At 39.2% G+C, this 144,179-nt stretch overlaps 2 protein-coding genes across 4 annotated transcripts; one reads left to right on the top strand and one right to left on the bottom strand.

The window, feature by feature from the left end:
- Positions 1-19,894: 19,894 nt before the first annotated feature.
- On the bottom strand, positions 19,895-34,863 carry rnpc3 (RNA-binding region (RNP1, RRM) containing 3). 3 transcript variants are annotated; one of them, XM_062441517.1, is made up of 16 exons: positions 34,380-34,569; positions 33,886-34,042; positions 33,760-33,807; positions 33,548-33,657; positions 33,279-33,368; positions 30,985-31,096; positions 30,310-30,378; positions 29,019-29,161; positions 28,662-28,787; positions 28,111-28,250; positions 25,447-25,647; positions 24,286-24,380; positions 23,997-24,055; positions 22,591-22,723; positions 20,367-20,444; positions 19,895-19,919 (listed from the first exon to the last, which is right to left on the bottom strand). In XM_062441517.1, exons 2-15 carry the CDS (start codon positions 34,036-34,038, stop codon positions 20,376-20,378), a joined length of 1,548 nt encoding a protein of 515 aa, XP_062297501.1. In that variant the 5' UTR covers positions 34,039-34,042; positions 34,380-34,569; the 3' UTR covers positions 19,895-19,919; positions 20,367-20,375. The 3 variants fall into 3 exon arrangements, with proteins under 3 accessions (XP_062297501.1, XP_062297500.1, XP_062297499.1); XM_062441516.1 differs by lacking the exons at positions 19,895-19,919; positions 34,380-34,569 and adding exons at positions 19,926-20,199; positions 34,835-34,863; XM_062441515.1 differs by lacking the exon at positions 19,895-19,919 and adding an exon at positions 19,926-20,199.
- Positions 34,864-60,248: 25,385 nt separating this feature from the next.
- On the top strand, positions 60,249-143,748 carry col11a1a (collagen, type XI, alpha 1a). Its single transcript, XM_062441706.1, has 67 exons — positions 60,249-60,363; positions 65,711-65,875; positions 66,270-66,483; positions 69,361-69,523; positions 77,221-77,346; positions 79,703-79,792; positions 81,147-81,245; positions 83,758-84,039; positions 84,830-84,895; positions 85,220-85,261; positions 85,384-85,446; positions 87,026-87,100; positions 87,221-87,304; positions 88,196-88,252; positions 89,581-89,634; positions 89,757-89,810; positions 90,875-90,928; positions 91,097-91,150; positions 92,061-92,114; positions 93,486-93,530; positions 93,769-93,822; positions 93,917-93,961; positions 95,121-95,174; positions 96,098-96,142; positions 96,526-96,579; positions 97,702-97,746; positions 97,989-98,042; positions 98,212-98,256; positions 99,893-99,946; positions 100,077-100,184; positions 100,337-100,390; positions 102,595-102,648; positions 103,758-103,802; positions 103,999-104,052; positions 104,374-104,418; positions 106,567-106,620; positions 107,214-107,267; positions 111,928-111,981; positions 112,393-112,500; positions 115,115-115,204; positions 116,082-116,135; positions 119,380-119,487; positions 119,636-119,743; positions 120,274-120,327; positions 120,603-120,656; positions 120,876-120,983; positions 124,575-124,628; positions 124,709-124,762; positions 124,992-125,045; positions 126,623-126,676; positions 128,860-128,967; positions 129,374-129,427; positions 129,578-129,631; positions 130,706-130,759; positions 133,429-133,482; positions 135,099-135,206; positions 135,521-135,574; positions 136,088-136,141; positions 136,984-137,091; positions 138,289-138,342; positions 138,439-138,474; positions 138,585-138,638; positions 138,781-139,027; positions 140,147-140,259; positions 140,684-140,752; positions 142,716-142,949; positions 143,602-143,748. The coding sequence occupies exons 1-67, from the start codon at positions 60,249-60,251 to the stop codon at positions 143,746-143,748; spliced, it is 5,430 nt and encodes a 1,809-aa protein (XP_062297690.1).
- The last annotated feature ends 431 nt before the right edge of the window (positions 143,749-144,179 follow it).

Below are 144,179 nucleotides of genomic sequence, written 5' to 3'. Positions count from 1 at the left end.
CGGCTCCTGTTATTTTAAGGGGTCATGTACATTTATCCAAGCAATGAATAAAGAAGCACCCAGAGGCTGGAATAAGAGGCCTGATCAGAGCCATGAAAGGAAACAACATTTACTTTTGAGAAGTGGGCTTCAACAAGGAGCCCTTCTAAAGGTCAACAGTCAAAGATGGTCACCACGTGTCATTAGCTGACTTTTGGCCTCACCTCGCTCAAGAGACCTTACACTCTTGGCCATCCGCCCAGGAGACCATAACTGGTGACTTGGAGATATTCTCCAATGATAGGGAAATCTGTTGATGTGCTTTCAATAATAGCAAGTATATTATAAAAATCCAGCTTTTAAATACAGTATGTGAGCAGAAATGTTTCCCTTCACACTCAAAGCATTATAATTCCACTGAAATTTACACTAATGAAATTCTTTTATGGTCAACAGCTGCTTAAGGTGCTGTGACACCTATTCAATTGCAAGGGTAACTCTGCAGGGATGGATTGAAAACAGTCAGTAATGTATATGCCCTGTTAGAGTGCTTATTTATATCAGACGTAAAAACCACATCAGATCTACAGAGTGCAAATATTTTAATTAACTCGGATGCACACTTGGAAAAAAAGCAAGTGAAATAAAGTGTTGCTTTTTTGACCATTAGCTGCTGGCTGGAATGCTTGCAGTGGGTGTTGTGCTCATTAAGCAGTGATATAAAGCGCAATCTCATAATGACTAAAGATCTGTTGTCTGGTAAGCACTAACAAAACGATTGATTCGTAAGCAGAAGAAGGGAGGGGGCCAAGAGGAAAGGGAGAAAATTATAATGAGAGTGTGAGAGAGGGAGGGAGGAATGGGGAGGCATTTAGTTGGCAGTCAGTTTCCTGATTCAGCCAGGCTGGAGAGCAGGGGTAGCTGTCTTCTTCCATGTACCTCATCTATCACTGCCTATTTCTAGGAGACTCACCCATTTCCCCCACCGCACACACAGATGGAGGAGAGTGAGAATTCAATCTTTACTTGCCTCACAGTCATCTGCAGAAACGCATTTGTTCACCCCAAAAACCTGCCAATAATCATCCACCAGGGCGGGAAAGAATCACTGCAGGTAACCAAGCTTTCCTCATGTGATCTCTTTCCAATCTGTAAAGTCCCACAGGTAGATTAGGGACAAGTGGAAACAGGCTTTAAGAAACAGTGGTGGTCTTCAACAGCAGGGATCCTGTGGCACTTTGTGGAAAACACACATACAGTATAGCACTCTTGAGATCAGAGTCATATTCACCATAGGGGGACTCTTGGGTAAAATAGTGAATAGCAGTTTCCCAGTTTACCTTTATGGTAACATATTTTTTAACATAGTTTAAAGTGCCCTCTGGTCCAGAACATTAAAATCTTTTCTTATATCTAAACCTGCAATAATAGATTTTTTTACCCACATGGGGTCAGCAAAAACAATCTGTAAGCACAACACTGATATTATTATTATCACCTTTTACGTTGGTATGGTGAATATGTTAGCAAACAGTTGCCTATTAACACATCCAGCAGGCGCAAAGCAATATCGGCATTCATTTGCAGTAGCATTTCTCACCATCTGATGAATGTAAGTCAAGTATTCTCTCTCTTTTTTTTCTCTGTTTGTGGTCTCCACCAACTCCTGGGGAAAACATATGGCTCTTTAGCTTGTTTAGCATGTTTCGCTATGTTCATCAGCTATTTGCTAAATTTGTCTACAGTTCGGTGCTACACGTGCTTCTTCAGCTGAAAACAATGTTATGACAATGGCAATAAAGTGGCTGGAAAAGTCTGTGGAGAACAAGCCTTTTTGCAAACAAGCAGTCATCTGATTAATGCAGCGTTAATGTAATACAGGAAGACATTACATGCATTACAAACAAATATCCATTAATTAATGGACTGGTATTCGGTGCATTAATAAATGGATTGCATTCCAGCAAACATGTTGGCGTTTGAGTTGCAAACCTGTGAAAGCTTAGTGCCTTAGGACTTACTATCTTAGTGATACTTAATTCAAAAGCTTCCAAAGCTGTTAAATAATACTTTCCATCATGCCACAATGTCATACTGTGAAAAGTTTGCGTTTGGCTTGATTTCTTGTTGCTTGTCAACTAGGGTTGTCAACTGCCAAGAATATTTTTGAACGGTTACACATGTTAGTCTATAGGTTAATTTGCATACTAGGGTTGGGTACTGCACTGACAGGAGCACCAACCCACAGATACAAAGAGATGTGATGGATCTATCTGTAATAACAATGTCGGTGTTACTTTGTTTTAAGGCCATCACCCAGTTGATGTACTGAGACCAATATACTGCCAATCAGTGTGGTAGAGGGTGAGGGATTGAAATAGCTTGTTCGGCACCTCAAGTCTGGGTACATTATGCCATCAAGAGCTACTGTGACTAAATGTATTGAAAACACTTAAAATTAACGCTAACCAGGGCAAACAAGCTAGCTCTGACCACCAACTGCTGAACAGCTCTCACAACAGAAAGCTACATCAACTTCTCTTAAGAATTGACCAATTAGTTTCTGAGGTGTCTGTCTATGAAAAGCAAAATTAACAGAAACTGACATCCCTAATATCAACAGTTCATTCACTTGTTGCTGGGAAACTGCATGACAGTCTATGAGAATTTGATCTGCGATCAAGATGAACTTTGTAAAATGTAAGGCCCTAAAACAAATTGTAACACATATGAGATGAACAGACTAAATACCAATGGAGATAATGATATAGCATTGCAAAAAATTCATACTAAAAAAACTTTTTTAATGTTTTTTTTGTATTTCTTCTCCATTTTGGAATTCTATGTTTACACAGGTTTCTAATGTTGGTACAAGCCGTCATATTGACATCTGATGCAGGTTAAACTGTTGTCTGAGTTGTCTGGCTTTCCACTGTTAAACAACAGGCTCATTGCTACTCTGACAGTCCTAAACTCCTTCCGGGCTGACCATCTCCTGACATAAAAACAACCTTTTTACCAGGACTGTCTCCGTGAGGTCAGAACAAGGGGATGATGATCACAGCCGCGATGCAACCGTTTCAAACAAAACTATCTCCCCGTGCTGAATGCCAATACAAGTTTGCTGACGTCCAGACTCTTCTCTTTCCTCTCAGTCTCTTGCCGCTCTTTCTTATTCATTTGCATAATCCCTGTGACACTCCGATTAATAACTCCAGTGTGATTTGCATATCTATGCCTGAAATTGAGGACAGACATTCACACAGTAAATACGGTCCAGCAAGAAACAAATTGTGTTTCTGGTGGGACATGGAATCTCCAGGGAAAAGGAGGAACGGGTAATATTCTTAGGTTGACATCACACACAAACTGCCATGCACACACATAGACAACGCTTACAGGGTACTTTATAACTCTCTAACTCCAATCCTTTTCTTAAGCCCTTGGCCCCAGCCAAACACAGAAAGGCTGGGAAAATGGAGACCTTACTACTCCAGCAGTTCCTGGTACAAACAGTAGTTTAAGAATAGACCCCTTCCCCCCTCTAACCCCCCCCCAAAAAAAAGCTAAGGCAGAGCTGTGGTTAAACCGCTCTTTGGACAATGAAGGCAGATTAGGTGTTAAAGGCTTGTATTTGCTTCAACAGTGCCCCCAAGTGGGAGCAAAGATGGTCTCTTCATGATTTCACCATCAGATCATTACACTTTGCAGATAATATCAACAAGTTAGATGTCCATTAAGAACTTATTTATTGGACCACAATAGCAAACAGCTATGGAAATTAAATATTTATGAAACTGCTACTGGTGCAAGCAAGGACAATTGTGTTTTCAACCCTGATCCTGACCTTCTTTATTTTATTTTTACTAGGAAAGTCTATCCTCATATTCTCCTATAAGAGAAATAAAATATTTTATTGTGACTTGATGAATATACTGCAGTTTGATAACATATTTCCTGCAGAACTGATCAATACTTCACTGGCTATCAAAAAGAAGCACCAATTATTTTGCAAATTTTAATATAACACAGAATTCCATGCAAGTACATATATGATAATAATGATTTGGGTTTTTTAAGTCTAAACATTTCATTTACCACCTCAACAAGAACTCAGTTGTTGGACTAGGATTTTTTTTTTTAAATGCTTTTGAGGTTAAAAAGTATTTGTTTCACTGTCATAAACCCCAAAAATGAATCTCCCATGATTATGTGGGCCTTGTGCATTTGTGTTGGGTGACTGACTTGCGCACACACCTTCACACGCATACGAATCATTGCTGCCCCTAGGAGACCAAAGGCTGGAAATGACAAGCCTGCAATGAGGTAATGACATTTCCTTCCGCATAATGTGGCCAAAGGCATCTTCCTCTCTCTCACACAACGACAAGACGGAGATATCTGGCCAGCTCCGGTGACGAGCCTCGTTCTAATCGGCAGGTACAGCTTTCACTGCAGCTCAGGACCGAACCACACAGTAGCAGCTAAATAATTGAACAGGTGCAATATGTTGAGGCAGGGTGGGGGTGGTTCGGAAGGTGTGAAAGGTGGGGGGGGGGGGAGACGGACTCTCCCAAAATGTCTGCAGTGTCCTCTGCTTGGGGTAAAAGTCATCAAATGTTCGGGAAAATGTCAAAGTACTTTCCTCACATTTTGTGGTCCAGAAACATGTTCCCTTCCACCTGATTCCCCCAAAGGCACCAGCTGTCAGCAGCTGGTATGTTTTTGTTTTTCCATTTCTCAGATTCTCCACCACACGGTCCCTTCATGCCACATTTTGGATAAACACATGATTTATTATAATATTTTTTGTTGCTTTTGTTTTCATATTTTTGCTTTCAGGTTTTTTTCATCAAGTCTCCAGGTTGCCATGACAACAAATTGGGATGTCATGCCGGCATTTCACGCTTGTCTTACCTCATGTGAACGACGATTTCACAGCCATACCGATTCCGGATTTCACGGAAAAGGTTTTCAGTGCGAGGAAGTGAGGGAGAATAGGTATGCGTGTGTGGCAGGGGAGGAAGTAGAGGGCATTGTCTGACCTTGGAACACTGTCCCTGTGCAGGGTTTAGGGAGAGGGAGGGATAAATTCAGTGAGAGAGATGCTGTGAAGCAGGTATCCACTCTTCCAGCCACACATGGCGAGTGCCACAGCTGCAGTCAGCTGAAACCGACGTGGTCTCTTTGTGAAGGCAAGGCGCTGCCCTTTGACACAAACAACAACACTCCAGTGTACAGCTACAGGTATCTCTGTGGACAGGACATCAGTTAAAAGGCTCAAAGATGAAGAGCCCAGGAAACTTAAACAAGAATCAAAAAATAATAAACTTTTCAATGAAAAAGCAGCTTGACTGAGCATGATAAAAATAAAATTAAAAAAACAAACAAACAGAGAAAATGCATTCACCACGAATCTCATGGATGGAATCTCTACTCTTGAGTATAAAGCTACCTGGTTAGCGTAGCTTAGCTTAGCATAAAGACCAGAGAAAGGGGAAAATAGTTCATCTGGCTCTGTCCAAATCTTATACAATCAAAATCTGCCTACCAGCATTTCTAAAACTCTGTAATTAACATATTTTATCTTGTTTGATTAACACGTAAAAAACCTAAAGCACTAAAATGACACATTTTGGACTATTTCTCAGCTGAGCGTAATTGTTTTGCGGTGTTTCTCAACAACCCCTCAGAGACAAAAACACTCTTTTAATTAATGAGCTTTAGCAGCACTGTTGGATTTTTACATCTGGACAGACCCAGGCAAACTGTTTCCCTCTGTTTCAAGCTTTTATGCTAAGCTAAGCTAACCAGCTGCTGGCTGTAGATTCATATTTAGCTACAGACATGAAAGCGGTATTGGTCTTCTCATCTAACTCTCAGTATTGAAGCAAAAAGGCATATTTCCCAAAATGTCTATCTTTAACTTTGAATATAATAATATAATACACCTTGAAAAGTCAGAATTTGTTAAAAAGGAAAAGTTTAACTGTGCCAATCAATCAATTTGGGCATTATGGCAGAATAATGTGTGTTTTCCCTCAAGAATGTCCATCAAAGGAGGTATTGTAGTTGGAAACCTCCTCTGGACTCACAAAGGTGTCACAGTCAGCAGGCGTTGTCAGAGGCTTGTCACTGCTGGGTGGTTTGAAAGCATGAAAAATACCCTCTCTGGGGATGGAAGGAGTGTGTGTCAGTGTATGTGTGTGTATGAAAAGCCTTAACTCACTTTAGCCTGTTGCATCAACCCATGTCAATCCTCCAGACAATAGGTCTCCATCCACACAGTGGACGTTTTTCACCTTCAGGGGTGACGGCTATATTATTCAGCTTGACAGGCTGTGCCAGTGGGAGATCAAAATCTTTGCCTAATTGAATGCTGACAGTTTAGGTTCACTCACACTCTAAGCTATATGGAGGCTGATTATTTGAGGGAATAGGATTATTATGGGCTGAAGATTCCATCAAAAAGTAATTTTGGCAGACTGTGGGTTCAGATTCAATGTCACTTATGACTGACAGGAAAGTACCTTTGACACATATGATAGCTTTGTCTTAAGGGCAATATCTGGCTCACAGGAGATCTAGCATGGCCTCCATTTTTCAAAGGACTTTTCAAAGCTGCATTCACCAAGCTTCACATTTGGGCAAGCGCAAGTGGCAGTAAAGGAATACTTAAAAAACGTATAGATAGATATTTTCAGCCAAATTTTTGTCTTAATTACATACATACTGATCATCAGTATTGCTGCTATCACCAAAAGAACAAAAGCAAACTACACAAGTAGAAAGGGTGCTAGATCAATCACTCCCAAAATCAATATATTTTGATGATATCTTTTTATTGGTATTAGAAGTTAAGATTGTGTGGCTATAATTGATCATTCTCACTTTAATACCTTTGTTTGCTAATGTCGTTGGATGTGCCGCTATATGTACTGCTTGAGTTTGTACACTTAATGCACCACAATATCTCCCACCAGCAAAATCCCATATCCTTCTTGTAATTACTACTAGAAGTCTACAGTGAGCAGGTTTTCCCTTTAGTAGTTTTATGTTTACAGTACCCAGGCAGTCTAGCTAATACAACAACATATAATATCGCAACATATGGATTTTTCAGCCAGCACATAGCCTGAATTTGACTGCAGGCAGGTTGTATTACAGTTTTGTAGTGATTTTAATCAGTTTTGGGTGCAACTATTAGTTTCTGGAAGTTAAGGGTGTAATACAGAAGTTTTGAAAACAAGTCGCCATAGTAATGGAAAGTTTTCAAAAGGAAGGTTGGACCTGGCTCAGGATAATAACCCATTATTCATAAGTTAAATGTAAATTGGCGAATTTGGCAGCATCTAACTGATTTTTCTGAGTAGGTAGATTGTGAGTTTTGGGCAGATTGTTATGTCGGTCAGAGCACCCTGGAACTGCCTTAGAGGACCTCACCAAAACTTGAAATTCGTCAGGGTTAAGTAAGCATCATCTGTGTCTCAGTTAGTCTGAATGTGATGCTCTAACCTGTTCCCACTTTGTAATTTAAGATGATGTGTTTTGACTCTCAAATTTTGCCTTTTGCAGCTTTAATTCTAATCAATTATTTGTTATCACAAACAGCCTCTCTAAAACTGCTCCCCTGACAGCAAGTAGAGCACTGGCTTTTTGGGTCCATATAAAATGCTCAAACCTACTCTCAAACAAGTTTCATACCACAGATACACTACCAGTTTTGAACTACGAAACTGGCCTGTCACAGTATCCTTGAATTCTATTCACCAATTGACTAACTAGTGCATGCTATTAGCACAGTGACGTAAATCCTTAAATATCATCTTAATGTACATGAGTGTATAATGCAAATGTAAGTTCTGTTGAAAGGTTAATTCCAAGAGAACATTAATTATTTCAAAAAAAGCTCATTTCAAAATGTAGCTGATTGAAGGGATGACATAATCATCAAAGCATAACAAATAAACAAGGCATATTTGGAAAATATAAAAGGAATAATTATATTGTATCAAGCACCAGTACAATCTACAATAGACATCATCTTCCTCATGCCAAGCATGTGCTATTCCGGTGATCTTTTTTTCTTGTCGGTTTTGATAAGAGACCAGTGGAATAGATTATTCTTTTCAAGGGTCTCAGGGGGTTGGCTTGGCTCCTGTTAGAATTCATTTAGTCAGATAGCCTCTGTGGATTATCCCTGTTTTCAGAGGCCTGCATTTCTGACAGGTCATTACTGTACATCACACTGGGACCTACTGCAGAGAGCACCACATAGTGAGCCCCGCCATGCATCCACAGTGCCACACAGCACACACACACACACTATCAAACATGCAAAACAGGGGGTAAGAAATGTCTGTTCCTCTGATGTGCTGGTAGTTCTACTGGTGGACCTGATATATCTTCTGCCCCAGCTCTCCATGATCATTACTGCTGCTTTACAGACCCAGAGTCAAGGAGAGGACTCACACTCACATGTACAAGCTGCGAGCAATGAGCAGAATGTTTGATAGGTGGACTCAAAACCTGCGTTTAACTAATAAAACCCTGTGTCAATATCAAAGGAGGAAGGAGGTGAGGGCTGAGGATGACATCGCTCTCTTTTATGCATATGCTTACATGTACATGTGCACACATATCCTCACACAACATGAGCTTAAGCTTTTCATGAAAAGATGCCACTTATAAATAGTCCAAATGGGTATGTGTTTAGTTTCAAGCATTGCTAAAAAATAAATTAAGCTTAAAGAAGCTTAAAGGAAGAAGAAGAGGGGCTCACAATTCAGTCAAACCTGACTCTAGTTGACCTCTCATAAACTCACATGATTGAGGCTTAGACAAAGACCTGACCTCTCTGTCTGACAGTTGACAGACAGGCAGACTTTGCTGGAGAGTACGCCTTATCTTCCCAAACTGAGAAAACAGCAGACGGCTCATTGCATCCCTGAAGTCATGTGCAACTGGTCCTCCCCACAGAGTGTCTTGCTTTGCTGGCTATAGTCCCCAAATAATATATCAGCAAAGAACCAGGATTTATGTGAAAGCTCAGTGTGAGTGAGTGCACGTAAGTCCTTTCAATCTGCCGCATTAGTATTAACAAATGACCTGATTCCCATTAAGGAGCATTTCCAGAGCTGAACACAGCTAATATTCACAGCTAATTAGTGAGTGTTGGCCAACTGCCTATCAAAACCATGACAATAGTGTAGAATTACAAAGAGCTGCCATGTGCCATGGGAATGGGTGGATATCTAGATGGGATTAATGTAAACAAGTGAGAAATTGTTGATGATGAGGTTCCTGGCTGCTGGAGGACCATTCTCCTGACAGTGCAGTGCAAAGAATTAAGCATTGAGAAACTACATTGTCCCATTGCAAATTGTGTCACTGAGTACACATCCAGGAACTGAGACGCCTGTTGAATGTTGAAACGAGCCCAGACGGACAACCAATAGAGGCTCACTCCGCAAGGTCACTGTTTCTGAACCTTACTGGTAATTATTCTTGATACAAGGATTAATATCAAATTCAAGGCATAGGCCTGGATGACTCTTTTGTTATTAACTTTGCTACAGTGGGGAAACCTTTCAGGATTATTTCAATTCCATGATTACTTTTGGCCTAGCAGGTGATTGCAAATTGCGCTGGTAAGTTTACTCACCACATTGATTTCCTTGCCAATATTGAGAGTAGAGCTCCCAAGACGTATCGTCCTGCTCTCTCTGCTATACTCTCTGTAAATCTTATTAGAGACGGAGGCTCCTTCCCAGCACGATACTGAGAAGAGCACAAGGTTAAAAGAAGAGACGAGTTCGACTGAGGTTGAAAAGATGCAGTCTTCAGCTTAATTGTACCATAAGAGGGAATGAATTAGTGATTAAACAGAGAAGTTTAGCTATTTCTGTAGCTCCAGTGATCAAATCTGTTTCCTTTGAAATAAAGCTTTGGTTGATGGAACCTACAATTAAATAGGAGACCAAGTAATAGTCTATACTGTGTTGATTATTAACAGCTGCCTAAAGACACAAAACCACTTACATGTTTCTTATGACAACACTGGTTACATAACTGCATCTGCAGGTTTTAGTGGTATGTATTCCTCAGACAGGGCATTGGCTATTACTTTGAGCAGTTCAATGTTCTTGCACTTAATATCCATAGTTCCACCTGTAATACCTGCATATTGGTGCTCTGGGTCACAAGGGCACATAAGCCTATCAGAATGCAATTGGTGGAAGCCAGGAAAACAACCAAGGGCATCTATTGAGGGCTCATACAAAGACATTGACATTCAAACCTATAGATAATTTAGCAGCTACCATGTTTGTCTATGTTTGCCATTTAGCTAAGGTTATTCAAGAAAATCATGCACAAATGTTCCATGTTAGATCCACTGATATGATACCTACGTTTGGCATTTTGCTGGTTGGAGCAAGACTGTTTTATGCATTTTGTGCTACAGACGGGAAATTTAGCTGAGTGAACATACAAAAAGTTATGATCCAACTCCACAACTCTACAGGGATTTTTAGCCATTGTAGTCCATTGTAATAGTTGGAGGTCCACATTAAATATAACATAACTCCTAAAACCACTGTATCCACCTAATAAACCTATTGTATGCTACTTGCACCATAACAAACGAAAAAAAACACATTAAGACTACATGATGAACACAGGGAGCACTTATCAGTTAATGACAAATATCTTTCTAACAGGGGACACAGCACCCATCAACTGCTTTTCAAAAGCAGACATGTTGCTGTCATGTGTCTTCTTCTGGGCTCTGGGCCTCTCTTTGGGGGTAGACAGTGTGGATATTGGGGTAATGGGGCATGGGGGAACACCTCTAGGAGGAGAGTGATCATCTCCTCACTGTCTACCTCACTGCAGGGGGTTGGGAAAACTCATGATTTGGTTGTGCCATGGCCAGTCTACACAGGCCTCTGCACCACTCCTACTCCTCTCTTCTTTCTTTAATCTTCTTCCGCTATGTGTCCCTCAAGCTCTTCCATCTCTTCCTACAATCTTCAACTAATGCACAAGAGAAAGAAAAATCACCTCTCTCTCTTCCTTTGTAGGGAATTAATATACAACAGTATAAAGAAATATATTTTACAGGACAAATACCCTAAACAAACAGTATAAGTACTATAAATAAACTATATTCCAAATAGTTTAATATATTTTAAGATTAACAAATTAATACACAATCAGTTACCCAATAAAGGAAATACCTCAAACAAAGCCAATGGGGGAAAGCTACAGTATGTGGAAAGCAACTAAGTCACCAAACTATTTTGAAACTACATCTTGAAAGAAATAGCAAAAAACATGTTAAAACTGTAGGTAATGGAGAAAATTATGATTAGAAGTTGATAATTGGATTCGTCATTTATTTCAACTACTATATTCATTCTAAAAGCAATATTATACATATTGCTTTTAGAATGAACATAGTAATATATATAAATGATTCACCTAGCTTCACTGGTGCACAGTTGGCATGTATATTTAACTACTCTGCATAGCAGGCCTCATCACTTACCAGACATATTCTCTGACACTTGTTTTCCATATGTATGTTTTGGTTTTTCTCTTTTGTTTATATCACGGCAAACAAACAGTAACGATTTGTACAGCTCTGGGAAACTGGAGAACTCGATGATCAATTTCTCTTCCATTGTTGATATGGAATGGAACAAATGTTAGCTAGGAACTATAATACGGCAGTTGCTGTGGGGGGAAAAAACCTAATCCTGAACCTGCATTTGATTGAAAATGAATGGGTGCTGGCTGCTTTGGTCATTTATGCCTCTTTGGGTGTGAGTACACAGTTAGGAGTTGAAAACGGAGCTTAAAAGAAGAGTGAAAACTGGACTTGAACTAAAAAAAATCATTCTACTCTCAGTCCTTTCTCTTAATTCTTTATATTTAAAAAAAACTTAACATTTGTTCAGTGCCAAGAAGCAAAACTCCAAATGAATGCTAATTTTATTCTGTTTTTGTTCAATGTGTAAGTTCGCATTAGCTATAAAAAACTTTACAAACTGCTGATATGTAATGGTTGTATATGTAAGCTTGTTTGGATGTTTTTCTGCCCCCTAGTGTCCAAAATTGATGAGTGCGACTGTAATAGTCCCAGTTCCTGCAGCATATGTCATAACACTATTTTACACATTCTTTCATAATTATAAGCCCTACCTTGTAACTACAATCCTCAAAACAAGCCAAGGGCAGAGAGCAATATGTGATACAAACACAAATACACAACATGCTCACACACCAATTGCTGAGTCAGGTCCCGGTTGGGTGTTAGCTAATGATACCAGCTCATGGTAGATGGATAGCCATGCGGCGTCTCACTTCAGAGGCGAAGGCCAGCTTGGCCATATTAAAAGCACAACAGTGTCGCCATAGCACTGTTTGGCATGCTGCTCGGTCTCTGTGCGTTAGTCACATAGAGTCACCCGGGGAATACTTTCTACCTCTACTGATCACCGGCCTGCACCTCCTGGCCCTGAGAAATCAACAGCCAGGATTTATAGATTTACCTTAGATTGGCTGTCCCGCATTTGTACCCCCATAAATACTTTTACAGCTTTGCTAATGCCACTGTTGGGAATAAACAAGGTTACGGCAGACAAGATGAGGCTGAGATTTAGTTGGCAACTCGGACAGCACAGGGCAAGGCAATGAGAAAGGAGGTATAATGTGAGGGGGGAAGCAACTCGCATTGGGGATGAACACTTTATAGCAATGCAAGGTGCACTTTTACATACCGATACAGACTTTACAGGGCGATGCAATAACTGACAAAGATCTTGTACTCTCACCGTATCTACTGCATAACTTGTGAAGAGAGTTGTCCCCTCCTCTTAAAAAGCTGAACCAATAATAGCTCAAGTAGGATACCTAGATTGTTTTTCTGTGTCACTTTGTATGTACAGAATAAATCCAATTCATATGGCTCATAGCATAAACAAGATAAATATGTAATTAAGATTAATAAATAAAAACTCCTTGCTTAAATAAAAACTAATGACCTTGGTCGTAATTCTTATCAAAGACGTTATAGATTAATTATTCAAGCACATTACTTCACTTCAGCTTTAAATGCTACTCATTCGGACAACTTCATGAAACTTGCAAGGTTTAAAAGCATGAAATATGCATGGTCAAGCCATCACTCTCTTCATAATGAATAAGCATACCTTAGAATTGACACATTTGCTCCTCGGAAAGACTTGTAAGACTGACGACCATACATACACTCCACTCTGGAGTTGACTAAGCACTGTGTGTCTTCCTGCCGTAGCCTGAATTAAGTGCCACACAGGACACAATTACTTCAGGTGTTCTTGTAGCTTCAATTTTATTGTTGACCATGTTTGCAACAGGTCATTTAAACAGTGCGTAAGCTACTGAGTCCTTTTAGAGAGAGGATCATGTGCTTTTGCAGTTTTTTTTTACACAAAAATTATTTAAAAGAAGAAGAATGAAAACAAAATAGGCAGTGAGCTATGACGATCAGCAGAAAACAATATATAAAACCCAAATAGACACATATTTAACAATGATAAGCCTATAAAAAAATAACCTGTGAACGTACAATATTTTACAAGATATGTGTGTATTTACCTACTACTTTAAACAATGGGTCACAGCACCAGTCAAATGTCCCGGTTTTTCACACGTAAACAGGAAGAAAGACCAAGATGTACCTGGCGGATTACTCCATGCAGCCACCTTGTGAACAAAATCAGCAATAGCAAAAAAGACTGTGAAAGCACACTTACAATCTGCTTTACATTTTACTTAAACAAGAAAACAACAAAGAACACATGCATTAGCCTTTAAATCATTCTGAGAGCTATACTAAACCTAAGAGGGAAATGACATCTGAATATACTTATCACCCAGCTACACTACTATTTGCTCCTTTATAGTCAGCAAAAGCTCATTGTTGAGTTGATGCAGGTAGGAAGAAAATTCAATTTTGGGACATCAATTGTTCATACTAGTTTCAGTTCAAACAGAGGTCAACTAGAGGTACAAAGGGATTGTTTAAGAAAGAGCTCATGCATATGCCATTTTCTAATTTGTTTTGACAGACTGCTTGTTCTGTCTCTTGAGAGACATAAACTTAATAAACTGCATAAATAATCACAACTAAAAAACACACAAATAAGTTTCTCTGCAGGCCACCAAAGCAGCTGCAAACACCATGACACATTTATATTCCAAAATCACAATTAAGGAACTCACTTACATTGCTTGCAATATATTCATATTTAGATTTACCTTTGATTTTATGCCAATCACCTTAAATGAAATGTATCTGAGTCTCTGCTCAGTCTTGAATGTGCCTTTTGGTCAAACTCTGATAAGTGGAGACTGACACACTGATGATACACAGTGAATACAATCATACCTCTCAGTCACCTTTGTGTCTGTGGCCATTATCAATCTGTAGGTAACGACCGGCTGCAGGGTAAGTGTTTATCATTTAAAGGTGAACATTTACAAAGGCTTGCTATTTATTGATGTCTGCATGTGGATGGAAGGCCCACAGGGTCAAGGGGGATTTAAAGCATTTCAAGAAAATGTACTGTGATTACCTCTAATCTTACAATACACGGAATGTGACATAAGCTATTGACCCAGGGCTGCGTTTTACTTATATGTCATCGGCCTGTGCTGAATGTAGACATCAAGTTGGATTCCATGTAACAAGGTGAGGTAAAAAAAAAACATCCACACCATAGCAAATACTAAGAGTTAGATCATGATTATACTGGCTTATTGTAAGTAAGGGTTTCATCTTGCTATTACCTTAGATAATCTGCAGATAAGAATGCATATGGTGTCCAAACACACAACATCAGAGGTGAAATGGGTAAATGACCAAAAGAAGCAATACACTTCAAAGTCAGAATTAATGGAAATACTTAAAAACATAAGCTGCTTCCAAATTTTGCAGATCTTCACTTGCAAATCTGTAGTGTTCATTTATTTACTGTGCACACAATCAGGGGTATATGAGGAGAGCAGCAATGGCTGTGGGGAAGCAGCAGGTGGCAAATTTCAGGATTATTACATCCTGTACAGAGAAAAGAAAAAAAATGAAGATGCAAAGAAGAAATGACACATGCACCGTTAAACAAGGCGATGAGATGGATAGCTACGAGCTATATAGAAAAACCTGAAATGTTGAATTTGTAACTACACGCTGTAGGTTCTGAATCTGTGCCTTGCCAACACTTCCAAGAAATGTCTTCAGCAACTCCTCGGTGCTTCCCTGCTGTTCTCTCGCCTCATGTTTTTTCAGCTTTGTAGTTTAAAACAAGTAGCACGGGAGATGTAAGCAAAAGGCATAGAAATAGAAGAGAAAAGTAACATCTGAGATATTTTAACCCTTGGTCACAAAAAGGGCTCGGGCAATAGAAGGATTTCATAATTATTACGGGCAATCCTGTTCACTGTGGGACTTAAGTTTCCCCTGTATATATATTTCGGTCCATAATAACTTAAGATGAAATGTGTCAAGTGAGGACAGATATACTACATCTCCATTGGACTGCAGTGCAAATCCTTGCAAAACCAAGTGTTTGCTATAAAACAAAACTGAACAGAGCCTCAGATCACCCCCTTGTTTACTTGGATATCTATGCAAATCAAGCTGTAGAGGCGAGTGCACCCCAACAGCTCTGGTCTATCACTTGCTGCAGGTGAACGCAACACACTGCATTAATTCACAAACATGAATTCACTCAGGGCAGGCAACCCCTGCTAGCGAAGGTTCAGTGTCGGTTTTCAAGTCAGCCAACACATAGGTATCCACTACCTTTGACTGCAACGACATGCTGTGAAAGGTACAATACACTCAGAAAGACTGTGTGTATTGTTTTTCTATCAAAGGCTTTCAAATATGTCTATTATTTTAAGCCTCAGGACAGGTGTGCTTCTTTTAAATACAAATACTTCTATATATATTGTGATTGAGTTAACAGTGCACCTTTATGAGAAATAATCATCTATCCTATGTAATAGATCCTAGGGTGCTTGATATTCTTTTGAAGCTGCATGCTCAAATAAGGAATTTAAAAAATCACATCATTAGTTGTTTGTATATGTTGTTGGCACAAACTTTAAGTAACAGAAATCACTTTGCTGTTTAAAATCTTCAAACTACTAGCACATTTGTACATAGAGCATGATTGATAAGCATAAATATTTCTGTGGCAAATTACACATCATTAAGTCTTTCAAAAATGCTGCTTCACATCTGATCTGATGAAAAACGAACACAAGCAGAAATAATCATAATAAAAAAGAGGAAGTCGTCAGAGGTACAAATCTGAGCGGTAACAAATTCCAAGAGTGTTGTTGTTACAGTTGAGAGCAATCACTCCGCCATAGTTGCCAAATGAATCCAAAATGAACCTAGAATCCAAATGTAAATTGGTTTAAACTGCAGATTGGTTTCTCAACACTGTAATCTTCATCCGCCACACACCATTAGCAGTGCATGTTACTTTATTTTTTAACATGGTGATTAGATGTTGCTGAACTGCACACGGAGAAAGGCTGTTTGCTCCTACCCGAAAGTATTTATGTACACTACACAGGCTTGACTTTTATCAAAGAGCCAGATATATCCTCATTCAGTTGTTCATCTTTTGTACTGATGATATAATCAAGCCAGTTTTATGTCAATCCAAGCTATAGAAGTGCTCCAAATGTGAGTCACATAACATTATCTATGGGAAAAATGAATGGGACTTTTACTTATGAAACCAGGAGTTTTTAGCTTTTAGGGGGTTAGCTTTTGTGGCTCCAAATGCTATTTAAACAAAAATAGTTGTAAAATTTCATTTTTTCCCCTCATTTTTGCCTCAAAATGGCAACAAGAATCAAATCCGGAATATAAGAATGGATAACTTAAACAACCTCAGCAACAAAGATGACAGAAAAAAAGTCATTCTCATTGGAAGTTTAAAAAAAACAAAAAATACATACAAAGTATTCAGGGCTTAAACCTCAGCTTAAAGGAGTCATTTTTATATATGGTATGCTCACCCCAAATGTTGCTACCTTGACCATGTTTAACATAGGAATCTAACACTATAACAGTAACCTATGTAAATCACAAAAAAAACATAAGCACCTTAAAGGGGCGGGGGTTAGTTTCTCACTGCTGAATCCTTGTTGCTGCTCAGGTTCTTCAAGATCTCCCCCAAAGAGCAGAACCTTTTCCCACAAAACCCAAATGTACAAAACATTTCTATAAATGATTCAAGTGTCTTTGAACCTTGGTTCCTGTAACAGTCTGCAGTGGCAAGGTGACTGTCTCTCTGTCTGTATGACTGACTGAGAGAAATGTATACTAGCTTGTGGTGGCTTTAAAATTCAGTGTCAGTAAACACAGGAGCTCACATTGCACCAGGCTAAACAAAACCTTGACAACACCGCACAGACAGCCACAGGCCATTCAGACATAGGTGTCACCATTAGAGGTGTCTGGAGGATACTTTATAGCCGGGGGCTACCTTGACTGCTATTTTTAAACTTTAACAGTCTACACAGGACTACAGGGTAAACATTACATTCAATTTGTACTAGTAATATGTAGTGTGAAGGCAGAAATTTAGGTTGATTCATACAGAGTGGCCAAAGCTTTTTAGTGCAATCCAATAAAACTGTCCCACAGTGAATTTATAATATTGTTGCATTATATTGTACAATGTTTCTAATATTTGTCACAGGTCCATACACGTGGTTTTAGTTTAATGTTATTTTCACTAAACATGATGAGAATTTCCTGCTTTATTACCATCAAACTTGATCTGTTGTTAAATAAAAAGCCTGGTCTAATGGCCATACATATGTGCTTACAAGCATCAAACCTACAGCCTGCAACAAGTGATGTCCAACTCTGTGTACATGTAACCGGCAATCCACGGGCTTCGATCCAGCAGATCAGACTGCACACCTGGTTGAACCCAAAATAAGAAACATATTATCATAATATGACTCCTGGGTATAGCTGCAGTATTAAACAGAGAGACGGAGCCTGTGCGGAGGAAAAGGCAGAACATACATCTTTATCTGCGTCCACTTACAAAAGGTTATCTTTCATATTGCTCAAATGTTACCTGATAAATGTCCTGGTAACTCTCAATATTTCCACTGCGGGTGGCACATTTGTCATCGTTGAGGTGGCGGGCAGAGTGGGGCACAGATGGGAACTCCTCCCTCACACTGGCGTTGACGTATGAGCTGCAGGTCGAACCAGACGAGCACATGTGATTGATAACCCTGTGTGCTGGATCTTAACTGAGGGGACGCTGAACACATGAGCAAGGGTGGGATTTAATGAACTACAACAGATTTTACAGAAATGTCTCAGAAGTGGATTTAACATTTGAGATTAACCAATTTAAATCCAACTGACTGTTTCTATAAACCATTACCGTAAATAAATAGCATAAAGTTGCATTTTAACAGCTTTTAAAAGAGGTTTATACTATAACAAAACACCCAGTGTGACACGTTTGGCTCCTATATCACAATTAGACGGTTTCATTGTGGTGATTTTCCTCTCTGGAGGATTTCAAAGTCAATTACATCCCATTGTTGCATCTGAAGATTACACCCCCTTTACATCATCCACACCATCACTTCACTCAGGCGGAGTGTTAATTTGATTAAACTGGACTTTGTTATGCAAATTGTTGTTTCTGTGTCGATGAACACCACAGATTTTTATCTTCACACGTTACATTCTTGGTTCATGATTAGAAGGTGTTGGGTAGTGTGTGGAAATGTGCTGTGCATCCAACTATCAGCATCGTGATGGCATTTTTAAATAAGTAAATGGATGGCTAAACTGAATCAATTGCACGCAGGTTTTACAGTTCAACATCAAAATGCAAGCAGCTTTCTTCTCAAGATTCTTCTGATTTGAAGATGATGATGCATTGTACGGACAAATCTGAACAGATAGACAATCTAGGATGCATGACAAGAGCCGTGACAGTATTCCTGGTGAGCTACAGAGTGTTATGAGACTTCTGGCTTATGTTGAGCCTTTAAACACAGTTTTTTTTTTTTTTTGGAGCAGTACAGAAGTAACAAAAACTTCTGTACAGAGAGATTTAAGACAGTTCGATGCATGAGATGATTAAAAGGGATAAAATATATCATTAGACTTCTTTGGAGTCAGTAAATGTCTGAAATCTTCACCTTAAATTGCCTCAAAGCGAAAAGCAGCAGAGTAGCTTTTATCACCGAACGAGCAGAAGTGGTGTCAAACTGAATCAATACAAACTACATTTGGACCAGCACTCACCACAGTAATTTAATGTTTTTCTCCCTCTTTTGATATCTAGAAGATCACAAACTTTAAGTCAGCTTTGATTGACATGCACCAAGTACACTTCCAGTATTGCTTAAACCTAAAGAGGCCAAAAAAAAATTTGATTTCCAAATCTTCATATGATGGCTGTCGAGGGGGGGGGGGGGGGGGGGGGGGGGGGTTCACTCTCCAAGGTTTACTCTGTGTAATCACACAGATGGGGCCAGCTAGGGACTGTAAAGGTAATATAGCCCACTCCCAGCAATTTCTCACAGACTGAACTCTGTTTGGTTTGTTTGCTGTCTCTTCAGGACTCTGCTTTTCCCACTGTGTTTACAGCCATCTGCCGCACAGTTAATCTAGATCTCGTACACCTTCCCCAGTCTGTATTTATTCTGCTGTAAGGACTTTAAGTTTGGGACTAAAGATAATCAGTTATGATAGTTTGACTCAAGTGTACACACAAATGGTGGCATATGTTTGAAGATGTGAGAGGAAGAAACAGGACAGAAGTTATTTTAATAAAATATTTTTTATTTAATAATAAAAGACGATGATGACATCTGACGACCGTCACCTGAAATTCAGTCAAACAAGGTAGAAAACATTGTAAAGAGACGTGCAGGAGACTTTTGTATAGAGGGCTAAACTAAATATTTCAGAGAACATAAGATACAAAAAATGCTACTCTGTCCTTTTAAATTTAGACTACAATACAGGTCAGTTCATTTTAAGTTCCAATTTTGCCATAACAGCTACAAATAAACTGCCCTCATTTTCTTGTTATTTTCCAAAAAGGATATGCCAAAATAAGGATACAAATGGTTCTGCTGGGCCACAATATGAAGCCTTGGCATCTTGAATAAATAAAGTGTAAACACAATTGTAAAAAAAGGAAACACCATTGCAATGATAATGAAGTTTGTTTTAAACAGGAAACACCACCAGACAGTGAGTAATCACATCAGCAGTCCTGCTATTAATATTGTTTTTTTGGCAGGTCACCAAATGCTGTATGACTCACCTGCTGAGTTCATCGTTGTCTTGGTCCTCTCTTTGTGTCTGTGTTATCTGGTTTTGGTCTGGCAGATCTGGCGAATTGCTGTGAATTTATCGTTAAGGTCTGGAGACGGCAAACATAGTCATTAAGCAGATCAGAGTTCACTCTCGCTTAATAAAGTTTTTTTATTTTCAGGCAAGGACTTTTTAGCATTACTTCACTCTTAATACTATATTTGTACTTTAAAACATCAACAAATGCCTACCTTTCTTTCTACAATATCACTAATGTGGAATCACAGGCTGTGGCTCAGGAGGCAGAGCTGGTCGTACTCTAAATTGGAAGATCGGTGGTTCGATCACAGGCTCCTCCAGTCTGCATGTCGAAGAATCTTTGGGCAAGATACTGAACCCCTAATTGCTCCTGATGGCTGTGCCAGCGGTGTGTGTGCGTGTGTGTGTGCGTGTGTGTGTGTGTGTGTGAGCATTAGATTAGATGAGCAGGTTGGCATGTTGAATGGCAGCCTCAGCCATCAGTGTACGAGACTACGAGAGTGTGTGTGTGTGTGAATGTTGACATTTATTCTAAAGCATTTTGAGTGGTTGGTAGACTAGAAAAGGCTGCTATACAAATGCAGTCCATTTACAAAACTCATATATTGTCATTTCGCTCCCAAAATTGCATGCAGCAGCTTTAAGCCACAGGGGCCCTTCTTCCTTGAGACACTCGCTGCCTCATTTTAATTTAATTTGAGAAAAGGTCGCAGCTGTTTGCTCATAAATGCCGCAGGATGAGTGGCCAAAGATGGACCCGGGGTTTCGTGTTATACTGAGTTTGGCTCGCTTACTCCCTGACAGCTAATGTCATTCACACTGATTGATAAATTGTTAGTTGGTGTGACAGGTCAAACAATGAGGGAGGAGCCAGATGTAAGGGAGCTCTGTCACTGAAGTGCTGCCTGTTAATAAACCTCACTTTATACTGTGAGTGTTTCCTGCTGATTTTTCTTCCACACCGCTCATTTTTTGTAGCAGGCTGTTTGAGGATTTCCTGGCAATAAGTACACTGCAGTCTCAGGCTAGCACTAAAAAAATCATCATGGTAGAGAATGTAAACTGGGACTGGCTGTCCCCTGCTTAAAGGACATCTGTACCAGAATGAACCATACTCCTAAAAACAATAAAACAGACAACTTAACATTTTCGTATTAGAAAACTAAGCCAGGTGAACATATTTCAGAAAAAAAGCAATATATGATAATTAACATGAACATTTATCCTTTAAATTAAAGAAAATTTAGACAGCTGCTGAAGTTGTTCTGATAAATGAATGTTCATGATTATGTTTATGATGCCACATAGGCAAAGAGAAGAAAAAAGTAAACCAATGCTGCACTGAGGTATTTATATACAAGTCTGTTTCATCCAAAGTAAAGATGAGATGAGAAAGCAACTTCACCATCTTAGAGCCAGTATATCAAGTCAGTATCTTTGCAAGACTCAAACCTCAAACCATCATACTCCAGTTAGCAAAACAGTCACATTTTCAGCTTCTAAACCACCTCTAATGGCTGAATAAGAACAACTCTATGTCGGTTTTTGAAGTTGTTGGTGCATGAGCTTCAGTCTAACCTCCTGCACCGCCGCTGTCTCACCTAGAATACAGAGGACCACATCTCCAAGTAAATTACAACACAGACTTCTCTGTTCCTTCTTTGAACTCAAAGACTAATAGGCTGTCGCCAAGCTAATTGGTTATGGGATGTGCATTAATGCACATTAAAAGACCTCCGAAATCAATAACCTTGTTCCATTAGACAAGTTCCAACGTTGACGTGCAATTATCAGTGCAGGTGGTTATTCAGGGCTGCCAGAAATTAGCCTTCACCCTGCTGAAGGCACCGAGCGCTAACGCCAACTAAACATCTGTGATGGGAGGTGATAAACCCGATCACACACACCAACAAACCAACAAGCTCCTTTTTCAATGAAATGTGCCTCAGGTTAAGGGTTCAGTATCAGTTTAAGTTTGCAAATGAACATACATCCCTATTAAGATTAATCTCTTTGAAGTAACTGAATCGTGTGCTGGTAAACAGAACTGATATTTATGTAGATCTATGCACCCAACTTTACACACTAAATAACTAAACCCAATCAAATTAAGCCACAGCCTGGATTTCCACCATTCCACCAAAAAAAATCTTTGTCCTTGTCTCGTCTCATGAACAGGAGGATAAAAAGGATACGACGACGAGGGGTTTGTCATAGAGAACGTAGCCGTTGGTTTCCCGCAGGGCTTTCTCTGCACTCTGCTCGCTGGGGAGTCCTACGAAGGCCTGCCCTTTCATCCGCCCCTCCTTCATTAACACAATGTCAAACCTGAGGGAGAAAAAAAAAAGCAAAGAGGAGATACATCATTATCACTCAAGGCTTGTGGCCTGGCCGAGTACTCGTTCTGTGGCTAGTCACGGTTATCTGCTTCTGTTACCACACAAAACAACAGTTGTCTATCCAGTGTTTTTATTACAAGTAATTGATTTTACTAAGAAGTCAAATAGAAGCAAGTAGAGGGGTAGTAGTACATATATTGTTCAGTATAGAGTAAGTTAATTAATGAAGCAAGTAACTGCAATGTCAGTTAGCTGTCATTAATGAATATAAATAACAAGGCACAGCTTGACTCTAAATTATATTACAGGTTTTTGGATAGTTTTTGAGTACATTATAGATACACTGGATAAAAATTGTGCCATTACAGTTAAACACAAGTCAGGTAACACTGAGGGGCTATGAAGGATTTGCAGCCTTTTTAGACACTTACAGTTAAATTGTGTTTGTTTACCGAGCCGAGATTTTGTGCTTCTCATGAAAAATGGATTTTAATGCATTCCCGTTCAGAGGCACAAAATGTGGAAGGAGATTGGAAGTGTGTTTTTTTTCTTCTTCTACTTTTTTTGCTGAATTCAACTTGCTGCTGTGGCCAGAAAGGACGCTGATAAGAGCAGAGAGAGCGAACCCAAACAATTAGCTGAGAGATTTCATAAAGCTGTGTAAAGCAGTGACCCTTTTCACATTACATACAGTCATTTGATGCATGGTTATTATAGAATTATGGATTATAGCCACTTTAAGTTTGTTTTGTGAGGGACTGATCAGAGCATATTCATTCTTTTCCATTTCATAAACCTGCAAACAGCAAGTAAAAATCTATTAACAAGACACAGGTTATTAAAAAGGACACAGAAGTGGTGTCTGTTCATGCTCACAGTCCAGCTTTCTACTCAACATAAGCTCGGCTTGATGACTCAGGTGGAATATTCATTTGAAGTACTGCTGATGCACAGACATAAAATGTCCCTCATGATCTCGGCGTCTGGTTATATACTTATAACACACAGTCAGCATGAATTACTAAAAACTCTCAGGAGAAAGTGACAAATTGCCGGAGTCAAAAATAGCTCGCGAAGAAACGACGGGGCGAAGTGACACGCAAACCAAGTCAATAAGCCTCAGAGGGAGAAAGACAAAGTCAGGATCATCTGGGTTGCAGCTAAAAACTGCAGTTGCTTGGTTTAATCTTTTCTTACTGCCTGAAAGATGACTTTTATTCTACTAGTGAGTAAACTGCTACAATAACAAAAAGATAACATACATGTTTCTCTCGCCTTCTGATAAAGGATTGATGTATCTTCCATAGATGTACTTCAGGTCCTGGAAGATAAATCATGTATGTCAGGATAGGGGGGAAAATCATTAAATGAATATTAATATACAACTGATTAAATTATGTATACACAATGCAGCAGTAACAAATTTGAGATTTAGAGATTTACATCAAATTGTAAAATTGGACGTTGACGTATAATAACAGACGTAAGCATCACACATGCAGGAAGCCAAACAAACACACATGTAAGTGGGTCAAGCACAGATGCACCTACTTTCTCTTCCACCTGCTTAGCAATATTCTTCACGTACAGTCTGCAGGTCGGCTCGCCCGGTTCATAATTTTTAAACACGGACATCCTTTTTATCTCTGTTTTAAAAGAGAGAAGGAGAGAGAGAGAGAGAGAGAGAGAGAGAGAGAGAGAGAGAGAGAGAGAGAGAGAGAGAGAGAGAGAGAGAGAGAGAGAGAGAGAGAGAGACAGAGAGAGAGAGAGAGAGAGAGAGAGAGAGAGGGTGGGAAAAAAACGTGATGCAAGGTGCATTTTTAACACAGGTACAAAGGATCAGAGAGCAGCCTATACCTACCTGAAAGATAAACCACCTGATCAATATGTTTTATTTAAGAGTGAATGGACTGAGAGGTGTGTGCTTACATTAAAGCAGTGATAACACAATTGATCTCAACACCTGCCAATCACTTAGTTTTAGATCAGATTTGGACATATATCTCTATCTTAACTCTGCATTTCCCCAGTTTATGTAGTTTATTAAATATCCACTCTAGAAACAAGTTAGAAAAACAACTATTCTCAAATGTGGATTATGTTACTTTCACTTTGTCTGAATATATCTTGAAGTAATAATCCACAGTTGTTTTGGGTTTGGTGGTCATGGCTTTCCTAATTGAACCCTCACCATCAGCCCATGGCCTCACATAATATAGATGCTCAAGAATGTGCAGCAGCTACTTAACAGCAGACTTTCCCATTCTCATAGAAAAACAGCTACTCTGCATCTATCCTCACTGCTCATCATCTTGGTATGAAGCTAATGCTGATGTTTAACATTTTAGCACCATGTACTCCTCTGCTAAGGGAAATATCTCTTTTCTTCCTCTTCCCCCTCCTCATACTGTACTGTATGAATTTCAAACACAACCCTGTTACTACATCACTTCTTTACAGATCCGGATTTGTTCACAGCAGGGGAGAATTTCTCACAGTGGTTGTTAAAAAGTGCATTACATATAAAGCACCAATAGAAAATATCTGCTTTGAATGGAAAAAAAACATTTGAACTTTCCTGCTTTTAACTTCTATTGCCTGTTATTTTTAATTTCCCCGCCTTTAATTGGTAATAAAATGACCAGTTCTATTAGATGATGCTACCTCTTTCTTTCCTGAAACATAAAAATCATGACTTTAGCAGAATACTACCATCTCTCGACAGCCGCCCTTTCTCCAGCTCCTTCCTGGAGATGACGTCTGAGGGGAGGTCGTCTTCTTCGTCGCTGTGCTCCTCTTGCAGTTGGGATGTTTGAGCGCTGGGGTAGAGCTTCCCGAAACCGTCACCTTCCGCCTCCTCCTCCTCCTTCTCCTCCTTATCGCTGCTGACGACGTCCTCCCTCTCATCCACTTCTGATGGGGAAACAATGTTCAAAAATTGATTCGTCAAATTGTCTCGACGTTCGCTCTGCAGTTCGTTTTAAGTGCTTTGGGGGTTTGATTTGATGGGATCGTTTTCTGCACTGCTTCACGTTACAAAACACTCTTCCTCCAGCACAAATACAAATGGAAGTATTCAAAATGTCTACAAATAGCAGATGCTGGAATAATCACATCCGCTATGTTTTATCCTCTTCAATAAACTAAACAAGCTCAGGATGGGAGCTGGGAGGCAAATCCTCTTTGTCACAATTAGTTTAACATATTGATCGCGAGTTGGAAATCATGATTTTCTTTGTCAGGGTTCAATAATTCAATACATTTTGTCCTTCTGGTAGAAATAATGTTTTAAATAAAAGGTTTTACTGATGATTGAAAGGAGACAGCTTTAAGAGAGAATTGTAATCAAATCAAAATCCATTCCTGTATCTGCACAACATGAGTTTGAAAGGCTGCAGGAGGGATAACTGCGGCACACTTTTTTCCAGGAGCGCATGCATGTGCACACGCTCGCTGTAGATGGAATTACTAAGAGCAGTGAGCCTGTACAAATCCAGAGAAGAGGAAAGAAAGAAAAAAAAGAAAGCTTGTCATCGACATAAGGTGTGTGTGTATGTTTGTCAGTGTGTGTGTGTGTGTGTGTGTGTGTGTGTGTGTGTGTGAGATGGAGCAAGAAGTGTTGGGGAGGCTTTTCTGATACACTCCCGGCAGAGAACCAGATCACTGCTTTTAAAATTATCCGCCTCCTTATCTGTCCCCAGCCCCCCCCCCCTTTTTTCATTTAAATAGATTGTTTATCGGATCCCGCGCCCACCCACACACACACCCCCCCTCCTCCCCAAAACAAGACTAATCCAAAAAGCCACCCGTCAGAGTTTATCTTCCCCCTGCCTTTAGAAAATCTTTTGTGTTTGACTTTGAGATCTATTTTACTTCTCCTTGCCAGGGAGTGAAGTTGTAGCTAGAGAGAAAGAGAGATAAGGCCCCAAAAAAAAAAAAAAAAGGGGGGGGGGGGGGGGGGCACACTGCTCAGTTGACAAGTAACACAGCCTCTAACCCCCCTCCCCCCCAATGACATTTCCCCATACAGATAATGATAAAACCTTTTTTTTGGTGCGACACAAGTTTCTTCTGTGATGCTGCTGTGTAACACACTGTTGTGACTTTACTCACAGTAAGGGCTTTAACTTATGTCAACAGGACTATCAAACCACCTCCTGTTTAACTGTGATAATAAACATGATGCATAGTAATAATCAAAGCCTTACATATGCCTCTTTTGCTCAAGGGTTAACTGGAAAAGTGGCATTTTTCTTATTTGCGTTACTTAAAACAAGCTTGTTCCAAAAAGGTGAATATCATGAATGACTTATCTGTGAAATAGATTTAGACACGATTAGTGGATGATTACTCAATTGACAGAAAATCAAGTCAAAGTGCCAAAGAGTTCCTGATTCCAGTCACTAAAATGTGCTGATTTGTTGCTTCTCTGTGATTCATATTATCATAAATTAAATATCTGCAGGTAATATAGAGTTAGTTGGTGTTTTTTAAGAAGGAGACTGCAATGAACATTTTTCACTATTTACTGACATTTAATAGACTAAACAATTAAGTGGCTGATTGAGAAAATGATTACCAGATTAATCAACAATGAAAAGGACGGACTTGTCTTGACCTAACCTCTGCTTTTCTTCCATCTAAATTAATACTGCAATGATTAGTTGATTAATTGATTAGTTGTCAGCTATTAAATTAATCGGCAACGATTTTCATTGTTTGATGTCATTTTTTTAGGGGAAAAAAAGGTCAGATTCTCTGATTACAGCTTCACAGATGTGAATATTTTATGTCTGTCTTTTATGAAAATAAACTGAATATGTTTGGGACGTAGACTGCTCGGGGACATTAAAGGACATCATCTTGGAGTTTGAAGTAAGTAGGAAATAGTGATTGATATTTTTCTCCATACACAAACATTTTATAGACCAAACAACTAATCAGCAGGTTAATAAATAATGAAAATAATTGATTGTGTAAATGGCATCGTACAACCCAGAGGAAAACTTAACTTTACTACTTGAATGATTAGTGCTGAAATCATCAAATAATTAGTGAATCAGCAGAAAAATCCAACAGTTTTGATAACCGACTGAACTTCTTATTTCAAGCCCAAATTCACACAATTCACTGATTTAGAGTTCTCAAATGTTTAGTTGCTTTTCTCTGATGTATATGATAGTACATTAAATATTTTTGGGTTCTGAACTGCTGGTAAGACAAAGTTTAAAGACTTGGACTTTTGGAAATTGTGATGGGCCTTTTTCACTTTCATGAAATGACTTACCGATTAATCACAAAAATTCATCAACAGACTACTTAGAAATAAACATAATCACACATCAGAAGAAGTGGACATCTAATCAGAACCATTACCTCTGACTTCCTCACGCTGTGCCCCTTCACCTGGCCCACTTCCTTCCGTCGCTTCTGGAACCGAAATGTGGAATTCGATTTTCCTCGGCCCGGCAGGGTTGGGCTGCTCGAACACATCGGAGGGCTGCATCACCGGAACGCTGAAGACAACGGAGACAATCAGCACACATTCAACTGCAGCGTCTAAAAAAAGTACCCACAATAAACCCTCCTGCTCCTGGGCGACTTTAGGGTTGGGTTATTTTGTTCTGGTCAACAGGAGATATTTCCCAGTCCACACACATGCAAGTACTGTAGGTGTGTATGTGTGTGAGTGTGTGTATTTATAGTTTTGAAACACAATTTGTGGTCCGTCATTAAGGGAGTGTGTGCTTATGTGGCGCTGAAACAATAGTCTCCAAGTCACACAAGGCTGTCTTTATGAGGAAGACATATTGTCTGGAGGTTTTAGGCTTTTTTTTCCTTTTTTTTTTTTTTTTTTTTAAACCAACCTATGAATACTGTCTCAAGATGCGTGAGGACTGTGACATGCATGAGTGCCTTTGGTGTACCTCTGAGAGTCTGGTTTGGGAGCATAGAGTAGATCCTTGATCTTGGGCTTCTTTCTCTTTGAAGCTGTTTTTGGTCTCAGGGGTCTCTTGCATGCTTGGTTGACCAGGCCCATCAGACGAACAATCCTGAAATAAAGCAAGCATAGGGAATAAGGGAGAAAATGACTACCTTGGACCAGAAAAAAACCCCACCCATTGGAATTTAAAGACATTTACCTTAAAGCCACAAGTCTTTGTAGAAAGATACAATAACACACAAGCTCTACTGGTAGTTGTTGTTTGGTGCTAAACAATATGAGTCGATTCATTTGCCTCAAAAATTGTCCTTTCTAAAGTGTGAGCTTATCCCGTCCTGACCTCTCCTTGTCTTCATCGTCTCCGCTCTCGTATTCCGATTCTTGCTCGCTGGACAGCTCCATCTCCTCCTCGGGTAAAGGGGGGTAGTTGGGAGGTAATGGGGGAGGCATCGGGATGGGTGGCGCAAGATGCAGGAGCTCAAACTGCAGGAAACAATTCAACATGGCTGAGCCTACAAATGCCTCTGGGTCCAACTTTGCTAAAGGTAGGTCAAATCTGAGGTTCACTGGTTAGTAGACTGTGGAGACAATGAGTCATTTTAGCAGTCTATATCATCCGTTTATCTATGACTTTCAGCCACCTATCTGCACCACTTATCTTTTACTTTCAGCAACCTATTTCAACCACTTATCTTTTATTTTTAGCAAACGATTGGGAAATATCTCCCATTGTAACCACTTATTATTTTAAGCTTACTAGTTCAACCTTTTCTCCATCACTTTTAACTTAATCACCACTTATTCATTAATTTAAGCTGTATTATTCCAACCTTCCATCCATTTCATTTACCTTACTATTTAAACTGTTCGTTTGCTAGTTTGCTATGTATTTTAACCAATTTTTACACTATTTATCCAATACATCTCTCTAATTATTTAAACTGTTTTTTATTCACTACTTTTAGATGTTTTTTTCAACCATTTATTAATTTATAACTGTTAAGGTTTCTCTGCTCGCTTACTAACTTGTTTTCATGTCAGTGTAACAGCTAACTCAATATGTGGTTATATATTTGTTTTTAAATCCAGATAGTGGATGTACTCCACACTCTTTCTACTTACCGCCACTGGCAACTGCTGAGGTACTCCTCAGGTAAAAGTACCTCCTGTTGTGAATCACTGACCTAAACCATACAAGTACTAGTAGTACTAGCAAGATTAGTAATATGTAGATAATAGATTGATCTTTTTTCTTGAACAGGCATTTTTATCCTGCATTTGTTTCAGGTAAGGAAAATTGTATTTATGGTTTGTTTAGTGGCACAGAAGCAGGCTTGAGGTAAAAACCTGTTACCAGTGTCACCAAAAAAAAACAGACTTTTTAGGCACTCAATACATCGCTTGCGGATGAGGGTCCTCTAAAACTGGGAACTGGTTTAACTAAAAGCCAAGTTCTTGCCTTGTAAACAAATTACCTTAGCGATGTTTCTTCCTTATAATCCAACTGAATTTATTGTTTAACAAATCATTTCTATCCAAACCATCAAAGCCATTTAGATAATGTGACTGCTCTTCTTCATCTAACATTCATGTATGATATTCTACCACTCACCCTGACACAACAAGCTTACCATCGGTGGTCTGGTAGTGACCGGACCAAACGGACACGGTATATTCATCTTGTTCATCAGATGCAGAACCTGCATAATTGGAGATATAAATATTAGAATAGTGATAGTTTGTATCTGTAGATTCACACCAAGAGCTGGACAGGGGGAAGGGGTTATGTAAACACACTGCTGCCTGTAACTTGGGCTGCATATGTAAAACAGATTGCGAGGCTTCTGCATTTTCATTTAAAATACATGGATCAAGGTAAGATTGAGGCTGAAGTGAGATACGGCTGGTGACGCTGGGCATTGAGGCAGCATCTCTGCGACACACTAGCACCACCAAGACGCAGACGCTGGAAGTAGCAGCAGTGAGACTCTGGGCAGCGCGGCTCCCAGGGAAATGTTAAACCCATAACTCATGCCTCCCACTTATGGTTTATCGTTAATACTGGCTCCCCAAATTGAAATTTAAAAAAAGCAAATGTTTGTTGTTTGATCTTTAAGAGGTTGGATGCAGTTCAAAAACCTCTGGGACACTTATTCCACAATCTTTTTTTTTTCTTCCCATTTTAAAATATGAATCTGAGGGCTAGAAATATTGTCACGTATGCCCACTTTACACATGGTTTAAAATAATACAATTACATACACACAGATGAGGTGTTGGCTGAATAATAATGAATATTTACTCACTTGAACATAAAACTTTGGCACACTAATGAGGGCATGTGTTATATTTGTCAGGATGCCACTGGTAGGTGGTGGGTATAAATACTTCAAAGTGGGATTTGGTTGAAATTTCAACCTGTAAGAGAGAGAAGAAGACAAAAAAAGGCTTTAAAGTAAACTCTGCAGTTGCCCTTAAATACAATAATCCCATTCACTTAAAAACTCGTAAAACGTCAGAATAATGGAGACATGTTATTATGCGGCACAGCCAGCCGAGTTTTCGCGAGGTAGCTTATTCTTTAGATGACAAGCACTCAGCCAAATAAATGTAAAACCCAGCCATTAAGGGACACTGGGAGCAGCATGCCAGGTCAGCAGCAGGGCTTGTACTTGTGTAATAAACCAAGACTCTGTGTGAGAGAGCAGATCTAAATCTACTAAAGCCTAATAAGCAAAGACTGAGGGTGGAGGTACAGTAATTAAACCTGACACTTGGCTATTTGAGGTAGAGACCAGACTGAGAATAAAAGTCAAAATTGTGATGAATTTAAAGCAGGAAGGCTGTAAATGTTTGGCTTAATAGCTTTTTAATCACTTAGTAATATTTCATAGTTTGATTCTTGCTTTTTGGGTTTCATTTTATAAACCTGGGTTTGATTTGTTGAATATTAGTCTAAATCAGGGACTGGAGCATGTGCCACTTATTATAATACCCATGGATAAATGGTTTTGTGCAATGCTGGAGTGACTGAATGTGCCCATACATACATCTAAACATAATGTCATTACCATGACGACGGGGGTGACGTCATAAGACAATGATGTCCACACATTATTGCTAATTGAGGAATGGACAAAGAAATGTGTACTCAAACTGCACGTGTCAGGTTCAAACACTGGTTAATGGTTTCATTAAGTCATAATAATATTAATAATTCAAAAGATGCATTACAGCAAAAAAAGAGCGAAAAACACAAATAAAAAGTTTGAGAAATTTTCTCAATGTCTCCAGTCTCCAAATGTAGTTAACACTATACAATATGTTTGTTAACTTGTGTTGGTAAATTTGTGATGACATAATTTGAGAAAGTTATAATACTTCTTAGCTAAATTATATAATAAACAATAATGCATTGGAGAATATACATTTGAAAAGGTAAGTTAAAAAGTCAAATCTCTATCTTTATCCTTATTATTGTGATATACAGTCATTATACAAATACCTAGAATTGTATCTTTTGTACTTAATCTAATAAGGCTCATAAGCTTGAGACATTTTCATTTACTTTAGCTTTTAATTACTTGTGTGTGTGTGTATGTGTCTGTGTGTAAGGGTGTCTATCTTTACGACTGCTTTTCAAGTGTTCCATTACTCTGTAAATCCCTCTGGATTGCTTTTGATGGTGATTATATTTTGCTGCACAAATAAACATAATTTTATCTACAATGATAAAGATTTAATATGCACATGACTGCTACCTAATGATTATGTTCATCATCATTTTGTCTATAAAACGTCAGAAATGAATGAAAAATACCAACTACTATTTTCTCCAAAAGTTCAAAGCACAATGATATTTAATTAACAGTCATATAAAACAGATAAAGCATCATATTTTGCTTCACAAATGGCTTCAACATTGAAGGTTCCATGAAATTGGCTCTTGAACTTTTTTGAAGCAGTGCCTCCTCAGTGGTGACTTCATACTATATATAAATACATTTTGGATATATCACTCAAAATTCTACCTTTAGACAAAACTCAATACATTGGTGCAACTCTAACCAACCAATACATCTCCTCACTAAAACTCTGGACTGTTATTTGAATGATGCTCTTCAGTATGAGGAGAGGGAGACTGGATTTCTGCAGCTGCAGCAGGACAGACTGTCAGTATTGGAGTGAGAGGTATCAAAGACCACCTGGTCCCACCAACTGGCAGGACAGACGGTCTGTCAGGCACTCAGTGGCAGCGTTGCCATCTAATTGGACACAAGGCCACTGACAGCTCCTGACTACAGCTCTCAGATTTCCATCCAGGTTTAGTCTGTCAACTAGCTTCTAGGCTGCCAATGCACACCTAAACTGACAGCCCTTTGACCAGGTGTGGAGAGCATGTGTCACACATTCATTTTTTAATTGTATCATTTCATCATCAGATGATCAGTGTAGTTGGGTGAGCAATGAAATATGAAGAAATCCCCCCCCCCCCCATGCAGCAATTCAAAAATCAACAAAAGGTTGCAAATATATTGCAATACTTTCTCATATCACACCAACACTTTGAAAAGCTGCAGTGCAAACACTCAAAACTTACCCCAGACTGGGTGCAATGCCGGTGTCTATGAGGGGAATATTTGGGTGTTTAGTCTCCTGTTTCTTCTGCTCTTCCTTTACTTGTCTACCACTGTTGGGAGAAATAAAAGAGAACTGATTCTGCTTTGTTGTACTGAATCTTGAGAGTGCAACATAGGCAAATGTCAGGCTTTGTCTCACAGAGAGGTTAACAGCTCATAATTCAGAATGCAAGACGAAATAATCTAAAAGTTGCAGTGATTCTTATTCAATGTGCTACAAGCAACGTACCTGGCTGACACAGGTGGGTCCTTTAATACAGTGACATCATCTTGACGTCTTGCAAACTCTGCAACTAGTGTACGATCGAGAACCTCTAACTGATGGAGCCTGCTAAGAGCCTTAAAGAGACAAGAGGGGAATGAGTAAGACGATACAAGACAGACTTAGATTAAAGCTTGTAGCTTATCTCTAGAAATCTAGAAGAAGAAAAAAACACTCACCTTAACTGCTGACTTCTCACTTCTGAAGGTTGCAAAGGCTGCATGTTTTCTGTGGAGACGGACAATCTGTTTAGAGTGTGAAACTTAAACAAAAGGTTCACACGGTAATAGCGAGGTTCAACCTACCAGACGACCAGTTTTTGAGAAGACCCTGACAGACTCGGCTCCAAAATACTTAAGCAGATCCTCCTTCTCATCCTGGCTGAGCTCAGCGGGAAAGTGGCGGATAAGCAGAGTCTTACTGCCGTTTGTCTGGACCGGCTCCTCCTCCTTGTCCATTTTACTGAAGGACGGCAAGCAGAGAGAGAGAAACAGTTACAGAATCAGACAGCCTGTCACCACTGCTGCCTATTATTAGTCATTTAAAAACATTTTAGCAATGGTTTCAAAAGTGACACCACGAGCCCCTGTATGCAATTATTTGCTGAAATGCTGCAGAGGGCATTTACCTCTCTTTTCAAACTTCAATACAGCTTTAATTTAAGAACACATAGAAGCTGAGGGACAACAAATGTAACTTGATAGACTTGTGGATGCATAAAGGGATATCAAGCATGTAAAAGCACGACTGCTGCTACAATATCTGATAAACAAAAAAAATAACAATTGAGAAATGTTACCTTAACTGTCGTTGATACTGTTAGAGACGTGGTAATTGAACTCATGGGCATTTTTAACTATACTGAATTGCACGACACTAAGGGTTTTTAACGTGTCCTCTTAACTTTCATTTATCATATTGTACTTTTAAGCTAGCGTTGCCGAATAGTAAAACCAATACTGATATTTAATTAAATATCAGATGTGTGCATTTTTTGACCAGCAAGAAGAAGTTACAGTTCAATTTCTTTAAATGAGCAACAGCACTATACTACACTGGGTTAGCTCCCACTTTAGCTCATTGTGGCACGAAAGCAAGCAAATTCACGACTTATCCTGACTTTTTCACTGCCAAATCTTTGTTCTCTTCTGACTCCGAAGATAACACATGATATGCAGTCAGCATTATAAACCAAATACCTGTGTAAAGAAAAGTATTCAAGGATAAGTAGATGTTGTTGATAGGTTAGCATACCTGTCTGCAGAAGCATACACAAACGCCGCTTCTTCTTCTTCTTCGTTATGGGGATTTCTAGTGGGATACAAAGCAGAGCGCCCCCTTCTCCACAGGAGGGAAACTGCACATGCTCTACAGTGGCCGACGGCTATTTTCCAGTTCACCTTCCGTCTAAATTGAATGAGGATAAAACATTTCAGTCGTGCGGCTCTTAAGGGTTTTCCAAATGTTTGCGGATCGAATGGATCAAATTGTGATAGTGAAACGTGTCATTTCGCTGAGGTTGTGACGCTCAAACAATTTCATTGACCCTTTTAAAGCCGCTCCTTATTCCATTAATGTTTGCACGGAAAATGCATTTTGAGAGCCTGTCGGACCCGAAAGTTGTAGTTACACGATTTGACCACTGTGTCGAATTGGCTTCAAAGCCCAGGGCGCTGTTCCTGCGGTTTCTGGCGGGAGATAAGACAGAGCGCCCCCTCCTACACAGGAGGGGGACTAAACTGACTTACTCCATTAAAAGCCTCTACACAAACTGCTAAGAACTGCTTCTAAGCCTTTGACAGGCAAGTAAGTATTACCACACTGTTGTTTCTCACTTGATGTCTGGGGAATATGCAGCTGTAGTACTGTTACCACCATGGATGTACTATAAGATCTTATTATACATATCCATGGTTGCTTCTACAGGCAAGGACACTCATGATTAAACAATTTTGAGTTAATAGGTTAAAGTAACTGCAATACAACATTAAAACATTTTTACTTGGTGCTAATAATCCCTAATAATGCCATGGATGTATGCAGACATAACAGCATAGTCACACTTCCCATAGTACAATACAATGTCCAATATGTTATCCCCACTGAACAATGTGCTGGAATAGTAATAATACCTAGATGGGGGTGATTTAACATCATGAATCATGGTTGAATCACTGTTGAATTTTGTGTTGACTTTGAAAGGTGAATCAATGTTTAAACTGCAACTTTCCTTTTCAGTCTACACGCTTGTGCATTCAATCTAACCTAGTTTGCAGTTGGATCAGCATGTGACAATACTGACTGAATCGCTGATTTACATATTCCACGTTTTCAGCGCATTGTTCAAGTTTAGATATTTATGCAACTTACCGTGCATAACTTGCAGTACTGTCTCTTTACACAAAAATAAACTCAGTAGTGAAGCTTGAATATGATCAAATGAAACTCAAAAAAGAGATTAGGGCACCTTCCTGAATAAATATGAGGGAGAGCAGCTGTTACAATTTTATCTTTCACAGATGGAAAGACGTTCTTTCACACAGAGTCAGACTTTCAAGCTGTTCTTTCTGTCGTGCAGGAGTGGGATGTTCCACATTGTATGGGAGGGGGGGGGGAAAGATGCCAGAGTGGAAAAAATGAAAACAAACCACTTTTTCTAGATTCTTATTTTTTACTCAGGGAGGGAAGTAGCATGAAGATTTAAATGTACTTTTATCAGAACATGGCAAATTATACTTGACATCACTTTCAAGTCACAACACACTCAAACAGTAGTTTTTCTCTGTCTCTTATCACCCAACATGAATTCTGTCATGTGCACTAACATTGTGTTTTTTGTTTGGTTTTTTTGCAGAAATCCATGTTGAATACAGACAAACACACACACACACATCTGATGTAGAAGTGGCTTTGCCTGAGACTCCTCATACATTATTTTAACAATGTATAGTGCAGTGAATATAAAAGGTCAGTGTTTGAGAACTGCCTCCATGTAACTTTAAGATGCATGAGCACTGCAGGCCCTTTGGTCAGCATGCTGACGCTGAGCGAGCGCTGTTAGGAGGAAACACATCCGAGCTAGAGTGATGGACTCTACTGTAGTGTGTGTGTGTGTGTGTGTGTGTGTGTGTGTGTGTGTGTGTGTGTGTGTGTGTGTGTGTGTGTATGTGTGTATGTGTGTGTATGTGTGTGTATACATTCAGTGTTTATGGTGAGCTATTGTGAAACACCTTACAACAGTATATTTGAGCATAGCTAATAGTTGCTTTGTAAACTGACATATTTTCACAAAAAGCAGTGTGGGGAATCATGTTGGGATTTGCAATATAAGGATTCGGATTTTCTTTTAACTATGACAGTTCACAACCTTTAATTTGATGAGTACAATGTTATTAGTTCAAATAGAAATGAAAGCCCAAATTCCCCCAAGTTGTTATAAACCCTAACTTCACTTTAAATCCAACTAGTCTACACTTTTCTATGTTTGTCAGCTGCAGAGCTGCAGGAGGGTGGAACTCCTCAGGCATCAACAGTAACTTTGTTTGTGGTGCCACCGATCTCTGTCACTTGTCACAAAAGTGATGTCAGACTGCCCACTCAGTGTGAGTCTACAGAAACACAAACTTCAGCTGCCACACAGAGGTGAACAAAGCATGATGTTGACAAGAAAATAAACACTAACATTAAAAAGACTGAGAACCAAGAAGAAATAGCAGAAAAAAGCGTAACAGAAACACTCCCTTTATGCTATACGAAGCTCTGACGTCGAATGTTGGTGACAATGTACCATCATTGACCAAACAACTGAAAACAGCATTGTCCCTGAAATATTGAAAACAAAACCCCTAAAGGAGGCCAAGATAGAGAACTCTGTCACTGTTGATGAGTACCGCCTGAGAAATAGATCCACTGTTGAGAGACTGACCTTCATACCCCTGACACATCCATCATTGAGTCCAGCCAGTCTCTGTAAATGTATGTCCAAGGCTGCTCCAGATTCAGACAATAAGGCGGTGATGGCCATCTATGTAATCACTGTGGGTGACCGTCAGAGAGACAAGGAAGAGGAAGATCTAGGGATCAACACCAAAATCATCCCTCTCCTGTGAAAACGGTCCCTGGCTCAAAATGGAGAGACAGTCTGTCACTCATATGCTCTGCCATGTAGTAGGCCTTGGGGGCTCACTGCAAGATTTTCATCCCAAAAACTAAAGAAGATGGAGAGGGTGTTGTTGGTGTGCTAGACATTTAAAGCAAGTAGGAGACCCCCTACGTGACATGGGTCTTTAAAGGAGAGAAGAGTCTTTATTTCTTACAGCTACATCCTCTCCGGTGCATTTTTCAGGTATTTCTCTATCAATTTTTTGTGTGTTGTTTTGTATGTGCTAAAAACAAACCACAGGTTGGGTCATCGTCAAAACTGTTGCCAACCATTTTCCATAAGCTGTACCAATAGCTCTTTTTAAGTAGGATCACATTTAGATCACACTTTCCATGTTAACAAACGCCAAGTGTATAAACTCTCTTGAATTATGAAGCCAGAAAACTACTTTGTTGTTGCTAGGTAACCACACTCCCACTCATGTCACTTGGCTAGCATCTTCATAAGCATTTTTAAAAAAACTTTCATTTATTATTGGCCCAAAGCTTAGATGGACAAAGGACACTTTTTCTCTCTTGGATAGTATGTGACAAGTTTGAAAGTAATGATAGACTGTCAACCAGCTGATATAGAGTGCTTTTTCCATACTCCATACTAGGACCATATTCTACTCACTGCAGTGCACACCTAAAAAGACAGGGTGGCCAACCAAGAAACATGTCTAACCCTTTCTGACTGCATTTATTAATGATAGAATTAGATTTTCATGAACATGTTTAGTTTTAATATATTTCAATTTGGTCTGCTAGAAGTAAAAGGCCCAAAATGAATTAAAAGACATTGATTTAGTTTTCTTGAAGTTACATCACTGATGGGAAATAACAATTTTGGACTACTTGGGGAAATTTTATGTCATTTAGATAAGCGCAGCCTGAATTATCACAAAAAAAATATTTCAAACAAATTAATCTCACACTAGATGTCCTTGTAAGTTATTCTGCTCCTTTTTTCAATTAACCGTTTTTAACCTTCCACAGATGATCTGAATGCAAGTAGCCAAAGTGAGGAATGCACCTTTTGTGTGTGGTGCTTGAGGAAATGTCATTGGTCATCAAAATTGGGAGGATCATACTCAGGATAGATTTAGAGACATATTGCCTCAGAATAAAGTGTGAAGTGCAGCAGCCGTCAAACTGCTCCACAAGATGCCACTGAATTATACACACTACTCCTTTGAATTAGGACTGGGAAAAATATCAAATTTGTATCAATATTGTGACCAAGTATAAGCAAACATTACTCAACGAGGGTCCTACACTTTTTTCCTTATTATGAGTCAGTAAAATTAAGAGCGACTACTCACTTTCCTCTGACGGAGGAAAGTTTGATGCCTTCAGTTGAGAGGTTGAGGTCGGTTGGCACACTTCAGAGTGAGCAGGCTGTTTCCCTGGCCTCATTGTGTTGGTATTGCACACACCGTCTTTGTCCCTCGCTTGACAGTTCTGTGCTCAAGGTTCTTACTCTTTTCTTGTTGGACTTCAGTGGTGGGTGACTAATCAGATGCTGCCTCCGGCTTATTTCTAAACTCTTTGTACTCTGGCCATCACTGATGGGGAGGGAAACATCAATATACCAACAAATGAAAGTAGACTCTTGTTAAATCAGTTAATTGAATTAATGACTTAGCATGGGCTATTCACAGCTTTATAGTCAGACACCATCTTACAAAGTTGCCAACAAATCTATACTAAGATGTATCTGTGGTATGTGCTATGGATCCATACTTAAAAGTTCAGGTAGGTTTTTGTCATATGTCAACATATTTTTGTAGTGACAGGCTCACCTCCCCCTTTCTGTATTCATCACTGGAGGCCATTTTTAAGGGTCTGCTTATGCTGTATGACTGGGAATGTGAGGTACCCCACTGTCTACCTGACAAGGAACCACTTCTCTGGCTATGTGAGAGGGACTTTGTTTGTGTTGTGAACATATCTTTAAAATTCCACACTAAAGACCACAATACCGATATTGAGCCCCACATAATTCCTGTGCTTCTACTTGGGGAGGACTTCCTTAGAGTGTTCTTGCATTTTTAGGCAGGTCCATGTTTTCTCAACACAGAAAGGAGCTCGCTAACAGATGTGCATTTTGCTTTATTCTGAACAGCCTATTTAGCCAAACACCATGAGTTTTCTGTAGCTGTCATACTGCTGGTCGTGCTGGTCACACGCAATATTGTCATTCTCAATCTTTGTAATACCCCCTGCATCATCCCGGTCTTCTCATGGGAAACTGTTGCTGGTTGTGCTCAGGCAAGTCTTAGCAGTAAAAGAAGGCTGATTGGATAATAATACATTTTCACTGTCATAACTAGGGCCCCCTCTGCTTAGAAGGGAAGGATGTCAAGACAAGGATTCTTTTCAGCCTGGTTAATCTTCCCTGCAGGCAGATCAGAGATTGTGAGGTGGGGTATCTGTACTGGCCAGGAAAGCATCCCAGTAAACCTTCTTCTTTATGTCACAGTCACCTCCCTCCATGCTGCCTTCACAGGCCACAAAACAAGCCAGCAGACTGGCTGATGGTTGATGTTCGGGGAGCCAAGCTTCAGCATGCAATCAACAGTGTTGCCATGTTAGATTTGCACAATCCTGGTCAAAACCCGCTCAGTTGATGAAAAAAAGTCACACATCAATACCTTTTTCTGAAACACGCATGAAACACATTGCAACATGCTGCTCTGGCATAGTAACGCAAATAATGCCATTACATATGAGCCACAATAAAACACCAAAATCTCATCTAAGCACATTAACATTTAAAGCAACTACAAGGAACTTTCATTGTGTGTTGATTTTGGCAGCCCCTGTAGACAAAAGCAGTAGTGTTTCCCGGAATGAAGACTACACTTCCCATAAGAACCACCACCTACTGTCAGAAAGATCTTGATCTGGCTAACAAACATTAACTGAGATACAGCACAGTTATTCACTTTACATGGAGCTAGAATTAAAACCAATTAATGTTAAATGTTTGCCGAATGAGTTAGTGTTATAAGAAATGATCTTTTAGAAGGTTCTATTAAATGTAACAATATGTTAACAGAGGTTTGCTATAGATTACTGTTACAGACTGCAAATAATTCTTCAGGGGAAACTAATAAGATATTCATATTTGTTATTAATACTGATATTCTTTAGGGGTATCTTAGTATCTGTATTAATAATGTGCACTTTATTATCCAGCAATCTAAACCCCTGCACCATGTAATGCATTCCAATTACCAGCCAAACACACTGTACGTTTAGTTGTTGTTTTTCACCAGCAGGTGTCAACCTCACCACATGAAATAACACTTGCTGCAGCTGTAATGGCTCTGACATTTCCAACTACTGTATGCAGGTGAAAAAAATACCTTCAGTTTACCTCTTCAACCTTACTATAATATTAATCAGACAGTGATAAGTTAACCAGAACTTTTATTTATATGTTTTGAGGCTAATTTAAAATGCCTTCTTTCACAGACTTTGTTAGATTGTTCTTTATTTATTCATTTATTAAGAGGTTTTTAAAAACTACCTCTTGCCATGAGGTGATTTCTTGATAGTTTAATGCTAATCTATTAGTCTTAAAGGGATTAAGTACCTGTTAGGGAAGGCCCATCCCTCTCCTGTCCACCCTTATGAAGGCCTTCAGGTTCCCATCCCCACCCCCGAGAAGATCTCTACTACACTTCTCGAGATGCCTCCAAATTCCTGGCCAAATGAAGCCTTTTCTTTGAGGAGCAATGCAAGGGCATTCCTCATCAGGGGGACACAATACCCCCTTTCACCGTGGCCTGGCTCTGAAATTTCACAGGTGATGGGAGGAACGGTAGACACTTGATCCTCCTTCTTCCCTGCGATGTAGTGCATCAGACTGAGGGAGGGGGGAAAAGGGAGAGAGATGCTGATCGGGAATGTGGTAGGTTGGGAGAGAGGGAAAAAATGATCAGAGTCTGATGGAAGAGTGACTCAGGTTCAAACGGCTGAGCTGAGGGCAATATTTTGGGGGATAAAGCTGGAGATAGCTGAATAATTTGTGCCAAGAAAACCTTCAAATTTGACAACTTTAATTGGAAACATGATGCCTGCCATACCAGAGAAGGCTGACACTGACTGCACTAGATCTCATTTTTAAGGAAGTTGCAGCCCATATATCAGTCTAACAAAAGGAAGGAAAGGCAGTGGGAGTATGTAGGGCAGCAGAAGTATAAAAAGTAAAGTGTCAGGTGGTAAAAGAAACAGACAACAAGCTGTGTCAGAAAAGGCCACTAGTTCTTTCAGCAAGACATAAAGTACAAAGCCATCTCCATGATGAACATTGATGTTTGCATTGTATAGTCATTTAACTGACGCTCCCATCCAGACAATCTTATATCGATTGACAACAGAGTCAGTGTTGTCTTATTCCATAGTCTTATTCCAATCAGTAGGTTTTAGTAAAGCTCAGTATCCACTTGATGATTCATCAGAAAAACAATCTGAGTTATTATAGAGAACACACACATGATAACACACAATGTAAAATAGCATACGCTCACATTTAAACTCCATGTACAGATATCTAGTACATTCATATGTTCAGCTCATCACTATCTTTGCATGTGTTCTGTCATCATTCTGCTGTCCCTGCAGGAAGTACAACAGGTCTTTTGAGGGAAATAAGAGCAATTAGAGTTAATCAAAACATTAAAGTTGTTGGCCATAAAACCAAATCCTCCATAGAGCTGAAAGGAACTTCAGAATCTGACACTTTCTCTTTGGATCTGTCGTGACACCTTTTACTTTACTGATCCAACGTCAATATAAATATAATGATTAGAGCAACTGTAAATGTACATTAAACTTGCCCAGGAGAAACATAAATATAAGAAAAACATATACTGTGTAGAAAAAGTCACAAATGTAGCTGCACAGAAATTATTCAGCTCAGTCCCAGAGTCCCAGAAAGTGTTGTTTGCACTATATCTCACAACCTCCTGGTTGGTTGGGGAACCTGGTCAGGAGGTGGGATCTGGGTGGGTTAAATGAACCCCCGTCTGTGTTGTGCCTTTCTTTGGTGAAGCCATTTATTTTTCACCAGTATTTTATGTGACACGTGGCTGTCCACGTCTTCCCTGGACCAACAGAGGGAGTTAGAAGTAACAAGGACTGCACTGCCAGGAGAAACTAATAAAACACAGTAAAAAATAAGTTGAAACATTTAGCCCTACATGATAATTTAATCATCCACTGATATTGCTTGGATGCATGCTAAAATGCTACTTTTATACTGATGTAAAGTTTCTGCTTCTGCAGTTTCCCACCTGGGTGTTCAAAATGTCTGCCTTTGAAATAAGGTCAGTGCTCAGGATTCTACTCATGTCTCTCCGGTATTTCATCTCCTCTTTGAGGTTGTCCACAGAAATACTTTCCAGTTAGGTTCAAGCCTCAGATGTAGAAATTTAGCTACTGCACACATCCATTCCTGTTTGTGAGTTTGAGGGATATTTCCTAATAAAGAAGTCTCAGTTTGCAGCATTTGAAGTGACCCAAATTGAACCAGTTCAGTCTTCACAATATGTAAAAACTCAGTGGCAAGATATACTGAAGATAATTCGCATTCTGCTTTATATTTGGAAACAAAATTACATGTGCTGGACCATAAAGGAACACAATTTAGACTATATAAGTTGAGCTTTAGAGAATATACTAAGACTCAGCACCTTCAAAATGGTCCTAGAGTCCTGATCAACTGCCAACGGACTATGTTTTCCCTGACTGGGCACCGAGGGAAGGTTAATATACCTTAGACAGTAAACCCAGGTCATGCCTCCAAGCCTTTAAATGGACTCTTTCATGATTTAGCAATGAATGGAGCAGTCGGGCCTCTGTGGTGTGTGTATTTCCAGCAGCCTGCATGGAAACTGAATTGAAACTCTTAGGTCCAGAATATATCATGCCTCCATTGTGCTTTTACAAATATGTTACAAAGAAGCTTTGGTTTATTTAACTGGAAAACTGGTTTGGGTTGAGGTGAACTTACACCTTTAAGATGTATGATTTTCATCTCATGTATTCTGTATTTTCTTAAAATCTGCATCTGAAAGAGCTTTTTAGACTTTTATGATACTCTTACACTATATATTTAACAGTTACTCCAGCTAGCTTTAATATTGTCAGTATAAATATGGTAGGAGGAGGCCGCATCCCTTCCTCTTCCTGTCTGTCTGTTTAACCTTGTGCATGTGTGTGTGTTTGACAAAGCCTATCTCTCGGATTGGTGTGGAATGCCAATACGTAGTGACTTTAGTTTCATGTCTGTACTTTCCTCCCGCCCAGAGCAGTGATCCTTCAGTCCAGGAATTCACGATTACAGAAGCATACAAGCCAAGCTAATTGTTTGAACGGACCCCTTTATATGTTTGCACAAAGGGGGTTGTGACTTTCACAGTGACCTCCACAAATTCGGAAACTGTCCTGAAGGATGAGGGATTTTTACAATTAGCCTATTGCTACTTTCCCGCTTTATCTCATTATTGTGTTTAATGGTCACAATCTGCAATAACCAATGTCTTTATGAAGTGTCTTTAAAAGTTAAAACTGTTCCAGAAAACAGACAGAAAGCCAGCATAGTGCACTGGTCAGAACAAACATTTGGCAATTGCATCACAAGTCTTCCAGTATTATCAACCCCCAACATTAGCTTGGTGTGTTAGCATGCCAACATTTGCTAATTAACAATCAATACAGGTATTTTGCAGGTATTTAGTCATTATCCAAGGTGTTGAAAACATTGAAAATTTGACTTATTGATGATGGTGTTAGAAGAGAAGTCCCAGAATCACCAAAGTCATTGCAATTTGTCATTCAGGGACCTTGAATATCTGTAGCAAATTTCACAACAATTTGTCCAATTGTTGTCAGGAGATATGTTGACTATTCTGAACAATGAATGATCATCCTCTTGGTGGTGCTAGAGGGAAATCAGGGCATCACCGAAGTCAGCAGGATTCATGGTAATTTCATGACCAATCTGTCCAATAGTTTTTGACATATTTCAGTTTGGATCAAAGTAGTGGGCTGGGCGACTGGCTGACATTGCCAACCCTTAAGCCACACCACTAGTGTTCCTAAAAATAATTATGTTTCTATTTTTAAAGTATTTTTTTCATAAAGTGAGTAAGTTGCCTGATATTATACCTAGTGTTTCCAAAAGAACAACCAGCTAACCAGATGGACAAACTATGAGCAAGCCATCTAACAGAAAATGATAATGATACCATTAAAGCAACGTATATGAGCCACAAATCATACCAGTGTCTGCTTTTAGAAGTTTGAATAATCTTTCACTGAAGTCATAGACAGCTTTGTCTTTATAGAAAGGGTGAAATTTCCCACACTCCCACAAATCCCAGTTCTCAGTGTCAGAATATATGATTTATATTTCACCTCATCCCTTACAGACACAACATGCTGTTTACATCAGACTATTACAGGCTTGTATTAATTAATATGTTTGATTCATGTCTGAAAGGATGACAAATCGATCCTGCTGACAGGCATGAAGCCATCTAAGCATTGAAGACTCATATGGCCTACAGATGTGCGGTATTTCAGCTGATAATTAAATTGTCATTATAATATATGTTTGTTATTGTCTGATTGCGTCTCTAAGGAAGATAGAATTTTATTGCCCATGTACAGCATGTCCTCATATATTTGCACGTTCTTTATTCAACCCTAGAATAAAAGATAATTTTTGTTTTGCTCTTAAACTAAACAACGCTTAGGTAGGTGTGTGGATAGTTAAAGCTGCATGTTGTGGATAGGAAAGATGTTAATAATCATGGCACACAGTGGATCTCAGGTACTTAACTAACCTCTAATTCTTGGGAGTGGCTATAGCTAATAAGAACCAGGCATAGTAGGAAATGATACAAATTTTGGTTAGTCGATGTTTAATCAGTACTTCCCAGTAAGCATTTGATGAATGGTGATATAGAGGAAATGGCCAAGTGATATGTAGGTTCAGCATCAACTCAAACATGCACAACAATATACTGTTATGTAGAAAAGACTCTTATTAGAACAGGTTTTGAAATTCTCTTGAGCTGATGTATAAGTCGCAGCTACGGTCAGTCACTGCTGACATTGCCTCAAACTTGATTTTGGTGCTGGAGTTAACTAGTCTGCATCCCATCAAAGTCGCAGTCTTAATTGCAAAGTAGAGCTGCGGCACTCAAATTTCAACTTGCTGAAACTGAGAGAGAAGATAACAATCCTTTGTAATTCTACAGGTGAAACTGAACACCAAATTCCAACATTTTAAGGATCCATGTAAACAGACTTCCAAGTGGAGAGATAATTTATGTCTGGACAGTGCACACACTAATGCCTGTAACTGCTCTATATGATTATTGATAATGAGGGCCCTATGTTAATGCAACCAGCACTTCAATGCACAGCCTTAAACCATTTCACATGTTTACTTATCCGCTCTCTTCCTGGCCACATAGGTGGAGAAACATAAAGAAAACGTGCAGGGATCAAACACAGTGTCACCCACTCTGGAAGGAGATTGTCGAGGGTGAAGGCAGGTCAGGAATCCAGGGTTAAGGCAGAATGCAAGGAATGTTGCCTGCAGACCTGAACACTGAAAACCAGCAACTACCAAGAGATACCATCTGAGGATTTGCAGAGTAATGGCTCAGAGTCAAAGTTACAGGATGAGTCATATTAGCGAGAGTCCAACAGTAACAGTATTTGTACCTAATGCATTAAGTTGTTTGAAAGACTGTCACTCAGACAATCAGCTTGTCATATGCAATCCCGCAAACCGAATGAAAACAAACTGCTGAACAGATGATGATAATGATTTTTATTATGGAAGACCACACAGATTACCAGCTACTCAGTAAATATTTATTCCACATTATGTGTACATGTAACTCAAATCACATGTGCACTTCTAACATTTCCTTCTGACTTGGCAGCTTGGTTTGACACCATGTCAACTGAGTATATCAGTTTATTCTGAGGTATGAATAGATCATGGTGGGCTTTGGCATCAGGTGTAAATGCTCTGTCATCAGGTTACATCATCTTGGAACAATGTCTTTGCAAAAATGTGTCCCATTCCCTCTCATAAAAGTTGAGATATTTCACTGGATACGTGAAAAATGTTACTAGCTGGAGACCATAAATGTAGCAAATGTCACTGCAGGTCATTTGATAGGGTAGAAGTCATTAGGACCAACGTCATTAGGATTCATCATCTGGAGGCCAAATTTCATGGCAATTGATCCAACAGTAGCAATAGTTAAATAGAACTATTTCAGGCTGGACCAATGTAGTGAACAGACATTGCCATCTCTAGACACACAGTGCATCATCCTAAACATCTCATAACCATTCTCTGGATATAAGAGAACATAGATGACTGCATGCTTTGTGGATATACATTCAGCTGGTGTCCAGTGTAGTTTTGCCTCCTGGCAGTGAAACTGCAACTGCAGTTGTAAAATCTTTAAAGTTGCAAAGTTAGCAAGCAAAATGTATACTGGGACACAGCTGTTCTATCCCCTAATCACACTTTTTCTAAGGAGTCTTGTACTCTGTGTTCTCCCATGCCACCCTGTTTGATATTTCCTCTCTCCATTTCATCCCAATCCACCAATTCGGCCAGACTAGGGTCTCAAAACTGCTAATTATCTCTCAAATGCACAGGCAACTCCCTGAGTTTGACTGAACCACACAGTGAATGGAGACACACAGCTGGACTACAGCAGGCATCCTCCACTTTTTCTTGAGGAGAAATTATGTTTTCTGGGGACATTATAGATCCTTTGAAGTCGGTTTAGCTAAGAGATGGTTTAATAGCAGTGGTAGTATGCATAGAATAGTTTGGGGTTTTAGTAATGTAGTTGTTACTGTTGTTTGGGTTCTTGGTAAGAACTTAGACAATAATTGTAATTGAGTATAATCTTATCTCCACTGATTTCTAACAATACCATAAAATGCACTCAGTAAACTTTCTCCAGAGCTTAAAACAGCTACAACCATCAACTCACCATAAAAGCTGTACCCAGTAATCCTCATCCATTTGAATCATTTTTCCAACTGGATCTCTAAGGGACAGTGACTCTGTGTTCACATTAATGTTTTTTTCCCTTTTCAAACAAGAAAACTGTATAATTTAATAGAATAAAGTTAAACTAAACCTTCACATCTCCACTCTGACATCATCTGAGCATTATAATATACCCACTGAGAGTGCAACAGCATTGGTAACAAAAGACTCCACATACGGAGACCATTCACATCTCTAAGTGGTTCCAGATACATCATGCATACATTCACTATCAGTAGTGCCTCAACAATAATCTGCTCTCATACTGTCATTGTTCTGTGTTTTAGGCTTTTAGCCTCACTGTTAATCCTCAAATAGGCCTAGCTTTAATTTATGTTTTTATTGCAGCTACCCATGGCCTGGTGACATAAACAATAATCCACAAAGTGTAATAGTAACATGGAGAGGTTTGCAACACACTGAAATTACACCTAATTGTGTGGCTGTTTATCCAACCATCCAAATGTGGGAAGGATGTAAGAATCTGGCATTAAATTCCCCATTACCGCTTGTCTCCACCACCTCTCTTGACTTGCTGTACTACCTTAATTACAGAACTCAGCTCAGATAGAACTAGTAGTTTATACTAACTAGTTTCATTTCCATCATACCACTGCAAATTACATATTTAGCGTCGACTACAGTAGGCTACTATTACATTTAAAGCCAGACACATAGGCTACATATGTCTAGCTTGTTGATTGTTGTGATGATGAGGCTACAGTAATGGTTCAGGTAGCACAACTGATGAGACAAAGTTGGACCAAGTAAGTTTGAGCTTGAGTTGTGTTTAAAAATTGTAATAGTTTACCCTCACATCTAGTTGCAGTTGGCTATCATTAGTATTACTGCATACAAGTTATTGATTGCTTTTATTGTATCCTTAACCAAGCAGCACTGACAGCCAGTGCAGCCAGCCAATCACCTTCAAGACACAATGAAGCATTAATGAAGTACAGGTGTGTGTGTTTGACATAGGTCTTGATATAAACAGTACTTCCAAGATAAATAATTAGAAACCACTGGCACAGAGAAAAGTTAAGTACTAGTATTAATTATTCTATCGGTTAACTGTTAAGCTAAAGTTAGTAACATTAAAGCTAACCGTTGTAGCTATTTTTTTCTGTTGTGTACTGTAATGGAAAACTAGCATATATATTGTTAAAGCAATATACATTATATATTGTGAATTGTTGCTCCAGTCAGAAATGTTGAAAATAGATGATAGCGCATAAATAAAAATGAGTCATGCTCGCTAAAGCTAGCTAAAAGTGTGTAAAAGCAGCAAAGATATTCACATTATGTTTAAGGGACTTGTTTTATTCACTAATAATATCAAGTTTTAGCTTCAAGCTGTAGTGCAGGACTTTTGTTTCCCCCCTCTAACAGTGAGAGTAATTACTACAACTAACAACTACTGACATGCTCACGTCATAGGCTACGTGTAGCCTACTCGATCGCTACTGTTGCTGCTGTTAAATGGTGGATAAATTGTTTTGAGTGTCACACAATCCCAATAACATTTATGAAGTCTAGAATAGCCACACAGTTTCATTATTTTATTTTTTTATTTTATCATCATTCAATTTAGCAGAGGGCTAATGATAAGTTAGCCACTTGGCCCAAAGAACATGTGCAGTAGGCCCCTATGCATTCATCTGGCCAACATGGGAATATCGCCACCTACACCAGATTTAAAAAACACCCTTACTGTGAAATAGAGTGATTTACCTGGCGGTGATAGGCCTAGTATTGTGTGAACTTGTTTTGGCGAGGGCTTGAATGTAACGGATGTTCATTTATATGTAAAAGTTCCACATTGCAAGTTTAATGAAGCTGTAAAACCAAAAACGTAGTAAATTACAGGTGTAACTAATAACATTAATGACGGCTCCATTAGGTAGGGTAGTAAGCTCTGCAGGTGAGCCAGAATGCATTTTCTATGACATTTCTGACTCGTTAAACACAGATGTAACTAATAACATTGACAATGGCTGTATTCCATGTATAGTATCCCAGGTCCAGAACCTCAGTATTGTTCACGCTACCTCAGGCAAACGCAACACAGTCATATTTAAAATTATTTTGTATACCTGTCACTTTCCTGCAATGAGGAGCTTAAATGTCTGTTATAAAAAATGGTCTATACGAGGGCCATTGCCTTTTTGGATTGGATGTAGAAGCAGTCCGTTGCTTAATAGAGCTTAGAGTATTAATGTATATATGTGTATATATGTTGAGTCAATAAGTAATGCATTGGTAAAGTATTATCAAAGATAAACTGCCACCCAGACATGCAGAGCTGATGCAGATAATCATAGCTGTTGTATGTTTAAAACTGAGGAAAACAATATGTGCTATGATAATACAGAAGACTGTAATTGGCAGTGACACCATAATCAAACAGATACTCGCTGACCTCTGGATGAGGAGAAGTCTGGATAAATCTCAGCGCCTCTCTTCGAACACACTGGAATTCTGAACTGACAGCACTTTATACAGAATCAGTGAACTGAACAAGCTAAATGTTTGCACCTTGGCACTGGTTGCACTTTATTCCTTGAAACACTCTCACATTAGTAATTCTGTAATGTAGGTTCAATAAAGATCCTTTTAAAAGGGTAAAGTATTATCAGTATTTTTGTATTAATAAGCTTAATTACTGCACCTGCTCATGAAATGAAAGACAAAGTATTTTGTCTAATCACCTAATCAGCAAGAGGAAGGTTTTCACTGAGCTCCCCCTCCCTCCTCCTTCTTCCGACATGCTTTTCTGCAGCATACCTGAACACCAAGGGTCTGTACTGGACGCTCGCCTTGGGGGGCTGTGTTGGATAACTCGCTAGAGCCTGACAGAGTAAAGACGGCACAAGCAGAACAGAACAGGCAGTTCTGGCTGGAGGTGAGTGCTACATGACTTGTCATGAGCTATGTTGTGACCTCCTCTCCAACCACCCCCCCAGGGTTCAAAGGTCCAACAGGGCAGCTGCACACAACAGCAGCATGATATCCTATCTTTTTTCAATCAGTCCGCTGACAGTGAGTCAGTGAGTTTACCGGCCAAAAGCAGAACAGATTATACAACTAGGACTTTATAATCAAATTTTCTTGCAGTTTGTGAAGTGAGGCAATGAAAAGAATGCAGAGAATAGCAACTACCAACCACCAAGTTAGCTTGGGAGTTTTCATGTAATTAAGCACTGTCAACTGGACAAAGACTTCATTAAGTTCAGTGGAGAATGCATTAAACTCGTTGTTTATAATTGGAGCTTTGATAATTGTTCATAATTATATTTTTAGAAGATTAATTTAAATTTAGATTTAACAAGATGTATGTCATACTGATGTCATTTTTTTATTAATGTTAGCTGATTTCTCTGATAGTTTAACAGGTGGACAGACTTTACAGAGCTTTATGATGGATTGCTCACATACATGTTATTACCATTATTTTACATAAGAGAAACAGAAACAGACATTTTACTGTAATTTAGGTATAAATTATTACATTTCTGATAAATATTCCCGTGATAAAATGTGCTTATTCAGTAGAAATGGAGACATAGGTCTGTTCTTTGCATCACTGCTCAAAAATTCTTCTGACATGGTATTTGGTATTGTTGGGTGAGTCTCACTGCTCATGTATTCAAGTAGTATAGGATGATTCTTTAAAGGTTAACTCAGCCAATGTGTCTGTATGTTGTGTTGTGTTTACAGAAAATGAACACTTTATATTACCGCCCCTTTTCCAAAGCAAGCACGTCTATAGAGTGATGAATGTAAAGACTTGTTAAACTGATGGATTTTTCCTGTCTTCCAGGCAGCCACTAGTTACAAGCCATGACTGTGTGGTATGAGCTTCAGCATGCACAAACGTGTAACCAGCTTGACACACAGTAGGTAATCCATCACAGTGAATACTCTGTCACTTTTACTTTTTGTCAAAAGCATGTTATTACTGCATGAAAATGAATGGTGCCTTCAAGTGCTTCTGTGAATTATAGCATCTCAGACTCTAGAATCAGCTGCTCAACAGCTCAAGAGATGACCAAATTAAGATATAATCCTTTCACTATATTCAGGTTTGTCTTCCACTTCTGTCTTTATAAACATCACTAACAGAATCAGTGCTGTGTGGCTACACTGTTATTTCTGTCTCTACAAACAAATAGGGCAATTCAAAGTAAGCTTTTTTATTTGAGGTTCTTTCCTTGAGCACACATTGTGGCACATCTCACTGCATCCCTTTTACTTGCAATTGAAAGCATGATGTTTTACAGTCACATAATGGCCCTTTTTTTGCATTTATACACCAGCATTATATATTTGATTACTTGTATAAAGAGGGCTACAAATGCAGTTATATGAATTGTTGCTTTTTTTTCATCTTAGTTTGGATAGAATCTTTTTTTAAAGAGTCTTTAGAGCAACTTTAGAGCCATAAGGAGCTGTGTGGTGAAAATGACTCAGTAGCAAACCAAGATTAACATGTAGGTTAGAATATAGTATATGGGCTGAAACAACAAACAAGGCCAGGAGGACATTAATTAGTAAATGAAAAAGCTTGCTAGCTTGCTAGTACTCATATGCTCCCTTAAAATCACATGATATGTGGCAATCCTAGAAAGACAGACTTGCATCAAACATGGATCCGAACTCCACCACATCAAACAGCAACAGTAGCACACATGCCCTGTCATTTTGTAATATGAATAGTGACATGCAGTATACCTCCTAGAATACATCACTCAGCTAGTCTGTGAACCCTGCCTCATGGGCTTCCATTACAGTATTTCAGTGCCACCCCTGAGGGTGCACACAGTGCTCTGTTGCAGGACAGTTCTCCAAAACTCAGTCACAGGGAAGGAGGGGGAAATAGACGTATATGAAAAGAAGCTCTGTGAATGAGGCATGACTTCCACTGGCCACAGAGCAAATCAGGAAATGTGAGTAAGAAGATTTAAGTCAGTGCCTGCTCAGAAGAGCAATCCTCTGCTCTATATTGGTAACATATGTGCTGCTCATGAGTTCTGAGGCACTTTATGAGAATTTAATAACTGTTTTATAACATTATTCAAGGTATTATGATATGGCTGTTATCATAATATATATGCTTTGAACATGCCTTGAATTTAATGTAGGTAGTCTCACAAATTTGAAGTCTAGAGCAGAGCACAGTAGAATATAGTGACACTTCAATGTCCCAGTGTTGCAATTTGGCTTGCAGACAGCAGTAAATAATAATGAATACAAAAAAATATATACAACAATGAATAAGAACAACTATCAATGCAAAAAATAAAAAACACACAAGAACACACAAGTTTATATGTTAGTTTTGTTAAACCATCAGATATAGATGTTCAGGGTTTAAGTGAGTGAGAAGCCTAATATTTGCATACTACACACACATATATCTTTATGAGAAATTATCTTAATACTGTACAGTTAACTGTCCCATTTATTGTCACATTCTCATTGTCTATGACTCAATAAATTACAACTGCACTGACAATTCATTGTGAAATTTCAAACAATCATTCCAATGTGTGTCTGGAATTCAGTTTTAATCCAGTGTCAGTGTTTGTGTTGCAGCCATTTGAAGTATACAACTGACAGTTAGTGACTGCAGTTTACTGCTGTTTCTTTTCAAATGAGAATGTGTTGAGTTCCACAGCTATGCCATGCTGATGGTGTGAAAGCTTGAGCTCGGTTTCTGTTTGAATCATAAATCTGCCTGTGCAGGAGTCATGATAGATGGCTTGTTCGCTGACCTATCAAGAGCTTTGTTGCTTTACAAATGCCCTAGACCACCAATACACACACACACACACACACACACACACACACACACACACACACACACACACACACACACACACACACACACACACACACACACAAAGTGAGAGCAACTTGAGGCCACCCACCTTCACTTCACAGTAACCCCTCTATCTTCCCATTCAGTCAGGGTTATTCCCTGCTTTCTTCACCCCTGCTGATGTCAATAGCCCACCATCTGGCCACCTGAGCACATTAAGCCATGACCTCTAAACACCAGCCCACAGACCCATTCTGAGACAACTTTTAAACTATGTCCAACTATACCAAATCAGTGTTGCAACACATTATTCCCACATTTTGGACCTCTAAATTTCACCTTGCCATCTGTAAGGAGGACGGTGCAACAAAACGTGTGCAGCACATTTGCTGCAGAATATATCTGCCGTCTGTTTTTTAACAGCCACAGCCTCACATACCAAGGTCATGCAACTCTCCCAACTCTACATTTTCGTCCTGAGGGCTCACTGGAGAACTGCCCTGACCAGGTGGTGTGAACATACAATTCTACCCTCAACTCATGTATAATTGGCTGAAAGTAGATCTATACACAGTAGGTGTTCAATTGTTCTATAAAGGAAAGGAAATTGGCATAGCACTCAAACTATCCATGCAACTATTACACAGTCATTCTCCTCAGTAATTTTGTGAACTTTCAAAAGCCCCATAAATTTTACATGAACAAAGTTTTTATGGCTGATAATTGCCATGTAAGAAAAGTTTTCTGTGAATGACTGAGGTTTATAGGTGTAAAGTGGAGAAAGGTTCCTTTTAAAAAAGGATGTCAGACCAAAAACCATTAAAACAAATGGCACTCACCAAAAATATAGTGTGATTTTTTTCTGTTTTCTAAGACAAATGTACCCAAGATCTCAATCCCAACCATTATTATTGCTCAGTGTGGCATACAGTGACTCATACTGCATTTAAGAAAACACCAATATATGGTCATCTCATATACATAGAAACATCATAGAACTGAAATTATATATCAGCTGAAGCCATCATTTTTGATGCCTCTCGGCCACAGTGTACGCAGACAGGAGGACATTCCTAACTCTCAGTGACATGCTTGTTGCATGTCTGGCTGCAAGATTGCCGCTTCCTTTCTCTTATGTGGTACAGAATCAGGCTGCTTCCCATTACAAACACCTGTAGCACAGGCCAGACTGACTTAAGTTCATGCAAGAGTGTTTCTCTGCCTCTGTGATACAGACCAGTGCGTTCTAATCAGTGTGAACAACAAAAACAAGCTTAAAGTAGCTTTTGTGGTAGGTACAAAAAGTACTAAATCTGACTTGAGGTATGCAAACTACGGTAATCTTATATCTGAATATTCTTAGATTTTTAGAACATTGCCATCACAATTTGTAAATCAGACATTGATTTACATTTGAGAGGTGGCTCATATTTGTGCCTCATTTGTCACTAAGAATACATGCAACCATAAAAATCTGGCAAGAGACCTAATAGTAAAGAATGTTTTAGATACAGTAGGAGCTTAATGTTTGGAACAGATTCATGAAATCAAAGAAAATACCAGCTGATACAAAACCAGCACATGTTCTATATTGAGAGGTTGCAGTACAGTGAATGGGTGTAAAATAATGTATATTATGTATAACAAAAGTGGAAATGGCTCTGTAAAATAAGCATGACAGTCAAGTGAGTTAAACCTCGGTACTCTACATCAGGTCTGTATCTGATGCAAGGGGATATTCATGTCATGCTTCTGTATGTTTATCTAAACAAAGCCCTGACACCAACCGTGTATAATTGTATACCACTAGCCAGCATGTGCCCTCTCAAAATGGAGGCAACATTTAGCTAGATGTTAATTCTGGTACTCTACATGGTAGACCACATTCAAAATACATGGTTGTCAGTTTCAGGATGCAGCGTGTAACAAAGAAAAGCCATTTCAATGGCAAAAATATATCCCGAAAAATATCCAGCCTGAATTCTTGGCACTGAAACCCTCAAACAAATGGAACCTTGGATTTCCACAGATTACCTTGAATTACCCGAAATAGGGTTAGGCTGCTTATGAAAGCCTTTTAGATCCATGATGTCTAAACCTACCAATTGATACAAGACTATAAAGCATATTTATTCTTATGAAATACTGTGCCAGCCAAAAATAATGTTAGTGAAGTGAGGGAACTTTTTCTTGCTTGTATTAGACAGAGGACTAGAGTGAGTGTAGAGAAAGAGCTCTTTATACTCTCCTCTGCGCAGTGTGTAAACAGTGACAGACAGTGGCTGGTGGTTGGCTCGAGTGTGCCTGTGAAAAGTGCTTGTGTTTCGATACCATGTCAGGTAAAATTCATAGCAAATAAAAGGGGACTTCTCATTTTACCCATTTTTACTTATATCCTACACAATATATGCGTATGTATGTGTCGGCATATAAAATAAATATCAATATTTAAATGAAGATATCATTTTGCAGCTCAAAGCTAGCGTGTTTTTTGTTAAAGTGTTATTGGATTCTATAATTCATGTGTTGTACTGGGGTTTTGCCACATGGCAACCCAAAATATTCTATCAACAACTACTTTTATTTGATGCAGGATCCTGACCTGCGATTTGCATTTGTGCCCCTACTTAAGTACATTACAAGACAGCAACAGTTCTCTGGCTGCTCCCTGTACCTGGTTTTTATTTACCTGTTTCATTCCTGACATTGCCACATGTATATTCGTACAGACAACATGGAACATGGGCATTAAACCGCTCTTAATCTGTTTGAGATTTTGCATTCCTCTGCAAAAGCTGCTTTTCCTCAATCTCATTCATAAAGAATGCTACATGCAGTGAATTTTTGAGAGTTGTCTATTGTATAAAGAAGCTTGTGTTTTTAAAAAAAACTTTAAAAGCTTTAGAGAGCTTAACAGCTGTGATTCCTACAAGTTTGCACTTTAACTTTCTGTGTAACATCCCACGTTGTCTATTAAATCCTACAAAGTTTGCAGTTGCACGTACTCCCGAGCTCTCATGTGGATGTACAATCAGAGTCAGATGTGCCAATCACTGTTCCATGTCCCACCCATCCATTTTGAGATGTTTCATGGTTTGTGTCACTGTCACAATAAAAAGAGCAGTCCTTTTCTTTGGTTGCGTGTCATCCTAGAAGTTCATCAACTGCTGCATATGCCTCCCCATCAGTCATGCCCAGAATGCCTTCAAAGTAAAGTAGTGCTAGCAACTAAATCACCAAGAACAGCACAACTGCCATTGCATCAGTAAGTAATGTGTGACACTAGTTTGGAACATTGATTATTCTCACATATCATGACTTGCATCAACTTTGGCTTTCTTGAAGCCAAAATAAGTAGGGCAGGAAGGACAAACACCCCAGTCACAAAACAATGACGGCACAACACCAAAGCTGTGGTCCGGCTCAACAGTTGACCGACAGCAACGTGTGTCTCAGGATTTAGGTCTTCGAGCAAAGGAATTGTCCGTCATCATCACACTGACCGTAACTGCCACTAAGTGATGAGAATACAATGCCAGACAGATTATTCATCACTTGTTTGGCAGCAGTAAGTTGGCTTAGTTATCTGTTGGTTTTAGGGCCATCTCATTAGTGGAGACAATTACAATTGTGGACAAAGGCTGATTGTCATTATAGTCGCAGCTGATAACAATTGCATGCATATGTTGGCAGTATTCATGGGAGAATATCTGAGACAGACTATATGTTTTACACTGATTTTACATTTTTGAATTATAAACTGACTGACTGAATGACTAAAAGATATTACCAATCAAAAGTTCAAGCCTGATTTACTGTCACTAAGTTAAAGTTCTGAATGTGTTAAACTGTAACCTGCATGCTTTTGCACACTGTTGCTACAAGTAATACAGCTATAGCTACTTCTGCTAAAGGTACTACAGCTACTTTATCCACTCAGCTGACTCAGCTGAATTTGTCTTGTCACCCAGCACATATACCGTACCTGAGAGCTCCCTAACACTGTGGACATCTACTGTTGGTCACAATGTATCTCTAACAGAGGAACTGTGGTTTAGTAGGTTGCAAGTGTACTGACAGGGTTTCTAGAATGAAGGGGGGATGTGACATGCTGATTTTCCAGATTTCCCCCATCCTACAGGAAATCAAACCAGCAAACTTGAAATCATATGCATGCTTCACGGTCCCTGAGGCTAGCATCTGCCCCTATCACCCTAACATCACCCACTGCAGACCGCCGTTGCACTAAAATCTCCTTTGAAGTGGAAACCTGACTATTTAAAGTAAAGACTGTCAAACAATTTATGGTTTGGTGCTTTGTAAAAATGTATACATGGGAGGTAATTGTGATCAGAGTGAAACATAGGTTAGGATTTATGACGTGGCGAAGTGTCGTCAATTTCTGTGTTCTTGGAGACTGGGGTTTGAGACCCAGTGTGGAAACACCCCTTTGCAAAGCAGTTTATTATAGAACACTTATTTTAACCCTTTAATATTCTCAAATTAGAAGTGTAATGAAAACAAAAACAGGATTGTAACACCTATCTCCACATTATATTCTAATACAAATATTGTTGCTCTCACAACAAATACAGATACACATAAAAATATTGGGCTCTCTGCACATCCCTGTTACAATGGACTACTGTGACCTTTACAAGAACCGTGTGCCCATTATGGGAATATTTACCCCTGCTTTCTGAACCATGAGAGGACAAACTAAAACCTTCTCTGCCCAGACACCAATTCGTCCCAGTGAAATGGCTCTGCTTTCTGCCACTGGGCATCCATGATGAGCATCTGATACTATTTGGCTGGAAACAGGCTGAGTCTGGCTGGCTGGGAAGGACGAGCTGGCTGACAGACAGAGCCTGGTCAGGATCCATGCCTTCACTGGGGTGAGCCAAGAGATACAAGGGGCTAACTGTCCTCTGGACTGACCCCTGCTTTTAGGCCATTCGATGAGGAACCCTGGAATCCTTCACCCCCCTGCAATCACGCCGTATTGTTGTCCAAAAGTGCGCTTCAGTCAACTTGTCTTAATCTGTTTTAGCATATTCAAACAGCCATTTATAGTAAACTGCTGAAACAGGGGGGATCATTTGGGAACAAGTGGAGTTATCGTACATTGTTGGCAGATACTTCCATTAGTTAACAAAGCAGGTAGCACCTAAAAGTAGAGTAACCCTGTATAAAGTACCTATTCAGTGATAAAGAAACTCTGACACAATACAGTATATTTACATTTAAATGATAAATAATTCACAATAAACATAGAGCCAGTCAACAAAGAAACAACAAAATGAGAAAAGAAATAAGCATCTACTGTTTGAGGATCTTCAATACATTAATTATATACATTATATATGTTGCTATCTCTTCAGTGCATACAGTGTATAGATGGGTGTCAAAATAAAGGATAAAAAACTAATGTCTTAGTCATGTTGGGCCAAAATCTTCATTATGTCTTGAGATTTGGTATCTGAAGGCGCCAGACTGAGATAATATTCATGCTCATCTAAAACATTCAGTCAGCATCTGCATGTTACATTTCTCCCCTTATTTACTCACTTCCTTTAATTTGTCACCCTTCTATGAGACCTGCCAGGATCAAAATTCTCATTTTCCTCTGTATTTTTAATCTGCCAGCAATTTGGATTGTTGGAGTGTGACACATACTGTTTACAACAATATTAAATCCAGTGTCTCTACAGTCATACACCACTGCACTGATTCCCTCACATCGCACTAGTGTCTAGTTAATTAAGCTCAGCCTGCTGTAGGTTTATTTGTGATTGTGCGATTGTTGATATGTTTTTATGAATAATGAATGTGTGTGTGTGTGTGTTTGTTTCTGTGTCTATCTATCCATCTATTTATATATATGTATATATCTGTATATATCTATATCTAGATAGATAGATAGATAGATAGATAGATAGATAGATAGATAGATAGATAGATAGATAGATAGATAGATAGATAGATAGATAGATAGATAGATAGATCACAGAATGTATGCGTAAAATAGTTCCTAAAAATAATATCAATAATTAACTGTAACTTTATTAATTTATTAAACCAACCTGTATTATTATCAATATTTTATAAAAATCCTGCATTCACATTTGCCATTTCATCATTCCCAGGTCATTATCAACTTTGTCAGAGTTTTTTCCCTCTTTCCTCACACGCACTCTGCAGAGACTTGGGGGCGCATTACAAAGCTGATGGGTGGACCCGAAGGAGAATTTCCAGCCCCGTGATTTGCTAATCGGGGGCTGGTTCCCTTGTCATTCCCCTGTAATCGTGGCTCTGGTTTGTGGAGCTTGCCCAGCCCTCCTGTTCGTGGACGCACCAAGTGTACCGGCTGCACTCTGTGAGTGTAGGTTAAAGCCCGACTACCTTCACTGTGAAGGCTGGGCACTGGAAAGGAGGATCTGGGGCCTCGTTGTGGCTGAGAGAAGAGGCTAAAACTCCCACTTATGGCTTTTTTGTAGGACAGTTTCCATCATCATTTGGGATTTGTGGAAGGGACGTCATTAAAAATCACCTGAAGTCGCCCAAAAGTTGTATTCACTTGTGGGCGTCCGACCATGGAGATGCAAAGGTGGTCCACAAGGTGGAAAACGAAAAGGTGGCTTATGGATTCCACTCTAACCGCATTCATCACTTTAACCCTGGTTCTACATGCTGCCACTGTCACAGCAGGTAAGAATACTAGCCGCTAAACGTCTATAATGAACTTTATCTGATCGAAAGGGAACGAAGTGGCGGTCGCTCTTAAAATTTGGTAATTGATGATGGAGATTAGGGGATTACCAGATTTAGTTGGACATAATAGTAGGCAAAGGTAGGGTACGTGTGTTTTCTTCGCACCTCAACAAATGTAGTCACATTAAAGCGTGATTAATATGTACCTGTTTTATTGAGCGGCAGAGTGTTTGGAAGCCACCAAACAAAAAGCTCAGTGAAGTACAGTAAAACTTTACTCTGCTCACTGTGGTGAGGTGGACTGTTAAACACTACTCCAGAGGTAACTTCGACAGGTCTTGCTCTCAGGGGGGTAATTTCTTCAGCTGCACATATTTTTGTGAACACTATATTCATTAACACACAATTTACCGCGGGCTACTTTTACGCATCAATGGAAAGCGTCCGCCCTGAAGATGAAACACCTCGCCTAATTAAATTCATCCTAAACCGCTGGTATGTGCTTGCAGAGTTCAGGAGAAGAGCGGTGTTCCTCGCTTTTTAAGAGTCACTTAGGCTGAAAAAACTCTCTATCCTTGAACTGTGGTCCGCTAGGTGGATGTGAACATGGTTAGCAGGGTGGATTTCTTCTGCCAGATGAAACTGGACGTTTGTCTGACACATTAGTTTGATAACAATTTAACTTACCACCAATACCAGTAATATTAACATGTAATCTGATATCTCTTGTCAGATTGATATTAAGTTGTGCAGTATCTTAGAGAGCTATAGATATATTTAATTTGAGCTGATTCATAGTAGCCTACAAACATATAGATGCCACCTCTTCATAAATGAATGCAGAGCATACATTCCTATGGGAGTTGGAGCATAGACTATCCAGGATGAATGATTAATTGACGGTTATTTGGCACACGGCAAGTTCTGCAGACATTAGAGATGGTGTGTATTGCTCAGCATTGATGTGTTAATAAACATGTAGTAAAATACATTTTCTCAATGGCCTTAGTGGATCTCAGACCTGTCAGTGCAGAGCGCAAAGCCCCTGTGCGTCTGCAGGGGGCTCAGTGGTCAGGCAGGTTCACCCTATCTCCGCACTGTCCTGGTTCACACTGAAGGCCAAGAGTTGGCTTGTGCAACCCCCCCAGTGCCCAGCTCTTCCCCTCAACTTTGCACTTAGATGTTTGGTCGGCTGCAGGACAAGGCTGTGTTGTGTGACCGGTGGGAATGCTTCCCCTCTAAGTACTGAGCAGTTATTTGATGATGGTCCTTGTTGCACTTCCCTATGATTTCGGAGCCTTCAAAGAGTAGGCCTGCGTATGGGCCTAGCCTGCAGCCATAATGGCCACAAGTCACAGGGTTCAGGAATACATAGGCCTTACGCCAACTCTGTAAGGATTTCATAACTGATTACAGATACAGATTTAGATTTAGGATGTATCTTTTATCTCCACAGTGACAATCTTATTCTATTCTATCATTTCAATTTCTGTGAAAGGCACCATTGTTTTTAAAATAAGATATACTGTATGTATTCTTTCTACTTTATGCAATTGATTTATACAATGTTTCATTGTCTCTGGGGGGCAAATATCTCAACCCTTTTAATCAAATAATCAGAGAAAAATAGGAAATAAACAAGTAATTGTTAATGCAGTTCAATTGAAACTCCAATTTACAGTGCATAAACCATGATTCTGTCCATTTATCCACCTCACATTTCTTCCTTTTACAGTCATTTGTTACCCACTGAAATTGCAACCCACTAGTTCAGAAGATACTGCACTGAAGTACTTTTCTAACTCATCGACTCCTGCTTCTTTTTAAAAAAAAAATCCTAAGCATTCTGCTGCAGGCTCTGTTTACCGGGGTCTCAGTCAGTCAGTTTCTTCTGTGCTCTTTATGGCAGCCGAGGCAGTTTCTGCAGGGTGCCCTCTCCATCTAGCAGTGTACAGACACGTTTTCTCAGCCCCCGGGGCGCAAGCTCAGATGTGCATTCCAGCAGACAAAGCTAGCATTTTCTCTCTCCTTAATGTCCTCTCCCTAATGTGCTCAAGCTGGAACATCAGCTAATCAGCTCCTTGCTGGACCTTTGTGCTACTGAAGCTGTCACATATTCATAGTCAATGCTGGATCTTTTGGAGATAAGCTTTTCTTCTTCCTTCCACACAAAGCAGCTGGAAAACTAGCTTCAAATTTAACTGAAATTTTGAAATGGGCACAACCATTGTGGTTTTCAAGAGACCTCTCTAGCTTTTACCTGACCTATTTGGATCTTACTTAAAAAGGTTTAAATACTACGTGATTACATGCTCTGATATTCATATGGATGCATACAGTAAAGGGATTTAATGAGAGGAAACTCAAGGAAGAGGAGGGGGGCTGTAGAAGGAAAAAAATGCTTTGAAAAACTGGGTAGGTCTCAGTGCAGTTTCCTTGGTATGACACCAGCATAAAGCCGTCTTGTTTTAGCCGACAGCATGGTGGAAGTTATGGAAGGAGAGTGGGAGAGGGGGGGATGTAGAGAGAGACATTCTGACTGAAGATATTATTAGAGTCTCAGGGAGCAGCAGGTGAAAAGGTCCTCCTCCATTTAGTAGCCAATTTCTCATTTCTGTAAAGGTGTAAGGGCTGAAAATGACACAGCAGGAGGGGGATTTAAGACACCAGAATGCTCAGGTCTCACATACTTTACGATAAGGGATCAGCTGAGACAGACCTCTTTTGGCCTCTGTCCTGAGAATGGTGTTTCGTTATCTCTTGAAACATGCTGTTTGCACTGTTTAACACCTGTGGACATGACAGGGATGATATCAAATTAGTTGATTTATGTGTTATGGTAATGTGTCATATTGCCCCTCCCTCCCCGATGCCTCTACAATTTGCATAATGATGTCTGGATGATCGGGTAACTGAGCAATAGCGGCAGTGTTGCCTCTTAGGGTTGGTTTGAATTTTTTTCTCTCCTCCAGTCTATTAGGAAGGTCCATCCCTCCAGACCACCTGAGTTCTGCTGGTAGCTATGTGGTCTGTTTGCATAGCCCTGAGGGCAAACTCACACCAGCTCATCAGATGCACTCTTTTAAAACCTGTACATACTCATTTGGCCTCCTTAATGGATTGGCCAGTATTGACGTTTTCTCAGCACCTCTGTGTGAGGGTCGTAGCCTGGCCAAATTGCCACATCTGGAACACATGAGTCCTGTAGTTTGAACTGAAAGCAGCTCTGCAGGAGCTCACAATGAGGTCCTCAGTTCAGTCTCCAAAGTAAGTAGCTGGTTCATCCTCGCTAGCTGCAAAAAAAGGCCATGTTGTCCTCGGTGATGGCATTCCTCGTAGTACCAGTGTGCTAACTTTGCTCTCAACTTACTTTTTTTCTGATGCTTTTCTATAATATATTGCTTCCTCTTTGTCATCTGTTTAAATGGTTATGAGTTGGATTGTGTTGGGTTGACACTTAAGATGCTCATTATTCTTACTGAGCCATGCCACACACATTTTCTTGAGGGGAACATGTAATTTTGAGAGAATAAAAATGGATGATGGCTGTGAACTGGCTTAGTGGTGGAGTTCTTCAAATGTAATGTTTTCTTCCTAGAATGTTTGCTTTTTTGGATTGCATATAGTTGATGATAGTTTTGTACTCCACCGATTGAAGCAGACCAGCCCTCTTTGCCTGCATCATGAAGTGCATCTGGCCCTGGAAGATACGTAGAACAGATGTAGGCCAGACCGTTTTATATGAAAATACTTTCAGCATGATAAAGTGACATGGACAACTTAAATATTCATTCAATGTGTTTTGTTGCTTGCCATCCATAAGAATGAAAGTCCTGAGATTTTTGCCTACTAGGTCTGAATGATGAGCTCAAATAGTAGTGTTATCTGCACTGTCTATCTGGTGATCTTGCGCAAACCATCTGTATGAGCAGTGCTCGTGGCACAAATCATATTCAGTAGATTCATGTTGAAACAGGGACTTGTACCCAAACCACATGCTTTTCTGAGCAGTATGGAACAGGCTCTGAATTTGCTTTTTCTTGAGAGCGACATCAGACATTTTTTAAAGACCCCCTCGTATCAAGAAGTTAAAGAAACTTTCAGAGAGCTTTGACCTCTACATGCCAACCCAAACAGTGGATTTGGAGCTGTTAGAAAAAGCTTGCTGATGCTTTCAGACACCTTGGCTTGCCTATTTACCCTACAAAAACAGATTAGTGTTATTGCATTTAACAGTCTGCCATTGTATTGCCAGTTTTAGTCAGACATTGCTATGCTTTGTGGAGTGAAGTGACCTCCTGTTTTAATTTTATAGACCACATTTATAACCAAATATGGTATGTTTATAATCTCATTTCACATGAATTTTACTTTTTGATAGACCTCATAGTAAAACATGTCCCAAATGGCCCACATTACAGTGAGGTCTCAGAATCACTAAGGGAATGTTATATAGTGAGATGTTTTTTTTTGAAGAATTATTTTTAGAATGCTTTCCTGTGGGTCTCAATGGGCACCACACAGGCTCCTTTATGTAAAGTGCATCAGATTGAAAATAATAGAAAACTCTGAGAGCCTCTGGAGACTCTTATCAAGGTAAATCTACCCAGGTGTTACAGAACCAGATCTCTGTTGGCACATTGTTCATTATGCTCTTTGGTTATCCTTGACAGAAATATTTCCTGTCAGATGAACCTGCAGAGCCACAGGAAGGCAGCATTTCCTAAACTAACTGTTTAGATACCTGTGGCTCACTGGGCGGTTACTTGTGTAAAATGTTATTTGAGGAGAGGAACCTTTTGATGTCAGTGTATTGACCTCCTGTGAGCTGTAAGTTAATTATACATTGGGTATAGGTATATTATAAGTGTCAGTGATTCTGTGACAAATGTGCCATGTTTTAGACATAGGGAAACCAGTAATAGTATGTGAGGGGATCACGATGAGGGAGTCTCTGCTTTACAGCACAAGTTGGGTTAATCTTTGCTGTCAGTACAATCATGTACAGATCTGTGAGAAATTTACCCATACAATCAGCCAAGAAAATGCATGGTATTATACTTGTTAATACTTTTATATAACACACACATGCATGTATTTAAAATGCAGAAAAACTGCCATATAACCAACCATAAATAAAACACATGGATACAATCAGCATTTTATGTTCACTTTTGCCATTCAGATGCCTGATTAACTAGCGGTTCGGTGTGCATTCTTAGCATATTTCTTCCTATGTTGACCAATGTGATTAGCCAAGAACACCATTACACCAAATGTTACCTATAAAAAAAAAAGAACAATGCTATAACCTAACCGATGTTTCATCTGCTTCCCTGAACAGCAGAGCCAGTGGATGTGCTAAAAGTATTAGATTTTCAAAATACCCCAGAAGGAGTGACGAAAACATCAGGATTTTGCACAAACCGAAGAGCATCGGAGCCGGACACAGCTTACAGAGTTTCCAAGCAGGTCCAGATCAGTGCCCCCACCACACAGCTATTCCCTGGTAAGATATATCTCTCAGTCTTAAACCCCCTTCAATCCAATCATTTCTATACATTTGTGTGTTTTATTTGTGTTTCCAAAGTGCATTTTGAACGCTTGGTGAATGTGCTTCATCTGAATTGAATTTTGACACTTTTAACAAGACCCAGCAAACATGTCTATTAGAAATTGCTGTTTGTCGGTTCAGCCGTGACACTATAATTTTGCTGCTAATGCTAACCACCTATTTAATTGGATGTATCATATTGTTGTAAACATCAGTGACATGGGTGGGAAGTAACCAAAACATATAATGTGATAAAAAATATATTTTTTTTCATGTTAGAGTGTTCTTTATCACAATGACTGTAACCCTTTAACCTATCTCCTCCATCCCTCCTCTTTTGGTCATGCAGGAGGTGTTTTCCCTGAGGACTTCTCTATCCTGACCACACTGCGCCCCAAGTCCGGCCTCCAGTCCTTCCTGCTGTCCATTTACAATGAGCAGAGAGTCCAGCAGCTGGGTGTGGAAGTGGGACGCTCACCTGTCTTCCTGTATGAGGATCAGACTGGCAAACCAGCCCCGGAGGACTACCCTCTGTTCAGTGCTCTCAACCTTGCTGACGGAAAGTAAGTCAAATCTCGAACATTCATTCACTCAATCCCATTTCAAAACACACCTGCACACCTTTACATGCACTGTTGAAGTTGATGCAGAAGAAAGTGTTGTAGCAAAGACGAGAAAAGACCAAGCTAATTCAAGGAGCATACCAAGATTAGCATAAACTCGACTCAGGAAGGTACTCTAAGAAAAAATAAAGAAAAAATCACAAGCGGCTTCTCTGTGGTTGAACTCAACATGACAGACTTAGAATTTAGTATAGTTTATATAATCAAGGCCAGTTTGTAGCACTGGATGTTGTGATTTAGGGTAACCCAGCATATATAGTACCAGTCACAAGTTTGGACACCCTTTTCATTCAACAGACTGGGAAGGTGTCAAAACCTTTGACTGGTACTGTACATATATTATAATTCTAGCTCTTGCAGCTGATACAGTTTGGCCAAGTAGCTGCAAGACAGATGTTCTGAAAATATTGCTCTTTAAAAAATGAATAACTGGCTTATCAGTGGTGCTTTCTTTTGATTATATAGTCTGTCATATGGTTGATCAATAGGTTGTCGTTAATGGGAGACTGGCATGGATTATTCAGTGTTTTGATTTGTATTTAAATTCCCAGTAGTATACATGAGTCATTATTCTAAAGTTGGAATGATTTCAGGGACATTTACTAAATAACTAGAAGTTATTCAAACACTCTAAAGCACCTTCTGATTTCCACCGACTTGTTCTCAATAAAAGAAAGAAAACAACCCAGATCTTTCCATTGTTGCACCACAGGTGCTCATCACTGGATTATCCATCTCATCAGGGGTCTGTGGGCGCATAGACAGGTTAGAGACAGGGAGACACTGGATTATTGGGGCACAGCAGGGACTGCTATGGGCAGCCTGACCTCATCCATGAACTCACTGCCTCTGTTATTTTAGAGAGGGGGGAAAGGAAGGAGGGAAAAGGGGCTGTCCTTAACTTCCCTTTTACCCCCTTGGATTACCTCACCCAACCAGAAACAGTGCTTCTAACCTTTTAGCATAAACCTGATTATCTGCTACCAGGTTCAGAAATCCCAGAATTCTCACTCAGAGCTTTGGCTTAGCTGACATGAGCCCGTGTGCAGGGTTAAGGGGGGAGTAAATAAACAGATAGGCTGCAGCTGGGAACCGCATCATTTTTAATAGTATTTAATGGTGCCCTCCAATGTTATTAACATTGTGAGTTTCTTTTTTTACTTGCTGAGTATGTTACGTGAGGATAGTTTGTTATTTGAGCTTTTAAAGAGAGTCATAGCCCGGTCACGATATGTTTGTGACCCAAATGGACTTAAGATGAGATCTAGTATGTACACAATTATTATGATGGCAGGAACCTTAGTAAATCTCTTAAAAGTCTCATGTATGCAATAACTGCTTTATGTGAAGGTTGCAACAAAGAGAAAGAGTTAACACTCCCAGCCAGCTTTGTGTTAGTCTTGTAAGGCTGTTTTGTCCAGTGTGTAGTTTTGTGACCCACTGTCTAAGGGGCAATGTTCTCTGTAGAGGATTTTTAACGCTTCTTGGTCTGGATGCATTCCAGTTTCAGGCCTTGTCTAAATCTTTAGCGACTACAGCTCAGGCTGCGTACAGTATGCAGTTATCCATTGTTACTAAGAAGCGTACGCCAAGCTTGAAAAGCGAGGCACAATGATGATATTGATGAGGCGAAAAAGAGCATTATCCTTTATTGAAAGGGAAGGGGAGGTGAATGGGAGGATTTTTAGTGAGCTGCACATTGTATACGGTTGGTCTAATCTTATTTAAGCTCTTTAAATGGCCTTTTTACAAGATCAAGTTTACAGTTGTTTTTGCTTTCAAATACAATGTTACTCTTCTTCTTCTGATCATAACGCACCCAAAAAAGTTTGAGAAATTGTTTAAATTTATTTAAATCAACTTTGGTTTTCGTGCCATATAAGGTGACAAGTAATCCATTCCTGCTGTGCGGCTAAGCCTTGAGAGTGCATGTTTTTTTTTGCTCTAAGCTCCATCACCCGTCCTCAAATGTGTATGATCGCACTGCGTTCAAGGGAATTGAGCATTTTTCTTCCTCTGATCATAAGATTAATGAAATTAATTCATAAGTGATCAGATATGTGATACATGGCGATGATAGTACCTGTGATAAATGCTTCTTGTATTTCCATCTTGAGCTACAGTTGTGCCAAGTCTCATCTTCCACCTCAGAACAATGTTTTGACTATGTGTCTCCTGCTCTGGCAAGGCAGGCCTTCCCGGATCCTGACACACACTTTCCACAATGTTCACCATGTCTGTCATGCCGAGTAACCCAGAAGGAGGATTAAGTTTGGAGTTTAATGAGTGTAATCCCGTGTTAAACAGGGCCAAAGTGTGGGGGCAAGAATGTGGTCCACTGCTGCCTGGTATGCAATAGCCCTTAAGTGCAGTGGCAAATGGTCCAGAGGAGAAGGAGGTGTCAGACTCACGTGTGACCTCGCTTAACTCTTTGCATATATGGGTGTTGTAGATTCATCCATATGATACATAATTCTGATGTTCATGTTGCTTTCAGCACTTGCTTTTGTAATGAATTGCACTGTACAACAGAGCATTCTAGCACTCTGTTTCTCCTTTAGGCATGTTGTAATGTATTGAAAGTGGATTATAATCCTAGTGTCCCAATTTTGCACGTTGTTTATATTACATCATACTCTCATTTCAGCCTGATTTCAGTAATTAGACTCACAATGGGCAGTAACAATGCCTTAAAATATCCTATATTCACAACAGTAACTAAAATCTCTCAGTTATTTAAAAACATTAGGCGACTCCTTTACCGAATGACCGTGGCTTCTTTTATTACTAATCCCTTCTCTATCTTCCTTTGACCAGGTGGCACCGTGTGGCAATCAGTGTGGAGAAGAAGACAGTCACCATCATTGTAGACTGTAAGAAGATAATCACCAAGCCTCTCCTCAGGAGTGACCATGCTGCCATCAGCACCAACGGCGTTACCACGTTCGGTACCAGAATTCAAGATGAGGAGGTTTTCCAGGTAAAGTTTTCAGCATGGTGGAATTGAGTTGCTTGTGCAAAAAGTTGTCTTACAAACTACAGCTTTAGTTTGTTTTGCATTCCTTCTCTGTCAAAACGTTGCTTGAACTACTTTGCCAAACAGGGTTTTAGCTGAAGTCCCATCAAGGCAGCACTAGCCCTCTCTGATGCTGCCAAAAAGGAATGTGGAGATGATAGAAACCAGGACTGATCTGGAGGTCATCAATTCTTCTGATTTCATAAGGAAGTTCTTAGAGATATCATATGTACATCTAAGGCCTTTTATTGGTGGCTATACTTGATCCAGGAAGAGTCACTGGAGAAGTTTTCTTCTCAAACAGGCATGTTGAAGGGTATATTTCCTGCTTTTTAAGCCTTCTGAAGTCACTCCAATGGAATAAAGCCAAAAAATCAACAAATCCCAGTAAACAATGATATTAAATATATGGTAATGTAATGGCCTCTAGGCTACTGAGCTGAGATCAATCCTAAAATGATGACTGCATGTTGTCATAGTTTGTGAGATTGTCACCCAAGCTATGTCTTTGTGGTTAGCTTGCCACCTTTTGTACATCATTATTGTGTCTTTGTTTCAGTTTTTCTGCAAGGCACACATGGGCTTTTGGTAAACTTCTCAGATCCTTTGTAAAAGCTTCTCTTTACCCTGTAATTAGAGACACTTAGTGCCGCCGAAGCCACTTCTCTTGGTAAACCCCTAGCTCACTGTTGCAGCTTCACAATAGGGGTTTACCAAAAAAACAGCACTTTTTTCCCTTTCAGATTCACTTGTAATCTGACTGTTTGCATTGGTTTGAAGTGATGTGGTTGAAGTGACTAACCAATGAATGACTTGATTAGATTAATGGCAGCCATGATGTTAGCTTTCCTTTGAATTTCAGGTCATTATGATTGAGAGATGATAAACACACTGTAATTGCCTATAACTTGGCCGTACAGAAAAAAGACTTGTGCTTGAATAGTTGGTCAGTTGTATGGTTTGAGGTGCCAAGGTTGTGTCTAGTTTAATACAAAAATCTAAGTCCTCCCATACCCATAGGCCTTTTGCCTATTTTTAATGGGAAAATATCACTTTACACTTTATGAATGAATGAGTGTTTCAGCTATTCACAGTAATATTTACTATTACTGTTTGCATAGTTCATGTCCTGCTGGGAGAGTCCAACATCTGGGAATTGAAAAAGTGAATTCAGTGTTGGGGGACATTTTTTTAAATTTTTTGTATTACCTGTCTTGCTTCTTTTTTGGCTATGTGTGACTGGCTGCTCTATATAGCTCCTATCTGGAAGGTCTTTCCTGGGGGGAAAAAAAAGATCTGTTGTCAAGGAAGTGATACAGCTTGACATTATTTTAGTATAACTAGACTGTATAAGTAGCAATAACCACTTAAGGAACATTGAATGCCACCTGCAAAAAATGATATTGGACCAACTGTTTGCAATATAAGCAACAATTTTGTCCTTACCATTTCTCAATATTAAATGATGGAGACAACATCATAATGGGTATCTTTGTGGGATTTGGGGTTTGGCACTACCCCCTCTCTTACTGATGTGATTGCTTTGCTTTGGGACACAGTTCATCCAGAGGTGGATAGCGGCATGGGTTCAGGCGGATGTAAATAATGACACACAATGGCTGAATTGTTGTGACACTCATGGTTTTCACTGGTGGGAGGTAAACGACACTGAAAGGCTGTACGGGGGCTGTGTTTGCTTGTGAGTGGGGGCTGGTTTGTTTATGGGCAGCAGGAATGACTAGTCTTTCTTCTGATGCCGTGTTTAAATGATTGATGTTGCTGCTCTTGTTTTAAAACCATTTTTCTGGCATGCCCTGTCATCGCCACAGGAACAGAGAGCTGTGCATATTTGAGACCGGCTGTGTGCACAAAGATTTTTTCCCCCTCTCTGTGTTGGTCATTACAGTATATCACACTTTAGATTTTTGTCTGGCATCTGACTTAGTGCTGCGCTTAGGTCATTTGCATTATTACGTGCAGATGTTATAACCAGAGCTATGATTTCATGCAGTGGGAGCAACCATCAAACAAGTCAAACAACCAAATAAGAGAAATATCAATTAAATGTAATAGAAAGAGTTGAGATGATTTCATTATACTATACATATAAGTTTTTACAGTTTGATGATAAATAGTATGATGCTGAGATATTTATCAAGTTAATAAAGAATATTTTAAACTGTGTCAGTAGTAAATTCACAGAAGATGGCATGTCTTAATGTTTTTGTTAATTATTTCAGCTGATCTCCATTAGTATTAAATCCGTTTGTAATACAGTCGCTGATACCTGCTTCCAGACTGATGGAGATTACTATGTCATATTACTCAACAAAGAAAATGTAGGGAACCTTTTTTAGCTGCAAAGTTTTATAAGCAGATCTGCCCTCATATATCCTGTCAGATTTGATTAGATTTTACGAGAGGGCACTGAAGCCGGTATTTGTATGAAACAGTGTGTCCAGTCAGAGGTTGGCCAGTGGAAGAAGGGCTGAAAATAGGAGCCATAAGTCAACAGGGTCTTCTCTGTGTGGTTTTTGGAACAGGTCTCCTGTCTGTTCTCTGTCCCTGCTCTCCTCAGAGATCCTCAGGGCCCGTTGCATGCTGGGATATAAAGGGGAAGGAAATACCTCAGTCTTGTGCATTGAAGCTGGTGGTTACGATGAGAAAATATATTAATGGGTAAAATCAGTTTTGTTGCAGTCACTTCTTTCCATTTTCTTTTGTCACGATGATTTGATTAGATGTGGAAGCGTAAGAATGTGCTGTGGTGTTACTACTTACAATGTTACATACAGTATGTATAAGAAAAATGTGAGAAATGTAAGAAACACATTGCACTAGTTTCACAGTCTTAGCAGTGAGTTAAGTTTTCATTTCCCTTTTAAGCCACTGTTGTAGGAGAGATTTGGATTCTGAGAGTAAATTTAATTATAAATTCAGTAATAATACAACATTTCAACCATTTTCTCCCTTATTTAAACTCTGACATTCCGTTTTCACAAGCTGACCTGCATTTTTCATAAAAGTCTATTCATGCCATACCTGCTCCAGGTTGGAGGTGACCACCGTCGCAAAGGGATCTGGTTCAGATGAATGGGAGTCTTTCATTGCCCCGTCAGGCCTTCCTCATTTCCTCATCTCCTCCCCTCCCTGAATATTCTCCCCCTCTCACCACCTCCTCCTCCCTTTCCACCCTCCCCACCTTGAGGCCTCCCTACCGTGCCAAAGCCATGAGACCATCTATTCATGCCTGGCTGACATTACCTGTCTGAATTGAGTACACTCCTATACATTCCTGCATATTTCCCCTATTTCTGGGTAGCAAACACTCATCAGCGCTCAGTGTGTCTCAGCTGAGGTGTTTCATGCCATGGTGCCCACGCCACAAGATGCTTCTTGTCTATAAATAAGATTTTGGTTTGTGGTGTATATTGTTTAACAAGTCTACCAGCCTGGATAGCTTTTTCCTGTCACAGTTCTAAAGGCTCCTTTTGCTTTTTCCTGGTGACGTACTCCTCCTCTCTTTAGGGCAACTGTACTGTACAGACTTTGAAGGGGGTTGGCTAATTGTTGTATGGGGACGTGTAATTACAGCTGGGTATGGTTGGACTAAATGTTGCCCAGGGCAGAGGTATGTCAAAGGACCCACGGTGACGACTACTTGTGTTTTGATTTGGCCAGCGATGCCCTGCAACCTCTTTGTAATTACAACATGTAATTGGATTTTAGTAGAGAAAAGACAAACGAGCTATCTGTCTCAACAAACCTCAGCACTGCTGTATACTGATCATTCAAAACATGGATGTCGTCTTCATGCAGCTCATCTGTGGAAATTAAACACTGCTTTAACCTTTCGCCCCACTTTGTGTATTTATATCCCATGGTGCCTTGTAGTCAGGATGAGGTCAAGGTGGATAGCGTTTTTAGAGTAAGAGGTGGTATGATGTCATGAGCTGTACAATATCTGGAAGTAATTGCTTAAAAATGACTCCATTAGTAATGATTAACACGGTGCAAGTTGAAATATGTAGGTTTAAAAACGGTAGCTCGATTACCTTGTTCTTTGCATGTCTTATCAAGTAGAATTCCAATGTCTTAAAATCGTTAATCCTTAATTTAACACACAGCATAAGAATTCAGGTCACACATGTCAAATTTAATAAGTGATGAGTTAGCACTAATAGAGCTGAACAGACACCACAGACTCAAAGTATGTCTTTGTGTGGACGAAAAAATTCTAAAAATCACACAGTATCATACCATGACTGTACATACACTATACAGTTTCTCCATGAGGTATAAAACCTAGTTATTTTTACTTTATCACTGTATATCTTTCATGGATAACAATAACTTTTATGCACTCTCATGTTCTTCAAAAAGAATGCATTAAAACAACTGTGTACATACGTAGCAGGTATAGAGTTGTAAATGGATTTCTACAGGGATTCACTAGTCTCAGCTGTTGATCTTGACCCTGCTTCTCTCTTTCAGCCTCGCTTTTCTCGTTGACCTCTGACACTGCAGTCATTAACACACAGCCTCATGGGCTTGTTTCTGTGCAGTACTGTGCTAGGCTGTAGCCAGGAGGGGCATATTTTGGAGCTCTGGCTTTGATCCAAGTTGCCAGAGGCTTTTATCTCAGCGGTCCACAATGGAAGACAGACCCACAGCCTCAGTATAACTCTCCCCAGGTGTTTCCCAGCACAAAACATATTTTACCATCCCAGCTGCTCTCTCTAAATCCCAGCCTGACTGTCTCTGGATCCCTCTTGGTGTTCCTTCTCCTGACATCAGTTTCTCACTTGCCGCATCTTGGGTTTGTGAATTGGTTGTTCTTTGTCAGATGACTAAGCTGCAATCATATTTTCTGCTGGAAAGACAATCTAATGCTGCAAAGACCAATGTTAAGTTACCTCAACAAGTAGATCTACTGTAGATGATCATCTGATTCATACAGGTGTTCTTTAATGTCAGCACTCCTAAATTAAAAGGCTTTTATCTTTTAAACCCATGTGCATGTTGGGACTGTATCTGACATGCTACTCATGCCCTCTCATGAAACAGTCAAAATTTTCCTCTTTGTGCTGATCTGGTCTGATGGTTGAACACCATGTCTCCACAGCCTATTTGTGTGCAGACGAGTGGCTCTCAGACATGGACTAATTAGAGCTGACTCTAGGCAGGGTTCAAGCATTCACTGTTGGTCTTAGGGTGACACATGAGGTAATACATGTCAACTTGACTCAGGGCAAGGCTTGATCTCTCTTTCTCCGTCAAACTTCTCCAAACACACATACTGAGTCCTTTTTAGACTTGCCACCTAGTTTAACTGCTGTCCCATGCCCGCTTCTTTTCATAGTCAATGTGGTGTCAAAAGTTTTGAATGGTCAACAGGGAGGTATCATCTCTTTCGGTAATGTTACATAATTGTTCTTATGACTTAAAGGAATAGTTCAAATATTTTGTTTTGGGAAATATGCTTATATTAGCATTCTGTCAAACTATTCCCTTAAAGAGAAAGCCTCTCTTCTAGCAATAGCTGCATAAAGCTTAAATTGCTAAAATGCATTAATCATCAAATTCAATTATCACTTATAGCATAGCAGAGAGACAGTAGAAGTCCTGGTTATATGGCATCATAATAATAACTCATAATAACTGCAGTGTGATCACTTGGTATGAGCAGAAGTGCTGTGACTGGCCCACTAAACCAGAATACATTAACATTAAGATAAGAACAGATAGACTGGATGGAATGGGCCATTTGTTGTAATGGCTTAAAAAGCAAAACAGAGTGAGCTGTTTGTTGCAGTTTTATGTTTGGCAAGTAAATGCTAAAGGACTAACAATATAAACTTTTATTATTAAAACTGCATTCAGCCAGTCAGACAAATCAACTCCTTCTTAAAACGGCATTCCACAGAGCCAGAGGCATACAAGGAGGAATCTCTAAAACCATGAAATGAGATGTTGATGGATGGTTACACAGAGAAAGTTTCAAGAAGCTCTGCTTGTTTTCCCATGGGACAAGCCTTAGCGCATAGGTGTTAATACTAAGGTACATGTTCAGGATCCATACATCTAGCTCTTACCCAGGGAGGATACACACACATACACTCATTCTCCTGACAAGTTGCAGCTTGCTTAATTTCTCTTGTGTTTCACTGCCAATCGTCTATTCTGCCCCTCAACACACACACACACAAATGCACAGGATTTCACCTCTGGGCTCAGGCATCTCTCTGTAAGCTAACCAAAGACATGCCCCTTCATCCACCTCCCAAGAACCCGTCAGCTGTCTTTGCAATGTGTATAACGGCTCAAAAAGCCTCCAGGAACTCAGTTCAAGCAATTACTGACTCCAAAGTAAAACCCAGATGCTTTCTCCAGTATGTTCTCTCCCTTGCAGTGAGCTGTGTTCTTTGGCCGTAGGACTGATAACAAGGCGAGAGGGTTGGAATAGTGTCAAGCATTGTGGTGTCCCGTCCCAACCATAGGGAGCATTGTGGTTTGAGGGACTTTGCCAACCCATGTCTGAAATGTTGAAGCTTTTCCTTTTTTCTTTTTTCTATATGATAGAAAAGTTTTTTTAGACACAGAAGGTTTTTAGACACAGCCATTGTTTCTTGTAGGTTTTTGCTCAGTATTCCCCTTCTGCTTTCCCAAGGGACATTTTAAGTTTTAATTTTGGTTCATTCTCCTTTGACACTCATTACACCAGACATGTGGTCAACTATGCGGTCATGTGTCAAGTATTCACATTCAAAGCCGTTGACAGTTGGGTTTGATCGGGTTTGATTCAAAGTTTGACTGATTTGGTGGCCAGTAACAAAAGATGAAGAGCTAAAACAAAAACATATACTATGGCAGGATAAACACAAATCCTGCAACAATAAATAAAACATTAAAGGACTCAAAATGAAATCAGAAATGAATAATGACTATTAATTAAAATCACAAAAATTACAATTGAAATAAGAAAACATAGGATTAATTATGCTTAAAAAACGCACCCTATAGATTTTCTGGCTGTTGCTATTTCTCTTGATAGTAAGAATGAAGTATTTTACCACAGAACACATAGTCATGCCAGGTGTTGCTTGTGTCTTGCTGATATATGTTTATTTAATTTCCTGAGGTAAACCCCAGCACTGATAATTATAATTTCCCTGCTGTCTGAACTCAGTTTCCTCCCTGAAGCATGTGAGTGTGGACTCTGCGGGGCGTGTGTCGAGCTGTTTAATCATACAAGGGGGGAATTTACTCTTCCAGACTCCATAAGTGCATGGGACCTGGGAAGTCTCATCTATAATTTAAGATTTACATTTATGCCAGCCTACACACATACACTCACACAATATGTGTATATGTGTGGGTGAGCGTATGGGCAAGATGAGACATGAGACTTCTTGTCAGCTTGTCTGTGCTGTCTTGTCTTGTATTTTTCTGGTGATCCTGTTTTTATTTCAACTTTAGCAATGCACAAATTTGTTAGTAGCCGTAATATGCGTATAAATCATTCAAATTCAAAATATTGATTTCTATTGTGAACTGTATATTTTGAAAACTGGTATGGAAGATTACATGATGAGAATTACAATCTGCTCCTGCATGACGAAAGTGAACTGACTTGAGTTTCTTGTTCTTTTTTTCTGCAGGGTGACATCCAGCAACTTCTGATTGTGGCTGATCCCAAAGCAGCTTATGACTACTGTGAACATTACAGCCCAGACTGTGACACTCCCCACAGTGACTCCCTGCAGGCCCAGCAGCCAGAGGAAGAGGTCAGCCAACCAGGGAGGGTGGGGGAGATTCCACAAAGTACCATTCAAGGGTCTTGACTAATTGTGGTTTTCTTAGGGGAAGAGTGTAATGAGCCTCATTTCAAGTTGTGCACTGCATATTATTCATATCCAGTCTGCTGATGTCTTTAGTTGTCAGGTTTTATTTGCACTTTATTAGCCTATGTATGCACATCAATTTAGCCTTAATGTGGAGGCAGACATTTGGCAACTTTAGTGACTTTATTTTTGTAATTTTATATACAAAAGTGACTATTTGATGAGTAATTCATTAGATTTTGAAAAAGAATCCCCCCAGGAGTCCTTTAATAAGTGCCTTTGTGTCGACTTCACCTTGTTTATTTAAAACATTTAAAAAATCCACTCCAGTGTGGTGCATGATCCCGGTACACTTGTACATGTTAAAACAGATCTCTAGACAGTAATTCACACATAGATGTACACAGTTACTTCAAAGAAAAAAACTGGAGGAGAATTACCATACATATTTTGTATTGCTGTTACATTGCTTTTAGTATTAGCTACACAAACAGCAGTATTCCTTTATTTGTACATATTGTATACTGGTTTGTGGTGTTCCCTTAAAGGGTAAATACTCACTGACTTAGTAACAAATCTGACCACACCTCAGTCAGTGATGTCATACTGGGTGTCCTCTATCAGCTGTTAAAGGTAAATGCCTGCTGTGATTTCTCTGATTGTAGGTGTGGCCAGATGTGCACACATGTATTTGCTTGAAAATTTAAACCCATAGAGAGTAGTGCAGAAGCTGTTGTCTGTATTGTGAGATTCGATGTGTGTAGATTTTAGCATTTAAAGTGTCAACATGGTATCAGGGTAATTTACTGATGATAGTTTGAGTACTCAGGGTTTCAGCTCTGCCTGACATACAGTGCAAGGTGTTCATTTTTTAGTTCTACTGAAAGCAGCTGATAGGGCCATTTATTCTGTCTCTCTAATCTTTTCTTCTTTCTCTCAGTTGTCTCCTTCAAACTTAAGGATGCAATGTAAATGTCTATTAACCCCAGCTTTACTGATAATTCTTATTCCTGTTAGCAAAATGATGTTGAAAGTTGAAAGCAAGATCAAGCAGCAGTTAAGGACACGGTAGAATACATTTATCTCCCTGTTATTCCGTAGATTTATTAGCCATTTTAACTGCTTACATATTTAAACATTTATGTACTGGACTAAAGTGCAACAAGTTAACTCTTCTTTTATGTTTGCCCATAAATCATTAATATGATTATGATGGGCAGGGTGAAACAATTATGGACACTGGCCAGCTGTGAAATTGTTCTTCCCTAAAATTGCAATGTGAAGCCTCAACCTTTGTCAGTGCCAACTTAGATCCAACCATATTTGATTAATTGGTTATTGGAAATATACATACATGCTTCCAAATAGCATAACCTGTAATTTTTAATCAGTTAAACATGAAAACACATTCAGACTTTTCTACCAAGTGGCAGGATGAAGTGATACACTTTTATGACCAGATTTTAGGGTGTTCCCATGCAATGCATCTGATTAATATTGTATTGTATAGTAAGGTTTTTTTCTTCCTTGATAAGTAACTGCTAGAGAATTGAGAGAAGGTGCTTTTTCTTTAAGTCAGACCCCTTTAATCTAGCTTACTTTAGAAGCCCTGAAGTGTATAATTTACATGTTCGTAATGAGAAAGTTCCATTACGATGTGAAATGCAGCTGGCATCTCTGAAGTTTCCCTGTTGTGTTCCTTTGTTTTATGAGCTTTTAAACTTCCCATCTGTTTACATGTTTGCAGGCTAAGACCAACATGGTCAGTTTCAACATCTGTTTACCCATTTATTCACCATACTGAGACCATTATCTCATTTAGTAACATGTGGTTCTCGTTATTTAAAGGTTATAAAGATTGTTTTCATTGTTTTCTTAAATAGATATTAATCCTAATATATTATCATATTATGAAATATGATGCTGTGTAATAATTATAACAATGTGCATATATTACTCAATCTCTAACCATTTTCCAGTGCTGTTGTACATACTTATGACAGTTGCATGTACTGTAACAATGTTTCAGTACATGGGCATACAGAGTGAAATCTCATTTATCTTCATATCATTGCCAAAATTCTTCATTCAAGTAATATTTGTCATAAATAATGATATAAAATTATTTGGCTTTAACCTTTTGAACATGCAGCATGCTCATGATGATATGTTATATATGTATCATCTTGCTGAAAAAAGCACTCTGCATCCTTGACACTAATGCTAACACCAAAACATCTCTCCATCCCTCTCTCTCTTTCTTCTCCCTCTCTCTCTCTCTCTCTCTCAACCTCTATAGTACACTACTGATTTAGATTACTCTCAGTTCTATGATTACTCTGAGGGAGCTACAGACACCATTTCAACTGATGAGTATTCTGAACCACAGGTAAATGAAAAAAGGAAAAGAAAAGAAATGTAATATGTGTTGATGTGATGTCTCTTGTTGTTAGTCATCCATGCTCAGTTTGTCTTGCGTGTTGTCTTTGTGTCTTAATGTTATGTTTATGTGCACATTAATACTCCAGTTACTGCCAGTAATCAGCTCCATGATAACATTTTGACTAGATGTATACACAGAATGTATCCAATTATCAGGCAAAGTGTTGACATTGCCTATTAAGTTTGGCAATAATCTAGGTGTTCTGACCTGGTTATGCCTACTCTGATTATGACTTTACAGTTAGAGGGGTGAGGTAGACTTTTGAGTGTGCATGTAAACATACTCAGTCTGTCAGTCCTCCTTGTGTCTGTTTAATGAGGCTGCTGCCTTCTCTCACTGGGAGAATGCTATCTGCTTTGACTGTTTCTTTGCATTCCAGCATGTCTTTAAAACTATTGTACACATTATTGTACATTTTGAAAGCTGCAGCAAAAGCAATCCAACCATTCTGGCTATTATATTGTATTGCAATAGCGAAAAGAGTTGCTGAAAGGCAAATCCTATATGTTTTGTTTGTGCATCTGTCCCAGAATCATACATACAGTATATGTTTCCAAAAAAATGTCCTGTGTGTCACGTGAAAGGCCCGGTTCTCGATTGTTGCACAGTAACTTTTCTACCCAACTGTCCCATAATCTGAAAGTAGAGTCAGTGTGTTCTGCATTTCAGCTGTAGCCTTTGTAGTTGGTGTGCTGTACATACTCAACATTTAAATGGGAACCATGCACTTCAACTACATGTGCTGCTACTGGAAAGTGGAGCACATGGGCTCTGGTTGTTGGGGTTGAAAAGACTCTGTATACCAGTCACGGATTGTGCCTTTAAATCATTTCCACTTTTGAATGTTCCATGTTTGTCTTGGTTTTCTTTGTCGCCGCCACCTCTTCCAGAGAAAGAAACGTAGTGTCTCCATGAAAAAGAAGAGGACCAGAAAGTCCCTCAGTAAAACTAAGGCCAAGCCCTTAAAGTTCATGGCTGCCAAAAAATCACCAACTAAAAAGCTTGCCTTTAAGAAGAAGCGACAGATGCCTGGCTACCAGGCCACAGCACCGGCACGACCCAGAGGCAATTTTAGGGTAAACGTTCATGTAAAGAAAAGACCAAATCCCATCAAGATCTTCCTTCCCTGAGTTTTGAAGGGAAAATCTATGATGGTAGACGGAGAGCTCCCTAACCTCTTTCATGTAGTAGTAGCATAGTTTGTAGACAGCTTGAGAGGACCCCTAGCAGACAACCTGTGGTTTCAGCCTCTGTGTTAACCCTCGCTTTATTCTTCTTTCCTTTTTTCAACATGACTCAGCTAAACAATGTAGAAGGAGATTACAATACAGACATTGACTACGGAACTGTAGATGGTACTCAAACTCATTCCCCCTTTGCCACGAATGGACCCATGGAGGTAATTTTCATCTTCATTCTCATCTACTTTTAAGAAACAGTATTATGGTATTTTGGGAAATATAAGCAAGGACGATTCTGCCCAAGGAAGTAACTGGTATGAAATGACAAACACACAACCATTCAAAGAAATGGATGTGTTTTGTTGGTTTGTAGATGGACAGGGAATTTTTAAAATAGTTTCAAAGCTACATCCCACTTGCTCCACTGCAAACACAAAGCAAATTCTTGGGATGTATTGCATCCTGAGAAAATAACGCAGTGGATGTCAATGTCATGTCATTCAATTTTGGCTAAGGCTGCAGATTTTGTTAGCTCTTTACTGATTTTTTTCAAAACTGTGTATGGCACATCAGTGTGTGATGGTTCAGCTGAACTATTTATGAGTTTAAGATATAAAATACTATGGGCTGTCTGAGTTGATTCTATCAGAAACTGCCATATTTGCTGTATGTTAAAGGGGACCTATTGCGCTTTTCCTTATTTTTAGTCACATTAAATGCAACAATGTCAGATGTTCCTTTTAAACATGGCCAAAGTGTCAAATACATAAAATACAAAGTTAAGCACATATAGAGGTAATCCCTGAGAGCAAAAACCACCAGCTTCAGAGTACTCTGAACACTCAATTTCCTTAATACGGTCATCTCCTCCACTCACAGCGCGCAGTTTCACTGCTCTGCTTCGCTAAGATTCCATTGTTTGGGGGGTAGTCATGCTGAGCAAAGACCAAAGTTGAGCTGGCATGCTAAGTGTTTTTCAAACAGCACAGCAAAGTAAAATAAGTAGTTTACCTGTTGGAGGTGTGCTGTCCTCATCATGCTGTTTCTGTTTGTAGTATTCCTCCCTGCAATATTTCTAGCTGATTTGCTCAACAAAGTGCTCAAAATCTCTCCATATCTTGATGTGTTGACCAGTTTTTAGCGACACTAATGAATCCCTTTATTTAGTCATTTAAAAACTTTTAATATTAAATGGTCAAGTTTGAAATGTTGGGTTTGTATCGGTGGGAACTTAACATGTTTGACACGTGCTGCCCCTCGCTAGGCTTCCTGAAGCTGGCCAATCAGAACAGAGCGGGCTCATAGGGAGAAGGGCCTTAAAGAGGCAAGAGACTGTTAGAGACAGAAGCTGAACTGAGGGCCTGCATAAAGGGCCTGTATAAGATAAATAAGTTTTATGAACTGTCAATCATGCAAATATTCTCTAGTGGAGTCCCAGAACAAAAATGTAGGGCTGGAGATTATCATAATAGGTCCCCTTTAATATCTGTAATTATAAAGGGGCTTTTGTTCTGGACACATGTGGCTTTGACATTCATTGGTCCACACTTTTAATGAGAACCACTCGGTCTTTGTTGTTAAAGTAACATGTGTTCCTTTACCAACAGCCAAACATGTGTTTTCTAATATTTAGAGGCAGTGGTGTTTTCTGAGAAATGTCGCCTCAGTCACACTGGCTTGTCTGTTTTTATTACCCACACGAAGAATATGAGAGACTTGCAGACTTTCCAGGATTAAAAGAAGTTGATTATGTCAGACCCTCTCTTAGCCTATGCCAATGAAATTAAATGATACTGCAGATTATCTGTTTGAAAAAATATATGCCCTATTGTCCATCACATAATAAGCTTGGTTTTGATTACTAGTTCTGCTAATTATCTTTAAGAACTATGATCAACAAAACCAAAATCTCCTCACAGCCAGCTATGAACTTGCATTGCCTACTGCAGTTTGACAACATGGGTGTAATTATACAGGCAGTTTTAAATATATAATTTGGGAAGATGGAGTACTGCCAATAATAACTGTGTAATTGCATCCAGTTTGTTGCTTTCCAAAGCTAAATCCACAATGATCACATTTGGGATGAAAGAAACAATTGTGCCAAGTGATTGTGGTTGTAGTGCTTGTGCAAAATACAGAGTGCACCATTGTAAACTCAAAGGTGGCATACAATATTTATTTACTTACAACACATTTTGTGGTGTGTATCCTGATGTACTCTGTATTTCTGCAGAGCCACAATCTATTGATTCTTTTGATGTTCATGCAAAATGCTGCTAGTGTCATTTCAGACATCAATGTCAACCTTCTTTTACTGTCTTTATCAGTACATCATGTATAAAAGAAGGCTGAGATAACAAAAAGTCTGTCTTGACATATATGATTAACAACCTTTTTATTATCAAGAGTTAGTAATGATGTTATGCAGTCATAATGGTAACACCTTATTTATTCACTGCACAACTTAAGTGCGTTGATTTGTGATTTTGACCGTGTTCTCAGTGATTGATTTTTAGCTGTTCCTCCAATATAACCTGCTATATTTAAGAATAAATAAGGTGTTGCCACTTCTATTTTATATTTTTTTGCATATCATGCTGAATTTATATGCATTCTGCTTTAATAACATCTAAAAGTAGACTATTAGCCTCAATTGCTACACTAACATCCTTATTTTCTTGGATGCTGACCATTACTTCCCCTTTCTTCGCTTTGGCAACCCGAAAGGCTGTGGAGGAGGATGTCTTTGGTGATTATGTCACAGAGGCCACTGCCATTGCTCCAGAACCCACCCTTGTCCCAGAAACGGACAACGTTGACAGTGGGGCAGACGCATATGACTTTAAGGAATATGACCTAAAGGAGTATGACTTGGGCGAGGTTGACAACAGGTTGTATGATTACGGGGCATATGATGAGTATGGCACAGCCCAATCCAAACCCACGGCGGCCAAGGATGATGAGGTGGGCCCTGGGGTTGCTGCTGAAACCGACGTTACTGAGAGCTCCGTAAGTATCACACCCTGACTTGCTGACTAAGGGGTGTGTGCATGAACGGCACATGCTAGGGACTCATTCTGTCTTCCAGTGCACGCCTTTCTGGTCGGTTGCTTGGCATGGGAAATGTGTCATTGACATGTTGAGTGTGGAGTCAGTAAATGCGTCTCTGTCTTGTGACTGCCTGTGACTGGTGATTTAATGACTGACATCTATGATACAGACAATGCATGCATCTCTGTTTTGTTTGAAAGGACATAACTGGATACTTCATAATTTAGGATATTTTGACATACTCTACAACGTGCGCACAAGTAGAGAAATCATTCACACTTAAGCATCTTCTTTTTTATAACTTCATCTCTCCACACACAGCCTTCAATCAGTGAATGTCAACCCAACTTCAATCAAACAATCTATTTGTGTTATTCCGTGAGGTTTGCATGTCAACAATGATCTGCTGGTGTTTATTATTGTTTTATTTGGTCACCATTAGCCACACTGCACAATGGCAATGCAATGACAGCATTGCTCCATTTCAAGCATATAGAGTAGAGGTCCATTCTTGCTCATCACGACTAACATTTGCCTGTTTTGTCATCACAATTTGTGTTATTCTTGATTCACTCTCTGCCTCAACTCAATATACGATATTGATTGATTGAGTAAAATTTGTTCTGACACTCTTTTCATCAGTCTATTTGCCTCCTGAGCCATCATTGCTCATCATTGCTATCATTCAACTGTGGACTGTAACTGAAGTGTGAAGACTGTCACCTCTGTGCTTGCTTTGTAACTGCAGGTTGCTGGTGTTGAAGGAGACCTTGGCCAGAAAGGAGAAAAGGGCGAGCCAGCCGTAATTGAACCTGTAAGGCCCCAAAATTTAATGCTGATGTACTAAAGTGATTCGATCATGATTAAATGCCATATTAGGTCACATGATTCTGCTGCAGTGTAAGATATAAGTTTTTTCATGACCTGGAACTCTCTTTCTTTTACTATGAATTGTAAATACTCTAAAAACAAGTGTAATAAGCACTCTTTTTAAGATCCATGAAAAACACTAATCAAAAAACTTCAAATTGCAGCTGCCTTTTCCTCAAAATGTGTTGACTCATTATGAACTATTCTGTAGCACTGGTACCTCACAGGGCAGCATTTGTGGTGTTAAACAATGTGTTTGTTTTTCAAGGGCATGCTGATTGAAGGACCACCAGGACCCCATGGCCCAGCTGTAAGTATATTGTCAAAAGCAAACCCAAAAAAAGTTGACAGAAGTCAATGTTTTGTACCTAAGCATATTTTTTAAATATCCTGGCATGCTGGTGGTCTGCTGACTTAGCTTTGTCTTTTCAGGGTCTTCCAGGTCCCTCAGGCCTACAAGGACCCCCAGGACCTTCTGGAGATCCTGGTGACAGAGTGAGTTGCTATTTATGTCTCCAAACCAGCCACATGTTTCTTTGAATGTGTGCATATTATGAATATAGTCTGTGTAACTTGTATCTCAGTTGTGTATATTGTACAGTCAGAGGACAATGTAAAAGAACAAGTGAGACCGTTGATCAGTGTAGTGATGCTCTACATACCTTAGCTTTGATAATGTTTTTCTATGAAATTAAAGTGCAATTTAACATGAGTCAAGTACAAATTTAAGAGACCAAAAAAATCAACCAAAATGAAACTAGTGATGATCGATGACTCTGGTGAACAATGTAAAGACTTTTGTGTCAAATAGAGTTGTTTTATGTAAATGTGAATCAGGCCCCTACAACAAAGTGTTTTACTTAGCTGCATGTTGTTAAAATATCTAATGTTATAACTTTATGTTAACAGAGTAAATAGCTTCAGTGTTTTGAGATCATGCTACTTACTTACTATCTAAGTAAGTAACTATACTTACTTAAGTGTTAGCATGCAACACCACAGCCAATGATCGAGACAGGATTTTAGTGTGTACGTTATTATCACTTAATTGGTAAGGTGACTGGGGTCACAGTCTGCAAAAATTGGGTGTGTTCATTTAATACCCCAAAAAATTTGACTCAGGCACTATATGTGCCACATCAAGTTTTTTATTGGCAGATGCCCAATAAAACTGTTTCTTGGGGCATCTCAAACATAGTTTGATTGCTTAACTCAACATGGTGAAAATTAAATAATCATGGCTTACAGTGGTTACAAACTTTAGAGAGTGACTATCAGTTTAAATACACAATAATGACTGCAAGGAGTCTCAATATAGAAAAATAATAGTTTTGTGTTATGATATCATATGCCTAGGTCTCATCCATTATTTCTTTCTCTTTCTTCTTGCTCATGCATTATTGCGTACTTCAGCACTGTGCTCAAATAATTCTACACAAGACCTTGTAGATGAGACATGATAGTGAATATTAACAGGTCAATTATCACGGGCAAACTCTTGATGGTTATAAGATGAGGAATGACTTTGGAGGAAGAGGAGCACATGTTAATCACACTTACAAATAGCACAACTCATGCATGTACTGCTCCAAAACATTTGAACATTTCAAGATCAGGCACATTTTTCAAAGTATTATTTGTATAATCAGTGTTTGGATATGTATGTATATATATTTTGTCATTTTTCTACATTTGTTTTACATTCTTACAGTATTCATGAGTGATTTTCAGTGATCTACACCATCATAAATTCTTAAAATTCAACCCAGATGTAAATGTTATTACTTTGAAGCCACAACATGTTCATATTAGTGTTGTGATGTCACAGAGCCAACAGAAAATGAGCAGGCAGTAAAGCAACCTTAGCTTAGACCTCATATATTATTCATTTAACTTTCAAACTTAAGTTTGCATGTAGTAACACTACATATACACAAACTGCACAAGTTGTTTACAAAGGAGTCACTGGAGGACTGCTAAATCAAAAATCTCCATCATTCAATTGTTGTTTTTACATTACTTTTTTACAGTTCTAACACAGTTTATCATTTGTTGTGTCTCCTCTGTATTGCAGGGTCCTCCTGGTCGTGCTGGTCTGCCTGGTGCTGATGGTTTGCCAGGACCCCCTGGTACCATGCTAATGCTGCCAGTAAGTACTCAGAATAATTCAACTTTAGTACATATCAGAATCATTTCTTATGTTCTGAGTAATGAGAAACCATGGCCAACAAACTAAGTAACTTTTTAAATGTTTGTGTGTATTAAACAGTTCCGTTTTGGTGGAGATGGTGAAAAGGGTCCAGTGGTATCGGCCCAAGAAGCCCAAGCTCAGGCCATCCTCTCCCAGGCCAGAGTAAGTAGACACAGACATTAAACTAGCCACTGGGAAGCCAAACGGCCCTGGAGAAACCCCCACCCCCGCCCTGCTCCCTGCACACAGCTGTAGGGAGAAAGGAGGGGAAGGATGAGGGAGACAGTATTTTGGTGGGGAGGGGAGGGGGGTTACACTGTGTTTCTTCGGCCTTACAAGGCTAAAAGAAGACATGCCGAGCAGGCTGAAGAGCGACAACATAAAAAGGCGACTTTGAACAGATGGACAGACAGGAGAGACTGTTAAAAATACTTTAGGGGCTCTCATTCTGCGGGTGGGCTAAACCAACAGGTGTACAAAATGTTTTTGTGTGTATGTGGGAGAGGAGTTGGATTTTGGTTTGGCCTTGGTATTTAGGTGTCCTGGTGGATTCTGCTTGTTATCCCATATTAATTTCACCATCAGACACCACAGTGAATAAAGAAAGGAAGTGTGGAAATACATCCATGAGTGTGCTGCCCCGAAGATAGTAATTAGAGAATTATCCAGAATTTGAACACTATTGAAATGGAACCAAAAGAATTGTACATTATCATGTCATGTGGTGAAATTATAAAGCTATTGTCGTGTATGCTGTGCTGTTACATAGAGCATTGAGCAATATGTTAAAAAAAAAAAAAAAAAGCTACAGCAGATCTTAGAAAATAATGTATACCACCAAAGTAAAACAAATCATAACACAGTGATTTTAATTAGACTGTGTTCTGTCAAAACATAACACACTCCACTCCAAACTAAAATCATAGGTTCAATTTGGCATGTGACAGTGTTACATGTAACCATAAAACTGAAGAAAAAAATAGAAAAATCTTTCCTCCAATACTGTTTTGAATGAATGTCTTGACCTTGTTCCTGTCTGTGTCTGCCCTGCAGCTGGCTATGAGGGGACCCCCAGGGCCAATGGGTTTGACAGGAAGATCAGGGCCAGTGGTAAGTCTTTTTTTTTCCTTCCATTTTTTACCAGCACTATTACTGAAAAAAAAAAGAAAATACAAAAAACTGGGGAGCCAGGTGATTGAAAAACATATTTGATTTGGAGTTTGGCCCTTTACCTTTTTGGCAACATAGCATAACATTATCTCCTATAATGTCATAATGATTACTTTAACTACACACACACATATATATATATATATATATATATATATATATATATATATATATATATATGTATATAATAATCATGAAATGTGTCTGTACTGTGCTGTCCATTCAGTATTATATGAGGAAAAGTGTCATCCATATGTTATTCATTATTTTTTAATATTTCCTCTTGAAAAATCAATTGGAAGAGACAAACAATACATACCAGATTACTTGGTACTTTGTGACTCAGTGGCCACAATGCCTGTCTGTTGCTATCTAGGTGCTGCCATTTGCCAAGAAATTTCATTCTGTTGTTGGTTCACCCCCCTCCTCTCTCTTGGGCTTGTTGATACACGATCCACTATTTATGTGCAGGAAAAGGCCCTACAAAAGACACGAAGAATTACCCTCTGTTAAATCTGCCCTTCACAGGCTAAAGGCCAAGCATATCATCTGAAATGATATGGCAATAAGTAGACACAAAATTGTGGATGAGATCAAGAATGTGTGACTTTTGTCTGCTGCAAATATATCTCACCAAAGTGTTTCCTTTCTTGATTTAGAACAGTATTTGTTTTAAACTCAGCATTACAGACAGTTGAGCTGTTTTATGATGCTAAATGTCTGTCTGTAATTGCCAAACCACCATCTGTGCATCCATACTTGTCTGCTACAGATTACAGTATACAGTATGCCCCAAATCTTTGCCTAGACCGACAATTTAGCACTGCATTTTTAGACTAAAGTACATGCTAAAGGGCACCCAGTTGTGTTAATGTGCCTGCATTTTCATGTTGTTTAATTTTAGGCTTCAGATGTTGATTTTGAGCTTTCAGGATATCATCACAAACCTGTTGAAACTGATGCTATTAATTAATATGCTTGTAGCATCCAAATGAGTAGTACTGTTTGTGTTTGTGAGCAATGTTTTTTATGAGAATTTAAAGGACCTTATTGTCTTACAGTGTCTTCACTTGAGTAGCCAGGTAGCTCATGCATCTGTTGTGAAAGTGGATTTCTGAACACACAAAAACAATGTGCATATTAAGATAAATATCGCCATCTGCTGTTTTCTTTAAACTATTTTTAAATCCATCTGTATTGTAACAAACTGCTGGTGTCACAGGTTGAATGGAGTGTTTACATGTTTGGTTTGTGTTGTCCCTCTTTAGGGTCTACCGGGTGGTAATGGGCACAAAGGTGAAGGTGGAGATCCTGGTCCTCAGGTGAGAAAGATGTGGTGCTCCTATGATGAATAAAATATCTCTCATCAGCTGTTGTAGGACACATCGCAGGTTAATAGGCTATGAAACATTGGTCACTAAATGGTCCTCATGTGTCTGCACAGGGTCCCCGTGGAATCCAAGGGCCTCCAGGACAAACTGGCAAAGCTGGCAAAAGGGTGAGCGAACTCAATGACCTGGTCCACTCTCACTGCTCTGTGTGTGCGCGCATGTGTGTGTGCTCACATGCCTCTGTGTTTATTGTTGTGCGCGTGTGCGGTTGTTTGTACTTGTGCTCACTGCTCAAACGCTGAGAGGCTTATATCCAGTCCAACAAACAATTGCTTGATATCTGCTTAAAGGCCTACGCTGCTTCCAATCCTCGGATCAATGGCCGGCCAGTTAATCTGTCTGAAAATGCCAAAATGGGAAAACTGGCTACGGATGTGGGGCGTAATTAGCTTCACAGTGCAGTCACTCTACAGGGCCAAATGTCTTGACCTACTTGGTTACTAATAAACATAAAACAGTCATTGGCAAATTAGTAATACAAGCTTGATTCATGGGTCAAATGTGGTAAAATAGCTGATTTTTAATGTCACAAAATGTGATGTGACAACTCATTATCTGTCATATGAGACTACATTTTTCCTTGCATCTCCCTCTCTGTCACTGTAGACTGTCTAAAGAAAAACTATTAAAGCAACTATGACGAAGAGAAGAAGGAGGATGGTTTAATTATCCCTGCAACAGAATATAAGATCAGTATCAGACTAAGAATTATATAGTATGTTAATGCTCGTTTGGTATTCTTTTCAGGCCATACTTTTTCTTATTACTTATTTTCTATAATTTGAAGCTGGCAGGAAACTTCATAGATGATTAGCAGCTTTCCCAGTTCCATTCCCACCTCCTGATTGTTTAATAGATTTTTAAAAATTGCTATTTAATATTTTCTGACAATTATTTGTGTTAGTCAGCATTATTTCTCCTCCACTGCTGGTTATGTGGTGCCAATTCCATCTATTGCTTCAGGCTGTGCACTCAGCAGTTTTCTGATTTAAAATGCCTGATTTTTCTTATTACTGGCAAGACTCTACACATTACAACAAATAACCTGCAAACACCCACAGGACTCAGAGTGACTAATTTACAACAGAATCATATCCAAAACTTAATAGATTAAACTTTGTGGCAATATGTAAATATGTATGTGTCTAATCTTTCTGCTGCTGTCTCTCAGGGTCGTGCCGGAGCCGATGGTTCCCGCGGGATGCCCGGAGAGCCAGGCTCCAAGGTACCAAATGCCGACTCCCTATCCTTTCATGTTCATGTCACAAATTACAAATTAAAAATAGTGAAAGTTTCATCTTTTTTAAAAGGTATTACTTTTTGCATACTACAGAGGTGATGATGAGTCAATGTTGTGTGGTCTGATGACATCACCCGCTGTGTTTCAATACAGGGTGACCGAGGCTTTGATGGACTCCCTGGATTGCCTGGTGAAAAGGGACACAGGGTGAGTACAATAGGTTGATATCATGTTTTATAAAATGTATCACAAACATACAATTTGTGATGTTCTCAAACAACAGCTTTTTAGTCCTTTACTGTCGCAGATTCCTCTGAATTTGAATAGTTGTGAGATTTTTCCTTTTAGAGAAGTACAAAATAATATTTCTTCAGTGAGAAACAGCTTTTCTAGATGTTTTTAAGCTTATGAACAAAACACTGTTGCTCCTTGTGATAAATCACATCGTCACAACATAATCCTCTAGTTATTGGGGATTTGTCTTCTTGGATTACATTGTTTAATGAAAGGGTGGGTATCTTTAAAATGGTAACATTTTAGGATGTAATGAAATATATTTGGCTGCTGTCACCAGCCAAGTTTGGAATTTCAATATCTGTGTAATATCACAATGATGATAAACCTCCTTAAATGTTGGTGTGATGACTGAATACCTCCAATGTCATGTTGGGAATAATTTAATAAGAGATTATATTTGTTTCATTTCATGTAATGTGCCTTCTCATAACTACATAGAAATATTTACTAAAGCCAGATATTTTGATGCATTCCAACGTTGTAAAATGATCCACATCTTATAAAGAAGACTGGCACAAATTACTTGGATGCATGGAGGGTATAGGAAACCTAATTAAAGTTGTCTGCATTTTTATTGCAGACTGCATCAGCCTGATACACTCTACCAGTAATCCCAAATCTGATTTACGATTTTAAATACGTATATCTTTAACCACAATTTAATGAACCAGTCTGTAGTAGAAGGTCATCTTTAGACTCTTCATATTTTGTAATGAAATATCAAATAATATGGTCAGTCTACATTTCTTTAGTTCAAATGATAATAAAAATATGATCACACACAAACTCTTTTTCTTCTTTCTCTCTCTCTCTTTCTCAGGGCGAGCTAGGGCCAATGGGACCCATAGGTGCCCCTGGAGAGGATGGACAGAGAGTAAGTACTTCCCCTTTTAATTAAACATCCTTTATAATGTTTTAAGGTCCAGTGTTTAGAGTTTAGTGGCAGCTAGCAGACTTGGCATAAATGGAATACAATATTCACAAGTATGTTTTAATTAGTGTATAATCACCTCAAAATAAGAATCAAGTTTTTGTTACTGTAGAATAAGCCCTATATATCTATATAGGGAGCGGGTTCTCTTCCACTGAACCCACCATGTTTCTACAGTATCCCAGACAGGACAAACCAAACACAGACTCTAGAGAGGGCCTTTTACATGTTTTGACTTCCGTGGCAACTTTAGGTTCGCCTACACACTTGGAGGGGGAGGGTATTCAGCTGGTTGCAATATGCAACCTGACCGCTAGATGCCACTAAACACACTGGTCCTTTAAGAAAAATTGCCCTCAACTGGGGTGAACCACTTGCATATTCAGTTACCATCTGTGGCTCACGAGCTCAGCCCTCGGGCAGCAGCATCTAGGTGGAGACTATGGCCCTATTCACACCTAGCATTAAAATGTGTCTTGGGTGATCACATCACAGGTGGACAGCTACAGGTGTGAATGCACCCAAGATACATTGAGGATGCACTGAGGTGTGATCACATTCAGAGGTGGTCTGGGCTGCATATGGCCACATTCTTTTAGAAGCGTGTACAGAATGTGTCCTGAGCCACATTGATAGATTAAAATTAAATGGGTTAGCCCCAATGTTTGTGACAATGGATTAGCCTAAGTTTACCAGGCTCACTTTTAAAGACTTTTATTGACGATTTTGGCTGTTCCTAACAGAGAAAAGCCTAGTGGTCATTCCAGTCTGTTCAAAGTTTTGCTCTCCTCTATACCACTGTCGGTCTTTGCAAATGGAAATGATGTATGTTTATTTGCATATAGAGCAGCGAAGTGAGAGCTGATCCTAAGTGGTCACTCAAGATGTGAAGACGCATTCTAATGCCAGGTGTGAATTGAGCTATCCACTTGTGATCAGATCACCAAAGACTCATGTTAATGCAAGGTGTGAACAGGCGCTATGGGCTGGGAAGGAGGAGGATTTGTGTTTAATCTTTCCCTCCTGTGAAATTACACCACTCCACCTCCCCCTACTGCCACCTCCAGGCTGTTACTGCATTCAGCTTTGTTTGGATAAATTGAGATTAAGCCCTGACTAATAGAGGCTTTCAACAGCTGATTTTGGAACTAATGTGTTTTGATTATAATTAGTGATAGTTGATATGTAGTGTTTCAAGCCAGTATTTCCTTCAGTTGTTTATGTATAGAAATAACAGTGGATTAAATACTGAACCTCTCCAGTGAAGGTCAGTTGAGTGACTTGACTTTGACGTTTGTCTTTTTCTTCCCTTAGGGCGAGGATGGAGAGATCGGGCCCAGAGGACTTGCTGGCGAGAGTGTAAGACTTGTCTACTGTCGGTTTTATATCATCAGATTATTTCAAACATGTGTGGGACTCCAACAAGCAGCAACAAAATCCTCTTAAAACGTTCATTTCAAGTGATCTCTGACATCAAATCATTCTTTGACAAAAGTATCCACCAGGGGACAGGATTTCCCTACTGTAAATGATTCATCAGTGTATTGAGCATATAGTAAAACTGTCTTCAGTTTAAGTAATTTCTCATTCCTCATAGGGTCCTAGAGGTTTGCTGGGACCTCGTGGTTCTCCAGGACCCCCTGGATCACCTGTATGTACCATCAGCTTTATCATTCCTTCTTCTGATATCAATCCTTATAATTGACATGAGGTATATGTGAATCTTTTCTTCTTGTCTTTTACAGGGTGTGGCTGGAGTTGATGGGCCTCCTGGTCCCAAAGGAAACATGGTACGAACACAACTTCCTCTCCGTAAAATGTTGAAATGGTGTCTTGTCTTTTAAGGCTGCAGAGTTTGGGAAGGTCCTCTGTAAGGCTGTCTATAACTTTACACTTTTAAGGTTTGACTGTTAAAACTCCTTTAAGATTCACAGCTGTGAGGTCAAAGGTCATTCCAATGCCTCAGAGGTCCTGAGAAGGAGAGTAGATACTTAAAAGGCAGCAAAGGATCAGATGTTAAACTGATGCTGCCTTTTTCTGCCATATATTAAAGGTGTTGCAACATCTATGTTACATGATTATAGCTATAGAACAAAATGCTGATCTATGGGCAAAAATGCACCCTCAAGCTTTTGTTATCAGAAAAACATAAATACTACATTTGGTATATCTCTGCATCAGAGAGCAAGAGCTTCTTATTCAAGCTTATATTTTGCCCTGATGTTCAACAGTCACAAATCCATCATACAAGAGACAGATTTTCCCATTTCTGACAGCTGTTTACATAGACCACAGTGACTACATGGCATGTTGTGTTCATGTGTGCGTAAGGACGTTTTTTTGCACTCTGCTCGTGGAACTCACAACAGCATTTATTATTTTCTCGGTCTTAGATGAAAGGAAACCACAGAAGCATTAAAATTAAAGTACACCAGGCAGGGTAGGGGAAGTAGGCACACCAGAACTCTTCTTCACAAAGTAACAACAACTGCTTAATCAAATAACTACTGGAGTGTGCTGAACATCAGACTGCTTGAAGATGTCAAATAGAGTATGAGTACATAGTGCTGGATTTGATATTGAAGTTTGTTTTGGGCTGGTATGGCAAATATTATGTCTTCCCTACAACCCATCTTTTTTACATTTATTTATAAAGGGCCATGTACCATATTTATCATATATCTACCCATTCGTTGTATTGCACAAATATTCAAATCAATCTGGGACTTTTATTCTAATAGTTAAAATTCTGAGTTCGTTTGGCAGTGTAACTAGCTAACAAAAAGCATATTAATGTCTTCTAGTGCCATCATAATCTATCCTGTTGATAGGCAGGGGGTTGGATGGTACCCACCTACCTGTTGACATTGGTGTTTACAATTCAAGTGACAGTGCTGAGGTTTACTCTGGGACTAGTGTTTGTTTTGACAGCCTCACTCTTCTTTGCAGGGACCACAAGGAGAGCCAGGCCCACCCGGTCAGCAGGGAATCCCTGGAACACAGGTGAACGAATAAATCACACTCTTTCTCACCACCCATGACAAAAGCATAAGAAAATGTATATTGTAGATGCATGCACAATGGTGTGCAAATACAGGGTAAATACCACAGACACAGTAGTCTCCACTGCTGTCTGGCATACTATGCCACAAACACCACAAACTCAGAGAAAAGAAAGGAGAAAAGATTTAGTCTGGATTCACCGTTTGGCAGCTTTGGAGCTCAGATGTGTATGCCTGTGATTAATTAAATACGCAGTTGAACAGCCTCATTCTCACAGCATGGTTTGATGTTGTTTATCTCTTCAGGTGTTTGGGCTGTCAAAATAGATGATCATCTTCATTTTAAGTTTTTTTAATTTGCTCCTCGTCTCTTTCTGCCCACTCTTATTCTATTCCTCCTGCCTCCCCCTGGAGACATAAAAAGTGCACACACACACACACACACACACACACACACACACACACACCCCTCAGACCCATTTTTCTCAAGTAATTTTCAGGGGGTTTTCTTGGGAAGGGGGAACATTTTGGGGTCGATCCATTTGAAAGCATCTTATTCATGTTGGTGGAATTCCTGCAAAGCTGCCACACCTGTTGAAGCAAGCTTCAGTGCCTCAAATTACCCTGCAACACACACACCAGCACACATCAAGTAGCCACCTACACACGCATATAGGTGAACACATGCACAAATGTTAAAGTGTATGCTAGATGCTAATATGTCTTCTGACCCCCCCTCATTACACACACAAACACACAAGCTTAACATTCCTTCAGCAGCTCAACTATTTACAGCTCCAACAAATCCTCAGTTTATACAGCAAGTGTGCGTATGTGTATTTGTGTGTGTGTATGTGTTTGAGCATGCTTGTTGTTGCTATAGCAACAGACTCTCATTTCTATCAATGTGTCTTCACTTCATAGGGTCTCCCTGGTCCTCAAGGCCCCATTGGACCACCTGGTGAAAAAGTAAATAACTTTTTGTTGTTATTTTTCTATTCTGAATTTTAAGAACAAAAATGCTTGCATGGGTAACTCAGAGTCATTGTTTGATTAGGTGAGGATAATCAATTATCTATATTTCTAAGTCCTATAATTATATTTGGGATGACTAAATGCTCAGTGTAATGTAGCTTTTTGACTTAAGTTAACTCTTACCGTTCCCAAAAAGTCAGAACAGTACAACTACACTGAAAGTGAAGTCAGTTTTAGTTATATGGCCCCAAATCATATATCCTAAATTTGTGTAAAGGTCATCAAATGTATTACGTTTGCTTTTCTGCATCCTGCAGGTTCTCTGTTTGTGACCTCTGATATTTGATTTTGTTTGTCCTCTTCTTTTCCTTGTGCAGGGACCTCAGGGCAGGTCGGGATTGTCTGGATTACCTGGAGCTGACGGGCCACCTGTGCGTGCTCTTATCACCTCTATACGTACATACAGTATATTAGTATTACACACATAAACAGATATATGTTTCTGAAACTCTTGATTTTTTATACACTAAAAAACATATGGCAATTACACACAAAGACATAAATATAGCACAAGGATGTTCTTACAGATATATGGTATATATAATCAGTTTGGAGTAAGTAAACTGTCTTTTTTGTCATAGGTTGACCTACATTCAACCCACAATTCCTAACACAGAGATGACCTGTGTACAACCTTTTTATAAATCTTCCAAATCTATAAATGTAAATCTTGTCTATCTCACAGGAAACGGCCACACTAGAAAGGCTTTCTGATTAATCCATATAACTAAAAAAGTTATAATAATTTTAGACCATAAATATTTGGGTCTACTTTAAAAAGTTAACTGTATCCTGCAAATAAAATGTAGGTAGACTGTGACCAGACTTTTTTATGGGATTACTCTTTTTTTGCTCTATGACACAACCAAGCTGTCTTGTGAAATACTGCAGAACTACGCCTTCAGAAACATCTTAAGACGTTTATCATCAGCATAAATATAGTAATGGGCCTTTGAGTTTTGTTATTCGAGACCTGTAGTCGCTCATGTCATTCTTCCTCCCCTGTCCTCGTTATGAGAGGTGTGTAGGTTCAAGAGGTAGACAGCCCTTAGTTGCCCTCAGGCCCCAGAGCCAGCTGATTTACAGCCCTCTGCCTCAACCTCACAGCTCAAATTGGAAGTACCAGGTGTTTGCAGCTAAAGCCTTCCATGTGTGTGTGTGTGAGGGTGTGTACTGAGCCGTTCATATCGGCCTAGCTACCTGCCCCATCACTCTAATACCAGCAGTGGCAACCACAGTAGTGAAAGTCAATTATTTTTCTTGCTGTTAGTTTTTCTCCTGCCTTGTCCCAATATTTCCTCCTGTGGATATTGGTGGCAAGCCCAATTGAGGAACAAATACTGCACTCCAAAACTGCTTCAACATCACAAATTATTGCATCGATTCACTGAATAACATGAGTTTATTCACACCATTCACTCTGTTGATTGTTACGTTTAAAAGCAACATTGCAACAAGCTCTTTTAATCACTTTGTAACTTCTTAATTGATAGGGTCATCCCGGAAAGGAGGGTCCACCTGGAGAGAAAGGAGGACAGGTAGGTGCTTTTAAAAAGGAATTATACATGATAAATGTCATTATAACTTCAATCAGTAATCTATTATTTTTGTCAGTCAATAAATGTAAACATGAAAATACAGTAAATATAAAAAATAGTGTCTTAAGAAGAACTGGAAACTACCCATAAATTATAGTTAAAGTAAGTTAGTGTTACTTGCATTAATAAGCTAATGACACTATAAAAAGCCTTTACTACATGCACTGTTTTCTTCTCTCTAGGGTCCATCAGGTCCACAGGGCCCTATCGGTTATCCTGGCCCTCGTGGTGTCAAGGTATGATTTGAGTTAGATCAGGCATTTATTTAACCAGCCACCTTTATCAATCCTCACTTGTTAAGAAAGCCCCTCCCTTTCTTCAATTCTGTGTCACTGTATTGTGTTGTATTGTACTCTGTTATGCATTTTGTTTTTTTCTAATTATTCTCTGTTTCTCTTCAAATAGGGTGCTGATGGAGTCCGTGGTCTCAAGGGTGGAAAGGGAGAGAAGGTATGAAATAAAGTCTGAATGGTTTCCACATGATGTCTGTGTTTAATAACCAGGTTATTGCAACTGAACAGCCCAGAAAGGCTATGAACCATATACCATGTTATAGTCATTACAGAATAAAAGATGCTCGTTCATCAAGGTTTCATCAGTGCTAGACAGTATTGAAAAAAAACAATTAAAATACTGTACTATTACATGTATTTTTGTATCTGTATTTTGTCATGGAGGTGCTCTATTGCTATTTTGAAAGAGCTGGTGTAATGATACAGGGCAAATTCTTGCTGTTTGGATCTAAAATATAAAATAAAGTTTGGGAACAGCCTGTAAATATATTGATGTCACGGATATAACTTTGACTGTGACTTTCTACCTGCCCTCCCAACTTTCTTTTGACTCTTTTGAGCTGGAGTAGACAGCTACTGTTGCCTGAGAGCACCATGCAGAGGTCAGTCAATAGCCATTGTCAGTGGAGACAGAGACTTTCTTTGAGTGACCCTCAATCAGTTTCTAAATGTAAAGCTGTCATGTTCAAGGTTTTCTAGTTTCAAAGGAAGCATTGTATCTCAAGCACTTCTGAAGTGTTTGACCGTGTGTCACCATAGAATTTAAACTAAGCAGCCTTTTAATATCATTGAAGTTTATTTAAGATCAATACAGTTACATTGTTGTATAAAATCCATTATCTGTGGGATGTTGTTCTCACTACAGGGACAGGTATTCATATCAGTTTTTTTATTGAATAATTTATAGCGAAGAGATTCAAAAGCAAAAACCTTGAAGAGAAAGGGTTTGTTATGAATAAAGGATGTGCTTTACCCCAGGTGTGTGTGTGTGTGGTCTTCTTGATGTGAGTTTCTGGCATCAGACATGCTCCGTGCTGCATTATGCATCAGATGGGTTGAAAACATGGACAGGTGACAGACTAGACAGAGAAAGTGTCAAAGAAAATAGTGACAGCTTTGGCTGACTGTTTTGGATGTCCTTGAGCATCCATTTGATTCCTGTTGAGCTGATGCTAACAATTTGGGTTCAGTTACAAAATTCACAAAATTCTCATCGGGTTTCATTGTAAACAATTCTGATTCAGTGTATGATAGATATATTGAAACCAGTGTCTGTCCTTCTGGAAAATGTTGTATTAGACCTATATTATTTACTTTATTATATATATATATATATATAATAAAGTAAATAATATATTATATATATATATTATAAAGTATATATATATATATTATATATATATATATATATATATATATAATAAAGTCCCAAATCCCAATACCCAATATCAGTTGGTGCAGTTGCTAGGTTTAGAGCTACTGTATGTAAACACAGCAGAGGCAGTTCATTGACCAACACCTCAACAGAGGGCCTTGCATGTGCTGTTCCACTATGTGACCAGCAGATAGCAGCATCAATCCAGTGATCCATAGAAAGGCCGTGACCAACAGCTCAATACAGATGCTCCATGAATACAAAATGTCAGAAGACTTAATATGCTCTCCAGTGACATAAAAAAAAAATCAATTATCAAAGTCTCTTAGTGGGAAAATGTACAGTTTTGTTAAATAAAAATATCATGATATAATCAAACAGCTGAAGAGAAATGCAATAACTTTTTGTCTCATTTTAGGGCGAGGATGGTTTCCCAGGTTTCAAGGGAGATATGGGAATCAAAGGAGACCGGGTGAGAAGCTTGTCTGACTTACTATCATCTGTCACATCAACACTCCATTGTTCCAGGCCAGTTTTTATTGTTCACATGGAAACAATGTTGTCATCTCAATGTTCATTGTTTTTATGTGTTTGTGTTATAGGGTGAGCTTGGCATGCTTGGGCCCCGTGGAGAGGATGGTCCTGAGGGTCCTAAAGGCCGATCTGGTCCCGGTGGAGAATCAGGTCCCCTTGGTCCCGCTGGGGAAAAGGTAATAGCACTGTAATACAAAAAAGTTTTGAAAGCTGAGATTAAGAATTATAACAAGCCATGCTTTCACTTCAGCTGCTTTCTTCTTTAACCTTGCTCTTGTTGTGATGAAGTTGTGTTGTTGGGCTGAAGTATGTTGTTAATGTCTCTCAGGGTAAACTGGGCGTCCCAGGATTGCCAGGCTATCCAGGAAGACAAGGACCCAAGGTAAGTTAGTGTCACTCTCACCACAATAAACGATTTTTTAAAGTCTGCACAAAAACTGCAGCAGTTTGCTCTTTGAGGGCATCACAGTTATCAGAGTAAACTGGCATGACACAACAAATGCAAACATCAGCCTTGGACAGCTTCAAGATTTCATATAATTGGATTAAGTAATCATTTATTTCATCATATTATTAATTATGACTACTGTTGTGAGGAAAAACAACTTGTCATTCACCATTTTGGTGCAGATCAGCATGAGAGTCAGTGAAGATAAGTCCTACCTGCGTTCTTAGGGAAGAGGAAGACTTTATTGTCAATCATTTAAGAGAATGGAAAAATGTGTCCACACTTTTGACTGTAAATCATTGTTGCATAATTACAATGGTACAGTTTTCATAATCTTATATGACTCCCTTTTCATTGGGTTGCTCTAGTGTTTCTTAAAATTTAGATATGTCCCATAAAACCTCTCGTTTCCTATCAGTTACCCCCAGTAAGGTTTCAGCGATGATTGTACTGGAAGAACAGCGCCCTCTTTCTGTTTTTGATATTAAACATTGCAGCAGATATCCTTGCAGGTTCTACATGGTGGCACACAATGTCAAACACTGTGGCCAGCACTGGTTGACAGTTTCTAACTCATGGTCTGATTTAGTTTGGGAATTATTCTAATGTCTCACAGTTTATTCTGAATTGATTTATTGATGATAATAGCTACATGCTGAGCCTTACAGAAAAAAAACATTTTCCCTTTTGGTTTTCATAAAAATGTAATGGTTGAGCAAGATTTGAGGGGAACACTAACTAAGCTATTGATCGTTTAGATTCCTGTAACAGCTGAGGACATGTTCTTGCATTTATTACATGCACAGCATCATATAAAATTATTCATAGACATAATTTCACCCTGTGCCTCCTCATTTTCTACACATTAAATCATAACGACTGCTGTCCACCATCCACTGGATTCAAAGCTTACCCAAAAGTCTGATGATCCTGTAGAATAAGTTGGTGTAAGTGAAGATGGTCTGATGCTGAGAACTGCTGCCAGCTTGGATTGTGATGAAGCAAAGCCACAGGCATTTTTAAGCAATGGGACTCACAACCAGTGTTTTTTTTATGCTGCTGACATGACTCTAATGTCAGAGGTTGCCTGACCTGTAAAATGCCCCAAAGTTTATATTTTAGTGATGAACAACAGCAGAATATTTGATTTTGAATTAACAGGCTTTAGTGGTTTTTGTGTGGTTGAAATGGCCTAAGGGCATCACTCACAATCTCAAAACATGAACACAGTTGCGGAACACATCAAAGTTTAGCAGAGCAACATTTTGTTATACAGAAATCTTACATTTGAATTTAATGTTTCCAATGCAACATGTGATGAGGTGCTACAAAATGGGTAAGCTGCTTTTTAATCTCTGTTCACAGAGTTTAACTAAAGAAAAGTTGTCACCTTGTCTTGTGGATACAGATGTTTTGTGCTAAGTCTTTTTTTCATGTGTATTTGTGCATGCGTTCCTCACATGATTACTGAATTCCAGATCATTTGCCTCAGAATCTCCATTTTACTAGCTTGATGAACATTGCAGAGTTAGCAGGGTTGGGAAAGTGAGGGAATTTGATATATTCTTTTGAGAAACCAGGAAGTATTAGGGGATTTTTTATAAGCCTCTCACTACACAGGAATACCGTAGAACATGTTTTACATCTTCAACATGTTCATTGTATTCAAAAGTGCTTTTCAGGAGTACCCTGGTAGCTGAGCTGAGTGGTTACAGCATGTGCCATATAAGCATAACGTTGCTGGTTTGATTCCTGCTAGAGACCCTTGTTGCACATCATGCCCCTCACTCTTCCCTAGTTTTCTGTCAGCTTATCTACTATCAGCTGTCCAAAAAATGTGGTGTTCAGCCCAACTGAATTAAAGCAACTTTTAGAAAAAACAACATTAATGAATCACGAAGGAACAAAGTGTTAAGGTCATAGAAGTGATATGTTTTATATTTCAAAACTCATGCTAAATTCATTGAATTTTACATAAGGGCCATGGTGTTAGCTGCGTGAAACTAAATGAAGGTGACATCCAACAATACTGCAGATAAAAACAGGATGAGTGCTCATTATCATGCATGCACTGACCCACCCAGCCTCTCTCTGTTTCTCTCATTCCCCTCCATGATAACTCCCTCTGCTATTGACAGGGCTCGAGTGGTTTCCCTGGGTTCCCTGGAGCAAACGGCGAGAAAGGAGCCAGGGTAAGAAAACACACACACACACACTCACACACACTCATAGAGTACACACACTTTGCTTCTGTTTGTGTATGAAAATCACCACACCTTCATATCTCAGCACAAAAAGAAAATTGATTCCTATTATAAAGGCATCTGTATGGTGACTCGGCACAAAAAATAACAGCAGCAAAATCAATGTCGGGGAGAGAACAAAAGATGTGGAAGCAATTGCGCTTTCATTGAGCGCCTCGTCGCATTTCTATGCTCGATAATAAGTTCCACTCACAATTTTTGAGAAGTGCTGAGAAACTGCTCAGTGTACAACTTAAACTTTTAAGGAGACCCGTTTAGGTAACAGTCAACCATCAAACATTTCCCTGGTTTAATTGTTTCATCTTAATAAAACTGCTGATTCAGTGAAGTAATGATTGAAGAGGTATCCATTTCAAATAATCTTAAATCTATAAAGTGGTGGAAACAAAATTAGCCAATTCTTTTGTTGAGTACATCAGAGTCATTTAATGGTCACTTTGAAGTGCATTATCTCAGCTATGCCAAGGCCACCTGCCAAAATTAAACACTCAGTGCTTTTTTTTCATAAAATCACATTTTGGCCAGTGTTGAATTAAAGCCAGAAAGCTATTTTGCAGCTATCGTAGAAATATTTTTCGCTGCAGTTGTTGGCAGGCTATTTCTGCTACTTTGGTCAGCCAACAAATGGAAATAATATTACTTAGCATATACTTTGTTGCCATTAAAATGTGTGTATTGTCCCTATAAACACACAACTCCAGTGCTTTTAGTTGTCAATAAGAAATTAATTTTTCCCCCAAAAAGTTCAAACCTGACTTTTCTTGTGTTTGTTTTGTGTTTGTTTTTGTTTTTTTGAAAGATCAGGAAAATGCAATTTAACTCAGTCACTGTTTGATTCATAATTCATCTTAGTCTAATGTCACTAATTCAGATGAAGGAACAAACTGGTGTGTGGCTGTTTGTCATTGTATAAGTGATGGTAGTCATTTCTGCAGGATACATGTTAGAGTGCTGTCAGAAGTGGATTCATGTTGAATAATGACAGACTAGCAGTATGTGTGAGTGCCTGAAGTGTTTTGCCTTTGGTTGTCTAACAGGGTGTTGCAGGCAAACCTGGCCCGAGAGGGCAAAGAGGTCCAACGGTATGTATGGTTCAATCCATTTATTACTATGATTAATTAATGAATTAAACATTGTTAAATTCTATCATATAATCCATCTACCTAAATGCTATGCATTCCAACACTTTTTTAGGATTTGACACTATTAAGTAAGACTATGTATAGATAGTACTAGGTATTCTGTCTGTTTCCTGAATTCTTTTTTTTCTCTCCGTAGGGTCCCCGTGGAGGTCGAGGAGCCAGAGGTCCAACAGGAAAACCAGGTCCCAAGGTACACTAACTGTACTGATTATAATTGTAGGCTATTTACAGGGTATTGATACTCTATCAAGAAGTATAACACTGTATTTAAGATGAAGAGTAACTTGAAATTCACCCAGAAATTGTTTTATTTTTATTTTGGCACCAACAGTGGCCATGAATAATTACCCCAACCAATAAAATCATGACACATTTCTGAATAATGCAGCCTTTCACCTATCTCATACATACTAATGTTGCACTTTTAGGTACATATAAAAAATAGAGTGCACAAAGCCAAGAGAAAAGTATATCAAAAAGACTGATAATGGTTTGTTGTTGTGTGTTTCAGGGCACAGCAGGCAATGACGGTCCTCCGGGCGGGCCTGGTGAGAGAGTAAGTCCATCACACACAGAGTATGAAGTGGCTTTAATACACATGTGTTATATGAAACAAGGGTTATATCATATAAATAGTTTTTCAGTATCGTCTTTGCATTAGAAACAGTGATGTGTCATATACTTCCCCCTTTCCCTATAATACGTTTTTTGGTTAGGGAAAATTAGTAGACGTGCTGTAAATATACTGCCATGCAACAGGTGCTGTGGTCGTGAGATTTAGCTTTAATGCTATGTACCTTTTCTAACCTTCATCTAACAAACCATCAATGTGGCTGTTTTTTAATCCCTTCCCTTTGCCATCTGTTCTCAGAGTTATAATAAAGTATCCTTCTCCTTTTCTGTTTTAAACTGATCCTCCAACAGAGTAAAAGAAAATTGTCCAAATCTAGATTTAGAGCAATTTCTATCAAGTAATGAGTTAGCCCTAGGTGGATAACTCAGTGGCAAAACGATTTCTGTAGTTGCTTCGCAATCAAAGCCTTCCAGCAGTGCCACGTTATTTAATACCTCTCATTAGATTTTGTTTCTTTTTCCAGTGGTGTTTTAGTGCAATATGGTTTCACTGTGTCGCATAGAAAATGTAAAATGTTGATTGTAGAGATGTCCAAAAAGGTGTTAAACAAAAGTCTGCCTGTAGGTGACTGTCCTAAAATCAACCAATAGGATTTTCAGTTTTGGATTTGAGTTTCAGGGCTTAAGTTTGACTGAACAGCCAAGTCAGTCTATGTTCTTTAGTGTATGTTGAGAATGCATGTAGTTTAAATGCCTGCCCTCAATCATCCAGGACTTCCCATAGAGTGCAGCTTTTTAGAATAATCCATAGCATATTGAAGCAGATGTTGATGGGCAGCTCTTGACTTTGAACTACTAGATACCGTGTGGGAGTGCAGTTTAAATAGATAAGATTGATGCCACAAACTGTGTCTGTATTGTTCAATATCCTCTGCAGCTCCATGTTTCTTTGAAAGCAAAATATATTTTAAAAATGAGATTTCAGTTCCCGAACAGGGCAAGTGAGGTGAAGTAAATTAAAAATCTGATGGATGGCCATGATCCAAAAGATAAACTTAAATTATTGAGTCATCTTTAAATTAGTTTGCAAAAGATAAAATCAATTTGCATATAATATTTTATATGTGAAATAAATATAATCTCTCTAAATCCCAAACTCTTACTTTTCCTCAACAGTATACCTTTTTAAAATTTCACTCCATCAACATATTTCAGTTTAAGAAACTTTCACACACAACTTTTGAATGTGAACGTTTCTGTCAGTTCAGCATGCACTGACCTTTTTCCTCACATTTTACATATTTTAGACTCTCTCTGTTTGTTTTTGCTTATTTTATTCATTATTTGCTGATGTGGATCCTACTTTCCTCTCTTCGTCTGTCTTATTTTTCACCTGTGTTCTATATTTCAGCAGCTCTCAACCTATTATTAAATATACCAGTTGAATATACTATATGTACTTCTAGGTTTTGGAGGTACACACAGTTTCTAATAAAATATTTGTTTAACATCCAATTAGCTCTTTCAAAACTCTTGTATCACAGGGGATTTTGATGTCTGATCAACATACTAGAGTATGTGTGTTAATGGAAGCACTCTGCCGATATGCATTCTGGCCATATAATGTTAGATTCTAGTGGATTACAAACATGTCTACTTTATATGAATTTATCACTATCCTTTCCCCTGTGAAATCACAATGGGATGTGACAGAAATTGACCTTATCTTATTTTAAGTAGTTTATTCAGTTACTCAGACTTATCTTTTTAAATGTATGACACTAGAAATATTCCCCTTAAAATATCACCACTGAAGCATTAGATAACATTGTAACATTAAGCCTAATTGGACCTCTGAAGTATGACCAAGCTTTTTTATGCATTTTGTCATTCCAGTTCAGTCACTAGAAAGATGTGATGTTACTTGCAGCTAATCAGAGTACAGGATCTGTGACGTGGTGAACATGATAGCAATAATAAATGGCCGTTTTTGTACTGAATAGCTTAAGTTACTTTCTCTAGAGTTTAAACTTCCTGAAGTTTTGTCTTTGTTTTCTTTTTGCATAAAGCCACCATAACTTTATTCTTCATGCATCTGTCATCAGTCTGACTGTCTGTTTGTTTACTGCAGGGACCTCAAGGACCTCAGGGACCAGTGGGTTTCCCTGGACCAAAGGGCCCACCTGTAAGTATTTCTCCTTCCTGGACACGATATGCAGTTGACATTTTAATGTAAAACCATCTACAGTAAGGTAGTATGGCTTCCAGCTAGTTCCTGAGGCTCAGAATGTATACTCTCTCTACTACTACTCTCTTCCTACTGTCACAATATCAAATTAGCCTAGTTTGCAGACATTCTACATCACAATTGATTAAATTTAAGTAGTTCATGGGTTGTAGTAATACATAGCAATATTCCTAATTCTGTGCAGGGATCATTAGTTTAACTGTTATTGAAGCAGAACCCATTTTCTCACTACCAGTCTAAGCAGGAGACAAGTGGTAATTTCCACCTATAGCACTCAGCCAGTGATGTTCTTTTCAACAAAAAAAAAAAAAAGAAATAGTCCCCTTATTTTTTATTAGTGTTCCAGTAGTCTAACTATGACTTTGCCAGTCTGAAAACCATGTTTGTGTGCTTACATTGCATGTGCACAAACTTTTATTCCAACAAAAAGGCCAATTTGATCGTGTCATTATTCCTTTCAGATATGAAAGCCATGATGATGAATGTGCTGGGCTACAAAGTGATTGTGTATTTTGATGTTTTTGTAACAGGGACCATCTGGAAAGGATGGGCTGCCTGGACACCCTGGCCAGCGTGGAGAGACAGTGAGTACTAAAGTTGCAATATCCTGTTTGAGCTGTCAGTCACCTGTATGGCTCCGCTCAGTCTCAGCCACTCACTTCCTGATGGGTTTGGAAACATTAGAGCTTAGATTCAGTCAGAAACTCACTAAGATATCATTTTTCACACAGTGTACATATGTGACATATTTCCATAGCAACTGCAAATGCAGGAGTGTGACATCAGTTTTTCAGAAATATTAAATTGTATTAGATAAATAAAATGTTAAATTCCAAGTAGCTTTAAATAATCTTTTGTATAAAAACCAAAACAACTAAACCTGAATAGCAGGACAATGTGTTTTAATCTTTTTCAGTGCTCTGTCTTTTATTACCACAAGAATTGTTTTGGTTAGTCTATGTATTCACTGCCACGTAGGTACACATTGCCAGCTAGATCTTTTTAGCTCTCATTCTTCAAATTGCCTCTTGATTGCAGGACAGATCTGATCCTCCCAATCAGTAAGCTCAATTGAATCCCCCCACTCCTCCTCCTTCACTTCTTATCAGTATAGCTCTTGTATACAGGGGGATTACAATCAGTGATACAACATCTCAGTGGGAAACCAAAGGAGTAGACATGTCTTGTAAAGCAAAACTCTAAAGGCAAAGCCCTGGTGGACATTGTCTGAGTCTATCTACTTGTCTCGTCTCCACCGACACACACATACACACACTGTGCTCTGTTTGAGTATTCCCAATGGCTCTGACCCCAATCTCATAGAGATGGACACCAGGGAGTTGGGGAACTATCCTTTTCTGATGGAGCTTTTCTGTCTTGTTGTTATTTTGGCAAGTTTACAAATATCTACTGATATGTTCCAGTTGCAACAAAGTGTCCTTGTGTAGGACAGCCTGCTCTAAAATAATTGAGCAATAATTATTGCGGTATAACTACTAAACCAGCAGACATAAAGGTTGTTGCAACAGCATGGAACAGTGGTTCATGTAGTTTTTTCAAGATAGTATGAGTAAAATGAGAGATGGCTGCACTAAATCTGTACCGAAGATGCACTGATGCATAGATGCAGTATCCCATGGGACATACGATTTATATGACAATAAAATAAAACAAAGCAAAGTTTGACTTGATCACATCTATTTGCAATCCTCTGCTCTCAGCTTCGATTCCTCCATACTTGGTATGCATCAGTGCACCTTGGTTTGACGAGGCTCAGAGGGCAATAAATTCCACTAAAAGCTTGACAGATCATCGCCTCTATCATTAAAGCTTCCCTTTCCGCCTGCCTCTTTCCTATAGATAACATAATACACCACACACGAGTGCTTCCCTGCCTTTGCTGTTATTCAAGCGACAACGATAGAGTCTTCATTAAGGTGCTTATAGCTATAGATTCATGCGCTGATGAACATGCTCCACAAGCATTCAATATGAGAATTGATCACAGCAATAAACATGGTCATAGCCGCCCTGTCCCGGCAACACAAGTTGCATCTGAGGAAGTGCAAATAAAGATTTGCGTCTGTGTCTCTAAGTCAGGGCCATGCTGTAACAACATGGCCTGAGGGTTTCCGTTGAATAATACATCACCATAAATCACAACACATCGTGATCAATAGGCCTGGAGTTATAAGTCAGCCAGGATGAGCTTTCTAAGAGCTTGGATTTGAAAACTTTGTTTGGTTGTGGGATAATAAGATGCATATGAAATCAGTTATAAATGTTATACCCCTGTGGAAATTGGCTGTGAAAAAGTGGATGGAGTTTGATGGCTGAGGGATTCAAGGATCAAATGATAGATCGCTGAGAGTGACAATGATCAAGGTCCAAGAAGATTAGGAGCATTTGGATGCTTGTTTCTTATTTGTTAATGAAGTGTGCTTTTCATGATTGCAAGCTGAAATGATGAGACACAGTCAGACCAAGAACTTGAAGGTTTACCATTAAGACTAGGTGAAGTATGGCAGAGGCAGGGTTTGAACCTTCATCCTTTTTGTAGGGGGCGCTATTGAACCATTTTGCCACACCCAAACCTAAGACCCATAAAACACACACATTTTCACCACTTGTGACGCATGTGCAGAGTTTGTTGAGTTTTCAAGTACCTTTAGCAACCTAATAATGCAATTCACTTCACTTGAACAAAGAATAATAACAATTCCTTTCTTGACAATAGGCCTTAATAATGAGAACACAAACCGTAGGATTCCAGCAGTGAAGCTTCGCTGCTTGGACCCCTAATCAGTGAAATACTTGAAGTCAGTGTGCACCCAGCACTCTGTCCTTGGAGGGTGATATGTTTGCTTTATGCTAATCACTCTCAGCAATAATAGACTTACATTGTGTTCACTCATGTTATTCTGTTTTAAAACACCTCATGTTTACATGTCTGGAAATACACCCTGCATTTAGCAGCTCAGATAAAACTAGCACATATTTTTTCATTAGAGTATAAAATATATGATAACTGCTGTTTTACTTCACTAAAAAGCACATAGGGTTAATATTTGAGGAATACAGAGTGCTTAGAGGAAGACTCGAGCCAATGCAGATTGGATTGTTCCTCGCTCAGAAGACAGAAGTTTATTTGATTTGTGCTGCAGTGTTGGAGTCGATGCTTGAGATGTTCAGCCTTTATCTTTTTGGCTTGGTCTGCTCTGCTGTTTAAGCAGTTTAAGCATACTGCAATGCAAATCAAGCAATACAGTGTGTGCAACATGTTTACTTCAACTTATTAGTATATAGTCCCCCAGAGCATATTTTGTGTGCTAACTTTCAAAGGATGATTTCTCTTTTTTATGTTATATTCAAATTGCTCTCAAGTCCAGGAAACAAAATGTAGTCATTTGTTTTTTGTGCAGGAAACGGTCAGATTGATCATTGTTATTAAATAGTGTCATTGGGAAAGGTTGACATTTAACATCTAAATTACAAAGATTTGCAAATATGAAGCTGCAAGCAATTGCTGACTACTAGGGAGTAGGAAGACACACTGACCAAATGATCATGCTAATACAATAGCTAGCAGATGCCTAATTATATATTCAGCAGACTAAAAGCAACAACTGAATTACTGAAGTAAAACCAATGCCCACTGGCCTTTTTGCTCTGGTTTTATTCACTAACTCCTGATAAAAATTAAGTGGGTATAACAAGCCACTTGTTTGCTGGAAACAGCTGCTTACTGTTTTATATGGATTGTTTGTGAAACATATATTCTCTAAAGAGTATCTCAAATCTGCTTAGAGCTGTAGAGTTGGGGTCAAATTCTTACTGGGTTTGGCACTATGAGCAAAACTGAATTAGGTGTCCCAAAGGCTCTCATTCATTTAGCCTTAGTGATGGTTAATCTAGTTTGCATTGCTTATTGTTAACATCTGAATATCCATGTATCTCTGCTCCCAAGTACGCACTACTTATACAGAGAGTTATTTCTGGTTTGTGTCATCATCATTCTCATTGACAGGTCAAGTGTACTTCATCTTCTTTGCATCCCTTTGAGATCCTGCGATATTTTATCTTTGTACTAAGTGGGGAGGTGATGTGAAGAACCAAGGAGATAATTACTGCATACATTCATTTAGCATTTCAGGGCATGGTAACAGTATTAAAAAAATAATAATTAAAGGGATCGTTGTAATGGTTCCCCAAATATATTTTTTGAGGAAGATGCATCCTTAGCCACATTTTCTCTGACACTAAAATGAGAATAGTTGGTCCACCTTAAAGGTCAATCCACTTTAAGTTAACCTTAAAGACGTATGAACCAGTTGGAGAAATAACAAACGAGGTCTTTCTTGGTCTTGAGAAATTGCAGCATTTATTAAGTAACACACTGTAGAATGTACTGTACATTTACTGCCAGAATGACAACTTAATGGTAACCTCTTTCTTTGCTATGCTCACATTGACGTAATTTTTCAGCCGCTTGCTCTCTGCACTCGATCAACCACACACTATACACTATACACACACACATTACGCACTGCCCTATTTCTTAATGCAGCTACGCTACTCTTATAAGAGTGCCTTTCACATAGGTGACCTTTGAAGAATGAGGAGAGGGAGGATTCTGAAATTTCATGCACTAATCAATGACTGACCGAAAATCTAGTGTGTTATTATGCTCACATAGAGTGCAGGTGAAAATGATATGTTGCCCGTTGATATTAATGATTGTGTGAATTTGTGTGAATGCTCATGATTTAACAGCATTGCAAATTAATATAGGGGAAAAACTGTGCACACATGTGTACATCGTAAGCAGCATCTTACCAGAAGCAAAACATTCTATAATTGACATTTACATGTTACACACATACGTTTATACAGTAGTAATGGATACAGCATGCAAATGATCCACAAGGATAAAATATTTCAGTATTTTTTTGTCTGTGATCAGATCAATCTTAAAGAATGGGCATCTATTTACTTTATGAAAAGATCAATTTTTACAGCATATCAAGAGATGATACATTTACCATCCAGTATTTTAATTTTGTAGAATGTAATTATAACTGTATCATAGATTTTGAATATCATTTCTATACCCCTGATCATACATCAAGGACATACACAAGCCAATACCTAAATCCCTGCCTGTCAGCTGAGTTTTAATAGATAAGCTTTGTGTTTCCAGTGTTAGTATAACTGTGTGAATAAAGCTCTGTAATCTTTCTTCAGGGTTTCCAAGGAAAAACTGGTCCACCAGGTCCAGGAGGTGTTGTTGGGCCCCAGGTAAAAGAACTATATTATTAAGAATAAATATATTTATTATTAAAGAGTACATTTTTCGATTGTGCCATCTTGAGGGCAGTGGGGTAACAAAAAGACACACATTACTAAGGTTCTGTTGGATGTTTTGTGCTCTAAAACAATTGATCTGTTATGGATCGTTTTATAAAAGCTCTAATTTTTGCAGCAGGAAATTCATTTGTATGAATATTGGACTTTCTGTGACTAAAAGAAGCAAAATTACAACATCTACTCATACGCTCTGAAGTATTGGTGTAAATTAAAGAATAGAAGAGCCCTTTCAATTATTGTATCTCATTATTTATAAAACAAGGGGGACAATGTCAAGTGGCCATATTGTATCATCTTTATGTTACACTACAAATTATATTTAACCTTGTGATGATATCTTAGGGACCCACTGGAGAAACCGGTCCTGTTGGTGAGCGAGGTCACCCTGGACCCCCTGGTCCTCCCGGAGAGCAGGGTCTTCCAGGTGCTGCTGGCAAGGAGGGAGCAAAGGTAAGTTGGATGAATGAGCAAGAACAAACTTAAACTACTGAGCAATTAAATGAGTTTCTTGCAGGCTTGTTCACAGTTAATGTCCAGTATACTGCATTAAAAGGGGATGGAGAAAGTAGTTAGTTGGGCCGGAATTATTCCTAAGAAGTATTCTGGTGAAATAAATAATCATTTATTTTCTATAGTAGTGCAGTGTGCCAAAAACAGCCCAATAGCTCGCTTTCTCTCCTACAGTTATACATAGTAATTTGTTTAAGAGAGTGGGCTAGGTTTTTCTCATGGATTTCTCATATTGGATTTGCGTTAGTTACACTGAAGAGAGGAAGCCAGGAAAGCTGATAGAGAGATCAACAGTATAGAGGTGGGCTGCAAATTGAACTTATGCAGTTGCAATTATCGTACATGATTTGCTTTTGCAGATTGAGCCAGCTGAATTCACAGGCAGTTATATTTCTGGAGGGCATGCAAGGCTCAATAGACTGCAGGATTGCTTAAATAAAACTGAGAACGTAAAAATAAATCTATAGCAATAAATTCACCCAGAAACACACCCGAGCAAATGCTAAATCTTTTCTCTCTGTGCAATACAAGACTCCAGCAGTGACCACTGAAGATACAGTAGATGAGATTTGAGGAGCGTCTGGCTAAATTCCCTCCCCAACCCTCCCTGCCCAGCAATTGAGTGCCCATTAGGAACAGACAGCAGCCATTTTGTAGAAGTATGGGCTGCTCCAAACCAACCCCCTGACTCCCAGGACCACTCAGCATCCCTTGCTCCCCATCCCCTCCCTCAAACCCCCATGTCTTCTGCTTTCATTTTCTCCCTGTCTTCTCCGAGCAGACAATTTTATCAACTCCAAACCCTTCGCCACTCACAGCTTCACTCTCCGCTCCGCTCCGCCTAGCCTGTGCATCAGTATGCCAGGGACACTTTTTGGAGGTCTTGGCAGCAGAGCCCAAATCCTCTTATACCTCTCAAGCCCACTCTTCTGTACCTCCCTGTTTGCAGATAAAGTCAGCATGCCAATACAAAAGGAAAAGAGAACGAAGCCAGAAGTAACCCTTTTCTGAAGTAAAATGTCTATGTTTTAGAGATGTGATGTACAAAATGAACAGGAAAGTGAATGAGGTTACCCTGCAATTATTGGCACTATTCCTTTGTTATAGATGAGATACAAAGGAACTTTTAGAGTTTGTCAGTGTCTGTGTTTATGGTTGGGGAAGGGGGAAGAGCATGCAAATGTGTGTAGCAGAAAAAGTGAATCAAGATCTCTGTCTGTAGGTTTTTGGTGTTCATGACATTTTGAACTTTTCACCCTTTGCCTTTTATTTCGGTCTAATAATGTCATGAACATAAATTCTGTCTCCTAATGTCTGAGTTTAGGAGACCTGAAACCTTTGTTGGAAAGCAACACTGCGTTGGTTTTGATTAGAGCTGAGGCTTATGTATTGACAGTGTGGTGACAGTGCTAATGAATCGACAGAAAACATACATGCTTCAAACCAATTGCAGCTAATGGCCCATTAAGATGGATGTCAGCAACAAACAAGCACATTTCTGTTCCTGGTGGAATGAACAAAGCCATTAGTATTTACCATATTAGCTTGTCGTATGCTTTACACTCTCTACTCATCTCTGTCTTAGAAATTTAGAGCATGTCCTTACTCAGCTGCAAGCGGTGTAGTTAATACTTTGTCTTAATATACATACCTGCATATAAACATTTCACCAGAGGGCTCAGAGGAGGAAGAAGTTTAGCATCTTTAAGTGGGATGGACATTTTCAAGTTGTGATTTATAATGTTCTGTCTGAGTGGAGTGCAGCTCTGAAATGCAAGATTTAGCTGTCATGTGCTTTGCATCTCCAAACTGACACCGACACTATGCCAACACCAATTTAACACTTCACAAGAAGCAGAGTTATAGTAAAGGTGGAGTGTGTGGATAACTCCACTTTGAATTTAAAAAAAAAAAAAGTTATCTAAGCTCTCTTCCAAGCTCTTAATTTGCTCTTGCCGAGGCTTAATCTGCCACACTGGTGCTGCAGCAATGACTGAACACTGATAGCCTTTTCAGACTGACATTCATTGTCTGACAAGGCTCAAATGGTATTTTTCTTGGGTGAGATTCATTTCAGGTAGGCCACAGAGTAGATGATGGACAGCTCTCCCCTTTTCCCAGACATCCTTCCTACACCTGATTGCACTGCCTGCTGGGCTGGGATTGATCTTTGCCTCTGATTTTTTTAAACCGGAAAAATGGAACAGCTGTTCCAGAAACACTGTCAAATTTAATTACATTACATTATCTACATCATGGCCAACATCTGATTATTAATAAATCTGATGTGTGCAACAGTCCATGCAGCACACATATCTCATCAGATTGGATTGTTTCTTAGAAGATATTTTCCAGATTTTACTCATATTGTGAAATCTGTGCTCATGATAAATTATTTGGCTTTGTTTGATATTTTTATCCTCCGACAGAAAAGAAATGTTGTTTGTTGCACAGAATTATTTTTTTGATGCACTGTAATCTACAATCATTGTGTTGCATTGATGCACCATATCCAAACTAACTCTAACACTAATATATGTGATTGTGTGTTTAGGGAGACCCTGGACCACAAGGGTCCACCGGTAAAGACGGTCCCCCTGGCCTTCGAGGCTTCCCTGGAGAGAGAGGTCTACCTGGCGCTACGGTAAGAGCTCCACACCACCTGCACCTATTCATCATAGCTTCGCTTTATATGTGTTTGCTAGTAGAAAGTGACAGAACATTGCTACATAACAAATGAACCAGCGTCTATCTAGAGCTATTCACTTCATTAGAGACACCAGCCCTGGAATTCACTCCTAGCAATCAATCCGGTACAGAGGAAATCCAAAGCGACATCTTACAAATGAACAGGCGTGCCTCTGAATCGCTCCACCGCCACTGACACCTCTGTTTTAACCGCTGCAATGCATCATGGTCCTTTATTACAGAAGTAGGGAATTGTTGGTTAGGGATCCACTTGTAAAACCTTTCCCTGGTTTAACTCAAGGACTTGAATTGTTTTTCATATTTCAGTGCCAGCTTGTTTTGGGGGGGCAGGAAAGTTATTTGTCTCTGTATGCATTATTTACTCAATAAATTATTAAGTGAGAAATGTTAGCAATTAGATGTGGTGCCTGTGAATGGATATACTGTAGGGAGAGGAAGTGTTGTGCCGCCTGCATCTCCAAGGTCAGTCAGACTCTGCAGGCCAACAGCACAGCTGATTGTTTTCTGCCATTGTAATTTACCCCAGCACACAGCCAGAGCCAGCAGAGACTCATTACCCATCCTGCCATGTGCTCCTTTGTGACCCACTAGGGAGCTGCAGACACACACACACCCACACACACACCTGCATGCACAGAATGAGACAGAGAAAATTGTACACATGTTTGTCATCCTTGTTTGTGCACAAAAGTCCCATCACCTGCTGAAATGCAGGGCGGCACACAGAACACATAGGCTGATTTAAAGTTAAACCATGTTTAAAAGCGATGTCAAGGTAATACTCACACCTTTCTTTCTTCTTTCTTCCTCAGGGTCCAGCAGGTCTGAAGGGAGGAGAGGGACCCCAAGGTCCACCTGGTCCTGTTGTAAGTAAACTGTTAACTACTATATTAAAATTTACTTTTTTTAAAAAGAAAGCCTGAGCTAATATTAATCTAAATCTTCATATTTATTTCATGACATTTTTTATTTGATTTTTGTCATTGATTAGAGAGGAAGCTTGTTCATTATATTTCTTTTCACTGAGGCCTGCATATGCCAAGTACCAGAGGGTTTACATCGTTTGGACATGAAATGCTTTAAAAATGGCTTCAATCTACCTTGGCTAACTACTAGACCATCTGTATACTTACTCTTGATATTGCCACGAGGGAGGGCTCTGTGTTTATAAGGCAACACTCTCGAAGTTATGGAAGAAAGTTACATTTATTTATTTGTTTTAACTTTTATTGCCTCAGGTAAGATTTTGATTAGCAACATGCTCTTTTTTCAGTTGAGTAGTGCTGTACGTTCATGAATCTATACACACTTATGTATTCTGCTGATGTCCTGTGTATTAATCCATTGAAGCAGCTAGGTAAAGTGCCTTGCTCAAGGACACCGCAACCATAGCTACAGAGGAAGTAGCACTTATGCATACATGGATGTAATTGCACAGAACTAAGTAGAGTGAACTAAATACATATGTAATAGGTATAAAATCATTAAGCCATCACGGTCACGTCATCAGGGTTTTATTTATTAATTTTACAATGAAAGCATTAGCGGATTTCATCTCTTCCCACTGCACACAGCGATTTGTCATCGGAGCAATCATGCGCTAGAGTAACTGGGTATCAAGACTGTTTGCTCCATTGCCTTCTGGCACACAGACACAAAAACAAACCAACAAACACACAACAAAACCACACAGCCATGAGAGTATCCATATGGTGAGTCACAGAATCATTCCAGGCGTTCCTCCTTCACATCCCTCGTCAGTCCCCGAGGTTTCATTCAAGCACTTTGCGCCTGTACTTCTCAGATTGTCAAAGACTCTAAAGGTTCTCATAAAAACTGTCTGCAGAGTTTGCAGGATATCACTGACTGCTGCTGTAGCAAAAACTGTTTTTGAGCATTCCTGATTATGAATTTTACTGTTTTGTTTTTAAATTTGCACCTACTCATGCATTTTTAATTAACAGAAAAGCACAAAATACAGAATGCTAGAAAATATGGTTCAACATGAAAACCTTTTTCAGGAAGTCATTTTCATAGTCCCTTATCCTTTCTCTAGATATGTACATAACACTTTACACAATGTACAATGCTGAAGTTTCTTACAATGTGTATTAGATGTTATTTATTGCTGTAAGTTTGTTTATAATGGGAATTTATTCATGGAAAAGACGGGTATTTCTTCTACTTCTTCTTCTCTTGGTGTAATATTCTGCATACATGAATACATTTATAACTTCCTACCCAAGGCCACAGATTTGACACAAAAAATAACCTGCTCAAACACAGTTTACTATTTGCACATCAACACACAAACATATTGTATAACATACACATATTCATATTTGAGGTTGGGTCTGAAAAGGATTGTTTAGACATTGCATCACTTGTCCCCCTCGCTCTCTTCCATAGATGCATTTAGATTATGTTTTTACAAGAGAAGAGAAAATTATAGATTAGAAATGTATGAAAGTCAAATGACCCTCATGTAGGTTTAAGCCAAGTGTCACTTACTTCACGCTGTAGAGGATAGTTGTTAGGATGAGTGTTTGCCATGTTGAACATTATAGTATTTTGCATTTCTCTCAGAATATTTTTCTTACCAGGATGGAAGGCCTAAAACCTTTTTAGAAAGCAGTGTGATTCTTCCTCTAAATGACAGATGATGTATCACAGCCTTTACATATTTAATTAAAGAAAGAAAAATCTTAAAAGTTATAATCTTTGATGTTGAGGTTTTGATCTTAGAGCCTTGATATTTCATTTCTTTTAATACATTACATTGTCTGATATTGCAGTGTATTCCTGGAAACATAACCTTAATGTGTAGGCAGGTACACAGTAAGTTGATTCAGTGCAGCAGAGATACAAATGCTGAGTGTCCTTCATCCATGCACTCATGATGTTTTATGGATTTAACTGAACAATGAGGGGTGAATTTACAAATTAATTATGCGTTTTTTACGGCTGTTAAACCTGCACAAATAAGACAAAAAGAAACCGTGTTATTCACAAAGCACCCGCAAAGGGATGAAATGCACCCAAAACTGCACTGCTAAGAAAATAGCTCGTTTTCTATTTGCACATATTTAAATGAGATAATATTCATACACTTGGCTCAAAACTGGCCCCTTTCTATACAAATGAGCCTCATTGCAAAAACATTCTAATTCACAAAGCCCAGTGCTAATAGCCACATGTAGTTAGAGTGAAATGATTAGCATCTTCAGAGAGTTGGGGGTTACTGAAGCACACTTACATAAAGGGGCTGTCAGAACCATGGACAATGTCGGAGGATGCAGTGACACGATTCAATAACAGTTGTGTCATGGAAAATAATACAATGTAGAAAAATAAGGTTATTATAAACAAATAAATTAAATCTCAAATACGTACTCTATCACATTTAAATTCATGCCTGTCAGGATTTGTTGCTCATGGTCTGAACATTTAATTTTTCTTTCTCTTAGATTGTGGTGCCTACTATGTTCTTGGCACTAAATCAACGTTCATACTTTGCCACATGGATAATTGCAATCACACGCAAAACAAGGAATAATTGCACTTAGCTGTTAAATTTGATGGCGTGTTTGCACTGTAATATCATTAGTGCAGTATATTTTGTGAATCAGACCTTGAAACGGGGCAGCAACATATGCACAATTCATTCATTCATTCATTTTATTTGGATACTGATACGAGGTAGCCGCAGCCTTCCCTCTTTCATTCAGAAATGCAGTTCCAGCAGCAGGAGTGAACTGCTCAGCACTCAGAGAGCCACCAAGACGTCAGCACCCCGACAGCAGATAATACCTGCTTCTTTTAAGGAGCAGCACTGCTATATAAGAACTTAAAAGCCACCTTTCACTGTGTGTTGCCTCTCCTGTTTTCTCAGTTTTCTTCTTAGGAAGGGTTTATGTATCTTTGTATTGATCCATTAGCAGCAAAACTCAGTGTTGCTTTGTAGATTTCTTAATGGTTGGTTATTGTTCAGCATACTCAGGTTATATTTATGTGCTGACTAACAAACTATTAGATATATACTTGTTGACAAAACTTGGCTTCTGCCTTTTTATTTTTCACTCATTATTTCTCTCACACACACACTTACAGGGTTCTCCTGGTGAAAGAGGTTCTGCTGGTCCAGCTGGTCCAATTGGCCTGTCTGGTAGACCTGGCCCTCAGGGTCCCCCAGGGCCCGCTGGAGAGAAGGGAGCACCTGTAAGTATTTTATGTCTCTCCCACAGAGGCAAACAAAAACATTTTTTGTCAACTTAATAGTTTCTCTCTGTGTTTCTCTTCCTCTGACCTTCAGTTCTGCAGATTTCAGTTTTCAAAATATGATTGGAATAAATGTCTGTTCCTCTAGGGTGAGAAAGGTCCTCAAGGCCCAGCTGGTCGTGACGGTGTCCAGGGTCCTGTTGGTCTGCCCGGGCCTGCTGGACCCCAGGGTCCACCTGGAGAAGATGGTGACAAGGTCGGTTAACCACACTCACTACCCCCCATTGTATCCTGTTGGTCCAGTTATAACTCCCATTCCATTCCCAAACTGGAATACGTTTTGAGACAGAAGCAGATTGCCAATCAATCTTCATTCCCTCGTTCACAGTCAGGCCATCTGCATCAAAATATGTCTCTCTTTTCTCCTCACTGTTGCCTATCCATCTTCATTACCAAATGTGCTAGCATACACATCCAGAGGATATGTAAAAGCGTTATACTGTTGCTTGTTTCATCTCCTGCAATCATTATGCCCCTTAAGGTTACTATAAGGGATTCTATTGAGCTGCCAAACATATGTCACTGCAGAGCTTTGCTGTGCAATGAACTAGACATTTAAAACCTTATGTCTCCTTAATGCATCTATACAGTGCTATATCAAGATAATAGCTACAGCTAATAGTTGTCTGTGTTAAGCCAAGGATTTCAGTGATTTTTCATAAGCTATTGACAAGAAGCAAAGCTGAGATGGTTGACTATGTGTGTGTTTGTGTGTGTCTTTCCTAGGGTGAGGTTGGAGAGCCTGGCCAGAAGGGAAGCAAAGCCGACAAGGGAGAGCAGGTGCGATATGGGAGGCGAAGTCTACCCATTCCTTTCTTGCACATACATTGACATCCATTCTTCACAGTAATTCAAGAGTTGGTGATGTTACATCATTTTCATTGGATATCAACTTACAGAAACATACTTATCATGCTAACATTCATAATACAGTTATCACAATACGACTGAGCTGTTTTTTACTTATGAATCACAAAACCATACATGAGTACTTTTACATTTGTGTGACCATTTTGAGATGTCGTGATAGCTAACTTTTTCTTGTTTGTGTTCAGGGTCCTCCTGGACCAGCTGGTCTCCAAGGTCCCATTGGTGCCCCAGGTCCTGCTGTAAGTACAATTGAACTATCTTGCACTGACAAAATTGCTGTAACAGACCATGAATGAGTGGAGTCTGTTGCATCACAAATAGATAACTGATATTTAGTATAGAGTGCTGAATTTCTTAATCATAGACCATGCAGATAACTCATAGTTGAAATCAGCAAGATTTTCCTAATATACCTGAGCAGAGGGTCACATAGAAGATGTGTGTATGTTGTTTCTCAGGGAGCTGATGGAGAGCCTGGGCCCAGAGGACAGCAGGGTATGTTTGGACAGAAGGGAGATGAAGGATCCAGAGGTTTCCCCGGACCCCCTGGTCCCATCGGTCTGCAGGTTAGTACCATTTACACATGTACACACATACACGCAATCCAAATGCATAGAGTAACTTACAATAAACCCATATGGTGCTTGTTTATATAGTATTCCTGTTTGTGTCATCCAAACGCCTGTCTCACATAACTCTCTCACCACTGAGGTCTACATTTTAAATAACCAGCTATGATTTCAAACAGCAAGATCCACTATGGAGCTCCTCTTTTATATATGTATATTGGATTTTCTTTGCAGTACTGCCACACAATTTGGTTTATCTTTGTCATAAATACAGTGTAGATGATTAATTTATTAAGCAGTTCTACATTTGCAGATTAGGTTTAAAGCTATAATCTGGTAGATGAAGATGAAACAAATTGATGATTGATGGATTAGTCAGTAGACAAAGAAGTAATCAGCAACTATTTTGATATTCACTTAATAATTAACAGAATTTCTGTAGAAAAAAAAGACAAACAATTTCAGGCTCCAGCTTCTCAAATGTGAAGATTTGCTGCTTTCTCTGTTATATAACATTGTTAATAGCTTTGGGGTTTGGACTATTGGACTTTTAAAGAAACAAACTGACCAACATGAAGACACATATGATAAGACAAGAGCTTGAACTACACTCAAACAAACAAGGAGCAAAACAGCAGCAGTAATAATGCATGCATGTAGGTGTGTGTGTGTGGGGCACAAGAATAAAAGAGGGAGATAGTATTAACTGAAGGAAGCAAGAAAGAGAAAGAAAGAAAAAAAACACATAGCTCCAATGCTCTTGGAGGACATCTCTGGTTGGACTCTAGCGGGTCAGGTCAGGGCAGCTGGTTCATATTTTTAAATTCATTCTTTAAAAATGTATCCTTCTTTTTGCTCCGGTTTGCTTGTTTTATCCTTTATTTATTTAATTTATTTTTTTCTTGCCTGCTTGAGGCCGCCACCAGGCCTCTACGAGGTGGCTGGCCTGTTGCAGGATGAGGTGACACTTATTGCTGAGGTATAAAAATATCCAGACCTCTATGAGCCATGGTTCTGGCTTCACAAACATAATAGTAAAAAAAAAGACATTTCCTGTTGAGCCAAATATAGCTGGAGCTGGACTCTTCAGATGAGCAATCACCTGAAAAAAGCACACAGTACAATCTTGAATCCAGAGCATAATATTATATGCATCATGTTGTTCATATTTTGTGGTATGTTGTTATAACAATATACCTTTATAAGCATACATCTGGCTACATTTGTTAAAGGACAAACCACTGCACTGCTGTGGAAGTGTGTTTTTGCACTCTTAAATAACCTTGTTCAAGATTATTTTTGTGAATTGAGTTTTTAGGGTCATACAATTAGCTGCTTTGCTACTTTACATCAGTCTCCTGTTGCAAGGAAAGGCAGTAGTCATTCAGCATGTACAAGGATGGGAAGACTATTAAAAACTATCGTGGTAGTTTTTTTCTCAAACATTTGTAAACAGTACATCTTTTACATTTTCATATCTTTTAGTAGTATGGACTTGGTGTCTCTGAACTGGAACTGAAATATGGTCTTTCTCCAGTCATTTATTCACTCATTCAGCCTGCAGTAGCAGTAGCAATGTGTAGTGATGACATAGAATCAGGATCAGTCAATTACCTCTATAAACTGCACGGGGCTATGACATTGTGTCATTCAACCCACACAACGCTACAGTGCAAATAAAGACAGACTCACAAACTGACATTTACACAATAGCCCACACAGTATGCTCTGCTTTATTTGAATCTATTGTGTCGGGTTGTATTGTGATCTACTGTAGCTTTGATCAGTAATAATTACAGTAAGGGCTTTTTCCTAATCAAAATGTCTATTAAGCCAATGCTCTTCGTTACGAATTCTCAAAGACTAGTGATTCTTGTTAGTGTACATAAAGCTTTAGTAGCTTTACTGCAACATTTTGTTATTAACAGGTAAAGTAGATTCAACCTAAGGACATAGTTCAAGCTAAAATATTAGGAAGATTTAAAAGGTATATTAGTTTGATGTGCAAAAGATACACATAAACCAATCTACGCTACAACAAGGGTTAATGATGTTTTGTAGTAGCATGATAATAATTAATTAAGGTAGGACCTTACCCACAGTAGCAGCCCATTTGTTAGTAATTATCGGTTTTATTAGTAAGCAGCTTCTGAAACTAAACGCGTCAATGGTTTACTGCAGAGATTGGGGTCATTGTCTTAATGAAATTACATAGACTAGTACTCATTGTTCCAAGGTGCTATCCTGTCTCTGCAGGATTTTATTCAATGGACTTTTAATTGGGAGTAATTCACTTCCCATTGCGATTCCATTAATTGTGAGGACTGACCTGCTGCAACAGTCAGTTCCTCACATTTGATCACATTTAGCATCCTGCATAATTAGTAGCACATCTAACGATCGCAGCCTAGAGGAGACCTTTACACAGATGAGATTTCTCAGCACGGGAGGAATCAGCATGCAGTACACACACTTTTTAACACCCACGGAAAATACTTGCTAACAGAGGCATGAACATATACACGCTTACATGTACGGCAGTGCCCACACACCAAACATACAAACTTACAACCATCAGCAAAGAGTCTTTTATTTTTCCCTCAGCTGCGTGTGTATTAAAAGTTGATGTAAGCACCTGTGGAGGAATGAATAATCCTCTCTTGCTAACTTACACCTAAAACTAATGACAAACTGCCTCTGAATCAAGAGCAGACACACACAGAAGGCAAGGCTGGGTACAGCTATTTAATCACTGCAATTACCGGTAGAAATGTCAGGGATCAAATGCACATATGAGGTCTTGACCAGGCCACTCATTTGACATGCATGAGCGAGCTGGATCTGTGTCTGCACCTTTGAGTGAAGATGAACAAGTCACTGACCACATTAAAAAGGAGAGCAAGCGGAAGAGGAGTATTTTCTTCATATTTGTGGAGCTGGAGGCAGAATTGCATAAAATCATCTCAGACTTTGCCTGGGTATTTATAAGAAAGCATAAACCACCTGTTGTGCTCAAACCCAAGAGTGGAGATATCTGATGTATTACTGGGTTCCTCATTAACAGCCGTTACTTTGTAAAAATTTTACTAAATCATACTTTTTAATGCATTTCTTTGAAATATATTTCCTTAAATGATTACAACGACTCCTTCTGTCATCACTGCTTTCAATTCTACTCGTGCTCTATAATGTTTGTCAATGCAAGTCTGAGTAGTTTTGGCAGGTCTATGGCTGATCTTGTGGTATACTTGTCCTTGGCCATGCTCACCATATATGCATTGAATATTTCATTGGACAGATAATAGAACAAGACAGCAGTTGAAACATAGATTCAAGTAATTCATTTATGCATGTTCTGGCCCACAGATATATTTAATATTTCAATGTATCACTACAATGTATTCCAGCAGCCAAATCCAATCTAAAATTAAATATCAGGAACAGCTGTTGTGAATACGGGTAACAGCACAAACACATTTAAATCATTAAGAACACCATTGCTTATTCATGCAAGAGCACCTTGTGCTTGTACCATGATTGTTTTCTTTTATGATAATATGATTGTGTATTCATTTTTCTCGTTCTCAGGGGCTTCCTGGACCTCCTGGTGAGAAGGGAGAGAATGGTGATGTTGGCCCCATGGTAAGAGACACATCTGCTTCTTGTAAGTTGTCTTATAATTGTTAAATGGACTTTAATAACACTGTATCTCTTTTCTGCAGGGCCCTCCCGGTCCCCCTGGTCCCAGAGGTCCTCAGGGTCCTAGTGGAGCTGATGTATGTATGGTTAATCGATGATAATGTATTTATATACAAATTCATATTACCTGAATAAATTAAAAAAGATCTGTTTTAAATTATGTAACATTGTGACATAATGTAAATAACGACATTCTAAATGGTTTTACTTTACTTAATCTATCTTACACTCCAATGCCTCAATATGATCCATTGTCCTCTTCCAAGGTGATGGATGATAACTCATCGTTTTTATTTCCTGCTACAGGGTCCCCAAGGTCCTCCAGGTGGAGTGGGCCCCTTGGGATCTGTGGGAGAGAAGGTAAGAGTCAGAACATGGCACTCGAGGGTGTTTTGCCTGCCTAGCGTGATGTTGGGCACTGACATTGTGAAATACTGCCCGCCCACCCCTTCCAGCCCACTCTAGACCACCCAGCTGCCTCCCTTTGTTACCACCTACAGTCTGTTAATTTCATATGCCCAGCCTTTTTTGTCTGAATTAGTGCTTTGACACTATTAATGTGTATTTTACAACACTTCCAACAAGATTCGTCCATTTTACTGCCATTTGGCAGGCGGCTGCACTATAAATACTTAATGCTGCACCACGGCTGTTAAATTGACTCTGGAATATGAAATATGAGGGGCCACCAACATTTTAAAAGGGCACTTGGAGTACAGTAACTTTTAACACCTTTGATAATCAACTACAATTATGGACTCTAATGTTCTTACAATGCAGAAAAGTAAAATGCTGTTTTTTGTTGAAATTAAGTTGACACATAAGCCATCCTTTGTATTTTTCTTTAACCTCTTAAACTCCACAAGGACACTGGTGTCCTAGGCCAGCATTACTGTCTGTCAGAGTCCTTAGTGGGCTTAGTTTTAAAGAGTTAGTGTGAAGACACTGGTATCATATGTAATTAAACAACCTGAGGCCTCCACTGGCACCAACCATAGCTTTTCGCAAAGCTGGCTGACAAACACTCCAAAGTTAGGCTAAATATTGGCATTTCAAATGGGTCCCTTGACCCCTCCCCTCATTTTATGCTAACAAAAAAAAATCAGCTTTTTAGATAAAGTATCAATGTGTTATTTATTGCCTATTCTAAAAATAGTGTATTTGTATATTTCTGCATACAAAGGTCCCTCACCAGTCTTAAATTGGGTATAACTGGAAAGCTGTGACTCTTGTGGATTAAATGAGCCCAATTGTATTCATGTGTGATGATACCAGTTCCTATAGTAGCCATTTCATTGTTGTGAGACATCACTATATAAGGATTATCACAGCTTCCAACCACAAACTTGACGCCTAGAGCAGTATACCTTGAGACTTTTCTCAAGGTATACTGACAATAAGGGGGTTTGTGAGCAATTTCCAGAACATAAGTGCTTGCCATCCAGTTGCCCAAAAATGCAATTCGCACAGAAAGTTTTTGATACCAAATTACAGCATTCATTTTTTCTGTTGTTTTCTGAAGGTCTTGGTGTCTTAATGTGGTATTTTGGAGGGATTTCTGACCATTTGTATCAATTCTTGAGTGTTCATAAATGGTTATATTTAAATAAAGGTATCAAACTCCACCCTCAACGCCCCCCACCCGAAAAAGACAAAAATGGTTCTATGGTAGGGAGGGGCAGTGGAAGAGGTTAAACAGCTCAACTAAATGCATTCTTTGCCTAATCCGACAACTATTTTTTATCCGTTCCAGAAAAAAACAAAATAAAAAAGTTCCATATATGTATTCAAGTTTGCCGCTGTCATTAAGTGTTAGTATGCACAAGGTGTTTTGTTAAAGTAAGTGTGACTTTTTTCAAATGCTGCGTCTGAATTTGGAATCCATGTATGAGAGAGAACAGTTATCTGTCCTGACACTGACATTTGTCTAACCACAGGGTGAACAAGGTGAAGCAGGAAACCCAGGAACACCTGGAGAGCCTGGAACTGGGGTAAGTAAATCTGTCAAGCTAAATATATGTTGCAGTCATGTTTGTGTTGATATGTCTTTATGTACTGTATATATGTATGTATGCACATGCATATGTATGTTTGTACATACAACACATCTTACTGATCAACATGCATCTCATGTATTAGATTTTTAGTCTTTAACATTGCACCTAGCCTTAGGACAAATATGTGTAGGCCTCTGCTTTGAAAGAATAACTTAGCTGCACTTAGTTTACCTTAATATACACACTGCTAAGCTTGGTAGAATTTATTTTTGCTACAGCGTGGTAGGTAACAGTGTCAGCAGCACTAGCAACACATATTTAATGTAATCTAATGAGAACATTTTTCCTACAGTGTAACACTGTGTATTCATTGCAGTGAAAATAATTGCTCCTCACATTGAGGCTGGTGGTTCATCTCAGCATGGTTCTTGTGCTTTGCACCCCATGTCCACATGGCCTGCCAAATTGAGTCTCTTCCCTGACTCTTAAGACATAATTACCAGGAGGATATGCCTGCTGCTTCTGTTCTAAAGAACAATGATTGCAGCCACTATGAAGCAAGGCTTCAAAACAACAGTAACAAAATTTGCTGAGTGCAGCTTTTAGCTGTGATTTGTCCTGTTTCTGTAGCTACAATGGAGCAGTAGTGAGAGTGCTCTTCAATACCATTTCTTTAGGTTCATCCAATCATAGAATTAGTGTTTGTTTAAATGTCATTTTGAAATATTTTTGAAAGATTGTATGTTAACTTACCTATCCATATGCTTTCCTGTGTTATTGTCAAACAGAGATTTATGACAATTTGTTTAGCTTTTTTTAAACTTTGACCAAATACCCCTCATTGATGGCTCTATTAACTCTACTGAATCATTTATCATTATTGAGGTACAGCAGCAGATTGAAAATGGCCTGTCTCCAGTGGGAGTGGCAGAGAAGTGTGATTACAAGCATTCATAATGTCCCCTGCTAGTTCCCCATCAACTGCTGGTATCATTGACATTTCCAAAGTCAGTGTGCTGCTTAAGACCCCATCATAAGCACAGCCCAACACAATGCCTTTCAACTGTCTTTTACATAGGAGTGTTAAATTTAGTGTCAATGACAATGTAAGAAGAATAACTTAAAATTACAACAGTGCAACATCATTTTATAATATAGTCCCTACAACAAAAAGAAATGGTATTGAGACAAACTGAATTGAATAGAATTTAGTAAACCCCTCACACAAAGGTCTTGCACTGCAGAAAGTTTTAAAGAGAGGTGCGTCTGATCATAAATACTGTCCATTTGGATGTTAACACATTTTAAAAAGAGCTGTGGTGTGTTGTGCAAACATTAAGTGAAATGCAAAAACAGTAATAACATTGTTGCATTTAGCCAAACGTTTAATGGGAATTTAGAGCCATAGATAAAACTGCAGCTCTTCTCTATCATCTGGTGAAGAGTTGCACTGAACAATCGCATTAACAGAAGAAGCTGACTGCCTAAATGCAGTGCAGCAAATTTCATATTCAATTCATCATCAGATTCCCCATGAAACTATATTTTGGAGAATCTGCTGGATTCTTTCATGACACAAAGGAAAAGTGCTTTGTCATATAAGACAGAAGGAGAGCGCCATTATATCAGCTGAGGGCTTCAAAGTTCAGGCAATGACAGATGGTGAAGGGGATTAAAGGCAGATATGAAAATCATGTTCAACATATTTATTCTTATCAGGGAGCATAGTGTTTCTTGAAAACATTATAATTTTAAATTAGTGTGACAGTAGTGAGGCCAAGATTACCAACCATCTCCCCATGGTCTTAATTTGTAATTAGAAATAGTGCAGTGATATACTTTATGTGCACTAATGCTACGCACTGAACATTTTAGATTGAGTTGTCCCTTTGTATCAGGACTGAAGAGACACAGTAGCATTATATCTGGGAGGTCAGAGAGCTGAAAAAATACATGTAGGCATTTCAGTATCATTTCACATCAGCAGTGATGTGACCACTCACAGTTGTTGTCTTCTGTTACGCACACTGAGATTAGCTTTGGATCCAATTTCTCTCTGTGGACTCCGACTGCACGTCAGTTTTTATCCCCTCTTCAATTCAGTGCAGACAAAAAAAAACACTGCCACCTGTGGTACTGATGTAGTGAATGTCCTCCGCCACTCCCCTCCACTATAGGGACCTAAAGGCGAGAGAGGAGAAAAAGGAGAAGCTGGCCCCCCTGGAGCTGCTGGACCTGCTGGTGCCAAAGGACCCCCTGGAGATGATGGTCCAAAGGGCAACCCTGTAAGTCCACCAAATACTCTCAAAATCTGTAAAGCGTGTTTTCTTACACTCAGTCACACAGGCTTAAATGCACTGCTTTAAATGAAACATCTCTCACCAGCCTTGAGGCAGGCAATTGCATCCTAGAACATATTCAAGAGCTAAAAAGCCTTTTTATTGGGGGAGATTGTCTATTTTATGCCGGCATGGTAATGGCATGTACTGAGGCCTTTTCTCATGGATTTGCAACATCATCATTAAGTCTATCAAATTGCCTCCAATGGCCATAACCAGATACAACAGGACTAAATCACTGTCTAAATTACTTACCATGTTCTTAATACCTGTATCTAGGGAAATAATGTCTCAGCAGCAGCGCCTCGGGTTCTTTTGCTACACTGATGCATCTTGTTTGTCTCTCTTAAAGGGTCCCGTTGGATTCCCTGGAGACCCTGGTCCTCCTGGAGAGCCAGGTGTTGCTGTAAGTATGAAATACAAAAACAATATTAACCCCTTATAGGCCCATGTAGGTTTTAGTATTGTGAATCACAAAGTAAACAGTGTGATAGTAACAATATTTGGATAGATATTTAGGAGACTTGCAATCTAACTTGCACTCTCTCCTGTACAGGGCACGGATGGAGAAGCAGGAGAGAAGGGAGAGGATGGAGAGGGCGGTCAGCCGGTAAGTTGTTGCCATTTCACAGTATACAAAGCAAACATGTGTTTGCATAAGCATACTTTATCATGTAGTGTACATGGTTCACTTGAGGGGAACTTTGCAAGCACATAATATAATCTCACTATTTTAACAATCACCTACATTGTCACTGCGCATGACTGAGTATGTATATAACTTGTTTATTTCGATGTTATATTATTATATTATATTATATTATATTATAGTAGTCTGACACAAGTTTGCCTGCAGTAAAACTTGTAATTATATCTAGTGAGTAAATAATTTACACTGCAGCATTTTAATTCATAATATGTATTTCATACTCTCGGGTGTAGGGTAAATGGACTTTTTCTACTTTATAGATTCTGTAGATTCATTAAGTTTGATTAGAAATAAAACTGAAAAGTAATGTGCTGGTCCTGTGTAAAGCTCAACAAAACACAACTCCTATTAACATGTATGAATGCAAATTAGCCTTTATCATTGCCAAAGGAAAACAAAGAAAATCTGATATTTACGCTTTGTAAAGTCATATATTTGATTTTTTTTTTGTTTACGAACACTGATTGTGTGCTCGGATGTTTCAGTGAAAAATAATGTAAATAGTATAATTGTTCAGCAACCTACAGAAGAAAACATGTTTTCTGTTATTCATATTTACATGTAACTGTGTCAATATATAAAACTGAATATCTCTGCCTTCAATGCTCAGTACTGTGAAATACTATTTACCAATGCAAATGATAAAAATTGGTTTGATAGCTTGCAATTAAGTCAGAGATAATTGGATGAAAGTGTCTCAGGGAGCACAGTATGTATCATTTCAGTCAGTGTAGCGCCTCATCAAATTTTAGGTTTTGGCTCAACTCCTTTGGACTATCCTGGGGTTGAATATTCCCTAAATGTCAATATTCTCTCTGTGTTATTGTCCTTTTGGCAGCTTTAAAGAGAAATTTAGTGAAGCATACTGTGCTCTCATCTAAATTCATATGTGATTATATATAAATATAATTTTTTTTATTGTTTTATTGTCTTTTAATGGCATCCTGCATTTCCTGTTTTCCTGCTTGTTTTCAGGGACCACCAGGTCCATCAGGAGAAGCTGGTCCACCTGGCCCACCTGGCAAGAGAGTGAGTTTAAAGCCATTAAGACTAATTTTACCCCATTTTTATTTGTTTGTATGCATCACTGGAATGCTTCCAGTATTAATCTAAGATAGACCAGACTCATGATCCTGTTTAGCAGCATTTCATTTTTCCAAGAGTGAAAAGTTTTGATATGAAATCTATTGCTGAACAAAGATTTTGTTAGTCAAATTTCTTAGTCGTATTTTAAAATAAGTGAAAGGAGTGTATAACTGTTAGCATTGTACATTAGCTTCTTAGCCAGTGGAGCGGTATCCCTCCCTGCCACAGTAACTCCTCCTCAACAACTCAATCTTGACAGTAAAGCAGGAGAGATTCATTTTCATTAAAAGTAGAGTGGGGAAAACAAAGTGGGAGATTTAAGGGGTCAAACCTTGCGCTTTCTGTGAAGAAAAGCCGCCTCAAAGCCTGTTGAGAAATGAACGTCGGGATGTGAAAATCATGAATCCATTTTTTTTTTCTTACCAAGAAATTGAAAAGGCTTACCAAAAAAAAGTAGCTTGAGAGAAAGGAGCGGTGGGTTTTAAACTAATTTACGTTGTTGTGGCAGTGGGAAGAAAGTGAGAGAGATATAGCAAGTCTGACACATTATTGATCCATGGCTGCCTGACTGACAGCCAGAGCAAAACAAAGGCATAACATGGACATGGTAAAGTCGTTAAAAGGTTATGAGAGGAGAGGGGAGGGATACAAGAGTGCCCACCTCCAAAACCACCCCAAAAAAACAATAACTTTAATTTAATTGATGTTGATGGTATTTTTAGGGCATTATCATCACTTGGGATTTTGGTCAGGCATTACAAGAAGATTTAGGTCTGTACTGTTCTTTGGGAAAACTTATAAAAGTCTGAGGTAGGATTGAATACAAAAATGTTACTACATTCAAAGTGAATATTTCCATAATGTCCATTCTCACTCCATCCAGTAAGTGGATCCCCCTCATGAACTCCACAGTAGGAAGCTGAGATATCTGAGTGAAACATCAGAGCCAGTAAGCTGCTTTTTGAATGCACATAACCGAGATGAACCATTAACATATTTCCAATATGACGTGAAGCTTTAAGTTCACATGAAAATGAGCAGCTATTCTCCTGAATTGTGAAAGAAAAGTCACAATTTCAAGTGACTGACTGCATTACAAAGACTCCGCGGCTCAGTCCAATGGGGAGAAAAAACATGTCATGCATTTTTAAACCGGGGTTGATTGCTTTTCTAATGTACCCACCGAATTTACATTCTGAGTATTTAGCATGGTATCAGCATACGCTGCGCCTAAATGGCCTAGGGATTACGGTAAGGAAAAAGGCTATTTTATCACACACAGGTCTTTAATCGCTTGGGAGGGGGGAAAAAGGACCTAGAATGATCCCTGCTACTTCCCGACAGGTTGCTCCTTTGAATACATAATTTCATAGCTAGAGTGGTTTAGGATTGTTGTGTCCTCTCAGCATTTTACCTGTAGAAATGTGCAACAGTTCTTAAAGCTCTCTCTAGCTCAACCTCTGATTCTGAATAAGACAATGTAGCATTGCAGCAAATGTAATATCATTGGATTTACTAATGTCTTAATACTGACAACGAATTCAGCTTTGCTTCTAGACAAAAGTAATGTGGAATTGCTTATTAACCTCATCTGATGTTAATTATTTTTATCTGGGTTGAGGTCACATCTTAATTGTTTTATCCTTTTATTATTTCTCAGTGACAGTTAGCAAATGTGTGTGATTAAGAAGAGTAATAAAATATGTCTCATACACCTGGTGCTGCAGCGCCAACAAAAAGGTGCTCTGGCAACCTTGAAAAAGAGTACACACCTACACATTGACTCTGGTCGCTGTGTATCGTGCTACAATTGAAATGGCTCGTTGTGCTGATCAAGAGACTGCCTCTTCACCACCAGTAAGAGGTACACATCAGGAGAAGATGAAAGCTCCAAGACAGGAGGCGAGCTCACATTATAGGCTCTCAGTCAATAGCACTCAGGCTGCAGTCGGCCAGATCAGAGTGAAATTTGGATGGAGAGTGGTTTTGAAGAGGGACGACTGGAGGTGGAGTTGAAAGAAATCGTTGTGGGGCTGAGAGATCCTGACCAGAAAGAAAAGATGACCTGCCAATCCCTGGCATGACTGAAAAAGGATGTGTGTGTTCTCTCTGTGTGTGTACGTACATGGCTGCATGATCGTACACCTGTGTCTTTAAAGCCAGACAAAGGCATGTCTAATTCATTAAAATAGATCCTGACACAGCTGAAGCAGTGCACCTTCAAGGACATTTGATTATCATTCTTGTTCAAAGACAGAACCCACCAAGTATTTATCAGGCAAGACAATTGTTCAATATGAAACCTAATAGAAGTAAACTGAAATGCCAAGACGCTGGAGAGACGACCTGACAAACTCTGCAGTGATCATTCTTTGGTTAAAACTAAAGCATTTATAAAGCATACGTTCAACGTTGTCAATCATTTTCAAAGAAATGAATCAAACATACAAACAAATAAAAAATTTTCTGCTTCCTTATGTCCTGTTAGCCTCTGAAATATTATGAACGATCAATGATGATCAGTCGCTTGTCTGTACAGTCTGATTGTACAGTGTGAGTGTGTGTTGATGTTGTGTTGAAATGCTAAAGCACTGTCCTGTCATCTTCCTCAGGGACCCCCGGGCGCTGGTGGTGCAGAGGGCAGGCAAGGAGAGAAAGGCTCTAAGGTAACAAAATCAATGCACCCTTTACACAGTAGAGCCGTCTCAGCAAGTCCCTCGGCTGCCCCCCCCCCCCCCCCCCCCCCCAATTCCCCCTTGTCGTGCCCACATTGTTCCCTGTCTTGAATTAAAAGCACAGAAAAGCAGATGTAATTTAATTTCCACTCTAGATTAGATGGAAATTTATGGACGCAGCCTATTTGAGTAAAACTAAGATTCACTTGTTTCTTGCATTGTTCTGTGGCTTAATTTCAAGACCGACAAAAGGAGTCAACGCTTTTTATGTCTGGCCCTCAGGTATTCAGAGTTATCATGTTTTTCTTTTTAGTGTGAATCAGAGCTCACTGAAATTACTCTGAGTTTGCATTTTAACATCAATCTCAAGGTTTCATCAGTGTGTATCTACACTTATTATGTACTGTATATCAATCAGATTTACTACAAAAAGATAATTCACTTCTCAGTTATCCACTGGTTACATGAGTACGGATGTAAAACCTAATTTTCCAGTATGCGTTTGCAATGTCATATGTTAATAGCATTATGGACTCTCTTCACTAAAGCATTTTTCCCCATATTCCACAGTTAATGAAATATGTTAGATGCTCTGTCATGGTTTTTAAAATGGAAAATCTGCCTTGAATGTGCTTGAAAATCTTTCTTAAAAGAAAGAATCCCAGCTATCTCCTACATACCTCGCCACATTTGAGGACAGCAATAATACACAGCGGTTGTATTAAATTCACTAAAGTACTTCTGAGTGTTTTGTAAGAAGTCTCTCCTCTATCAATGGCTTGCAGCCCAAACTTGATATCTTATTGTCATGTGCTCTGTCTAGTCTCTGTGCATGTTGCTGTATTTTAGATTACAGTCGGTAAGTATTCCGCTGTGGCACACTTTGATCTTTTGGCTATACCATTTTTCACATGAACCTCAAATGAAAACAGCAAGATGCAGCAACATCCATCGTTGTGCCTGTTCTGACCCTCAGCTGGAGGAACAGAAGCACTTTGGCTCAGTTGATAACTCAGACTGTTATTTACTTGTTCCCATTTACTCATTCTAAACTCGGTGTACTGTCTCAGTATAATTTAAAGCTGAAAGCAGCCCACACCTGAATTCTGATTTTTTTTTTTTAAGTACTGTGAGATGCCATGAGGCTGGAAAGAAAACCTGACAACCTGATATCAAGTGTTGTTTATGAGCTGCAGTGTTTTGGCATGCTGTTGTATTATAATTTACAATATTGTATATATTATATGAAATACCAAGTCAATTTAAGTTGATTCTTTATTACATTTTGTCTATTTTTCTGTTTGATATTCTGATCAAAGACATTCTTAATTTCAACGTAGTGACATCTCACACATTTTCCCCAATCACTATATCTTTTCTTGCCATCATGGGAGGAGAACAGAACATGAATTTGATGCTCCTCAAAATAAAATTAAAATATCAGCAGCTTTGATCTAAAAAATGTTAGTTTTGTACACGAGGTGAACCCTATGTTTAGTTAAATCATCCCAACAATGAGAACATTATTGTCATTATTACAAAAACTTTCAATACCTGGATATTGTTATGTAGTTCACCCTGAATCACAACTCCTGTTTATCTTACAGGGTGAGGCCGGTGCCGAGGGTCCAGCAGGTAAAACAGGACCAGTTGGGCCCCAGGGACCTTCGGGAAAACCTGGTCCAGAGGGTCTTCGTGGAATCCCCGGCCCTGTCGTAAGTCTGAGTTACAGCAATGATCTTTCCGGTTTACTCTGCACATACAGTAAATTCAGCTCGGCTCTCAAAAAGACAGAGACACACACCCACTGTGTGCACACATAAAAAGTAAGGCTAAGGCATGATGATAGACTTCATGGAATAATCAATACTTCCATTTGGCTTATACTTTAGTTTCGCTTGTTTATTCCAACACACTTTTTCTCCCTGTTTGGGCTATTAATCATCGTGCTGAGCACAGAAAATCAATGGCAGGCCGGAGAAAATACAGCAGGCTATAATGCTCACTACAATTGAATGGCTTTTCACAGGGTGAACAAGGACTGCCCGGCTCCCCAGGACAAGATGGTCCACCTGGTCCTATGGTTAGTATGCATAATATCCCCCTCTCTCTCTCTCTCTCTCACTCAGTGTTTAGCTATCTAGCAAGAGTTTGATTTGTTTGGAACAGTAGAGCTTGGCAGGAAGTTTCCCATTGCTTGCAGTCTAAACAGGCTAACTGGACATACAGAGGTGAATCTGCCTCTAAACACCAGGTCTGTCTTTGGATATGTGAATTTCCCAAAAAGCTACACTGCCCCCACAAGTCATAACTGTAATACGTTGATGGTTTTTATCTGTCCTGCACTCTTTTCTCTGCTTTTCTCTCTATAATTGATGTTTTTATCCTGCCTCTTTTTCTGCTCCCTCTCATTTTGACACTTCATGTTCTCTCTTTTTCGCCTTACTCTCCTGTCACAGTCCCTTTTATGTGGCTTTGTACGTATTGCCTCATTCTCTTCAAGCTTTTGCTCTTGCTAGTCTCATACTGTCCTGTCTCTGTTTTTTTTTCCTTTTCTCTGTGAAATTGATTGTTAACTTCTGCTCATGTTATTTAGGGTCCTCCTGGTCTTCCTGGTCTGAAAGGTGACCCCGGCTCTAAGGGTGAAAAGGTGAGTGTGGCCCGTTTTCCTATGTCTGACTGCACACTGGTTTCATTTCCCAGGTTCCAAATAGGCTGTAAGATTAAGCTCAAACTTGAAGTCTGAACCAAGTGATCTTGTTGTAGACTTCGAGGCTACCCACACAGCTTCCAAAACTTTGAAACTGTTTAAAAGGAAAAAAAATCTTTTTAGAATTAGAAAAGCTGCATTAATCCCAATGTAGGCCCGTGTTAACATTTTGGAAACAAATTAGTTTTTGCCTTTGTCGCTGTAAGAGAAAAACTCTTAACAGGATTGAATATGCAGCTGAATGTGATGTATCACTCTAATCTGTCTAATCTTGCTCTTTTCTTCTCTGCCACTGTCAAATTTGCTGGTGAAATATAACTGCAAAGGATATTCAGACAGCACACATTACTCTATCTAAATTGCCTCCCACACACTGACATGATGGCTTGAGAGAGAGCAGTTTAAAAGCACACAATAGAGGCACTGTGTTGCTGTGCGTTTTTAATGCTGTCAAATCATTGGGCCTGGTTAAAGCTCGCCCATTTCAAAGTCATCATCCTTGTGTTGTGAATCGGTCTTGGTCACGTTTGCATTTACAGAGAAGGTTTTTTTTGTGTCTGTTGCAAGAGAGACATTTCAATTACTATGCCCAAAGATTTGTATTGTAATGAAACTACACCCATCACAGCCTGCCATGTGCTCTCCATTGTTGTTGAAGAAAGCAAGGGTAGTTGTGCCCTTGTCAGACATGCATGCATGCAGTAGTTTTAAAGTCACACTTTCTGAATTGCTGTTTTATTTTAATGTACTTTTGTGTGTGTGCATTTGTTTTCATCCTACAGGGTCACCCAGGTTTGATTGGTCTGATTGGACCCCCCGGAGAACAAGGAGAGAAGGGAGACCGAGGTCTGCCTGGGCCCCAAGGTTCTCCCGGTGGCAAGGGCGATGGTGTAAGTGATTGATGACTCCATTCCCATGCTGGTCCTCTGGTCATTGGCCCTCCACCTCTTGCCATTTTTTAGCCCATTTGCCCTTCCACACTTTCTGCAGTCACTTGCTGTTGACTAAGACTCATTGAAAAAGGTTCAGCCGAGCCCTGCAGTGCAATGCACATCTCCTCCCTAACCACATCACTTCCACAGTCTGCAAACATTCAGTTACTTTTTTGGCTTTTACTCATTCAAATTAGTCAAAAGAAAAAAAGTAAGCCTTAGTAAGTAAAACATCTTTATAAATGTGACTATGAGGCACTGTATTTAAAATACTGAGTTTTTTTTCTGCCTCCACTGTTTTTGGAGTACCTTGGTCTGAATATATGCAACAATTTCTTCTGCAGATTTTCTTTTTAGCATAAAACCGCCTAGTTTCATTTTGGTCTGTGAATCTGATTCCTATTGTAATAACATAATAACCTGCATTGTGGAAGACGATGATGATAAGACTTTTACTCTCAACTACCGAGCCCTCCTCTTACAGTTAGAAACAGACAGCACTAAAGGGAGGTTGAAGCTGAGTCTTGAGAAAGGATTGAAGGCACCCTTCATCCATTTTTAAATAAACATTGGAGAATGACTGAATATGCTATTCCATCCTGCTGTGGACCTCAGCCTGCCCTGGCTGAGTGATTTAAGGTGATGGGCTGGATTAAGTATCTGGAGATTAACCCTAATGAAATTGTAATGTCCACTTTTGTCAGAGCACAAGGGCTTCAACAAAGTTTTTTCTCAGTTTACCATTTCTATTTCAGGGCCTGAAAATCGTATTGTTTGGTTTCATTTCCTTTGGCTTCATTTCATTTCTATCATTTCCATTGCCAAAATTGAGTTGTATGACTGTGAAAGGCAGGGTAAAAAAAACCCAGCAGCCCTCAAGTGCTGTATTTGGCCTTCTCTTGATAGCTAAAGTGGAGCTGTCTCTCCATCTCGGCCACTAAAAAAAAATCCATAATTCCATGTGAAAGCAGGCTACCATTACGCATCTGTTGAGCTCAATGCTGCATTCATGCCACGTGCCTTGTATTGCGTCATCACATTCTGGCTTTTTCTACACATCGATTCTCTCATTATTCAAGTCTCACAATGAAACTTTCGTCTCGAATGTTTCTTTAATATACGGCTGACTCCTGCTTTCATCTCATCTTATCACAGGGTATCAATGGAGCTTCCGGTCCTCTCGGTCCTCCAGGTCCCCCTGGTCTGCCTGTAAGTCTTTTTAGTGATTCGATCATTCATTAAGATTCTACACTGCAGATAGAGCGACTTTGCTAAATTGCTGTGCTTATGTCCTGTCTCATGTAGGGTCCTCAAGGTCCCAAGGGATCCAAGGGTTCATCTGTGAGTAAATCAGTGTTTTAAAGGCATATTGTCACTGTGATAATAATTTCTGCAAAGTTTGTGTGTTATATGCAGCTTGGATAACATGTTTCTATTCATGCTTCTTCCAGGGTCCTGCAGGTGCCAAAGGAGACACTGGTTCAGTTGGTCCTCCTGGTCCTCCTGTGAGTATTTAAGATCTCTACTGTTGTCTGTGTTTTTCTACAAGTTAAAACTGTCACAGTATCACTGTACAGGTTGTACAATGTCTCTTAGGTCAGTGTTCCAGTGTGAAATCTAAAACATTGTTCTCATTGCACCCTACAGGGCTCACCAGGTGAGGTTATCCAGCCTCTTCCCATCCGCTCACCCAAGAAGACCAAGCGCTCCAGTGACATGCAGTCAGACGCAGTCGGTAACCTCATGGACTACGGCGAGGGCATGGAGGACATCTTCGGCTCACTCAACAACCTCAAACAGGACATTGAACGTATGAAATACCCCATGGGCACACAAAACAACCCTGCCAGAACATGCAAAGACCTGCAGCTCTGCCACCCAGAGTTCCCTGATGGTAAGTTAAAAGAGAAGAGATTTTTGTTTGAAAACACTTTCCTCTTATCAGTGTAAATCACAGTCAGGCTGCAGAGGTAAAGTGCTCCATAACACTCTGTAATTGAGACAACAGAATTGCTCCCTATTTTCTCAAATCTTGTTGTTAGGTCATTTCTTTGGACAAACTGAAACTGAAGTGAAAAAAGGTTTCTTGTTGAAAGCAAAAGATGGACTTGTCTGTGTTAAAGCTTGAGTTCGGGGCTTTTGTCTCCCCCTTTTGGCAGTGATAGTAATTACAAAAACACGTGCATACATCATAGTCTCCGGTGTAGCCTATCTGTCTCTACTGTTGTGGCCATAAAACACTAGATAAATTGTTGAGTATCACACAAACACCACAAAATGATTCGTTTCACGCCGCACATCATTCGTTTTATGAGCTGTACTATTAAAGTATTTTATCCTCATTCAAGTTGGCTGAGAAATAACTGGAAGTTAGCCGCTCGACCGCTGGAAGTCTCTGGTGCATATGCTCTGCCCACAGAGCGTGCACAGTATGCATTCAAACACCAGATTAAAAACTCTGTACGCTGTGAAATACAGAGAGATTTAACTGGTGGTTATAGGCTTAATCAGCATTGTTTGCACTCATTTGGCAAGGGCTTGAATATAATAAACGTTCATTTATATGTAAAAGTTCTGCACTGCAGGTTTAAAGCTTTTGCCTTTCTTCCTTTAGTGTCCTTTAGTCTGGCCATTTAGGTAAATATGTGCCTTCTGTTTAATTGAGTAATTTTATATGACTTCTGGGACCTCAGTCCCCTCAGTGCCGTTAAGGGTCATCAACATGAAAAGTAAGCAGTATGGCTGGTAAAGACACCGTTGTGATTGACGTCAGTGTTGATTGGTTTAGGTTTACTGTTGAATTTTTACTCATAAATTATACCCTGCTTCAGGCAAAATAATAATATTTTATCCAGCAGTGTATAAGCCATGAAAATGAGCACTAAATTACCTTTAAGCACAACTTCAAATAGGATCATGGAATTCAGCGCACTTAATTCTGAAATGGAGCTTTAAGCCATTTTCTGTGGACATCAGTGGAACAGGATGTTTGAGTGTGCTTGGTTCTCCTCAGGCGAATACTGGATTGATCCAAACCAAGGCTGCTCGGGGGATTCCTTCAAAGTCTACTGTAACTTCACTGCCGGGGGCGAAACCTGCATCTACCCAGATAAGAAGTCCAATGGAGTAAGTAACTTTGGAATTGTACCCACGAGATTCCTAACTGCTTGTTTCTAATCATCATTTCTCATCGAATATTAAGTCGTCATGTTAAACCCACACATCAGCAAAGCATAGCACTAGTCAGACGTTGTGTGCTTCAGGGCTGAGCTTGTACAGATTTGATGCAAACGGTGCAAACACCACCAAAAGGCAAATACTATACAATGATCTGAGTCTATGAAGTTTGTAAAAAACAATATTTGAAAGATGTTAAAATAACAAACAGGTTTATCTTCTGCTCCCAGATGATAAATGTTGATGCTACCCATGAGGTGGTGCTTTATACAACAGTTTTTTCCCCATGTTTGCTGCATGGTTCATAACAAAAAAATAATGCTCACGATAATGTCTACAATTAATCTGCTCTCTCTGGTTTGGTTTTCCTCAGGTTAGAATATCTTCATGGCCCAAAGAAGTCCCTGGTTCATGGTTCAGTGAATTTAAGCGTGGTAAAATAGTAAGTATTTTATCTCATTCTTCTTCTGCTTCTTCTTCTTCTTTCATCCAGCTCCTCCAGCTCACTCCACAAAACAGATACTCGTTCATTCAGTGTTGTACTAAAAGGATTGCTCCATCTCTCCTATTTTTCCCGTATTCTTTCCTGCAATCTACGTGCAGTGACTCTGCAAAATGGCAAGATGAAGCTAATAGACTCAAATAGCAGCACCACCCATGAAATGGTGAGGCAGTGACCCAAAGTTGCTCCCCATAAAGAAATCCCAAACTACCTAATGGATTGAGTGTGTTCATATTTTAGGCAAAGCCAGAAACAGAGATTATTTCCAAGAGCAAGAGATTTTTTATCATGAATAAGATGGTGCTTTTAGTAAAAATATCCTTTTGAACCAGTGCCTCCTTTTTCATAATGGTGGTAACATTACAAGTCTCACACTGTTCCTTATAAAAAATAGTGCATCAATAAAATATAACAGAGGATTCAAACAGAATACCTCAGAGTTTCAGCACTCAGTTAGTCCTCACTCTGCCCTTGAACAGTTAAAAAATATCTCCGTAAACATCAGCTACTATTTCTTATAGTCAGAAATGAAAGAAACAAGTTTGTCCTGCTCCATCAAACTGGTGTCACGCTGATATATTTCCACAGAGACTAGACTTTAAAAGCCTGACTGTGACAGAGCGCTGTACGGCTTTGTAGTATCAAAAGTACATTACATCTACTGTCACTGAACTGATAGCACTTTAATGCACATGTTCAGACAAGGTTCACACAGAGTTAATGTTCCAGTCAGAGCCTTGTGAGCTGGGCTGCAACTAACAATTATTTTCACTAACAGTTAATTATTCTCTTGATTGATTAATCATGTTGTCTAAAATGTCAGAATATAGTATTTTTAAAAAGCAACATTTTTTCCCCAGAGTACAAAGTGACATATTCAAAGGTTTTGTTTTGTCAGAAGCTAAAACCAGAGAATTTGAGGCATATTATGAAATGACTGAAATGAATATCAATGATCAAAATCAAATTATTTAGGTAATTGATGCTAAAGTGAAGGAATCCTTGTGTGGCTGGTTGTGAAATAACATTCATCTGCAATGGGAAGGTTGATGAAATGCTTGAATCTATCTGTGCAGAAGTCAGTCTGACTGACCAAATATCACATATTTGAACAGAGGGCTTTTAAGTGATGTTACACATCTTCTAGTGGCCATATTTCAACTTGTCAGCAGTACTGTGGAACCTTCAGGAATGTCATAAGAAGTAGCGATAAAGTGTTGATGTGTAACTACACTATCCTTGTATCCTTGTGTGACTCAAAGACAGCGAGTGCTACTGTACCTCAGCTGGAAACGCTCTCTAATTCTTACTGGTATTTATACATCAGTCAGGGGAAACACTGACTGACACTTCTATCAGTTTATTATAGTTTAACTGATCCTTTCCTAAACTACATCACTGTTTTATGGGCCAGTAATACTATGTTGAGAACTTACTTACTACACAATATCAAAGGAACTTGTTAGATTAGCTGCTGCTTCTAATAGGAAATAAACCATCAGCACCTTTTTCAAAATTAATAAACAGTACGGACTTCAATAATACATACTTTATCTTTAATTCTAACTCAGTTCTCTCTGCTGGAACTCAAGACTTTTTGGAATTTCTTTTAATGAATTGAGTTATATACATTTAGCGGTCTGTCTTAAGTATCTTCATCCTGTATTCTGTTCCAGTAATGCAGCTGAGATACAGAGAAGCTGTAAAAGTAGTGATATATAAAACATGTATCATCTTTATCTATTTACAGAAACATGTTAATCACTTCTGGTTATCTCCCAGTGTTGGTCATTTCATTGTCTTGTATTTCTATGCCTATGATTTATAAGGAAATAATTGAATCCAGCTGTTAAGTGAAAATGCATATCTATGTTCTTACATATTGACTTGTTCCCCTCCACAGTTTTCCTATGTTGACGCAGATGGAAACTCAATAAACATGGTACAGATGACCTTCCTCAGACTACTGACAGCCTCAGCCAGGCAAAACTTCACCTACAGCTGCCACCAGTCCGTGGCGTGGCACGACGCCACCAGTGACAGCTACGACAAGGCAGTGCGCTTCCTGGGTGCCAACGATGAGGAAATGTCCTACGACAATAACCCCTACATCAAGACCGTCTCAGACGGATGTGCGGTAAGTGTCCATAGATACTGTGTGTCCAAATGAGGCATTATGTGGATGAGTCTGTCACTGACATCACTCAGACTGACTGTGTGTTACTACAAGTAGAGAAATTATGTGAGAGATTCAAAAGAAAAATGCTTTTTGCTGTTTCGCCCTTCATGTTTCATTTTTTTGGATAAGTTGACCTAGCTAGCTGCTTGAGAAAAAAACTAATTAAGAAGTGATTATTCAACAAAAATCCAGCATGATTTCTGACACATTTACTCCTGTGGTGTTTGAAATAAAAGTTGAAGAACTGTCAAGCTTTGAACGGTTGTAATCGGTTTCTGATCTATTTGGCACTTGCTGAACAGAACTATTACACCTGAAATGAAATCCAACTGGCACGTTAACAGGAGGTGTGGAGAGCTGTGATTGTAGTCGATGACAGCTGGTGACAGCCCACATTTTCTAAGCCACACGTTAGCATAGTTTTTCCAGTAGCTCAGGTCTGCAGGAAATGAATTGACTGACCTGATAATCAGCTTTCTCGTAGTGTGAACACACAGTAAAATGTGTTGTGGCGTTGGAAACATGAAATAAATCTGTTTATTCTTCTGGGTGTGCATCTCTAATCTGGTCCTTTATGTTTGTGTGTGTGTGTCTCTATCTCTCTCTGCAGATGAGGAAGGGCTATGGAAAGACTGTGATGGAGATTAATACTCCCAAAATCGATCAGGTTCCAATCATGGATGTCATGTTGACTGACTTTGGGGACCCTAACCAGAAATTTGGGTTTGAAGTTGGGCCCGTCTGCTTCCTTGGCTAAATAAAAAAGAAAAAAAGAAAAAAAAAAAGGACTTGATGGGGCCAGCAAAGAAAGTCAAGTTGAGACGTTTTGGGTACCACCAAACCCCATTTCTAGCCCCCCACCCTTTTCTATGCCACATGCAAGTTTTGAATAAGAGATGGTGTAGCAAACATGTCTTTCCATGTATGTACGTGTAACCCAGGAAAATACTTGTTGCCCTTGTAGGGCTCGAACCACATGACTTAACCACGTCACGGAGCAAAGGTGAAGGACATTTGAAAGCGTGGCAGAGGAGGGTGAATCGGAGGTAACCAAGAGAGGGGGTCGGGAGACATAGGGGACACAGACCTCCTCTCTGGATTCTCCAGGTGCTGTATGAAAACGACTACAATGGTGCTTGTTCAAAACACACAAAAAAGTATAAAGAGGTGCTAAGAAAAGAAGGTGTA

The sequence above is a fragment of the Scomber scombrus genome, chromosome 20 (assembly GCF_963691925.1).
Source record: "Scomber scombrus chromosome 20, fScoSco1.1, whole genome shotgun sequence".
Lineage (NCBI taxonomy): Eukaryota > Metazoa > Chordata > Actinopteri > Scombriformes > Scombridae > Scomber > Scomber scombrus.
Note: the sequence above shows the minus strand (reverse complement) of the source record. Positions and strands in the feature narration are given on the sequence as shown.

Coding starts and splice junctions, on each gene's coding strand:
- rnpc3 (XM_062441516.1), bottom strand. CDS start 34,038: ATGGACAAGGAGGAGGAGCCGGTCCAGACAAACGGCAGTAAGACTCTG. Junction 31,097..33,278: donor GGCATTGCACCCAGTCTGGG/GTAAGTTTTGAG, acceptor TCTCTCTTACAG/GTTGAAATTTCAACCAAATC. Junction 24,056..24,285: donor CTAAGCAGGTGGAAGAGAAA/GTAGGTGCATCT, acceptor TTTATCTTCCAG/GACCTGAAGTACATCTATGG.
- col11a1a (XM_062441706.1), top strand. CDS start 60,249: ATGGAGATGCAAAGGTGGTCCACAAGGTGGAAAACGAAAAGGTGGCTT. Junction 97,747..97,988: donor CTGGAGAGAAAGGAGGACAG/GTAGGTGCTTTT, acceptor TCTTCTCTCTAG/GGTCCATCAGGTCCACAGGG. Junction 137,092..138,288: donor CCGGTGGCAAGGGCGATGGT/GTAAGTGATTGA, acceptor ATCTTATCACAG/GGTATCAATGGAGCTTCCGG.